This window comes from Delphinapterus leucas, chromosome 11 (assembly GCF_059928025.1).
Source record: "Delphinapterus leucas isolate spDelLeu-1000000601 "Yukka" chromosome 11, BTC_Dleu_Yukka2, whole genome shotgun sequence".
Taxonomy (NCBI): Eukaryota; Metazoa; Chordata; class Mammalia; order Artiodactyla; family Monodontidae; genus Delphinapterus; species Delphinapterus leucas.
Window position 1 is genome coordinate 5794919 of NC_143139.1, and position 143105 is coordinate 5938023.

The 143105-nt window shown below is 49.7% G+C and overlaps 2 protein-coding genes across 9 annotated transcripts in view; one reads left to right on the forward strand and one right to left on the reverse strand.

Moving 5' to 3' along the window:
• Positions 1–7014: 7014 nt before the first annotated feature.
• On the forward strand, positions 7015–73309 carry NTF3 (neurotrophin 3). The gene is made up of 2 exons (XM_022577356.3): positions 7015–7142; positions 70851–73309. Exons 1-2 carry the CDS (start codon positions 7125–7127, stop codon positions 71628–71630), a joined length of 798 nt encoding a protein of 265 aa, XP_022433064.1. The 5' UTR covers positions 7015–7124; the 3' UTR covers positions 71631–73309.
• A 39067-nt stretch (positions 73310–112376) lies between these two features.
• The window catches only part of ANO2 (anoctamin 2), a 336711-nt gene continuing 305982 nt past the window's right edge, over positions 112377–143105 (reverse strand). For all 8 annotated transcript variants that reach the window (XM_089920173.1, XM_089920168.1, XM_089920169.1 and 5 more), the window contains 5 exons: positions 127370–127522; positions 126943–126995; positions 124790–124971; positions 114605–114710; positions 112377–113310 (listed from right to left, as the gene is read on the reverse strand). In XM_089920173.1, the coding sequence (XP_089776299.1) occupies positions 113038–113310; positions 114605–114710; positions 124790–124971; positions 126943–126995; positions 127370–127522 (767 nt within the window). In that variant the 3' untranslated portion in view covers positions 112377–113037. The remainder of the gene's footprint in view (positions 113311–114604; positions 114711–124789; positions 124972–126942; positions 126996–127369; positions 127523–143105) is intronic.

Consider the following 143105-nt stretch of genomic DNA (forward strand, 5'->3'; position numbering starts at 1 on the left):
AAAGGGCTCAGTGATTAGTTCCCTGTCCTTGGTTTTGTAGACTGCTGGAGAGAAGAATGTTTTCAAGGAGACGTGGACAACAGGATGAACCTTCCTTGCCCCCCACCCCATCCTGCACATTTTGAGCCTGTCCTTTCGGTGGTGAACGAGGATTGGCCTTGGGGCTGGGAAAATGGATGAGGTGACCTTTGCTGGGTCACCCAGCCTGGAATTCTGAGGAGAGATGTACAGGAAGAGAGTACTCATAGGACATTTTATTATATGTCGCTGTCATACTCATGGCTGGTCCGGACGGGGCTCCTAATTAGGAGTAAGGAGACCTGGGTTCCTGCCCTACTTAGCCTTAAATCCTTGGGAAAGCTTGTACCTTTGGATTGCTATAGATTTGCCTCCTAGACTTTCCCCGCCCCTGACTACCCAGTAAGCATAGTAAATGAAGGGTGTGGCCAGAAGACTTGTCTAATGCCTAATCGCATTCCAGTCCCCAGCCAGAGGTATATGTCCAAATGACTTCAACACCCAGTGGAAGGGATCGGGTGATGGAAAGGGCTCTGGTTTTCTAGTCGCCTTTCTAGACAAGAACCTGTATTTTGTGCCCTTTGGTCAGCAAGCCACGGAAAGTGCAAAAAGCAAGCTTCACTCCACGCTGTAGTAATGGGTAGGAACACTGCAGCCACAGGAATCAGCAACTCGCCAAGCTTTGCACAGAGAAGTCACCTGGTTGTGGCTTGGAACCAGCCGGAGTCTCATTGTCACTCGAATTACTGAGGGTGGAGGAGAGCAGATAATACGAAACTTCCACTGTACCCCAGTCAGTGTGTTTTTTTAATTTTCCTATTTCTATTCCCCATTATACAAGAAAGTGAGGCCAAGTCCCTTGTATACATGGTAAAACCAAGGAGCTGAAAAGTTCAGTGAATGTGAGCTTTGTGAGCTCACAAAGTCAGTGACAGTGTTGCTTTCTCTCTGTTGTTCCTGGATTCCCTGGATTGTATGTCTTTCGGGATGAGCCAACATTCTTTCAGCATAAATGGAAACTTAAGCTCCTCCTACAACCTTCCATGTCCTCCTAAGCCTTCACGGGTTCTTTAGCATCCAGACACTTCCCCAGATGAAGTAGCAGTGAAAAGACCACCAGGCTGGAGGTTTGGAAATCGGACATGGACCCTGTCCATTCAACCCGTGGACCCCAGCCTTCCCCCGAGGCTCACAGCCCTGCTCCAAGGGGCTCAGAGTCTATGCTGTCACATATGCATCTCCATCTCTTGAAACATCCAAATTGACCCTGTTTTTCACTTCCAGCATTTGGTGATGTCTAAATACCCCTTGGAGGGCTCAAGAAACAGCTGGCTGGTGAGTGGGCATAGCTCAGCTGGTGAATAGTTACTCTCAGAATCTGTAACTCTGTACCTGGACCAGAAGATGCTGGCTCACATAATGAGGGGAGAGTCTAGCGAGTATTTTATTGTCTGAAGATGGAATTAATGGCAGTGCCATAGCTATGTCAAACCCAGCTAATAAAACCTTATGAGTTCTTACCCATGAAATATTTTGTTTATGTCACACGGGTCTAATCGAAGGGTTTTTTTTCTCTTTCTTCACTTCCCTGCCCCCTTTGTCTCCTGGGGCCTATGCCCTCTGGAAGTGCATTAGTTACCTAGGAAACCTTCATGTCAATTTTTTTTATGCATGGAGTTTGGTGCAACGTAAAGCTAATTTATAGGGTGGTGAGGAATTCATGTCATGACTGGTGAAATAGGAGACTTTATTATGATTTCTATATCCACCTGTGTGGTAGGAATCCATACCTTCCCTCTATTACTCTGGGTAATTTTTTGAAGCATAATTATGGATCTGCATGCTATTTCACAAAATGAGTTGATCAATTATTGTTCAGTGTAACTCATTATATTGTTCAGTGTAAGCTCTAGAACATAATTAGCAAGAACAACAAACCGAGAACATACTAGGCAAGCTGTTGAGAGTTAAAGGACACTGTGGAATTTCCTTTAAAATGAGGTGATTCTGTTTTAGAGGCAAAGAATGAAAAGATGCGATTTTTAAATTCTTCAGCTATGTCTTCCATGCTCATTGAGGTCCATATTAAGAAGCTATTAAAATTCTAAATATGTCCACTACTTCGTTCTGCTGATTTCTTTCTGTCTTCGTACAAAGGGGAGAATATATACCCATGGAGTTATGTTAATGAAATGTTTAAAGACAGCTTACGAAAAACAGGACAGTCTTTCTAAAGGCTGATCTGCCACCAGTGGGGTGGCAGGACTTCAGTGCAAGCACCATTAGATTGGGAGTTGGGGCTTACATGGTACCAGGCACTGTGCTGAGTGTTTTAAATAAATAAGTTCATTTGATCCTCATAACACTCCAATGAGGCTGGCACTGAGAAGCTCAGCACCTGCCCAAAGACACACAGCTGTGAAGTGAAGAAGGCCGCATGAAACCTGGGTTTGGATGCGTCCAAAATCCCCTCTTTCAATGAGTCGTAGCTCCTGATCTGTCACCAGGCCTTTTCTATTTCCCTGGGGAGAGTCATTGTCAGGCTGGAGCCTCAGTTTCCTCAACTATTCAATGCGGGGTGAGGACACACAGAGGCTCAGAGAACATGACCTCTGGGATCCCTGCTCCGCCAGACACCGGTGCTGATAACAGCAAAGCCGCACTTTCTCGAGATAGAAATTTTAGGGAAGACCTGGGCACACGGCTTCTATGGACAGCTGCACCTACTTTGCAAAAAAGAGTAATGCCTCACACAGGACTCTTCAGGGCCTTTGGGCAGGGTTGCTAATGGGCGTGATGTTCACATGGGTGTGATGTTAACAACGCTGTGGTTAAGACCTGTGCAGTAATGGTTGGGCAGCGGGGAATCTTTTTTTTTTTTTTTGCGGTACGCGGGCCTCTCACTGTTGTGGCCTCTTCCGTTGCAGAGCACAGGCTCCGGACGCGCAGGCTCAGCGGCCATGGCTCACGGGCCCAGCCGCTCCGCGGCATGTGGGATCTTCCCGGACCGGGGCACGAACCCGTGTCCCCTGCATCGGCAGGCGGACTCTCAACCACTGCGCCACCAGGGAAGCCCACGGGGAATCTTTTGAGTGCCAGGAGCCAAGGGAGTGCACGGTCTTCCCTGACCCTTAAATTCCCAGTCCCTGTGCAAGCACCTTTTGCATTCGCTTAATTGTTTCACAAACGGAGACTTTCAGGCTCCCTTAGCAAAGCAGCAGTCTGAGTGAGTCGGGGCGGAGAGGGACAGGGTAGGGCCCAAGAAAGGAGTCACGGGCATCCTGCCAAATTCTCCGCAGTGCCCTCCAGCCGCAGACGATACAACCTGCAAATATTTGAGGATCAGATGAGGTGTGGAGGAGGGATCTCCAAGGCAGGACGAAAAACAAACAAACAAAACAAAACAAAACAAAAAACAATGAGAGAAGACAAATGTTCAAGGCTAGCTAGCTGCTCATGGGGAAAATCGCCCTGCTTGTCTTCGCCACGAAGGGTCACAGAGGAAAGGGTCCTTGGAGGCCACTCAGCCCAATTCTCTTATTTCCTGGGTCAACATGTCACAGTGAATTAACCACAGGCAGCTAGAGCACAAGACCACACGCTGGGCATCCCGCCCCGCCAACACACAGTCCGCTTAACTCAAACATCAAGGCCATAAGTGCTGCTTTTTACAAGGGAAAGGCACACTTCAGGCCAACGTTTTCATTCTGTTTCTATTCAGTGTTTCAACCACAGAGTGGTGCTGTTGCAAAAGAGAAGAGTGGGCAGGAGGCTAGCTCTAGAAATTTGCTTTAGGAGAGAGTTTTAAAACGACCTCCAAACATCAGATCCAGTCCCCACTTTCACAAACCGCTTTCAGGAAGAGGGCCTGACACCCAGATGCAGCCAGGAGAAAAAGAAAGTTCAGCAACCTAAAAATACAGTCAACAGATGGACAGCCAAGGCCCAGGCTGCGACCACAGGCTCAACTTGGAGAAAGGGATCCAAAAAGACCTAGTTCTGGATGGACTGCCCTGGACCCAGCACCGCCTTTGGGGCACGAACTCCCCAGCTTACTTCCTAGCTCTGTTTTTTGCTTTAGCTGTCTGCAACACTCAGATCTGTCTCTATTTCGAAAAATGGATTTGCTTAGAAGTCACAATGCTTAGCAGTTCTAAAACGATTCCATATTATATGCAATAATCTTTTACTCTATCTTTTAAAAAAATACACCTTTCTACTCCTTTTTCTGGCCACCCTGTTTCTCCATCACCTGGTCACTCTCTTGGAAGCCAGAGGGAGGACCTGGATATCAGTCTTTAGAGGTGGGGAAGAGGACCCTTAGCTCTGAACTAGAAAGGATAGCAGTAAGGAAAAGGCAGTTTGCCTGCTCCAGGAAAGCAGGAAAAGGGTCTTCCACAAAGGAAAGGACAGTGGCTCTCCATTTGGGAAAAAGTGAGCAAAGGGCATCTTTTGGCCTCTGCCAGTTCTCTCCTCTTCCTCTCTCCTCCCTCAGCCCCTTCCTCCCTTCCCTCCCCCCTCCCCCACAAGGCACCACGCATATTTGGCAAGATTAAGGTGTCACCTCTCATATTACAAGGCGTGTTGATTGCACGCAAAGACAGACCCACCAGCTCAGGACAAAACCCCCTCGAGTTGGGAAAGGCACAAACTTTTCCTGGGGTCGCCTAGATCCTGGCAAAACGAGACAGACAGTCAGCGCCTGGCATCTGCAGAACAAATCGGTCTTAAACTCCACGCTGCCTCGTCTTCTTTTTTTTTTTACCTTCTGACTTTTTTCACATTTAAGTTTGCCCCTCTCCCTTCCCCTCCTCCCTCCATCCTGCTGGTGACCGAAGAGCCGCAGGCAGATCAGCCGGGACAGGTTTTTAACCCATTCCTCGCTGCAGCGGGAGCCAAGCCCCTCTTTCCTTGCAGCCTTTGGGTTACCGGAGGACCTGGAGCTCCAGAGAAGAGCCCCTAGAACTTGGCCAGTGGGCCTGAATCCCGCCTTTGACTGCGCGGCAGCGGGGGTGGGGTGGGGGGATTGGGGCGCGAGTGCGGGCAGTGGGGGAGGGCAGGGGGGCGGGCCAGAGCAGAGCGAGAAAACCGGGACCCAGCAGAGCACGCCCAATCCAGACCTTCATGGTGCCGTGCTCCGGGTGGAGGGGACATCTCTGCAGCCTAATCTGGCCCGGAGGAGGACCTGAACCTTTTGGCGCGAGGGCAGCACGGAAGGAGGACCCTACTCTCCCCAGGGACCACGGGAGGTGCCGCCCCTGGGCCTCAGTAGGCGCTTCTGGCCGTTTTCCATGTGGCAATCTCCAGCAGCCAGGATAATGATGAGGCAGGTACAATCTACCTAGTACGCAGCCCCCAGCCTCCCCATCCCTTCCCACCTCCCCTCGGACCTGCAGCCTCCTCTCTGCGTCGGGTTCGGCCTGATCTGGTAGGTGCGGTGCCCTTATTTCTTGGTGTTTGACTAAATTCTCAAACAAGTCAAAGGAATTTGGATGTTTTTGTACTTGGACGCCAACTGAACTGCTTATTAGACGCCCGGAACGGCAGGGCCGCGGGGAGAAGCGATACCTACTCACTCCCCTCCCACAAGCGCGCGCACGTCCAAAGGTCCTGGAAAGAGATGGGGTTAGCGGTGACTGAGGTGGCAGCGAGGAAGAAGTGGGGGGGAGGGCGATCGGAGATGAGATCCCCCCACGCCACGACCCGGGGAGCGGGTAGGAGGAGGACAGGAGGGCAAAACTCCGTTTCGAGGCTCTGGATTTCTCATTGACCCCTCAGTGACATTCCCCCCCACCACTTCTCTTGACGGCAAATGGGCGAAAGCAAAATGCATTAACTAGGGTAAATTTAGAGAGACCGAGCTCACCACAAGCGGGGTCTAATGGGCGGCTAAAGTTATCTCGAAATAAGAGATTTTGCCCCCTGCACTCCCCCGTCCTTTCCTCGAATAATCTAAGGGTGGGGAAGTGGGCGTCACCCCTTTCGGAGCGCTTAGAAAGGTTGGTCTGTCGCTTGCCTTTCTGCTTCCCGCGCTGTCCCCGCGTGCAGACTGGTGGGTGCTGGGCGGGAGCTTGGCTGCAGGGCCCGACCCTCATTTGGAAGGAAGGGGCTTAGGAGAAGTTGAAGGCTGCGTGGGGTGGGAGGCTCCGATTCATCACCCTCCTCTCCCTTCCAGCTCACACACAAGCACGAACACACACCCGCCCACCCCCACCCCGCCCCGTGCCCCCCGCCCCCCCGACCCCATACCTCTCTGGTTTGATCCGCCTGGACCGCCTGCAGCGCCTTGGGTGCTGGTCCCGGAGCGGCGGGCAGCCTGGGAACGGTGTCCCGGGGCGTGCTCCGGTGGTGGGGAGAGGGAAGGACGGACGGGTGCTCTTGGTAGCGGCGGGTGGGGAGAGATCTGGAGCTGAAAGGGTCGAAGGTTCAGAAGAGTTTGCACATTCGACCCAAGCCTCCCGAGGCAAGGGGCAAGAAAGGCCCTTCTTCTTTGTAAAGAAAAACCTTAAATGAAAAGCAAAAAGAAGATCAAAAAGAGATTTTTCAAGGAGAAGAACAAATAAGACAGACTAAAGGCATGAATGTGTAAAGCGCAGTGAAAAGTTAAACATTTCGTTTTTTCTTGGAGATGGAAAAATCGGAGATGGAGGGGCAAACTGAAGCATACTACCGACTTGGAGGTTGGGGATATTTTTATTTAAGAAAGGACAGGGGAAATGACCCGGTGCCCCCAGTGGCCCCCGGCCCCAGCCGGAGGGGCGCTGGGGCGCAGGCTTGCGCGGCCGGCCGGGCGCGGGGGCGGGCGGCGCGGCGCCGAAGGGGTTAAGGCGCTGAGCGCGGAGCCATCTGGCCGGGTTGGCTGGTTATAACCGCGCAGATTCTGTTCACGGGACTCAGAGTTGAACGCTCCTCTCCCCACCGTAGCAGCTCCGCGCGAGGCCCCCGAGAGAGCCCGGCGCAACTACTTTCTTCCCTCTCCTTTCTCCTCTTTTTGTCCCCTGCTGGGGGCTGGCGGCGGCGGCGGGGTGGGAGAGACTTTGAATGACCGAGCTCGCGTCCACCTTTCTCTTCATGTCGACGTCCCTGGAAACAGCCACACGGATGCCATGGTCACTTCTGCCACGGTAAGCGGAGGCGGGCACGCTGGGCGGGCAGGTTCGGGGCCGGGGACCTGCGCGCAGCCCGGTCCGCACCCCGCCCTCACCCCATCGCGCCGCGCTCCCGCACTCTTCCCCCGCTCGTGCCTTCCCGAAGTTTGCGCCCGGATCTGCCCAGGCCGAGGTGCGATCACAGCCACCCGCCCGCCCCCGCGAACGGACACTCCTCCCCACCTCCTCCCTCCCGTGCCTCGGCTGCTGGAGAAACCGCCCAATATCTGGGAAAGTGATCAGGTTTAAGGGACCGGGATTGGAAATGGGCGGGGGGGGGGGCGCGGAGGCGAGGGGAAAGGAGCACGACGGAAGGGCAGGAAAGGGCTTCGGGAAAACCGCCGGCGCCTCACCAACGCAGCCGTCTACTCCCGCAGAGAAGGCTCCTCGCGCATCCCGTAACAAAAGGGGGTGGCAGTCGTATCCGGGGCGGCGGGGAGGCGAGGGTGCCGCCGTCGTTCCCCGCACGCGCCCCCCGCGCCCCGCTCGCCACCTCGCCAAGCTCTCCGCTCTCCTCCCCCTCCCGGGCCGGGCGGGAGCTGCGGGGGGAGGGGACGCAGAGCTCCGGCCCCCGCGGAGAGTCGCTTCCCAGTTTCGGGAGTTGAGACTCCGTGCGTGGAGTGGCTACCTGCCGGAGTCCCCCTGCCTCCGCTCAAAGCTTTCTCGGAAGCAGCCCCGCACCCCGGGCTCATCCTGGTCGGCGGCCACCCCACCCTGGGTCTCTGCGCAGATGCTGGAGCCGTGCGCGCGGCCCGCGCGTCTGGGTCGCCGCCGGGAGCGGCGGACACGGGGGCCGAGCGGTCCCTGGGGAGCTCCTCGCGGTTCCTCCGGGCCAGCTCTAGGAATCGGAGGTACCGGGAGGCTGGGAGGCCCGGGGCCCGGCGTAGCTAGGTCGGACTTCAGGGGACCCCCAAGGACCCAGTTTCTCCGTGGCCCCTGAGCTAGAGCTCGGGGTAGTAGACTCACACTGCCAAGGAAATTTGGAACGCTTGGGAGTTGAAGGTTCGGGAAAGGCGGGCCTGGGGTGGGGGAGGGGACTCTGCTTGTGGCTTTCGGGCGCGAGTGGGTGCGCGGCGAGGAGACGCTGCTTCTTTGGGGAACTTTGGCTGCTGCGTTCCTCAAAGGTACAGCACTGAGACCCCCGAGCCGCACCGGGTGAGGGCTGCTGACTAGTAGGGATCCCTCTCGTTGGATCCGTGGCCGGGGGCTTCCAGGTGGAGGAAACACCGAACTAGACAGCCTGGTCTCGACCTCTGGCGGCGGGCGGCACGTTCAGAGTCTCAGTGCAGGCAGCTGCCTGGCCGCAGCCCTAGCGCTGAGCTCGGAGCTGGAGAGCTGGCGACTACACGTCTTGGACTTGTTTATGTGCGCCGAGGAGGAGGGGGCGGGAGCTGGGGGGGGGGAGGACGGGCTAAAAGGGGGTGGGTGTCACCCCGGGACTCTAGTCGCTTAAGGACTGTGCTGGGCAAGTGCTCTTTAATGAGGAGATGTCCTCTCCCGCTCTGCAGAACGGAGAGCCAGGGACACATCTAAACCCTCTGCCCCAAATGTCAGGATGGAGAAAGTTGGAACGGGAAGGAACTTTGCAATCGGTTCTGTTTTCCCGGCACTGAGAAATTCTCCCATGTCCTCAGCCTGCCCCCCTCCCGCCCCCGACACAAAGAAGGTGGAGGGGTGGGATTCAGGGGATCGAATCCAACCGCCTCTGCCTTGGGCTCAAACGCTCAGACCTGGGTTTGGCGTTGGGAGAGGAGGAGATGAAAAGAAACCAAGCTCTGAACGATGTTGGGGGAGAGTAGGAAGTCTGCGGGGTTGCAGGAAGGAGCGTGTAGGGCTCTGTGCTGGTGTGGACTGTTTTGTAGCTGGAAGTGGAGGCTGTGGCTCTGTGTGAACGGGTCTGCCGGCCTGTGAAGGGCGATCAGGACCCCTGGGCGCTCTGTTTGGTCAGGGAAAGAGGTTTTTTGGAACGTGTCTGCATGAGGGTGTGCAAGGGGGATGGCCAGAGTGCGGGAGCGCCCCCTGCTCTGTGGGCAGGTGGAGGTGTGTGCTTCTGAGGCTCTCTAGCACGGGCCCCAGGTGAGAGCATGTGGGAACAGAGGTGTAGCTGATGAGAAATCTGTGCCTGCGAAGGGTGTCGGAGCAGGAGAGGTACGGTGTGTTGCAGCAGATGGCTTGTGCGCGCCTGCACAGACACACGGAGTGGGTGAGGCATGGGAGGGCGCCCGTGTGGGGGACGTGTGTGGAAGGTTAGCCTAGGCGCCTGCGGATTACCGAAGGGATGGGGCGGGGAGATTATCTGCAAAGAGCAGAGTGTGAACTTTATGAGTGAGTTATGGGAATTTGGCCAGGAGGGCATTGGGGTACGTGGGGAACAGAAAAGTGTGGGCTCAGACGCATTATGGAGAGATGGGGCATCTGCAGAGAAGGATACTGTGGTGGTTTTTGCCTTCCCTCCCGCCCCCCGCCCCACCCCGGCACCTCACCAGAGGGGAGGGAATTGGAGAAGGCTTAGGATGAGGGACGTACATTTAAGGGGAAAAGTCCTCTGTGTGTTGGTACCGGCTGGGGATGTGTGCGAGTGAGATCTGAGTGAGTGGAGAAATTGTTTTGCATGCCGAGTGGCAGGGATGCGCATAGTATTATATTGTATAATGGGTTTCTTATTTAAGAAATAAGAACTGGAATGCCCACTGGACGCTCAGCCCATTGCTGGGTACTGGGGCGTGGCATGGTGCCCTGGAACAATTTCTTCCCAGGGCTCAGCGGACTGCCGCAGTTTTGCCAGGAGAAACGAGGAGAGCTCGGTGCTAGTCGAGGTTTCTTCAAGAACTATAATTCAGTTTCTAGAGATGTTTATGGATCTCGGAGGCCAAAGGGAAGCTGATTTGAAATGTACCTGTGGTTTTGTAAAAAGGGCGCAGAAAGATGGGGGTGATGGATAGTTTTGTGTGTTGGGAAGGGAGCTGAGGGCTGTTACTGTTCCTTGAAGGGGGTGTGGGCTGGGAATGGAGGGTGCAGCAAGCCAGGTCAGAATGCAGGTGCTCATACACTGCAGGCTTGAGTTTCTGAGAGCGTGGCAGGGACACGGCTTCATACATGGAGCTGGAGAAGGGGCGAGGCAGTGATGAGGAAGATGCCAGGAAGATGCAGGTTGGGAGTGTTTGTTAATCTTTGATGACTTCTGGGCTGTGAGTGTAAAGCTAACGTGTGTGTGCGCGTGCGTGTATGCATGCACACACGCCGTGGGTCTGGAGTGAAGTAACTGGGGGGAGGCTAGCTTGGAGGACAGGAAGGGTGTGTATGCTGTCTCTAGCTTGGAGGACAGGAAGTGGAATGTATGTTTTTGCAGGAATTCTTTGTGGCCGAGGAAGGATGAAAATCATCTTGGATGCTCAGATGTGTATCAAAGTTTAAAAGGTACAGATAAAAGAAGGGTTGCAGGTTTATTAGGAAGCATTTGGGGAGGGAGGGGCACGTGATGTTGGTTGGGTTCATACCAGCAAGAGCTGGGGAGGTAACTGGGACAGAGCAGGGGGAGGGGTGTGCTTTGGCCACACACACCTGCTGACCAGGAACCTCATTTATTAGGTCTCTTCGTGTGAGGGCATATGTTTGGGGGGAATAAACCTCATCTGTTTGACCCATGACACTTTTGATTTCCTGAAATGATGGCTGTGCCATTTTGAGGTTCTGCCTTATTTGTAGGGGAAATTCATCTGTGTGAGAGTGTTGATAGAGGGTCTGACCCTTGGTCAGAGGATCTTACGGCGGTATTTCAGAGGATGGCGTGGTGGAGATGGAAGGTTTCCCATTGGGAATGGCTCGGTTCTAGTCCAGTTCTGCCACTTTGGAGCAGGGTGACCTCAGGAAAATTTTCTAATCTCTCTGATCCTCCACTGTTTCTCTGTGTAAAATGGTGTTGTCTGCCATGACTCAATGAGAAGGAAAATTCACTCTGCTTCCCTCCCCTTCAAAGCTTGGTGTGTTTAGGGGTACAAAGCTTTACTCGAAGGTGACGCCGAGTTGAATACAGGCGCTAGCATGGACGTGAACCATTGTAGAAATGGGTCCTGGACCTCCTTCTCTTTACAGGGCAAGTTGGTAAAACAGTCTTAATGCCCGCTGAGTGTCTACTGCTCACCCATGGTGCAAACAGAACTTTCTATAACTGCCTCAGTTTACTCACCCATAAAATGGAGGCAGCCAAGGCTAGATTACCGTTGATGGCAACCTGTTTTCGTAACAGGTCTTTGAACTATTCAGAAGAAAGGTGGTCCACAAATCAATGTTATTAACTGTCCGACGCGGACGTTTCCCTTTTCTGCAGGCCACGGTGCCTAAAGAAATGTGATTTGAGGACAGAGAAAATAGTCATGTCTTCGGCGTGTTAGAATAAAAGACGAGCAAAGTCCAGCCAACCCGGCTTACTACGAAGGTCTGTTTTTCTCTGGGCTACGCGTCCTTGGCAGGCAAGAGCCTGCCCGTAAGAAGAGGGCATGGGCTTTGGATCTTTGCAGACACCCAATGCAGCAAGTTGGTGCAGCCACTTCCCCAGAGACAAAAATGGAGACCAAAAAAAAGAGGGACCAGGAAACCCACTCAAGCCTCCGAGTCCTCCCAGAAGTCAGCACATGCTGTGAACTGCTGGCTCAGAGTCAGGCTCCCATCCATCCTTGAGTTCAGTGGCCATAAATAGTCAGGCGCTAAGCTATTTCCATGAGGCACTAAACCAATTCTGCTGCTTTTCTTGGCGAGATTGGGCCAATTAAGTTGATTGGAAGAGGTCACTGTTGATGGCTCTCACATTCCCCAGGCGGGACAGGCCAGCAGAGTTTAATTACATAACATTTCCCATCTCCGCAGCTCCCCTCCCAGACAGATCAGATGTGCAGGCCTCCCCCTCCGCCCCTCCATCCAGGACGGCAAATGCAGCAGGCAGCTCCTGCTTCAGGCTTCTCCAGACTGTTTCCTGAGCAGTTACAGTACTCCCACCCCAACTGTGAGGAATGTAAATCCAGTGTTGGCGGGAATGAGAGCGGGGAGTCAGGCCGACACAGAAGATCCTTCAAACCCACCACCCTGCTTCCCAACCTCACCAGCTGCTCTCTAATGAGGCAAGCAGTTTCTGGTGGGGGGGATGCTGGACTAATGACCCTTGCTGGGGTTTTCCATTTAGTTTTCTTTAAAATTGAGTTTGTTGGAGAAGGACCAAATCTACCGGAGACCAGCCTAAGACCCGTGTGGTGCTGTTGATAAGCTCTGTGGATGTACTTTGTGCGTGGATAGGTGTGTGCAGAGAGAGAGGAGAGCAGGGCTGTGTGTGTGCTGGGGGACACAAGAGCACAGGAGGGGCCCTGGGTGGGCAGGAGGCATTCCTAGAGCTTGTGTTGTGGGCGGCAGGTATATGGGCACCTGGTTCAGACTGGACCGCCACCGTACTGTGTCTTGAGGAAGAGCCAGCTTGTGGAAGGAATTGGGAGCAGCTTTTATTCAGACCGTTTGGGGATGGAGGATGTGTGAGCTTTTAGGAAGTCTGAGGCCAGTGCAGATAGAACCTCATTCTTGCCTGAACAGATTTCTATTAAAATCAAGGCTGGGCAAAGGAAGCCTTTCAGAGGACTCATTTTAGAACCTATGAAAGCACATGTAGAGGGACCAAGATCTTTAAAGTCTTTTCGTGTTGTTGACAGTTTTCCGTAAGTCAGCCTTTCCTTCTACCTAAAAATACCAAGGGGCTAAGTGTGCACGCACCTCTGGGTGGTGAGGATGCGTTGGCTGTTTCGTGTCCACATCTGTGCCATGGTCCTTCTCAAGCAGTCCTAACTGGGAACCACCAGAGGCTGTCTGTGGCTCTGGGCATCCCTGCAGGACTAACCTCTGCTTGTCAGTGTGGTTTCGCTGGAGAAGGATTTTGACGTGAGCTTTGGTGTGGTCTGTTGTGATTGCTCACTTTTCAGCAGCATCTCCAGGAACGACTTTGGTTGAGCCCCCCAGTCTTCTATGGATTTTGTTCAGTCAGAGATTTTTTGAAAGGGTTGAGCTTCTTTCTCATTCAAGACCAGAGCTGTAGGCGTAAGTGGCAGCTTACTGATCTCAAAAGATCCCCGGGCCCAGGTCATCTTCAACAGCCTGGGGCAGCAGAAAGCCTGCTGACTTAGAGGTGGGGCACCAAGCTTGCCACTGAGTTCTGTGACTAATAGGCTGCTGTTGTGTGACCCTGGATGGTCTCTCCAGGCCTTGACGTACCCATCTGTAAATGAAGAACTTGAACTAGAGGATCTCAAGGTTCCATTCCAACTGCACCATCTGAGGACTCTCCAGTAGCCCCATCCTCCTACACGCTCCGCGCTAATATGCTTTGCTTGGAGTGCATCTTGGCACACCCTCAATGAGCTCCTGTTTTTATCTTTGGGGAATGGCTGAGTCAAAGGCAGAAAGGCATGCGAAGAATTTGCCATAGAGTTTTGTTTTTGGCCAAGAATACTCTTGAAGTTGGCTTCGCCCACACAGTGTGTACAGAGCTCTGAGGGGTGGGGTTTGGCTTTCTGGTAGACCCGATGCTACTCATCCAGCTTCCACATGAACGCCTATTAGTGTTTCTGACTAAGAGAAGGACCCACCTTGAAGATGATCGATGATGGTGATGGTTAATGTTTGAGTACTTACTGGGCGCCAGGCATTACTGTAAGTATCACATGGTGTTATCTCAGTGCCCAAAATAATCTCTTTTGCAGGTGGGGAGACTGAGGTTATGTGAGATTAGGGGTATGTTTACGGGTACACAGCTAGATCTCGATGTGCTGACATTCTAGCCTGAAGCCTGTGACCATCCCAAGTCCATCACCTGCCAATCAGGTTCTGTTTCTGCATTCTGTGATGTCATCCAGATGGGAGATTGCTTGATAGCCCTCTCCAAAGTCTGTCACCCCACAGGGTAACCTGCTCCACGGGAAGGTTCATTTTCACGTGCAAGACAAATGCTGAGGCTTTCTGGCCACCTGCTCTAAAGCATGTGTCAGATCTGTCTTAGCTCCCAACGCCCTCCCCCTTTACTTCCCGTCCTGTTGACAAGGGAATCTGCCCTTCCAGAATGGGGGTGTTGATTTAAGTCACAATTGCCTCCTTGTAAACTCTGTAAGATTGGAGCTGGACATCTGGTTTTGATCCACTTGCCCACGAGAGGTGGTGGGTCCCAGGGTTCTTGAGTCCTGTGGTGAGGGTTGCACAGAATCAGAGTAAAAGAGAATGGAGAATGTGAGGGCTCTTCAGAATTTGGAAAATGGCTTTCCTTGAAAGGCTAGGGAACTCCCTCCATGTATACAGGGGCCATGTATTTCTTGCTGAGAGGTTGAAGGCAGGAGTTGCTACCAAGGACTGGGGTCCCCAGGCTCTGTTTGATGCAGAGCAGAGCAGTTTTAGAGTCTTCCAGCCGTGGCCCTTGCTAGCTGCGTGCCCTTCTGGGCAATACCAGAAGTAGGGAAGCCAGAGGTGTTCTTGGGTGCATGTTGCCACCATCTCTGAAGGGTGTGACTGAAGGCTCTTATTTTTTCTCCCTCCACTGACTTTCTCGTCACCACTACCACACATACATCTTCAAAGCAATGAATGAGAATGACTTGGTTCTATTGCTGGAAAGTATTTGCAATGTGCTAATAAATGGATAGCATTAACCTAATGCCTGTGAAATTGTGGGTGCTCAAAAGATATGTGTTTGCTTTGTTTAAAACAACATTCCACGTGTAGGGTGATGCTTTCCTTCTTTGTAAGAGGACATAGCCCTATTATTATCATTTTTTTTTTTTTATGATAGACCGGTCTTGCCCTGCCCCCCCCTCTGTTTTTAGGTCGGAGCCCCTGGCATTTAAAAATATCCTCCCCCTCTGGCTCCAAACCATCCCTCAGGGAATATAGTTCAAGATCTCAGTCTGGGATTATTTCCATTCTGTGCCTAGCAGATCTGCTCCTGATGGATCATGGGGCACAGCCGTCCCCTGCTTCCACTGGGTCCAAGAGGGAAAGTGCAGCTCTGGAAATCACCTGTTTCCCAACATGTGTGTCCTGGAATTGGGAAGGAGCCCAGCTCTCCCGACACCCCGCTTTTGCTCCCCAAACTGCTCACTTCACCACTCTTTGCAAAGGACTCAAACTAGCCGTGCGACCCTGAGCAAAGCGTTCTCCCTCCACGGGCCACTGTTCCCTCTTCCGGAAAAAGAGGGAATAGGATTCACTGGAAAGTCAAAAGGACCCTGCCAGTTCACATATTCCATGACTCTGCTGCTCCCTAAGCCTCACCGTGGCCCATGCCTGGCATTTCTGGCTATCCCTGCTCCTCTGGAGGACTTATGTGCAGAGATGTAGAGGGGGTGGAGGAGGAAATGAAGTTATATGATGCCAGATAAGTTCTTGAACAAATGGAGGAGTGCATGTTTATAAAGTGCTGAAGAAACAAGCTTGCCAGATTGGTGGCAGATCTTGGATTGGGAGTTGAAAGCACAGGGAAAGGTTTATGTGGGATAAATTTCTCTTTGGGTAGCTGAATTTGGTGCGTGAAATCAGAAGGATCCTGAACTATGAACAGAGATACCAGGCTCCACCCCAAGCTGTCCCAGAGCCTCACTGTGCAATTTGGGGAGTCTCTGCTCCATGGAGAGTGAAAGGCTCCTGGCTTAGATGATCCCCCATCAGTAATTTCCGGACTCACCAGTAATTATGGGAATAGAGGGCTAGTAGAGAAGCCTGGATAGATGGATTGATAAGGGGCTTGAATGTAGAGGGAAACGTCCTCTGACTGCAAGAGGGTAGGAGTAGCAGAAATATACATCTGTTCCTGAATTTGAGATGGTCACGGAGGGCTTATTCTGTGTGTATATTGGGCTTAGAAAGCTCTCCCTTCTTCACCAGGGATATTGAAAGCATCCTTCACATCTTTGCTTCACCATTACCTTCTCCTGGAAGCCTCTCTGCATCCTCCAGGGAGCCTGGGGCTCCCTCTCGGTACCCCTGTGTTACACCACCCAGTATTCTGTCTTCTCACTAGAAGACGGGCTCTGCAGAGAAAGGGACCTGGTCTTTTCATCTCTGTGTCCCCAACACCTTGATATGTGTTGGGTGAGTGAATGCATGACAGGTGAGTTATCAGGGAGTCCAGCGGTGAGAGGCTGGGCTCAGAGAAGTGATACTCCTTCCCAAGGGTCCAGAGCCATATGTGTTCTCTGTGTCCCATTTCGGCCTGTCCCGAGGCTGATGTCATGAAGCTCACTGCCGGCCCACTAGGAAAGCCTGTTCTTGATCTCTTTAGAGACCCCCTTCTCCCCTGTGTCTTAGTCGGCCAGGTCTTTTTGCAAATGTGGGTTTTGGTCATGGGAAAATTGGGTGTCACTGCACATGAATTAGGGCCATCTATCTCTAGACATTCAGAAAACACACGTTTAAAGATTGTTCATTAAGCATCCTTTTGGTGGCTGCCAAGTCTCAGGCCCTGTGCTCGATGCTGGAGAAGATGCAGAGATGAACGCTGAGCTCTGAGCTCCAGGGTCTAGGAGCTGGTGAGGGCAATGGGCCAGTTACATCATTGTGCTCTAGGGAGGGGCCGTGTGAGCACGGAAGTTCAAGCACAGGGCTCCTGGATGGAATGTTGTGTGTTGGTGTGAATAATGATGGGGAATCCTCTGGACCAGAAGCGGGCTGGAGGGTCCATGAACTGCCTTCACTTTTTCTCATCCCTGAGTTCCCAAGGCCTGACCAAGCCTCTTGTGATGGATGCTCAGAGCCCGTTGTGATGGGAGCCATTGGTTCTTCCCAGAGAGAGTTTGGGGAAGGGGCGTGATGTACAGGTGTTAGGTCTGGGTGGATGTGTAGGTGTGTGTGCTTTCCAGAAGTAGCCCTGCTCTTGGCTGTAGTCAGCCCAAAGGGGGGAGGTGCGTCTGCCCGAGGCTTTTAAGCGCTGCTTCTCCCGCTGCACTGTGTGTTGTGTCTGTGACCACTCCTGACACAGGGACAGACTGCCATCTACTGTCCACTCTTGTCCTCTATGAGTCCTTCCTGCTCAGTGAGCTCCTCGGCATTTTTTTCACATCCTGTTTCTAATGGGTCCAGATACCAGCAGAAAGAGAACAGACATCAGGTCCTTGTTAAGTAACTTCGGTGGAATTTGGAAGGGGGCCTTTAAAAAACATAACACATCTGTTAGATGTTTTTCTTATCTGCTTAACGAAAGTGTTATTTGAAGGGGGCCTCGTGCCTCTCTTGACTCTTCTTAATTACCATGCTGGGTACCCGGGTACCGTGTAGAGTGCGAAGACCAAGAAGGCTAAGTCCTGTCTTCAAGAGCCTTGCAGTTGGAAGTCGGGACAGACCTGCAAGGAAATAGACCATAGGATGTGGCAAGATATGTTTGGTATGTGGCACGTGAGTGGCAGGGACCCCAGAGGCTTTGGGGGTTTGGGGAAGGAGGAGTCCTTGTAGACAGAGTGATTGGTAAAGACAAGTATGAGCGCCTCCTAAAATCGCTGTGTGGTATCGTGGAACAGGCTCTGAGCTGGGAGTTTGGGGACCTAGAAGGTCCCTGTGACCCAGGGGGGCTGGTTTCAATGTCCTAGGGCCCACCCATCCCTGACCCGGCATCGCATCCCACATCTGCATGCAGAGGGAGGTGGTTCCTTGTTTCCATTTTGTCAAGGACCAGTAGAGCCGGAGTCCCTCTTGCATTCCCTGCAGGGAGGGCATCTCAAGGTGTGTCCTGCCCTGACAACCCCACACACAGTGGGAGGGAGGGAATGTCCCCAGAGTAACCTCAGGTGCTGTACAGCTACGAGGAGGTGTCTGCCTGCTGCTTCTCTCCGTATCTCCCCCTGGACCTTCCTTCCAAAATACATCTGCATAGTGCTTGAGTCAAGGATAGTTTTTCCAAAAGAAACTGCATTAGTATCCTAGTGTAGATTATAGCTCAGGTCTAGGATTCCTTCATATTCGAATTCATTCTACCGTTGCTTTTGTGGAGCTTTTTAAAAAAGTATCTAAGACTTTTGATGACTGGGGATTAAAATGGGGGAAAAGTTGCTTTTCATAACTCACTCCCATTCTTTCTTTTTCTCTCTCTTTCTTAGCATTTAAATGATCATCAAGGAAACCTTCAGTGTATTTATTCCATGTACTTGTCTTCTGGTGCATGTGTATGTGTGTGTTTGTGTGTGTGTGAGAGAGAGAGAGAGAGAGAGAGAGAAAGAGAGAGAGAGGGAGGGGAAAAGAGAGAGAAAAGGAGGGAAAAAGAGAGAGAGGAAGAAAGAGAGACAGCAAGAACAAGAGAGAAAGCTATTGTAGACTGTGGTCTATTAGCGAGTCTAGGAAATCAAGTTGAATTGGAGTTGGGTTACTGGTAGAGAGACCTCAGATTGTCACCCTAAACCTCTGACATTTCCCTGTTACTTTTTGGCTCTTGTATGAATCAGGAATGTCTCTTCCCAGCCCCCCTTCCGTGTTTACATCTCCTTTTGGGGCTGCTGTATTAAGTTACCGTCTGTCTGCAGAAAGTCTCCTGAATTCTTGGGGGACCTCTCAACAGAGGCACAGTCAAGGATGGAGCCATTAGAGAAGGTCTGATTTTTTACTATGAGGGGGAACTAAACCCTTTTACTAAAAGGGTTAGGGGTTGTTTATCATGTGTTTTCCTGTGGCACAGTGATGTCTGTGACTCCTGCCTAAAGAGAGAGAGCGAGCAGAGGCTGGGACAGAGATGGAAAGGGAAATTCTTCCAAGAGCAGCCAATGTGGAGGGAGAGACTCAGTTCCCAGCAGTTTCGTGGGAGGTTTTCTGATAGCCTGTGATGTGATTTGTAACCGTGGGTGAAAGTAGGAGGAGGTGGGGGGAGGAGAGTTCCAGGTGAAGGTGCAGATGGAAAGAGGGTCCCAGGTGAGGGAAACCGGGGGCTAAAAGAACCGAAAGCCGCCCGGGTTGTGGTTCACGGGGAGCCGTGTGGGGTGATGTGTCCAGGGAGATGGGAGGAAGGAGGGCCCACACTGAGAACCCTCCCAACCTCAAGGGCAGCAGGAGCCAGTGGAGGTGGCACAGGGGAGGGTACAATCAGTCTTTTGTTTTAAAAAAAGATCACTCTGGGGCTTCCCTGGTGGCGCAGTGGTTGAGAGTCCGCCTGTCGATGCAGGGGACGCGGGTTCGTGCCCCGGTCCGGGAAGATCCCACGTGCCACGGAGCGGCTGGGCCCGTGAGCCATGGCCACTGGGCCTGCGCGTCCGGAGCCTGTGCTCCGCAACGGGAGAGGCCACAACAGTGAGAGGCCCACGTACCGCCAAAAAAAAAAAAAAAAAAAAGATCACTCTGGTTCAATATGGGAGGTGGCTTTTCCGAAATAGTTGTTCAATGGGAAAAAGACGGTTGGATGGATGGAAGAATGAATTAATGAGCGAATAAATGAATGAAATGCAGGGGGGACTTGATCAAGCCAGACTTGGTCACTGGTTACTCTGACCAGTGCTGGCTCCAGGGGAGATGAAGGACAGGACGGGCTGGGGGGATAGGCGACAGGTGGCTCTGGCTGTAGGGAAACAGGGACCAGCATAGTAACAATGCTGAGAGATCAGCTGGCCATGAGAGGATCTCCCAACCTGTTTGCATTTTCTATACATTTCTATCCAAACTTAATTTCATTCCGGATCAAAAATGAAAGTGGCTTTTGGAGTTGTACCCCAGAAAATTTGAAACTGTGATGGTGACTTTCTCCAGAGGGGGCTGCTTGCTGACAGACCTTTTCATAGGCTCAAAGTGGGATGTGGACAGATGGTGAGTTTTCTGAGGCATCTGGCGGGTCTCAGATTCTGGGCATCAGATCCATCTATTGATGATTCCTATGGATTTGTGTGTGTGTGTGTGTGTGTATTTCAAAGTCTCCTGAAAATTACCAAATTCCACAGAACCTCTTTTGCTTGTAGTGGATCCCTATAGAGAGTCACTTGCAAGGTCACGTAGGTTAGCACAGATAAGAAGAGTGTGTGTGACAGTGACCTAGACAGACACCTGGCATGCCCTCCAGCGACTTGGCCTGGTAGAATGCAGGAATCCCCCTTGGTGGAGGCAAGGGAACCAAAGAGAACGTTCTGTGTCATCTCGAAGGTCTCTGCTCAACAAAGACCTCACTGTGGAACCCCCCTCTGCACTGTCCCTGCCCCTCTGTGGCTTTGTCGTGGCATCTGTCCCATTCAGTGAGGTCCCCATAAACCCATCATCAGTTGAAAATATTGTTGGTCGAAAATGCATTGAATACACCTCACCTAGCGAACATCACAGCTTAGCCCCGCCTACCTGAAATGTGCTCAGAACACTTCCATCAGCCTGCAGGTGAGCAAAATTATCTCACACAAAGCCTGTTTTATAATAAAGTGTCGAATATCTCATGTAATGTATTGAATACTGTACTGCAAGTGAAAAACCGAATGGCCATCTGGGCACAGAATGGCTGAAAGTGTATCGTGATCGCGGGGCAGCATCACGAGAGAGGATCTACACATGTAGCCAGGCCAGGGAAAACGATCAAAATTCGCGATCCACCAAGTACGGTTTCTACTGAACGCGTATCACTTTCACATCATCGTAAAGTCCAGGAAGTCTAACTGTCATGGCGGGGGCCGTCGGCCCTTGCTCTGAGGGCTGCTCAGCTCATCTGAGCTGAATCTCCTTCTCCCTACTCATCCGGCATCTGCCTCGGAAAGTGGAGACCAGGAAGGCAGATCACAGGTGCTCAGCAGATTCCTAGGTGCAGCTCAACTCCATCTACTGAAGGCGGTGTTGAGGGTGAGGGCAGGGAGCAGGGCAGAGAGAGAGGGACAGAGACCAGTATTCCTAGGGCCTGAATGCTGTGCAGGTACCTTTTAATTTTTTATTTCATTTTGGCCACACCGTGTGGCATGTGGGATCTTAGTTCCCCAACCAGGGATCGAACCCTCACCTCCTGCAGTGGAAGTGCAGAGTCCTAACCACTGGACTGGCAGGGAAGTCCCTGTGCAGGTACCTTTGTACAGGTCATCTCATTAATTCCCCCCCCAGCTGCCCCCGAGAGACAGCTCCATCGCAGGCTGGAGGGCATGGCATCCACAGTGCTTGCAGAGTGCAGAAGTGTTTGTGGTCTATGCGTGATCAGATTTCCTGCCCTGGTTCTCCCTGGGAATCTGCGTACCAGTAAGAGGCCCTGCTCTTGGTGCAGTTATGGAGCAGGTCTGCCGCTGATGTCCAGCACCGATGGCTCAATGGGAAAGTCAGCACCTTTCTTCCCTCTCGGGCCCGGGGGACCCACCCAAGCGCCAGGCTTAGGACGACAGCGCTCCCAAGAGGCCTGCCCTGAGGACCCACTTCAACCAATGGGCCTCCTTGGCAGAAGGCAGTTGTTTTCTTGCTGTTTTCCTGTTAGGGAGCCAGGACTTGCAGGAGGGCAGAGGAGTGGAGGGTCAGAGAAGGAAGCTGAAAATCAAGGTCTGAAAAAACTAGTGAGGTCTGAAACAGTTGTATTGCCAGCCACATGTTCCCAAATCGTAAAGTGGACCATGTGGAACGGTCGCAATCCCTGGGTTTCTCGTTACAAGAAGTTATCCCTGTGGATGCTGGCAGTCGTGCTGGGGCTGGATGTCCAGTGCCCGTGGCTAAGTGCGTGTGTCTCTAAGCCTTTGGATTTGGGATTCTCCGGACTGCTGAGTGGCCTGAGGGCAGTTGGAAGCTATGATGGAGCGAGCCGTGCCGACCAGATGTAGGGCCCAGGATGGTGGTTCCCCGGGGCGGGGTGTGCGGGGGTGGGGGGTGCTGGGTGGTGGTGTGGGCAGGTGTGGGGAGGTCTCGTTCTGCATAAGTCACTGCTGGGGGATTCCCCATCGGTGACAGAGACAAGCCCTGCAAAAAGCAGTGGAAGCAGAAACCCACAGGGCTCTCTGTTCATATCCTGCAGGTGGAACTGAAGTCATTCCTGACAACAGGTAGGCTCCACCCCCATCCCCCGAGCCTGCATCACACAGCCATCACCCTCAGCAATGCCCTTCTGCTTTTAACTCAAGGGACAGTAGTATTTCAAGGAGTGGGGCAAGAGGTGAGCTGAAGCCTTTATATCTGGGTTCTTTTTGAAATTTTTTATTGAAATACAGTTGATTTACAGTGCTGTGTTAGTTTCAGGTGTACAGCAAAGTGATTCAGTTATACATCCATAAATATGTATATATATATATATCTATATATTCAATTTCAGATTCTTTTCCCTTACAGGTTATTACAAAATATTGAGTATAGTTCCCTGTGCTGTTCAGTATGTCCTTGTTGCTTATCTATTTTATATATAATAGTGTGTATATTTTAATCCCAAACTCCTAATTCATCCCTGCTCCCCCTTCTCCTTTGGTAACCGTACGTTTCTTTTCTATGTGTTAGGTTTGAAACTGGTATATTCTGATGCTAATAGCACATTGGCCTTTTTGGTAGGCAGCTCTCCTCCAAGTCAGTCTGGGAAAATGTTCCTTAAAAGACATGCTACAAAAAAAAAAAAAAAAAAAGACATGCTACAGCACTGAGAGTTGGGGAGGGAGCCTTCAGGGGGCACTGTGGGAAGAAATGTTACAGCTGTGGCTTGGAAGCATCAGTGTATTCCTTTACCTGTTTCTGATGACATCATCTGGGGTGTAGGCTCACGTGAGGGGCGGATGGGACAGCATGTTGGGAGCGGACAGGCATGAGGCATTCAAGATGTGGTACAGGAAACTTGAGGTTACATTGATGTGGGTTCCTCATCCCTTCTGCAAGGCCATCCCCCGAGTTTGCCTCCAGCTGCTTGCTCTCATTATACTCTGTCTGCACCATTATATCTGCATCTGCGAAACGGAACTTCCCTCCCAGCAGCGTCGTGGATCTGGTTGCAGAGCTCATAGATGACCTCCCCTGCCTTATTGCTTACTGTCTCATCATTATGCAAATACCCTTGAAACACCCCTATTCTCGTTGTGTGGATGCATCGCCTTATATCTTTGAGATTATGCAATATTCAAGGTCCTTTTCTCTTCACTCTTTTAACTGCCTCCTGGGGGTTGAGTTGTTCCAGTAGTAGAGTTTGCTGTTTCTTTCCATGGTGCTGGTTTTCCTCGGAGGGTGGTTGGTTATTCTTACTGCCAGGTGGTTATCTTCCCTGGCAGATTCTTCTACATTCCTTGCATGTGGATTCAGTGCTTGGCTTCAGCTTCTTAAATTATCTGTGGCTTTGTGAACGTGTACCTTCTTTTAGGGACTCCTTACAGTTCCTAGCCAATGAAAGCCTCTCTTCCTGTTTTCCAGCCTAGGCAATGTATAACTGCCTAGGCTGGAAAACAGGAAGGGAGTTTTAATGTGTTTTCTGTTGTATGTATGGACTTGATATAGGATGAGGAGGAGAATTGAAGTGGGTACTCAGTCCGCCGTCCTGAAATGGGAATCCCTTCAAAGTTCTTAAGAATCCCAGTGAAACATTTAAGCCTCGGTGGAGATAATGGTAACATAACTCAGACCACTTCGCACAGTGCCTGCCCCATAGCAAGGGCTTATTGTAGATAAAACTGTTCTGTTAGCTGCATATTTTTGTAATTAAAATAGAGCCTCAGCCTGGTTTTAAATCCCATCTCCGCTTCGTCTTAGCTGTGAGATCTCGACAGTATTGCTAGGATTCAGTCAGTTCCCTTAAGTGTAAAGAGATATTACATTGTTTGGAAAGACTAAATAAGTTACAGCATGTAGACTCAGAGAGTCTGGAACATGGTCAAGGTTCAATACATGTTAGCTGATACTATCATGATATTATTAATTAACCCAAAGGGGGAAATAACCAGATACTGTGCCATCTTAGGGAATCCAAGGGCAGGAACTGTAGCCACGCTTCATAAGAGACTAACCTAGGAGCCTGGAGGCACTTCTCTGTCTACAGGACCACATGGCCCTGTTCTCTCTGCCTCTGAACCCCGCTTCCCCACTTCTCATTCTAGGCCTACCAACGGATTCTCCCAGGGCTCCCATTTCAAATTCCTTAGGGTGAGATCTGATTGGCCCAACTGGAGTCAGAAGTTCATGCTAGCTCATTAGTTGGGGACCATTGAGTATGGTCATGTCATGTGGCACGTAACTTCAGAGTACTACCCTTTCAACAAAGGTGCGGCTCTTCTCAGAGCACAGGCCTGTGGGCTGAGCATTCACCCCCAAATTATCGAGCTTCTGTGAGTGTGTGTGTGGCGGGGTGGTAGAGAAGCAGTGATCAAAGGGCAGACTCATGAGTGACAAATAAGCAGGGCTCACGGAGCATCCCCTTAGGATGAAGAGGACAGGTTTACGTGTCCCCACGAGACTCTGTGTCTTGCTGAGTTTAGGGCATGTTCGGCACCATCCCTGGTCTTTGTCTTTGGGTAACAATCCAGTGAGGGTCTTCACCAGAGTAGACGGGCATGAGATGAATTCTGCACGCAGTTTGGGGAAGCATGGTGAGGTCTGGTTGGGGTACTCTCACCTTCCCCACATGCCCTGTGTAGCTCAGGGAGCCCGGAGCATGCCTGCCATGGAAAGGCCACCATCCCTGGCTCAGCTCTTTTCCCCAAGTGCAGATCTGAGGCTCTTCTCTAAGAACGCACCCCCCAAGCTGTGCCTCTTACATTCAGAAAGTGAGATCCTCATGGTACACATGCAGGTCCTGGTTTGTGTGAGCTTTTTCCCTTTAATTCTCCGCCTTTTCCAAGCTGAACCCAAGTTTAAACAATGAAGGCCTTAGGAATATCTGAAATGGTGAAGATTCAGATCCTTAAATCCCAGGCAGATAGAGAACAAGTTTCTGATCCAAGAGGAGTGCTCTTAATGTGATGATTTTTAAAGATTTGTTCAGGATTTATTGGCTCGTTTGTTTGCATGTGGGGTCATGACACTGGGTATTATACTGTGCTTGGTGCTTTAGTGCACAATCCCATCCCCTTAGCCACTCGGCAAGATAGACATAATTTCCCCCATTTCACAGATGAGGAAACTGAGGCTCAGGGAAGTTCAGCCGCTTGCCCAACAGAGCCTTGATCAGCAGCCAGAGCTCCCTAACTCTACAACTCACGTGTTGCCCACAGACACCACCTTTCCTCGTCTGCCCAGGTGCCATTTATCTTTCCTTTAAAGATTCTAACTGTATCCACCAGGAGCTAATACAGTGCGTAAGAAATGTTGGTTACACTGAACTGAAATCCAGCGGCATGAGGGGTCCCAGAATTTGGCAAGGCTTTTCCAGCACTGATGGATCTGTCTCGGTTGAGTGTATCTTCAAAGCTGCGTGTTTTTTTTCCACGGGAAATTTCAGCTGGGTAACTTGAAAAAGCAGCTGCTCCATTCCTGGCCAGAACTATAAAGTCTTGGCTCTGCCGGCAGGTGATTCTTACATCAGTGTCCAAAAAGAGCATTCTATCCAGAAATATTTAGTTAGCTCCTGCTATGTGCTGGGACACTGTTGTTGCTGCAGGAGACAGAGCACAGAACGAGAAAGGTCAACCCTCTGCTCTCAAGGAGCTTAGATTCCACTGGAAACAGTCTTCAATGCAGAAACAAACAAGTGGATGGATGGATGGATGGATAGATAGATAGACAGATAGATAGATAGATAGATAGATAGGCAAATGAAATTTTCCTATGGGGATTAGTGCCAGGATGGATAATAAAATCAAGTGATGTGATAGACAGTGGGAGAGGGTATTTTTTTTTACCTTTTTATTTTATATTGGAGCATAGCTGATCAACAATGTTGCATTAGTTTCAGGGTACAGCAAAATGACTCAGTCATACATGTACATGTATCTATTCTTTTTCAGATTCTTTTGGGAGAGCGTATTTTAGATCGTTATGTTCATGACACAGCAGAAGGCTCGTGTGGCTGGGACAGAGAGTGAGAGGGGCCAGCTAGATCGTGTAAGGCCTTGTAGACCACTTACAGAATTTATTCCTGTGATGAGTTGAGGTGTGTAATTAGAAGCCACGCCCCCCTCCAAATATGGTGGGATGCCAGAGCTTTTCCCCTGCGAGAGTATTGGGAAGCCATTGGAAGTTTTGGAGCAGGGAATAGTGTCATCTGCTCAACATTTGTAAAAGGCTGCTCTGCGTGCTTTGTCGGGGGCAGGCTGCAAAGACAGTGAGACAAGTCGGTTGCCAATACAGCGGGCAAGAGAGAATGGAGGCCTAGATTCTGTGGTCGTGAGGGGGTGTTAAGGAACCAGAAGATTTGGGATCTGTTTTGGAAGTAGGACTGGAAAGAATTGATGGACAAGTGAGAGAAGAGAGTGTAAGAAAAAGAAACCTGTCGATAGAAGGAACAATCCAAGTCCGGGAAGGGAGACATGCCATTGACCTTGTTGGGTTCCTAAGACCCGGGAAGGGAGACATGCCATTGACCTTGTTGGGTTCCTAAGACCCGGGAAGGGAGACATGCCATTGACCTTGTTGGGTTCCTAAGACCCGCAGAAAGAGCTGACTTTCCAGCCTGAACTCTGTGTGTGCTGTGGCCAAGAGCACAAGAGAAAGAAAAATAGAATGTTCACTATGCTTCTTTTATCTAAGCTGAAAAACGAACTCAGGTCGGTGACCTAAACGAGCATAAACTCCGGCGCTGAAAAGACCATTCATCCAGCCGCTAGCTCCTGAGCACCTGATGTGATAAGGCATTGTGTCCTTGCTGATGGGAAATACAGAAATTCACGGTTCCTCACCTCCATGAACTCATGTTATATCTGGGGAGATAAGACATCCCCAACTAAACACAACTCAAGCTAGAAATGATTAAGGCCATGGGACTGTTACCCACAGAGGGCAGTCGGAGTCCCAAAGACTGCTGGTGGGTGATGAGGAAACCCCCTGGATTGGGCAAGAGAGTTAGCAGGTAGCTCTAGATGGCGCAGATGGAGGCACAGAGGTGGGAAAGGCATGGAGCCTTTGGGGCTTGACTGATGCCTGGGAGGGAGAAAGTCTATGCAGAGCAGTAACAGAAGCTGCAACTCAGAGCAGCTTCCTCCCCCACTCCAGGGCATCGTGGTTTGGGGGAAAGTCTCTATTACGTCCCCTCATGGCTCCTCTTCCCTTTTGCTGTTTTTGGTTTATGTTATTTCCCCTTCAGAGCATTCTTTGAACTTTCTGGAAACTCCCCTTGGCGGTCTCCTCGTCTGTTCCCAGTTTAACCCTTTGCTCCATCTCATGGGTCCTGCTTTGTAGGTTGTAGTGTTTGAGATGCTGCCTTCCTGAAGTGTTTCTCTGAATTAGCATCGGGTACCTGTTCTGCTGTTTTGTTGCCATCCCATTACTCAGGAAAGGAAGGACTCCCTTCGGTATAGGAGCAGGGCTTCAGAGAAAAACCTAACACTTCCAGCTCCTGAGTTTACAGGGCTCTGCCAAACCTGGTTTCGTACAGATGAGGAAAAGCATCACAAGTTATCTTCTTTGGTGTCAAGTGCAAACAAATCCCTGAGCCCCTCTGAGGGGCACAAAAAATAAACCACTGGTTTGTGAAGCCCCAGGATAATCCATCTGATTAAAGCCTTGCATCCCATTACTTAAAACATTCTCGCACAAGCATTGGCTGGCACGTACATGTACAAATTCACACATCTATCTCTTCGCGCCCTTTTCTGGCCTCTGATGACTTCTTTCCTCTCCAGGAGGCTGGAGTCCGAGGCTTCTAAAGCATGACTCCTGGAAAGCTTTTCCTTCTGCCTAACCAAGATGACATCTCTTTCCTTCTTCTCCTGGGGAATCATTGGCCATTGGACAGTGGTCAGGGCATGGGTCAGAAGCACCCTTGATTTCTGGGGGTTCATCCCTAACACCTGGGTGGGAGGCTGCATTGTGCTCTGTCATCTGGCTCCACCTGGCTTTTGTTTGTTTGTTTGTTTTTTGCGGTACGCGGGCCTCTCACTGTTGTGGCCTCTCCCGTTGCGGAGCACAGGCTCTGGACACGCAGGCTCAGCGGCCATGGCTCACGGGCGCAGCCGCTCCACGGCATGTGGGATCTTTCCGGACCGGGGCACGAACCCGCGTCCCCTGCATCGGCAGGCGGACTCTCAACGACTGCGCCACCAGGGAAGCCCTCCACCTGGCTTTTGGAGAACCCCATTTGAGTCTTTAATGATCTCATGACTCCCAAATGGCCCTGGGAATGTGTGGGCTTAGAGAAGCAAACAGCCTCCTTTCGTCCTGGCCTCTGCAAGAACAGTTTGCTATGTAGCATCCTTAGGAGACACAGGAGCAGGTGAAACTCTCCAGATCTTGTGTCTTTCGTTAAACTCTATCCTGAAGTAGGAGAAACCAAAGAACAGATATTACCTTTATCAAAAGAAGGTCAGGGATTCCTCTGACTTCTTATGAGGTTGGATACAACCAAAGGCAAGGAGAATTTTGCTCTTTGTTTTAGCCATTAGGAAACCCAATACCACAATGTTGTTGGTTTAATTTTCCCTCATCACATGGGGTTGAATCCCCTTTGCTTCTGCAATTTCTGAATGGTAGCAATCATTTCTCATGATACTCTTGTGTCGTCACTCAGAGTAGAAGAGTAGATTTGACTCTTAATCTCAAAAGAATGGTGACCGTTAATATTGATTGAACTGGGAACCACGCTCAGTACTTTATGTGCGATCTCAGGAAATCTCCCCAGTTCAGGAAATAGCTGCTTTACTTCCATTCCATTTTGCAGACAAGGCAACTGAGGCTCGGACAGGTTTTCCTACATTGCTCCTAAGATCACCTGAGAAACTGTATATTTCACTTGTTTTTCTAATGTATTTTCTTACTCTCCCTAGTATTAACAAATCCCATGGAGTGTAGGGCTTTTTTGTATCCTTGCTGCACTGCCGTATCTCTAGCACCTGAGATGCTCTGCGGCACGTGGCACTTGCTCGGTTAGTATCTGTGGAATGACCACCTAAGTTGCCCAAGGTTAAATGGCTAGGAAGTGGTGGCCGAGCTTGGAATCACTCTTTTCTGATTCTGGAGCCTGTGTCCCTAACCACTACTTCACACTGCCTTCTTGTTTATTTATAAACAATTCCCCTTCTCCCACTCTACCCCTCTTTTCAGTGCTTTTCACCTTTCTTGCTGGAATTGAACAGCACAGTTGTCATTTACGAGACGCAGTAAGTGGCGGTCCCCCTCTGCCTGGTGTCCTCATCCCCCTCTGCTTCTAAACATGGTCCTTGTTTCATCCTCTCTTAAATCGCCAGGCTTAGTTCACATATCTGGTCATTTTATCTAATCAGAAATGCAAACCATTTGTCTCCTTAATTCAAGAGTTTGGGCTTTTCCTAGGTTAAGATCAGGGCCAAAGAAGTACCACATTGCTGGCTGGGGTTACTCAAAGTCTGCTCTTTCCTGCGTCTGGTCAGTGGGAAACGGAAAAGATGACAGCTGAAGCTTTGGGGGTCCTTTCAGAAGTAGTTATAACGTACGACATTGTTGTACGATTATGAAATAAGTAGCTGTTCTAAAATATGTCCATTTTAGAGAATTAGGAAACTATCAGAATAGAGGAAGACAGTTACCAGAAATCCCATCAACATTTTAGGATATATCCCCTGAAGTTCTTTTCCTGTGTGTGTGTGTTCGAGTGTGTTTTCATGTGTACATGTGTATGTGACTCTGTGTGTGTGTTTCCTTTTTTAAATAAGGGGGCTCATCATACTTGATGAACAGTTTTTAACTGGGATTTTCCACTTAATGTCACTTTGGATGTTTTCTTCCATGTCTTTAAGTTTACTTACATAAGATCATTTTCACTGCGTAATATTCCATCATGTGCCACCTCTAACCGTTTCATGACTGTGGCACGTTTGCCTTTTGGCCACTGTTTTTATACCGCAGTTAGGCATCCTTTGACCTAAATGTTTATGCACGGATGTGGTTACTTTCTTAGAGGAGATTTCTAGAAGGTACGTTTCAGCAAAGCGCATGTGTCACGTGGTGCAGTGGGAAAGCGCTTGGGTGTGGGAACCAGGCCAGCTTGGCTTTGAATCCCAGCTCCCTCACTTACTAGTGGGGTGACCTTGAGTAAGTCATCTATCATCCTCAGATTCCCGTGGAATGGGAGTAAAAATCGAATTCATCGAATTGTACAGGATGAAATGATCATATCATGCAGAATGCTTTAAACAATGCGTGGCACGGGGGAAACCTTTAATAAAAGGCAGCTTTAAGGAAATAAATTCTAAGCTGGATAAATCGACAACAGATTATTATGATTCCTATCTATATTCATATTGTTTTGATGTCTAAAGTGTCGCAAGGTTGTCAGCACTCTGGCACGTGTGGACTTACTGGCCAGACGTTTCCTCCAGTCCCAGGACAGCTCTCTCTCTCCTTTCCTGTCCTTCTATCCTTCCCTCTCCCCTTCCCTGAGACACTGTTGTTTTACAGAGTGTGGCTTTTCTCAGGCTCCCCGATCTGCCCACACGTGTTTGCTTTGCTCTCCCATCCCATTTGGACTTTCCCTCCTTGTCAGTTTATTTATTCCATTTAGGAGGAATTGGAGCCCGGCCTCAGCTTTCCAGTTGGCTTTATCAGTGTGCTGCATTGTCAAACTGTTCTCTCCGTGACTTAGCAATCTCTTCGATCCTTGTTGAGCTGGTATTTGTTCTCCTAACAAATGTTTGGGGTGGTTGGAGGAAGCCTCCTGCCCCTTCAAGCTGCCCTGCTTGTTTGGAATCTTTACCCGGCTGACCACAGACCAGGGACATCTGTCCAGCAGGTCTCCCTTGCCCGGCAACACTGAGAGTTGCATGACGACTGAGACTTCCTGGGGAGCCTTCTTGGCAGGAGGAGTCGGCGGGGGGGATGCTGGGGACCCTGCAGGGTCCAGTTTGAGTTCCTAGACACGGTCCGGGAGCATTTTCAATCCACAAGATACATGACTCAGCTCATCCTCTGTGGCTTGTTAACAAAACTCAACCTTCCGTCATCTGCTGTGGACACGAAGCTTCGGTTATGGCAGGCAGCCCAGGAAGACCACAAGGGTGGGGAAGCATGTGAGTTTCCTGGGGCTTCCATAACACCCTGGGTGGGTAAAAACATGGGGAATTATTGTCTCACAGTTCAGGAGGCCAGAAATCCAAGATCAAGGTGTTGGCAGGGCCACACTCCATCAGAAGGCTCTAGGGAAGAAGCTGTGTCATGCTTTCCTCCCGGCTTCTGGCAGCTTGAGGTGCTCCTTGGCTTGTAGACAAATCCCTGGAACCTGCCGCCTCACCTGCCTCCCTCCCTGAGTGTTTTCACATCGTCTTCTGAGTGCCTGTCTTGGCCCAGGTTTCCCCTTTTCATAAGGTCACCAGCCGTCCTGGATTGGGACTCACATTAATGACCTCATTTTAACTTGATTATCTCTGTAAAGACTCTATTTCCAAGTAAGCTCACATTCTGAGGTCCTTGGCAGGGTGGGGGTGGTTAGGACGTCAGCATGTCTTTTTTTGGGACACACAGTGCAACCCAGGGCAGGAAGGCAAGGCACTGGGGGTCTGTAACCCCTCTGTGCACTCCCCCTGGGCAGTGCAGGCTGTGTGCAAATATGCAGTCAGCTCTTTTCAGGATTAAGATGAATGGGGCCAAGACTTTGAGTGGGGTCTCTGTAGCAGCAGTGATGGCCAAGGAGGACGATGTCTTGCCTTCCTTGTCTCAACCCAGACATTTGTATATCCCACGTGACCTCTGCCTCTGTCTCCCAACACATTGGGAATTTCTGGGGTCCTGGGATCTGGAGAGAAAGCAGCCCAGCCGGAGGCCAGCTGGTCAGGAACGGAGGAAAGGGATGGCGTCTGGGAGGGCAGAGTGGAAGGGGTGGTGGAATCAGGAAGGGATGTGATAGAGCACCAGGGTGGTGGGGAGGCTACAGGAGCTCCCTCCACAGCCGCGAGTCATGCCCCAGCTCTGCCCCTCGGCTGTGTGCCCGTGACCTGGGCATGTAGCTTCTCTGGACCTCAGCACCTCCACGGGTGAGGCTGGGAGGCCGATGGCTGCTCTCTAGGCCACATTTCCCTCCAGAACAGAATTAGCTAGAGCCTGATGTGTGGAGCAGATGGGAGCTCTGGGGCTGGGCCCCTGCAGGGAGAGCAGCCCCTCTTCCTGTGGAAATATCTTACGTGTGGGACCCCGGCCCAGGGTCACCCAGCACACATCTGGCTCCTAATTCCCGCTCCACACACACACCCCTCACCCCCCGTCCAACCCCTGTCTCTTCCCACATGGAAGCCGGCTACTCCTTTTCATGATTCCTATTACTCTTGGGCTGCACACATCTGCCTTCCATCGTTGTCAGCCCTGGGAGGCTATTACAAGCTTCTGGTACACAGCCCGTGTCTACCTGGGCTGGACCCCGTGAGTGAGCTGGGAGCACGGAGGAAGATGCCTGCAGCTGGGGCAGGGGGCTGAGGGCCTGGGCTCTGACTCTATAAGTGCTGCCCTAACAGATTAAATGAACCTTTGGGTCCTGATCGCCTGCGATCGCCTCAATACCGAACACACACACAGACTCACCAAACACACACACACACAGACACACACACACACACACACACCCTCCCCTGTATTCAGAGGAGCCCGAGCCCTGCTCATGCCCTCCGGTTTAGTCTGCCTGCACCCCGGGCAGCGGAGGCCCAGGTCTGCATCCTGTTTAAATGGATGATGTGGAAGGGGATGGTAGGTGTGGCTCAGAGAGGTGAAGTCTTACTCAGAGCATGCAGCAGCTGAGCTGGGAACTCTGCTGACTCAGAGATGTTGATGGGCAGGAGGCTGTCTCTGTTCATTCTTCTACTGAAGTCCTTTCCATGATTGACAGAGAGGGTGAAGGGTACCCTGGGAGAAGGTTCAGGCATAAAGGTCGATGGTAAGAATCACACGGTCCACAAAGTCTAGGCAAGCACCATCTGTGGCAAGCTGGGGGTCATAGTGGCCCACTGGATAAGGCTCAGTGCTGCAGGGTCCAGTGGAGAAAAAGAGGGTGGCACAGGGCAGGCAAGCTGTTTGCTTATCGATGACGTCTTCCTTCAAGTATCCTGGGAATTCTGCAGTCAGTGGGCGGTCTCAGGTGTTCAGGAGGTGCTGTGTTTCTCTTAGCAGGGATACTGTGATCACTTGCACAGGATGGTTCTCTCGGGGGTTCGGGATGCCCTGCAGGCATTAACTTCTAGTAGCCTCTTCCCCCATCAATCACCATGAAAACCAGGACCGCCTCCCCCCATTTCCAAATGCCCTTTAGGAGAGGCATTACCAGCCCTTTCTGAGAATCACATAGACCCACGTGGATTAAGCGAGTCGAGAAGGAACGAATGATATCCTCCTTTTGTGATTTTGCAGCAAACTCCAGCTTCCTCTGCCCCAGGTGGAGCCTCGCCACCATTATTGAATCTATCTCCCCGCTGCTGGGGCCAACTGCACCCCACCGCCCCAGGCAGGGCTGTGCATGCTCTGCAGAGAGCTCGCTCGCTGGGCGGAGGTGGCCCTACTTCTGCTTCGGTCCAGCTGGGAACTCTGGGGACCCACCTCCACCTCCACCCCTCCCTCTTGGAACGGTGATTCGGGGTTGGAGCCCCAGCATTATTCTGCTAAGTGTCTGGCTATTGGAAGAGAGGTTTGTGTAAGATTCCCTCTCAGCAGCTCGGCACAGATGAATTGGCGAGGACCAGATTCAGTTTCTGATACTCACCAGCCTTTTTACCAGGCTTCCCGGAACAGACAGGGAAACAGAGTGAGTTCCTTTAGGTCAAGTGATTTGGACCCAAGTTCCCCAGAGTCCCCGAATGACCCTGTTGGTGGCCCAGTGTGCCGAGCACCCCGCAGCTGCTAGTCGGAGAGATGGGTGCTGCGGGAAGAGGGCACTGAGCTGCCATCCAGCCCTGCCACCCACCCATGGGGCACAGCACTGCCTCTGCCTGGGTTTGCTCACCTGCAGAATGGGGAAGATGGTCATCTTGCCACTTTTGCTACACAGGCATGGAATGGGAGCCAAGGGGAAGTACTTATGAAGCGTTTGAACTCCAGAGAGAACAGGCGCTGCACGCATCCATGGTATATTAGGATGTGACGCAGGCACGGTCAGAAGGTGGAAATGAACCTAATCCAGTCGTGAGCGTCATTGCCAGGAAGATCCAGGGGTCTGCGATCCCGGTGCCCCTCTCGCCACCCTGGGAGGCCTCCCTTCCCGCTCCTGCCTCTGTCCTCTTCACGACCAAACTTCTTTCACAAAGGTGTCATCTCCGTGATGCTCAGGCGCCCTGCAACCTCGCTCCTACCACCCACATGCCCCAGAGCCTCCACGGCCCATGGCCTCGTCTCTAAAGCCAGAGAGGCTGGCCTCCTCCTGCTGGGCCTCCGAGCACCTTTCCGTGTTGTCACCTTCTTGAAATTCTCTCTTCCCTGGATCTCCCACACGGTCCTGCTTTCCACCCTGCCTCTGGCAGTCTCTTACCACTTTTCTTAGCTGACGTTTTCTCCTCTGCCTTGGGCTCTGCTCTCTGCGTGCTCTCCGTAGGCAATGGTCTCTCTCAAGCATTCCACTGGTCTCTCACATCTGCATGGGGCCGACTCCCAAACATACAGGGGTTTTCTTGTAAGCTACAGACCCATATACCCTGCTGCCTGCTAGATACGCCACCCCAGACGTCTTGCGGATACTGAAAGCTTGGTGTGTCCCAAACTCCACGTGGGGTCCCCCTGTGCTACAAACCGCTCTACCTCCAGGGAATGTTATCCGTGTTTCCCAGCTTAGTCAGTGAAACCACCTGCTGCTGCGTTTGGTCGAGTCAGAGCCTGGGCACCATCCTCAGCTCGTCTCTGCTGATTCCCACGATCAGGCAGCCCCCACGTCATCTGAATTCTAATCTCAGAGATGGCTCTTGAGTTCGTCTAGGTCCCCTCACCTCCATGCCACAACCCCAATCAAAACCGTCTTCATCTCTTGCCATTTCCCCACACTTTGCAAAGCGAATTGGGTCATTTTTTCCTATTGAAATCTTATCGTGGCTCCCCTTGACATGACCTCCATCCTCTTTGTACTGCCTTCTCTCCCTCTCCAGTCCTCTCCCCTCCCTTCCCCTCTCTCCTTCTCCCTGTCTCTCCTTCAGCCTTACTGGATTTTGTAGTGGTTTCTGAGGATACACCATGTGCCATCTTGCCTCTGAGCCTCAGGACTTAGGTATTGGTTCCTGCCACCTGGAACAATCCCTCTGCCCACCATGCCTCCTGCCTACTCTTGTCACCCTTCTGGTGTCAGCTTCCGCACCACTTCCTCTGAGAGGGTGTCCCTAATCCCCTGTCTTTCACAAGGGCTCCCGGCCACGTGCTCCCAAAGCACCCTCGACTTTTCCTAACACCCCATGTTTCCTATTCTAACTCCTGGTTCCACATCATTCTTCCTATAGACTCCTTGAGGGCAGGAACTCTTCGTAACATCATTTCCGTCTGCACTGAACACAGGGCTTGGCTTCAAATAAACAGTCAATACACAGTTGTCGAATGAAAGGGTGAATGAACAAAAGGGTTGCCCGGCAGAAACCTGGAATGGGATCAGAGATCAGACCTGGGATTAAGAAACCAACTTCCTCAGCGTGGCATTAGGCATTCCCAGCACAGGTGACTAACCACATTCACTTTAGCAACAGTCCGTCCATGCCACACAGCCAAGTAAAATGTCGAATGAGGTTTAATCTCTGCCCACAAGGAGCTTGTTCCTTTTTTTTGAAAACCTCTGAAAACAAGCTCTGAAATGATTTTGGCAGTAGACGGACTGGTTCCTTCTTTCTCTGTGACCAGTGATGGAGAAGAAGGGAGTGTGCGGCACACACACACACAGACACACACAGACGCACACAGACATCGTGCCCACACGTGTGCCCATGCCCAAGCCCTTCCTCTCCCTGATGAGACCATACTCACTCTTCTGTCTGGGCTCTTGGCATGCCAGGGAACATCCCATCAGCCCGTGAGCCGGGGAAGCAGCTGTGACCATGGCAGTGAGGCTGTAGGTCAGGTTTGCTGGTTCCCTTTATGCCCCCCACTTCTCATTTGGTGAGCCCTGCTGTTACACTGTCCTTCCCCCCAAAACTGGCTTTCTGTGCTTGGAATTCATCTTCGCGTCCTCTTCTGGATTCTCAGATGGGATGAAATCAGAGGATGGAGACTGGCCACACCCTTCCTCCTCAACCCCCATAAAATTTCTTGGAGGCTCCCCAGAGGCAGCCAGTTCCTGCTGGTGAAGGAGCATCTGACAAGAGGCCTTGGGAAGCCCCCAGGCCCTGTTAAGGATGCGTCTGCCCTTCATTCTCAAAGACCTTGCTGTCATCCCCCTGCTCGAGTGGCACATGGGCACTGGCTCTTGCCTTTACACACTCCAGCAAGTGGCTATTTCCCGGACCTCCTAGAAGTGATTCCATCCTCTTTGGAGCTGTTTCGTAGTTCAGTTATCTTCAGGGAGGAGCGTATGTCTGGGATCTTTGCCTGGCTGTGAAATTTCATTTCCATTTCTTTACACCTGCCGTTGCAGCATGAGAAGACAGAGCCCAGCTGATGTCCCAGACAAGGTCCTTTTTTTTTTTTAAATCAAGGTGCTTTGGTTGTTGTTTCCCAGAAGGGGGCTGCGGTCTGAGAGCTGACTTCATCAGCAGGGCGCTTGCGGGGCCACCTCTTTTCCCTTTGGGGTCTTGGCCTCTAATTCTTCTTCCTGCCCAGGCATGAGCTCTTGGTTTCCGTCTTTAAGGCTGATGTTGAAAAGATATTTGATTCGCTGCTCCAGATGCTCATTTCAAGTTGCAGTTTGTCCTGAGGGGCCAGCTTATCCTCTGGCTTTTTCCCTTTTCCTGATCCCACCTGTCAATTCCCCTTTGGGACCTCCTGAAAACAGAACTGGTCTCCGTTTTGTTCTTTTGTCACCACAAGGCCTATGATCCAAGGGATTTCTCCATCTTTATGTGTTCCTTTCTACCTCCCCGTGGGCCAGTGCCCGGCAGATAACATATGCACATTTAGCGATCATTCCCTCCCACGATTGGGGCCATCTTCCCAGGGACGACAAAAGAGGGCAAGGTCGATTCCAGTGCCCCGCCCCTGATTTAACCTCATTCCCTCTTTCTACAATAAACTGGATCAGAACCAACAGCCCTGTAGAAGTACATTTCTTTGCCTCAAAACCAGGCCCCAGAGAGCATTTGATTCCTTGGCAGAGAGGGGGAGGCTTAATTAATTTTTCCCTTTGAACCTCTTGGAATACACACACATACTCACATTCATGCACAATTGGGTATAGAAGAATTTTAATGGCAGGTGCTGTTAGCAGTTCTTTTCCTCCTGATATGACCAGGGTTTTTCCATCTGGACTTTTTAGCAGGACCTAAGAATATTGACTTTCTAACCACTTGGCTTTGGGTGGAGTGAGCAGAAGGGGAAGGGGGGTGGGGAAGGTTCAAGGGGGAAATATGCTTATATATAAATCACATGTGAAGGCAGTTTTGAAGTCATTATTGCTTCAGGATGTGTGAACCGTAATTATTTTTTAAGGTCTTGATTTGCCCAATGAGCTTTCCCAGGGTTGCTGCTCCAAGCATGACGTCGTTGCTGTCAGGGTGTCCGGCCTGGTCTGATAGGAGTTTAATCATTTTAAAGGGGGCCCAGGGTGGGATCTGGTTTCTCCCAGTTCTCTGCTGCGGTCAGTTCTGCCTGCAGCATGATGTCCACATGACTTTGACGATTAAGACAAAGGAGTTAAAATGAAGAAGAGGCGTTTTCTCCCTCTCTTTTCCTGCTGATTTTTTTTCATGGTTGGCTGAACAAGGCACTGCCTCACTTCTAGGCTGTATGGCTATTGATCGTTAAACTTTCCCTCTGCCTTCGTCAGCTCCCCGCTCAAAACAGGCAGTGCCGTTTTGCCTAAGCTCTGAAAGCCACTTCTCAGCTGCCCACATTCAGCCTTTTGACCCCCGAGGCTGGTCCTGCCTTCTCATCACCCCACTCCCCTGTCGGCACACCCACTCTCCCAGCCTCCATTCCTCGTGTCCTGGCAGCTGCAGCCCTGCATCAGTAATGGTCATCCCAGGGAATAGTTGTCAAGGGTCATGTAAAACATCCCCCCCTCTGTGTTTTGAGAAAGTTTTCCATCCCCGGAGGGCCTTTCTGGATAATGAGGAAGGTCGAACTGGGGCAGCCTACAGGAAGAAGCCTGGAGAAGGGAAATCTGTGTCCGCAAGCCATGCTGATCCAAAACTTATTTTTTGGGCAAGTCACTTAAAGAGAAATGTGGAGAACTCGGAAGACCTGGGGGAAAAAAATTGAGAGAATGTTGAAAATGTTTGAGGCATATGTGCATGGGAACACTTTAAAGGCTGTGGTGAAGAATTAGATTTGTGGTAAAACTTTGTAACAGAGTAACCTGTTCTTTCACCGAAGTGTGCTTTAATGTGAGGGTGACAAATTCAGCACATGTACTACCATTCTACACTTTGCCCAGAGCAGACATCACTAATCAATCACAGCACTCCTTCCCACTGTCAGTTCTTTGCCCATAGCAGACATCACTAATCAATCATTACACTCATTCCCACTGAGCTTCCCAAGGCCTTTTAATCCTCAGCACAGGTCTCCAGGGAGCCATATATCAATCAGTTGGGTTCGGAACTTAGACTGAAACCCATTTGGCACCTCTCATTTAATGGAAAGAACATTAGGCTTAGAGTCAGAATACCTGAATTCTACTCTGCAACCTACTACTTGTTGGTAATTAATTATTAGTAATGATTACCTAATTTTAGTTTCTTCCTCTCTAGTAAGAAAACAATGGTTATCACAGAGGTCTGAGATGAGGGTTAATTAAGGTAACACGTAACTTACAAGATAATGTATGTGGTTGTGTCTAGGACAGAGCCTGGCACATTGTAACAGCTCAGCAAGAGATGACCAAATATGAGTTTGCAGTGGGACATGCCCCCTCTCCCATGTGGAGGACAATAGATAGTACTTCTCCCACCCTTGCTGCTACTTTGAATGTCCTCGGTGAAGGCAGATGGGGAACAGCTGGGGCTCTGTCTGCCTCCTTTAACTTCACATCGTCAAGACTCTTATTAAATCTCTCTTTTGAGAACTAATATAATGGTCCCTTGATACCCTGGGAGGACAGAGTTCACACCCGGTGTCAGGACCTGCCATGCTGCATGTGTAGCTGTGTGCCGACGCCAGGCCTGCTTTAGACCTTGGCTGTGCAGGGAATCCTCACTGTGACTAAGGAAAGCCTTGGAAGAGATCTTGGTTGAGATATTTGTACAACTCATTGTCCTAGTGTTCTGGCTAGTGGTGATGACGGAGAACAAGGGACCCATGGAGGTGGTAGGACAGGCTTTTTTGGAAGAGGTTTCACTGTACTTCAACAATTCCAAGGTCAGAAGACTGCAGAGAGGTGTGTAGGGCATCCCAAGGGCTGCCTTTTCCAACGTGATGTCAGACTGGCACTGGATGCCGCCTTCAGACTGGGGACGCGTTATTTTCAGAGCAGCAACCTCAGGGGACATTCTTTGAGCAAACTGAACCCTTAGGGTCATAAATTCACACATCCTGAGATGTCAGTGACTTCCAAATGCCTTTCTCATTATATATATATTACACATAGTGCACTTTACTTCCCATTCTACTGATTTGCAATGAAAAAGGCGAGTGGAATAGATCTCTTCCATGTGGCTTCAGATTCTCTTTGGACTTTTCCTTGTTTATCTTTCCACTCAAATGTTAACAGTTCAAGGCCATCAGGTCCTTCTTTTTCTGGAATGAAAGGGGCAGGATCCAGATCCCTGCATCAAGGCAAGATTCATTGTAATTAAACAAATAGATATTGATTACCTGCGTGTATGCCAGACAATATGGGAGGCACTGAAAAGTGCAAAACGTAGTCCCTGCCCCTATACAGCTTAAAAACTGTCATGAGGGATGAAGAAATACACAAAGGATGTGGCAAAATAGAAGATCATCAGAATGTCCTGGGAGTTTGAAGGAGGCAGGTCCCCAAAGGCTTCGTGGAGGAGGCGGCAACTGTAGCCCTTGAGATCAGTCTTGCAGCAGCTCTAGATGAATGGGCCGGGATGGGGCAGGGGTGGGGCAGTAGAACTGAGAGGGAGGAGAAGGCACCAGCATGAGGATGCGGCCATAAGAGCCCTGAAGGGTGCAGGTTGTCCTGAGGATGGGTTTACATAAGGGGCGTGGCCTAAGAGACAGGACTCTCTTTTGCTGAGGTCGGGTTTCAGAAGCAGAAGTCAGTACATATGCTTTCAGAAGCGTACGTATGTGTGGCTCTAGGACAAGTCCTGTGTGGGATCTTGGCAGGTGTGTGGATGCTTGGATAATTGCAGAGCTGGCTTAGTCCCTTTTCCATTATACCGTGCTCCCAGGGGACCAACTTGCTGTGAGGACTTGTCAAGCTACTGCCTTTCTCTGGGCTTCAGTTTCCACACCTGTAAAATCAGGAGATTGATTTAGCCGATTCTAGGTCTGACATGTATGATTTTGTGATGATAATGAAAAGGTGATCGGAGCATCTTTTCCTTCTTTCCTCCTCCCTTCCTTCCTTCCCTCCTTCCTTCCCTGCCTCTTTCCTTCCTTTCCTCCTCCCTTCCTTCCTTCTCTTCTCCCTTTCTACCCTTCTTTCTTTGTCAATCATGCCTCTTTGAGATGGGAGTGGGAACAAAGTGACATCCGATCCCACAAGGAAGTCAGGGGTCCAGGTCTGGGCTTGGTCTGAGCTGGGCTTGGTTTTTTCCTGCTCTGACACAGGTAGTCAGCACAGCTGCTTCTTCCCCATGGGAGGTCCCAGTGGGGTCTATATGGCAGGTCCACCAACTTGGAATTTCTGCTCAGTTCAGCAGACACTTTCTGAGCAGTACCCATGCTAGGCGTTGTGTGGAGTTGCGTGGAATAGAGATTCCTGCCGATCTCAAGGCAGACAGGTCAGCCTGGAGGGAGCAGTGGGTCCCAGACCTCACGCTTATCAGAGTCACCACGGAGGAGTTTTCTTAAGCGTAGATTCTTGGGCCCATTCACTAATGATGTTGCCTCAGCAAGCCTGGGGTAGGGCCTGAGAATCTGTAATATTAGCTGCTTCCACGTGATCGTGATGCTGGACCGAGTTTAGGGAGCTCCAGTCCAAGGAAGATGCTCAGCTGTCGCTACTCAGAATGACTGTGTTCTACCGTACTTGTATTTATTTGAATTTATTGAGTATTTGTTGATTTTTTCCTATGCACTTGATACGGACCTCCACATCCCAGAGGTGGGGGGTGTAGAAGGACACTCTAAGTTAGACTATTGTGAGACCTCCGCTTCTGAGCTCCTACACAGCTGACGACCTCATTAGGAAGGCGAGTCATTCACATGAAGTGATGTCATCATTCCCATCCTCACCATTCTCTTTAGTATTCATATAAAACTCGTGAGATTTATCAGTTGAGATTGGAGAGAGCCCCCCTAAGGTGGACAGGTTAGGTGTTTTATCTCTTTCTTTTCAATATGGAGACCAAGGCTCTGAGAGGTGAATCGATATATCCAAACTCACAGAAGTAGCAAGTGTAAGACCCAGGATGCAAAGCTAAACTCCTCCCTCAGTTCATTGCCGCTCCTCACTCCCCACTGAGAACTATATTCTCTCCCCCCAGAGCACTGGATCCTGGAGCTGGGAGAGGCCAGCGTGGGCTGGGATGGCTGGGGAAAGCTTCGGGGAGAGCTGAATTCAAGGTGGCGGAGGACTCTGGCTGGAGCCTGTCCCAGGAGCAGGGGCGCTGACACAGCTTTGATCTGGGATGGTCCAGGCTGCTGAGAGAGTGACAGCTCTTTACATCCGCCTTCTAAGGCAGTAACGCCATGACAACGTATGTTTACGTTATTTCATCTGCACAGAATTCATGTGAGGCAGAAAGAAGGCAGGGCCTGTTACCCCGTACCAGTGGGAAAGTTTAGGTTGAAGACAGACATTTTCCTAAATGAATGGAAAGACTATTTATCGAACGCCTACCACGTGCCCTCTGGGCGTATGTCATGCAATGCTTCATTGATTCCCGTAACCGCTCTGTGGGATAGGCGTCATCAGCCTGATTTTACGGTTGGAAAAACTGAGGCTTTTACAGAAAGTGTGTGAATTACCCACAGTCAGAAGGCAGGGAGATGGCAGAGCCAGGCTCTGAGTGAGGGTCTGTCTGACCTCCCAGACCACCCGCTTGCCCCAAAGTCCCCTCTGTACCACTCACCTAGCGGAACTGAGCTGAGGTTGAACCAGTGGCCCCACTAAACTTCTCCATCAAGGGAACCCTCGTGGTACGCCGGCCGTGTCGCTCGGGCCAGCGTCCCTACTTATCTATTAGGAGCTGTGCACCAGGTGGGGCTGCTCAAGAAGCATTGTCACAGGAAACTTAGCTCCCTGTTGAGGTGACAGGAGTTGCTCAAGACCATCTGACTTGTAAGTGGCACGGCTGGGATTCAAAGGCAAGTCCCTGACTCAGCGGTTGGCCCATCGTATGCAGCTCGGTCTGCCTAAAGGATGCTGAGCATGGCAGGCTGTCTCCCAGCCAAGGTAGCCAGAAGCAGGGCCTGGCGGGGATCTGTGGGCATCATGGGGACCGTGCCCCAGTCTCCAGGCTGAGCTGCCTCTAGCCTACGCCAGGCAAGGGTTGATACTAGAGCTTCATACATCTTGAAGTGAGTTCTTCTGAAAGGCCAGCCCAGCTCTGTCCTGGCCAGTGGTGAGATGCACGTGGTGAGGCCAGCTCTGGGTAATCTTTCCCGCTGCCCTCCCTGTGCTTCAAAACCCAGCCTGCAAGGATAATGCCAGAAGAATGTACTGCCAGCCCCAGGAGGGTCTTTTACAACAACTTCTGGTTCCCTCATAATTCTTCTGACAAATGCTCCTTTTGATCCAGACTTTTTTAGCCATCAGTTCATTCCAGAAGTGACGTGTATGCACACATGCTTGAGGGGGATCCAGGAAAGGGGATAAGAGGAGAAACAGGAACTCTAAATCTGCTCAAATGTGGTAGAGAAACCTATCCAGAGAGTGCTGACTGCTCACCGGAATGTTATTTGCCTTTTTTTGTTCTCGGAGTAGTCTCTTGTTCAGACTTGAACGTGGAATTCCTCCACTTCAAAATGAACAGGGGAGAAAGCCTGCAGGTTGGGATTTCCCAGGAGGACTGGCGGCTGTCTGCCCTGGGACAGAACAGGGAACTTGAACTCTCTGTACTTGTTTGTTTTGTTCATGGGAAGCATGGGGGAGGGGAGAGAGCAGCATGACTGCACTTTTCCTCTGTGCCCTCGAACTGGATGGGGGCCAGGCGTGGGGTGCTGTCCACCAGGCTCCCTTTTTGGAGCATCGGGAAGTGTTAGGAAGAGTTGGTCCTGGATTTGGGGTCTGTGATCTTCCTCAGATCATGTCGCTTGTCCTTCCCTGTGATGGGGATAAGAGCATTGTAGCCAAAGAGAAGAGTTTTGTTCTCCAAGTGTCAGCATCCTAGTGCCTGGAAGGAAGAGGGCTTTCATGTGCTGGTGGGTCCTCCTCCATATTTAACTCCCCTATTCTTAGGCCATATTCGCTTGAGTGTCTTCCATGGTTTAATCGATCTATTGAGGGTTGCAAAGTTGTCACAAGAGCAGCACAAAATTTGGGAAAAAAACTTTAAAAAAACGTAGAATCTTATAATTGGGGGCACAAACCCCAGTTCTGGCTCTACCATTAACTGGCTGTGTAGCCTTGGGCAGCTCATAACTCCTTGGCCTTGGTTTTTTCATCTGTGAAATGAAACCTGAGGGCTTAGATGATTTCCAAGTTCCTCTGAATGCTAAAATCTTGCTCTTGAGGACTTTGTTTAAATGTCACCATCATTTCCAAGCATGTATTTGGGGAGGTCCCCCAGGTGAGCATGGCCTTGTGTTGTATCTGAAGGGGTCCGTCTTTCGGTCCGGCTGTGGTCACCTGCTGCTACGGGGGCCTTGGCTCATTCAGAAGGTAGAATTCTGAATTCTTCAAGGGATTGGCCAGATGCCAGACTCTTCCCTCTCTCACCCCTCCTCCAAAAAAGATTCTTTTGATGCTTCCTGCTAGACCTGTCCATTAATCTTGCTTCTTTCAAACCTCCATGTGATGAATGTCCATCCTTGAATTCTGACAGTTTGAGATGGGGTATGTTTCACTGTTCAATCACCAAATTGGAGTGAATTTATTTCCCAGCACGCGGCTGCAGAGGGATAGACTGGCCGGTCCTTATTGGCTGCCTTTCCTCCCCTCCCCCTCCCTCCCTGCCCAGATTTTCTTTGTCCGCCACCCTCTCTGCTGGCTCCATCATGCCGGCTACGCTGTACACCGTGAAAGTGGAGAGATGCGCCCTTTCCTTTCCACTTTCCCAAACTCTGCCGTGAAGCGACTGCCCCCTCCTCCCAAGCCTGCTCCCCAGCCCCCAACCACAGTTTCCTCTGGTGAGATTTCCTCTCTGAGGGAATATTTTGGTCCCGTTCTCTGTTCCCAAACAAATTCCCCTGGTTCTTTAAATCTGGTTTCAATCAACATAATCACAGTCTGTTCGGTGATATCAACTCTGCCTTGATTTGTTCATGTAATTCACGCTCTGGCCTCCACCCCTCAGGCTGTTTTATATACACACACTCAAATGCATATATATATGTATATATTACATATAATATATGGATATCGTGTATTGAAAGAGGGATACATTTTCCATCAGGCCTGTAATTTCTTTTCATCCTTCTCCAAGTCAATTTCTTAATGCACGTCACCTCAACCGGACTCATTGTGAGAATGCTAGGGGCTCTTTTTTATTTTTTAAGAACAGCTCTGTAAATCTGGGTCACAAACACGTTACAAACCGAGGGCAGACTTCTTTTATCTGCCAGTGTAAATCCCATCCGCATAACGGAGTCGTGAAGAGTGAGGTGGGAGATGTGCTTGTCCGTTTGACACACACCTCCCCGATACCACGGAGCATTTTCTCCTAAGTCTTCATTCATGTTTCTGTTATAAGTCCTTTCTGTATCTGGAGGAAGAGAGGTGAGGAAGTCCTGGGAAGGCGTGACGCACGGAGACCGTAGGAAACAACACAGATAGGAGCTCAGAACTGGCAGCTCAGGGGTAGAATCTCAGTACCCCTCACATACTGAATTCTGCTAGCCTGCTAATTAATAATAATTAGCCTAATAATTAGCCCTGTTAATTCCAGGAGGCAATGAAACGGGACACTAGTCTGGGTCATGGTGAAGCCCCCCTCCCCAGAACAAAACAAAACAAAACCTATTGGGTCATTAACCTCAGAGAGGAGGGTGGAGGCCACCTAGAAAAGAGAAGTCTATTGAATCGCTGAATCAATGTTGTAAATCCGTAACAGACAATAATGGCAAGCCATAGCTTTTCATTGCCAGAGTAGCCACTCAAGGGAGAAAAGTTTTTGTGAATACTGAAAATTTAACTTTACCCTCTTAGAGCCACAGTTTAGAAGATTCAGAGCATAAGGACATCAGAGCCACTTTCCCAGACAGCAGGCTGGGAGGGGAGGGTTTGGAGGGGAAGGGGCAAGGCTTAGATGGGGAGAGGCTGGAGTCTTCAGAGGCCTAGGGAGGGGGAGGCTTCACTGTGGTGGAGTCAGGGATGCTTCCGGGTGCAGCGATCATCTTAGAGTGCGCAGGACAAAGGGGAAGCTTGCACTTCTTCGCTGGCTTAGGCATGAACATAGAATGGGATTCTACAATTAATCTAGAACTAACCCTGACCAATAAGGCAAAATGTAGAGACATTGGCCAAACTTACCTTGAAGGTCACAGAACTTGCTGAATGTGTGTCTCTTTCACACTCCAAAATAATATAAAAATAATTTGGGAACCGTGCATTTAATTTCTTTTTAAATGTTGAGATAATTTTAGACCTGTGCCATCGATTATTTTTTTAATTTTCCCTGTCTTTGATTTATTGAGACTCCCCCGTATTTAAAAACCAGAATGAGAGGAACCCCATTTCCCTTTGGTGCTGTTACTTGTTCACAAGTTCATTTTAAGGGGAGACTTGTAGAGGTTTTCATGGGGAAGAATCACATGGCTGGGATTCTTCCTCTCCTCTGATACGGGGACAAGAGCTCTTTCTTATTTCTACTGTGAGCAGGAAACTGGATTAACGGCCACGGGCTACAAGAGTGAGCAGCTAGTACATTCAAGTTTTGCAGCCGGAAAACACCCCCTCAGCCTGAAGTTTAATTGCTGAATCCTGTGTCACATCTGGATGCCCAGGTGGAAGCAGGGTCATCCATGTTCCTGGGGCATTCTGCTTGGAGCCTGAGTGGCCATTTGCGCAGTGGATAAACCTCCATCACCACCCACCCTCCTTTAGCTGCAGGGCAGGGGCTGTGCTCTCCTCTTTACTCCTGTCCTGGAGAGCACGCCCTGCCTTCTCCAGGGTCCCTGGTGCAATGGCTGGAGAAGGGGGAGCCGGGGGCCAGAGATTCATCTCGACACCGTCCTTCCTTCCCCTGCCTCTGCCCACCCCCACCCGACCAGCCGTGCTGTGAGACCACAAGCCTCATCTTCCCCTCCCAGGCGAAGCCCCAGACATCCTGCAAGCACGCCACCCAGCCTGGAGGCCTCTCCCCCCGCAAGTCTGGCTGTAAGATGAGCGTGTCGCCCAGATGACTTCTGATAAAGGCTGTTATTTTGAAGTGCAGAGTTCGCGTCTCTGGCTGCTGGGGTTCACAGGAGCTGGGCATGTTGTCAACACCTGCTTGGAGCCGCTTCCGTCCCCACCCTTCCTTCTGGCAACGTGAGTTGCAGTTCATTTCCTCCATCCCCAGGCTCCTCACCGCCCCGTGACTGTGTCCTGCAATCGACAATTACATAGTTATTCAGCCACTGGTATAGTCTGTGTCGAGACTCACTGACTTGAAGGCACTAAAACTTCCTCTGGTTTTTATAGACCGTTTCACAGGCTATTAATGTGGAGCAGACGGCCTTCGGAAACAGCAATTCACAAGGGTTCAGGACACCTGGATTCATCAACTGGGGAGGGACCTTAAATGGGTCACTTTCTCATTGGGCTTCTCATCTCTCGCCTAGAGGACCTATGTGAGTTTGGGAAACTCTCATGAAATAGTGTATTGAAATTAGAAACTAACGCTGAAATACAGAAGCATGATCGTACCCAAAGAAAAGGGACTAAAAGTTGCAGTCGGAAGATTTGGGATGGAGGATGGGGGAAACCTCGGTGCACAGGGGCATGGATGGCTGATGGTAGCCGTGGCCCTTTCCAGAGGCCTTTCAGAAGAGTCAGCTTCGGTATCGGCTGTTTATCACGTGTGCTTCCTTCTGTGGCCGGACTGCTGGGGAGCTCTTCTTGGAGATACGGAAGAGCGTCTGGTGGAGGCTGGTGGAGAGGGTAGGAAGTCTGCCCAAAGAGGCATTGTAGAGAGGGGAATAGTGTTGCATGAGACTTGGATTTGCTCCCTGGGGATAGATCTCTGGATCTCTATAGAATTCCAGGATGGATCTCCTGGTGGGAAAGTCTCTGCCTCCTAGTGGAAAGAAAAAAGTGAACTTTAGGCATCCTGCAGGGCATGTCTCGGTCGTTGGTAGGAGGGTCGGAGAGATGGGGAAACCCTCTCCCCAGTGCAGCGCACGAACCCTGCAAGTCTGGTGCAAGAAAGCGTTATGTACAAGGCAGAAAACCGAGCTGGGGGCCTGGAGCTTTGTCTTCACATTGTCAGTGTTCACCTGGTATCATTTTGATAAATGTGATCTCTGAGATCCTGTCCAGAAAGCATCACCTCGCACCTGACCTAAGGGTCAGGTTGCCCTGTATACGTAATCAGGCTCTAAAGAGGGAATAACTTGAAAGTATTTTTTAATATCATGTAATAGGTAAGAATCCCAGGACTGTGTTGACGGAAAGAGAGCTGGGGGTTGGTGTGGTCTGGAGGCCACACACGATCGGGCACAGAGTGTAAGTATTTAGGAAAAAGAATAATGTCAGAGGAGGCGGATGGAGGCCTAGCTCTGTCACTTAGCGGCTGTTTGCCATTGGACAAATCATTTCATCTTCCTAAGATTCAGTTTTCTTCAACGGAAAATAAAGAAAATATTGCTCCTTATGTCTCATTGAGCTACTACAGAACAGCGTATGTGTTCGGAATTGTTATTGTGACATCTGGAGCCCCCAATGCCAACGCCCTCACTTTTTCCCTTTAGTGGTTACTTACTCTCTGCCCCTCTTTCTGGTCAGTTCTTCTGTTACTATCATTTGAACCTGCCTGGGGTTGGGGAGGGGAGGTGCCGCTCTCCCATGATGCCTGGCGACTGGGCAGTTTTTCAAGGCCAGCGTGACCATCATGGCTGGTCTCTTTTCCCATTTGTACCTGTCTTTTCCCCGCTGGTCCCAGGGTTCCTGGGAGGCTGATGTTGAGGGAGAAAGCCACGGCAGTGGGAAGGGGTGGGATCAGAGACCAGGAGTTGGTCTCAGAAGTAGGCTTTTGCTTTCTGTTCTAGAGGATCAGTGACCTCAGATTTCTATGTTGATGCCTGTGTTAATTTACCCCCGGAACTGTTATTCAGTGAACTTAAAAAAAAAGTTCTCCAGCTTTGTTTTCCTCTGGGTGGCGAGAGCACCCTCTCTGAGGTTCACTTATCAGGTGTATGTATTCCTGGGAGGGTCCAGCAGAGTTCCTGTCCTGCTTAGTTCAAAAACGGTCTCCCCTCCCCTCAGAGCTCTTGCTAAAGACATGACCCTGAACCTTCTTTTTGTCACCATGACGGAGTCAAGCCTGCTTCCTCTTTACCTTTTGCTTGGCCAGCTCTCCCCAGATTCTTATGTGTCTTTTGGGAGTAAGTTCTTTCTGATCCACGCATGTCATCCTGTAGCCCACATTGTTCCAGGCACTGTGTTAGGGGCTGGAGCTGCAGAGCTGAATGAGATGGGCCCTGCCCTCCGGCACAGTGCAAGCCAGTGGTCATGTAGAGCCCCACGGGGGCCCCTGACCTGGTCGGAGGGCCTCCCAGAGCCTTGCCCCAGCCGGGACTTGGCCTCCGTGGCAGCAGCTTAAGGGCATTTGGGGCCAGCCCTAGTCTCACCTTCATGAGTCCTGTTGGGTGCTGGTTCCCAGGTGTTTTTATTTGCAGGTTCTCCAGTCTCATGCATTCTCTCCAAGCCCCAGGAATTCCCAATCTAATCCTGATCCTGCCAGAACTGTAGGTGGAGTGTGAGAGAGGAGACGCAGGTCCAGAGGGGCTTCAGACTTGCGTCCCTTCCCGTCTTGGTGCAGGAGTCCTTCTCTGTACCTTCCTGCTCACCTCTCCTTCCTAAAGAGAGGCTGCAGTGCTGCTTCTGGGCAGTGGGCCGGGACTGCTGGAAATGAAACTGATTTTCCTCTTCGGCATCCGAATCCTTCCTTTGCAGCGGCTGGCACACAGGTAGTGTGAGAGATCACCCGTGTCATCAGCTCGCAGGACGCCCAGGAACTCCTTCTCACTACCCTCACGGCACCCTCAGCTGAGTCGTACTAGCCACTCTGTTGCTCTTGACTCAACAAGTATCTTTAGAGGGTGCAATTAGTCCATGTTAAGGGCCTTTGGAGACAAGTGAGCATGAAAGGGAGAACTAATAATAATTATACCAGGACAAAATCATCAATGATCACACTTCTTAAGAGGTCCATCCCTTTGATCCATTGACTATGTTTCTTGGAATCTTTTACTGAACACCGACTGTGAGCCTGGCACCATTATAGATACTCAGGACATCAGACTTAGAAGGAGAGCTTACAGTCCGGTGCGGGAGAAAGACAAGGAAGCGGAGGGTTATAAAAGAATGTGCTGAAAGGCAGTGTCTTTAGGAAGGTGGTGTAGGAGCAGGGTCAGAGGGACACACAGGAATCAACCAGGTAAAGGGCGGGGGTGGGAGGGATACTGCCGGCAAAGGGGGTCATCAGAGATCCTTGAAGAGGTGAGAGCACTTGGCGGGTTTGCAGAACTGCAGCCCTTCCTGGTGAGACACGCACCCAGGACCAGACTGGGAAGGGCCTCATGCCAGGCTGAGGAATTTGGGCTTCACCTCGAAGGTTTTAGAAAAGAACAGAAATTTCTCCAGCTGGGGAGCGATGCAGTTAGGCTCCACTTTAGAAGATCCTTCCGTTCCCGTGTGGAGAGGAAATGAGAGGGAGTCTGGGAGAGGGTGAAAGTGGGGTCTCAGAGACCACCTAAGGGTCCCCGGGTGTAATCCCGGCAGGAGAGGTAGTACGGACCGTAGGGAAAAGGGGCGTTCATTGTGAGAAGTAGGAGGCAGAATCAACTGGAATTTAATGGGACTTCCCTGGTGGTCCAGTGGTTAAGACTCCGTGCTTCCACTGCAGGGGGTACGGGTTCAATCCCTGGTCTGGGAACTAAGATCCCATTTAGTAACAGCTAGACGAAAACTGTGGGAGAGCCACAGAAGCTGAGGGAGGCGGGCCAGGAGGCTAAGGAAGGAAGGGCTGCAAGGCATCTACCTGATTTTCAAATGAGGAACCCAGGGCTCTTCTGGGAGGGTTGCTTCGGGAGGGCCCGGTGCTGGTGGTGAGGATGGATGGACGGAATTCTGCCCTTTTCGAGGGGGTGGAGGAAGTGGAAGTAACCAGTGCAGGTGCTTTTATATGAAGCTGGACTGGGACCAGCTAGTCGTCCTTAGGGGAGAACTATTTTCTTTTCCTTGTTTAGGGTTGGTAACATGCGAACATTATGGGCACACCTCGTTTTATCGGGCTTCGCTTTATCGCACTTCCCAGACATCGCCTTTTTCACATTTGAAGGTTTGTGGCAACCCGGCCTGGAGCAAGTCCATCGGTGCCCTTTTGCTATCCACATTTGTTCATGTCTCTGTGTCACATGTGGGTAATTCTGGCAGTATTTCAAACTTGCTCATTATTATTTGTGATGGAGATCTGTGATCAGTGACTTTTGATTTGACGATTTTGCAAAAAGATTACAACTCGCTGACGGCTCAGATGACGCTTAGCATTTTTTAGCAAGAAGGTATTTTCTAATTAAAGCATGTACATTTTTTTTTAGACACAATGCTACTGCGTATTTCATGGGCTACAGTATAGTGTAAGCATAAATTTTATATGAACTGGGAAGGCAAAAGAATCATATGACTTGCTTTATCATGGTATTTGCTTTATTGCAAGTGGTCTGGAACTGAACCCGCAGGGCAAGCAATCTCTGAGTTCTGCCTGTGTCTACTGAGGAAAGGAAACCTGCAGAGAGGGGCAGGTTGAAGACAGGATTGGGATGGAGGTCCTGATGGAAGGAGGCTTCTGAGTGAATGGGAGGCGGTGGGGCCAGCGTGTCACTGTAGATGCTATTGGAGAGACAATGTGACCAGGACAACCCAGACACTCAGAGGAAATTATGGCTGGACTCGTGTGAGTGTGGAGTCCTGGTTGATCCAGGGCAGGCCTGCCGTGTAACCATTACCCCAACCAAATGATCAATAGCATCCCCTTTCACTTTCACAAGTTTACTGGTTAGGGTGGCCACTTCAGCTGTGTGCATTCAAGGAGATGTGTGTACAGAGTGAGGACTTCTTGCCTGGGGGACCCTCTCTTTTTTTTTTCTCTGAAGTAGGAGGCAAGCTTTCTGTGCTCTGAGACTTCAGGAGATAAACGTGGTTTTGAGAGAGCTGTTGTGAGGAACAGAAGAAAGACCTGACATAGGGAGAATAGCAAAAAATTGATCTACAGCAAGGGCTGAGACAAACTTGAGAACATAAATTTGCTTGGCACCAAACAGTGCCCATGCCGCCCTTCCCCATCTCCACAGCCCGAGCATCAGCCAGAGAAATGGGTGCTTGATTGACCTGAGGCTGGGGAGGTGCAGGGCAGATGTGACCAGGGCGGGGGTTGGGGGGGGGGTAGAAGAACGGCTGAAGCAAAGGACTGTGGGAACAGCTCAGACCTACAGTCACCTCTGCACAGGAAGATGTCTATTGCAGCATTATTTATGAGAATGGAGAATTGGAAATAATACATTTCCTACAAAGGGGGTGTAATCCAGTAAATTACAGCACTTTCTGGGATGGAATATTAATTATGTAGCCATCAAAACTTTGTTTATGTACAATTTTAATATGATGGGAGAATGCTTAGATTATAAGATTAAGTAAGTCAGTCGAAGAAGGATGTGTATTCAACAATCTCAACTTTGTAATGCATAGAAAAACTTTGCACGTGTTTAGAAAAGGCTGGGTACTGTGGGAGTTGATAGATTTCTTTATGTATTTTTGTATTTTTAGAATGCTCTCCAATGTGCTCTTATTACTTTTATAACACGGAAAAAGAATCTCTAGAGAAATTTATTTAAAATTCTTTAAACATAAAAAGGGTGTATGCAACCACGAGTTAATTTGGCCTCCGTATTCTCTTGATCTCTTAGATGGGAAGCATCACCCAGATAGCATGGTGTTTGAGAAATGAGTTTTGGTGTCAGACACACCTGGGTTTGAACCCCAGCTCTAGTATAGCAGTGGTGTGATCTGAGACGAGTTGTTTTCTCTGGGGCCCTATTTCTTTATTTACGAAGTAGAGAGAATAACGCACTCCCGCAGTCTCTTCTGTACAATTCCAAAACCCACAAAGTTCTGAAAACCCAGAGTCCCTTCTTAAAGTTTCAGAAGATTTATTTGGCCGCAAAATATGACCTGAATTGGCATAATCTTTCTCTCTCTTAAGTATTTATAATTTTGCAATAGAAATATTACCTTGTGTAATCATGGGGGCTGCTCCAGACCCATGGAGAGTGTTAGGTAACGTACAGTAACACACAGGGTTTCAGATAAGTGACTGTCGACTGTGGGACCTGCCTCAGAGGGTTGTTGCAGAATTAAATCTTAGCGAAGTTCCAGGCAGGAGCAAATGCTATCATCATGATTGATATCATAATTATTCTTGAGCCTTCGCTACGTACAGAATGCTTGATTTCTGCTTGCTTTCTCTTCCTTCTGTTCCTTTCCTTTTGCGATCTTTGAGAAGAAGACAGACGTGTCATTTTTTATGGGCACTTAGGTTGACATTGTTTAGGACACGGGAGTGGAAAACATGGGAACTTCCAGCAGAAAATTCTCCTGCCTCTTTCCTTCTTCCCAGTTTCTAGTTTCCTGAAGAATAAGCCATAAGGAATAATGCATGTTAACAGGGCACCCAGATAGTTGAAGAGCTCATCAAAGGATTAAGTCTTATTCTCTTGGTGAAGAATTTAATGTCAAAGCACATGTGTTCATTGTGGAATCGTGATACATTCACTGCGTAGTTGCTCTACATTTAAAGATGTACTTTGCTTTAAGCTAAAACTAGTCTGATATATATATATTTTAATGGAAGAGTGGTTATTTACTGCTTTCCATAGGAATTCACAGTAAGATTTTTTGTTGCAAACCCTCCTAGTATCTTTAAAACACAAATCAATTCACAGAAATGTGATTTGCACTCAACATTTTCAGAGGCATAAGTAGGGCATAAACTGAGGTCATTCCTTCCTGTTCTTGGATGAGTTTTGCTTCATAAATTCTGTCAGTGTGGCACTAGCCAACTGCGTTATTGACATCACCAAGGGGAATTAAAACATAAAATGTTATAGGATCAAAAGTTCCACATTCCGAATCAATGCCAGTATATTTCCAGACCCTTCAGTTTGACTACAGTCTGCAGCCATCCCCTCCTCTCCACCATGTGACTCATCCACTTCAGGGTGGAGGTCATTGACTGTTCCCACACATAGCTATGGCCCCATCAACGTCCCCATGGTGGAGCGTTTTGCCTTTACATAGAATCACAGAGCCTCAGGTCTGGAAAGAACTGTTTTGCAATCCTCTCTATTCAATCCAGTGAATCTGGCCATTTCGACGGCATGCCTGGAAACTCACCAGAGCCTTCTTTCTAGTAAACCAAAATAGATCTCCCTGAAGTAGACGGCTCAAACTCTGCAAATTGGTTCAGAGGCAGAAGAGCTGGTCTGTTGGCTAGAAATGACGGCCTGTCCTAAGGTCTCCAACCCTTTTCCACTTCAGCTCATCAGGTCCTCGGTGGCCCTCCTACTGCGCGCCCAGCACAGTGTCAGGACACATTCCTGCACATTCTTGGGTTCCAACTTACCCTCTATGTTAATGCATTCATTAGCACCAAATTGCAGGGTTCCTTGCCAAAGCCCTTCAAGCGTAATTGGAGCTTCTGAAGTGAGATCCCCCAATTATATTAGTTCAGTTGTCTCATTAGTCTCACGCCCATCATCAAACACATTTTCCTTCACGATCGTTGTCATTTTCTTAAAACAGGTATTGTTGAGAAAGATTGTTTTTAACACAGGCTTTTGCTTAACCAGTCGTTTGATCTCCAGAATACAATAAATCTTCAGACAAAATAGAGCCAGGAATGGAGGAGGGGGGACTGGGGGAGGCTTAGAAAGAAGTAGGTGCATAACTTGAGCCAAGGACTGGCCCCACCCATCTCCCTGCACAGCCAGAGGTGGCCCACCTTTGGAAATGATCCACTTTGGTGCATCAAAGAGGCAGTGGGCCTAGAGAAAAGTGCAGTCTGCATTTTGTAGCTGTAGGGACTCTCCCAAAATTCACAGAGAGCTGGGAGATCTGTACGTCCTGGGCGGTCCCAGGCATATGGCCTGTCCTCTGGATTCTTCAGGGCTTTTTTTTTTTGTGGTACGCGGGCCTCTCACTGTTGTGGCCTCTCCCGTTGCGGAGCACAGGCTCCGGACGCACAGGCTCAGCGGCCATGGCTCACGGGCCCAGCCGCTCCACGGCACGTGGGATCTTCCCGGACCGGGCCACGAACCCGTGTCCCCTGCATCGGCAGGCGGACTCTCAACCACTGCGCCACCAGGGAAGCCCTTCAGGGCTTTGAGAATAGAGAGGTTATTTTTTAGGAAGAGTGCTGGATCAGGAGTCAGGAAGCACGGTTCTGGTTCTGGCTGTGACAGCTTTGAACCCATCACTCACTTACGCTGTGCCCTAAATTTCTCAGCTTTAAAAGAGCAATACCCTCTCTTTATAATTTTCCTAACTTCATGTCCACCCAAAAAGCTAAAGACAGTAGGATGTAAGTTTTAAGTTGCAGTCCTTGGCATATAGTAGGTGCTTAGTGTAGCATCCTTCCTTCAAGAGATCAGGGGGTTCTGCCATGTCCCCAGATGTTTTCTGCCCACGCCCTGTGTCTGTGAAAGCTTCGAGCCTCTTGTTGGATGCTTTGCCCACTTCTCCTGGCTGTGTTTGTTAGATTAAAGGGTTGCCTCACTGCCTGTCTCAAGGTAGCCTCTGGTTGCTCTCCAGGACACCCATGGGGGCCTGGAGCCTTTAAGTACAATTGTGCTTTTGAGGAAGAGGAGCTCCACACAGTTCTCAGGCTCCCTGGTGCTTATTTGAGGTCACCTTCAGCCTTTCCAACTCAACCCCTCCAGAGAGGTGAAGACCCACCTTCTTCTGTCTTTTGGAAAATCCACCAAAACTAGTGTGAAGCCATGCATTGCATTTTTCAAGAGTCAAACTCAATCACCAAAAGGTGCATCAGAGGGGGCGGGGGTTGTGGGGTAGAGGTCAGGGGAGGAGGTATGGAAGGTGTGCTCACATCCCCCCCATAAAGCATCGGAAGTTGTGTTGGAAAAACCCTCAGCCTTTATTTACCACGGTGGGTAGCCACAGGAGGGGGGGAGCTGGGTGGGAAAGGAAAACAATAGAGGGCTGTGTGCTTCACTGCAGAAGCGCGCTCTCACCAAGTAACGTGGCAAGCTGGGTCAGCGCTGCTCAATTGGCCCCAGAGCTTAAAGGAGGGTCTGGTGCAGCTGTCGGTGGTGGAGGGCAGGGTGGGGCCAAGGCAGGCCCCCTCCAGGCACTTGGAGGCAAAGCTGCAGGAATCCCCAGGTTCAGCGGGCTCCGACCTGCTGGAAACCCTCGCTACCTCTTGTTGTAGGGAGAGGCTTGTGGGGAGACCACAGAGGAGGTGACCAGGAAAGGGAGTGCTCACATCTCATGCAGAGAGTGACCGACATATGGAACATGTTATCCGGAAGGGTTACAGGCTGGAGGAGCTCCTAGGCTTTTCCAGGGGTGGGGTGGGGGAGGGGACAGCCTTCAGAAACCCAACAAAAGGAATTTGAGAAGGGTTGGAGGAATAATGAGAAATGCAAACTTGACCCAGAGTTTCTCTTTCTATCTCCCGGGCTTCTCCCCAGCCTGTCCTTACATGTTTCCAATTCCTGGGGACCCGAGAGGGCCACTGGGGCCATGTGCCTCCCTCCTTACATGGGCAGATTGGCGGGGGGTGGAAGCGGGGTCAGCAGGACCCCAGAGCCGTCTCCCACCCCACCCGCCTTGTCCCTGGGGACCAGAGAGAGAGCAGGGAGCCCAGAGCCTTGTCTCTGCCCGTCTGTGGGTAGGCAGACTGCAGACACTGCGAAGATCTTAGGATGATTTGCCCGGATTCCCTCACTTTGTAGAAGAGCAAACTGATGCCTGGGAGGTGGAAACAAGGCTTGTCCGAGGTCCCGTGGAGACTGACTGGGGAAGCTGCAAGGCGCGCCCAGCCTGTGCTCCTCCAGCCCTAGGGCTGTCTCCCCTCCTCGGCATCCCTCTCCCAACACGCTGCACACACGGGCACACAGAGACACACACACACAGATGCACATGGACACACGCACAGACACACACACTAAGACACAGACATACACACACACACACTCAGACATACACACTCACATACAGACACACACACAGATACACATGGACACACACATAAACACACACTCAGACACAGACATACAGACCCAGACATACACACAGACACACAGACACACAGTCACGCACAGACATACATATACACACAGACACAGCTATATACACTTGCACACACATACATACACACACAGACACAGAAATATACTCATTCACACACAGACATACACATTCACACAGGCACACTCACAGATATTCACACACACACACAACTAAACACGTTATACACTCACACACACACACTCAGACACAGACATACATGCACACATACTCACACGGACACACACACAGGCACACTCACAGATATCCTCACACTCACACGCTCTGCCGGCCTGTTTCCCAGCAGCTCGTGTCCAGGTTGGAATTCCTCCTCCTCCTGCTCTGCTCGGACGGCAGAGAGCTGTAGGCACTGCCCCGGCCACTCTGCGACAAGGTCCCAGTGGCCGCAGGGGCGTGGCCTATTCTGTGTCACCGCCAGGAAGCCCTCTGTGGCCCTGAGTGCTCATACCCTCGTGCTTGTGTCCGTGTCCCTGGCTGCTAGGAAGAAAATGTCAGCTGGGGTGGGGTTAGCCAGCTCTGGCTGCTGGCGGGGTGGAGTGGCTCCTAACATGGGTGGGTCTAGATGCAGACACCCTCTGGGCGGCAGTTGTGGTGGTTTTGGGGGACAGTCTCTCCTCCCCCGTTTTTCCCTAGCCGTTTTTCCAAACGCCACCATGCAGGGGCCTTGGACTCAGCTGAAATCCTCTTCAAGAAAGCCTTGTCAGGGCTTCCCTGGTGGCCCAGTGGTTGAGAGTCTGCCTGCCGATGCAGGGGACGTGGGTTCGTGCCCCGATCCGGGAAGATCCCACATGCTGCGGAGCGGCTGGGCCCGTGAGCCATGGCCGCTGAGCCTGCGCGTCCGGAGCCTATGCTCCGCAATGGGAGAGGCCACGGCAGTGAGAGGCCCGCGTACAGCAAAAAAAAAAAAAAAAAAAAAGAAAGCCTTGTCTGCCTTCCTCCCTCTGTCCTCTCTTTCTCTCTGTGTCTCCCTTCCTCCCTCCTCCTCCCCAGCCCCCCACAATCACTTGCCCTGAGGTCCCCAGGAGCAGAGGTGGCTCTGTGTCGCCCCTTTGTAGTCAGACCCTCGGCTGCGGGACCTCAGGTGCCTGACGGCTAGCCTCTTCCGTGGGGACGGTCCTATTCTTCGTGGTTCCTGAGGTCCATTTTAGACCATCCTCCGGGAATGTACTCAGACTCTTCCGAGCAAACTTAGTGAGATGTCATCACTGTCACTAAAAGGTGACACCTCTCATCCTCTGTACTTTTTCCAACTCTGGGTGTTTGTCCATCTTTCACTGTGTAAAAAACTCCCCCAAACTTGGTGGCATAAAAAAAAAACCACTGTTTTCTCATTTCTCATGATGTTGTGGCTCAGGGAATCGAGTCGAGCTGGGTTGGGCGATTCTTCTGGGTCAGGTAGCCTTGACAGAGGTCCTTGGTGGTTTTCAGTTGACTGACGGGCTGGCATGGGTCACCCAGGCCAGTTCACCCACAAAATGAGTGCCTTGGCAGCACTGGCTGGAAGGCCATGGTGAGGGGGGTCTCCAACATGGTGGCCTTGAATGTCAGTGCTTCCCATGGCAGCTCGGGGCCCCAAGAGCAGGCAGAAGCCACACTGCCGCTTACAGCCTAGCCTTGGAAGTCACATAATGTTACTTCCTCTATACTGTATTGATCAAAATGGGCACAGGCCACCCACCTACAAGAGAAGGGCACATGGACCCACCACTAGGTGGGAGGAGTGTCAGAAATCAGCATGTTTTAAACTAGCAACCTGCTTGTGCACGTATCTGATCCCAGTGTATCTTCTGGCTACAGTCTCTTCCAGAGAAATGAACTTATGCACTTTTGCCCTCTGATATAAAAGAGAGCCTCTACTGGTGCTTAAGCCTCCTCTCTCAGGCTTCCGGGGTGTCCCCCTGGGCCATGTTCTGTGGCTATCCTGCACCCCTCCCTCCTCCAGCTTATCCTCCTGAGACAGTGTGCAGCCACGCCCACACTCATAACGCCAGTCGGCTGGAACGCAGAGAAGCTCTTCAGAAACGGCAAGGTTTTCAAAGACAAGGGAGAGCATTGGTCTTGAGTACACTGAGGAAAGGGAAACCAAAGGGATGGAAAAGCCATCAGGTTGGAGGTGAAGTCATCCAGCGTGGTGGCAGGACCAGAGATGGAAGAGAAAAGGCATGACATTCCAAAGCTCTTGAGGAGTGCAGATGTCACTAGACAATGGTGCTGACGCCACACAAATATTTGTAAAAGGAAGGGAAGGGTTCTGCCTCATGGGCTACCGTTTGAGCCGAGTCAGGCTGCGAGGGCTCCAGCCCTCTCACAGTGTAGCGTTCCACATGCCGTGCCGGTCCTGATTCCGCTGCACCTCCCAGAGAAGCCCTTCTGCAACCTTGTGGGCAGGTTTCCCTCTGGGTGTCCTTATATTTATGGTTCTGTGTTGGTTCCAGCTGGGCAGCACAGCTCTGCGCCTCTGGAGAGCCGGCTTCTGGTTCTGGCTCTTTCAGTAATTGATGGTTGCATTTGGGGCGGAGGCCACTTTCCTGCTGTAACCTTCCCATTGTCCGAGAATTCTAGTAGATGAGGACGCCAGTGCCTGGCTCTGTAGCTTCAAAAGGACACAGAAGGGCTTCCCTGGTGGCGCAGCGGTTGAGAGTCCGCCTGCCGATGCAGGGGACGCGGGTTCGCGCCCCGCTCCGGAAGGATCCCACATGCCGTGGAGCGGCTGGGCCCGTGAGCCATGGCCGCTGGGCCTGTGCGCCCGGAGCCTGTGCTCCGCAACGGGAGAGGCCACAACGGTGAGAGGGCTGCGTACCGCAAAAAAAAAAAAAAAAAAAAAAAATAGGACACAGAAAAGTAGGAAGGACCAGAAAACGAGACCAGTATTGAGGATCATCTGTCTGGTGAAGAAATGGCCCAGGGTTAGCGGAGGGTCACAGAAGCACAGGATATTAAAGCTGGGAAGAAGCTGTGAAAAACTGTTTAGTTCAAGAGCTCTTCACCGAGGATCTATGGGTCTCTGGGTGAGGCTTTGGGGAGCTGGTGAACTGCCTCGAATTTTTTTGCAAACTGTTTCCGATATGTGCACATGCGTTTTTTTAGGGGAAACTTTCTTTAGTTTTTATCACATTCTAAAAAGGGTCAAAAACGGCTGAGAACCACTTTAGTCCACCAGCATTATGTTATGTGATTCTTAACCAGGAGGGATAAGGCCTCCCCAGATGGTATTTGGAAAAGTGTGAGTGCCTTTTTTTGGTCGTCACCATGACTGGGGACATGATTGACATTTAGTAGGTTGGGGGCAGAGCTTCATGTGTGGGAGACAAAACTGAATAATGAAGAACTAACTCTCCTGCCCAAAATACCAGCATCAGCCCTATGGAGAAAGCCCGTTAGGAATTGAGACCCCAGGATGAGCAGTGATTCTCCCGTAGCCGCAAAGCTGATCAGTGGCAGAGATGCTTTTCATTCATAAATCAAAGAGGGAGACGTGCCGAGAGTCCGCCTTATTTTATTTCTCCTTGTCAATATGCTAAAAATCTATGAAAACCAAAGAATCAGAAATCTGTCTCGCCTTCAAAATTCCGACAAATTTCAAAAAGGATCCCTGGGTTCTTGGTCTTCTTTACCATCCAATAAGGGACAGAGGAAAGGAATGTGTGACATTTGGGGAAACTAAGGCATAGATAAGTGAGCCCGTCAGCCCCGTGTTGCATAGATGTGCTTCTCAGCCACTGTGAATTGGCGATGCCCAGCCTTGGACGGTGAAATGTTCCCTTTGCACTTCAGACCACCTGCCTTGGAGATCTCTTTCTCAGAACAAGGAAAGAAGCATTAATGTATCAATGTGGGGCTTGGTGCCTCACTCCCTGCAAGCAAGTGAGAGGTGCCTTCAACTCTCTGGAACGAGTTGGGAGGTGGTCTGCAGTACTGGCTAAAAGTACAGCCTGGGGGCCACAAAAGGGTCTGCATCCTGGCTCCACCTCTCAAATGATGCGTGATCTCGGACAAAAGAACTTAATCCCCCTGAGCCTCAGTTTCCTGAGCTGACAAGTGGGCATGATAATCGTATCCATGAAGATTAATTGAGACAATCCACGTAAAGTCTGGAGAAGTCCTCAGCATATGGTGCGGCTCAGTAAATACTAGCTGTTATTACAAGCGGTTATGATGACTGTGTCTGTGATGAATGACAGTTTTGGGTCCACAGTGTTGGTGCCAAAATTCAGAGGACAAACTCTGGGTTGGTTTCTCGTCTTGCCCAGCTGCCCAGAGCGAGAGTCGGTAGATGGTTTGGGATTGGATCATAATGTTTATGAAGTGCCTTCCACACACTTGGGTTCGGGTGGAAGATGGATTTTCTTCCTGTGTGTCCATTCCAGCCTCCCTTTGCGAGGGGGCGCAAAGAGGCTCAGGAAATCTCCCCTGCAGACGCCCCTCCTGCCTTGCTTTCCTGGTGTGGCAGGGGATTCAGGTGAAGGACGGTGGCTGGGTGAGCCGTGGAAGGAGGCTTTGGCCCTCCGAGTCCCCAGACAGCGTGGTTTCCTGGAGAGGGTGTCCAGACCAAAGGCAGCCACGGACCATCTGCCAGTCCGTCATCCTCGTGGAAGGAGGCTGGCTGTGGGCTGGGGGAAGCGTGAGTGGGAGACACAGGCCCCCATCGCCAAGCCTGGAGGAGAAAGGCTGCCACCTGACCACACTCACTGTGGCCAAGTCCTCGTGGGGCCAAACCAGAGTGGTTTGGGTTGACCCCGGCCTCGCTGCCGCTGCCCTGGAGGTGCAGTCCCAGGTCTGGGCGTTGCCAAGCCAGCTGTGGTCTTGGTTTGGAAGAGGCATCTGGAGAGTGAATGGGAGTCCTGATTTGGGATTTCCCTTCACTCCCAGCTCTCAAGATAAAGCCAGCTTCCTTATTCTGCCATTTTGAGAGCCATCCTTGGCTGGGTGGACAAAGTAGATAATTGATCGTCCTCATGATTATTTATTACGATTATTAAAGATGGAAGGTCAGCCTTCTGATGCAGTTAGCTTACATCTGGGTAGCACTTTACGGGTAATACGTATGCTTGACCCATCAACCCAACTCAAACACTGGGAGTACCTCTAGGACAAGAAGTTTCATTTGCTTGGGGAGGTTATTCTCTGACGCTAAGAGCTGAACGCCAGCCATACCCGCAACTGTCTGTGTAATGGAAGCAACCTTCCCTTGTGTGTTTCCACACTTGGAAAAATGGAGTTAACCCAGATGCAGAAAATGAAACCCATACCCGCAACTGTCTGTGTAATGGAAGCAACCTTCCCTTGTGTGTTTCCACACTTGGAAAAATGGAGTTAACCCAGATGCAGAAAATGAAACCAAAATCAAGACGTCTCAGAATATTAAATGATATAATAATTTGGAAATAACTCGACCGTAACCCATCCTCATGTTGGGAGGCTACAGTGTGTGTGAGGTGTGTGTGTGCGTGCACGCATGCACACACAAGCCCACCACAAACCCATACATGTACATCTTCAAGCACAGTGGTGAATGAACATCAGTGCCCAGAACAAAGAAAATGGAATTTACTAGATAAACACAGTTATGGCCAGTAGCTGGATTGACTCAGATTCTCTCTGCAGATCCTTCCTTGTCTACCCTCTGGCCATGAAATGAGAGGTGATAGTATGTAAAGGATAAAGTAAATCTGGGTTTCCTGGGGCTTGTGTCGGCATACCAAGCTCCTTTCAGATCTCTCTGCCAAGATGGGGCCAAGCCAGAGGGTTCCCTGGCCTGGGGAATAACTGCACTACCTTCTTCTCGGAGCTGTGGTGCACATTGTTTTGACATGTGCCATACCTTCTGTCTCTCACTACCTTGGGGCCCAATGAGTGGATGCTTTGAACGATGTAAAATTCCTCTTCCAACAGCTGTGAAAAAGAAAGTCCCAGCTTTTTACTTCCAGCTCAGGGTGTTTAGCTTGCTTTGGGGAGACCGGCTCCTTGTCATTTCAGGGGTCTCTTGTCTTCATTTTCTGGCCTCCAAGAGGAACCAGTTTCAGCAGTTCCTTTCTGAGGGAGGTGAGTCACCCTTCTGAGGTCTTTATTTCATTTTGTTTCATCCTAGAACACACCTTCCTTGTTGATAGGTTGTCTTGTTTCCACTGGGAAGCCAGCATCCCCTGAAAACCGAGGACCTTGTCCTATTTCAGATCTTGGGCCAAGCGTTGTCTGTGTCAGTCGGTTTCAGAACCCTGAGTTAAGTAAGTTTCACTAAGAGGAACTATGCACAATGAGGGGCTTTTAGAGAACAGGGAAGGAATCCATCTCCCTGCCTCTGCTGTCACCTGTATGGACTCTATGTGAGGCAGACCTGCCCAGGGATCAGGGGTCTCAGATGAGGTCTCACCAAATACAGCAGAGAGGTGATGCTTTTTGGTTGGGGGAAAATTTAGACCATGCTCACCGGCATCTTTGATGACAGTCGTTGACTAGTTCTCTGATCTCGGCTCGATTTCTTACCCTCTCTAAAGCTCAATGTATGTGTTCTTGTTCTGCCTAAGACAGGGAAGAGTGGCCACCCTCAGAGGTGCAGTAAGAGTGAATGAGGTGTGTTTGAGGGATGCATGCAGGGCCTTCGGGGGAAGGGCGCCATGAACACCCACACAGCCCAGTTCTGGTGAGTTCATTTCTAATCCGCTCCTTCCAGACACCCCAAGTCGCTCCTTCCCTCCATCCTTTCACAAGCGTTTCCCTCCCTTGTTGGTTTTGGATCCACCAGTGAGTTAACCTATGTGTTTCCAGTCTAATCTCACCCTGCTTCTTCCAGGCTGCCCGCCCACATGGGGGCTGGGGAATAATTGGTTTGTCCTCATCGGTGTTTGTAGCGCCTTCCCTTCAAGCGCCATCTGCACGTTTCAATTAACCTGCCACTTTTTCCTCTCTCCTGCTTCCGGATCATTATTAAAGAGATTAACCAAAACCAGAGCAGTCCCCAGCGGAGGCTCCACCGGGACCTGTCTCTCCCAGCCCCCAGCCTTGTCAGGGGTCAGAACATTTTCATGTGGCCCCAACTGACTCATTTTGAGGCCTCAGGACCCGTATTCAGAACAAAGCCAATTTGAATTAATTTTGCAATTAAGACAGGAGAACAAGCCTGGCCAGTCCTTTTATGTGGCCTTGGTTTAATGTTTCCACCACATTCCTCTCCTTTTGGTCATTCTGCTTTAAATCTTTCGCCTCCCCACCTCTCACTCTTTCCATTCCCTGAACAAGATATTAGGGTTATCTGGCAGGATGTGGTCTTTGGACATCTTAGCATTCATCAGAGACCAGGTCATCGCTGCAGAAATTCTCCAAAGAATTAGGTCCTTATGGCTACAACTGGCCAGTGTCCTCGAGTGCACTTGCCCCCAGCAGATGTGGCTGCCCTGGACATAATGAAATCTCTAGAATTTGCATATTCAACACTTGGCAAATTAAAAAGTGCTTCCACCTTTGCTCTCACACCTCCTCCCCTAGGAAAGCTAGAACAGAGCCTTTATGCCCTCTGTGCCATTCACCCCATTTTCCAGTGCTGGGGCCAAACCCAGGGTCTGAGGTGGTACATCCTGTGCTCTGTATGAAGCAACGCGTGGGACAGGCACCTGCAGGGGCCTGACCTTGGAGGGCATCAGGCCCAGGAAGGACGGGAGGAAACTGAATTGTGTTTCCTTTCATGGGGAATCTGAGAGGAGGAAACAGGAGTGGTGGCCTCAAGCCCCTGGAAACTGCTGAGGGGTGCCTAGAGGCTTCTTGGGGGGATGCTCAGCCTGCCGGGTTGAGCTGTCCTGGCTCCAGGCTTGGAACCTGAGTTTCCTCTGGACTGTATGAGAGCCAGGACAGAGAGACAGCACAGGGCATCTGCTCCAGAGGCAGACGGCCATCCAGTCTGGGCTCTGCTCCTTGTTAGCTAATTATTAAACCTCCCCATGCCTAGGTTTCCTCATTTGAAATGGGAAATGTAACTACCTACCTTCGAGGGGTTGTTACCAAGATGAAAGATGCAATGTATGTCATTTCCCTGCAAGAACATTTTTGTGCTTGGTGACCCCACTCTGCCCAGGCTACAAAATTCACTCGGTACACGTGCAACAAGCAATGGCTGGGGGTTCGTGGCCAGGCGGTGGCTCGCACGTGCCAGGGAGCTAGCCCTAGAGCGGTGACTTGGAACTCAGCGGTGACGGCCCCCGTCTCCTGCGTGCAGCAGGACAGACCCTGGTTGCTGTGGCCTCAGACCCTGTACCACCGTCCTCACCGGCTTTTCTTCCATTTCAGCCGTTCCTCCCAGACCCCAAACCCTCTGTGTGTATTGTACACTGAGCCAAAAAGGAGGAATCAGAAATTGCTCTCTTTTGAGTATTTTGAGGGATGGTGAAACCTTGTAGGAATGTTGCTCCAGGGACTGGGAAAGCACCATATGTGGGAAAGCATTTCTAAGCGAGCAGAATAGCATCTGCAAGCTGGTCAGGATCTTGGACAACGCTGAGCGGGGAAACGGGCACTGGCGAGAGTGCAGGAAGGGGTCCAACGGAGGTCTTTAACAGGCCTTTTTCCAATTATAGCCGAGAAGAGCCTGGGGACCCTGGCCTGCTTCAGAGCCAGGCCTGTATTTTCTTTGGGAGAAGAGGCAGAGTTGATTGGCTTCCAAACCAGGCTTGGCAGAAACCCAAACAGAATCCGAGGCCAGGAAGCTGTGTCTCGGTAGGTCTTGCTTGTAGTAGGTGCTCATTCAGTAAACGGACCTGGAGACTCGACAACAGCGCAGCCCTGTGCCGGACGTCAGAGACGGGGGGATGAGAAAGACGTGGCCTGGTCATGCGGGAGGAGCCATTCAGACAATGCTAGCTCAGTAGGATCGTTGCTTAAACGGGGGTCTCTATAAACTGCAGTCACCACCAGCGAAGGAGCATAGAAGTCTCTCGAAATTGAAACATTCACTGATGCGCCTTCCTGGTACTGCCTTTCCTCTTCCACCGCCCACTCCAGGGAACTAGTCCTCTGCTACCTGGTGTGTGTGCACGGGGGGCAGGCGTGCAGTATCTTCTGCTGCCACAGATAACTGAGGTTCATGTTCGCCTAACCTGTCCAGTGGATCACGATGTGCCAGGCACGGTGCTAAGTGCTTTCATAATGATGCCACTTTTCACCCCTGACAATGACCTTGATTATGCACCGGCCATGCGATCTACGTTACATTTAATCACCGAGGATCCTCTGTCGCTCTCTGTGTCATGTAGCAGTCAGACCTCACACGGCTCGCTTTACACTGCTCCGGGTCTCAGTGCCCTTAGTGGTAAAAAGGAGGTGGTTCCCTATGGCCCCTTCCAACTTCAACATCTGTGTTTGGGCGAATTTTATTAGCGACATTCTTGGGCTTGCTCTGAAAACCTGAAAGCAGATTATCAAAGTGGAGTCTGCAGGAAGCCTGCTGGGTTTAAGGCGGCCTTGCAGGTATCTAGAAACACCAGCTTGCAAATGATTTACTCCCAGGACTTATTCCAAAGCATCATGACGAGTTTTTGGACTTGATGGTAAGCAACCATCCAGATCCAGAAATGGGTAGGACCCAGGCTAAGGGGCATTTGGGAATTTTTTGTTTTTCTTTTGCGATACGCGGGCCTCTCACTGTTGCGGCCTCTCCCGTTGCGGAGCACAGGCTGCGGACGCGCAGGCTCAGCGGCCATGGCTCACGGGCCCAGCCGCTCCGCGGCATGTGGGATCTTCCCGGACCGGGGCACAAACCCGCGTCCCCCGCATCGGCAGGCGGACTCTCAACCACTGCACCACCAGAGAAGCCCTGGGAATCTTTATATAATTCATTTTGTTCATTCGTCCCACCGCACCACCAGCAGTGCTGGCCGGATGCCTCTGTGCTGAATTTGCATGCTTGGGACCCGAGGGGTTACTGGGGTTTGCCTTGGGGCTCCACAGGTAGATGGGAGGGTAGGAACAGTCCAACCTCTAGAATCCTCTGTAGAGAATTGAAAAGCAGTAATAAATCAACTACAAGTCAGTCTGCTTCGTATGATCTGATCGCTGTGCTTTGGTGATTCTTTGCAATGTCAGTGATGAAGCCTTCCTCTCTGACGATCCTGACCTCTCCCCCAGTCCCCCCCGCCCAGGGGAGCAAGGAAGGCGGTCTCAGGAGCCTTTCTCATTATCCACAATGCCGGGCCCTCCCTGCCGGGTTGCACTAAAGTCACAGCTCCCGTCCATGGCCCTGCACGCTGCACCCTGTGGGCTTTGCACATCCCTTTTGACCAATGATAACTTTCCGCCCTTACTTTCAAACAATTTCACCAGGATGAACTGTCTCAGTTCCTGCAAGCCAGGGCATCACACAGAGTCTGGCGCTCAGAGAGGGGACCTCAAACTCAAGGTGTAACGCTCTGTGGTTACCATCTTGAAATTCGGAAGAATTTTATTTTTGACTGTGGGTTTTCTAAGTGAGGTCCCATAGGACCATGGAGCAGGCACCTGGGGGCTCCGAGCATTGCCTCAAACGTGGTCACGCCTCCTGCCGCCATCCTGCCTGTGAGAAATGTTTGCCCTAGGCCCTGCAGACTAGGTAGCCAGTTCTGTGCATGCAGGGCAGGCATTCCAGACACCCTCGGTCCATCTCTGACTCCCTGCACCCACTTTGTATTCACTGTGGTGTGGACTCAGGGGAGAGGCAGACACAGACAGGAAGGAAGGGGTTCCTGGCCTTGGAGGAGAGAGTCTATGGAGTGAACCACGTCATGCCATGTGACACCTGCCAGCATGCCACGGAGATGCAAAGGAGGCCAGGCTGCCGCTCTCGGGGGAGCATCGTGGAAAAGTTAGCTTCTGAACCAGGCACTGAAGAATGAGCAAAATTTCAGCAGGAGAGGAGGCTACGAAAGTGTGCAGGGTGAAGGGTCACATGGGCCATAAAGCTTATTCAAGCGGTTCATGTACAGTGAACAGGGCTGAAGGGTGGGGTGTGGGAGCCCGATCATGATGTGACAAAAAGGAATGCTGGACCCGGAGTGCGGAGCCCCCCTCTCTGCCCTTGTGTGCCTCTCCTCTTCTTTAAACTGCAGTTTGGGTTTTCCTCATCTATAAAATGAAGGACTTGGATTAAATACCCTTCTCCTTCTTCCATCCTTTGGTTCCATATACAGGCCACCTCCCATATAGCAGCCCAATCCATCAACGTTCTCCCTACCAACTCACCCTTGCAATGACCTTACTAATCTAGGCGTGACTCTTACTGGACCTGGGATCTCCCTCCACTCACCACACTTGATTGATTTCCCTGTGAACAGGTAGCCTGCTTATTCTTAGTAGATCGTGGCTGGGCTTTTGGGGGGTTTCCTAAATTGTTTTTCGATAGCCTCTCCATCCCAAATTATTTTATTGCAGCTGTACTCTATTTTGGAAGCGAGAAGGGGGTGTAACTCTAGTTGCATGTACACCACACTTTTTGTGTTCATCGTTGATTTTGTTGGGCCTGCAAGATTGAAGGGGATGTCACTCTTACGCAGAGCTGGGGGGGAGATCAGTTATCCTGTGGGAACCATTTTCCCAGGATAATACAATTCCTGGAGGCAATCTCTAGAGGTGGGCAGCACGGCTAGAATCCTTCTCTCAGCCCTGACCTTGAAGGAGTCAGTTGTCCAGAGAGTAGTTCCCATGCAAGGAAAACGGTCCCCTTATCAGAGAGACAGGCTGGGCGCCAGGAGGAGGAAGTTGGAATAAAGTGACAGCAGTGCTGTTGGCCTTTGGGGACAAGAGCACAGTTCTTCCAGCGAGATGGGGAAAGAGGATGCCTCTGAGTCCCGGGAGCGAGTTAGCTCGGGCAGGCTCAGACACGGGTACTTGGTAAGCAGGGCTGATTTTCTATGCCTTGTGCCACATTTGTTTATTTCCCTTCTCTTCTCCCCCTGGGTTTCTCGAAATACCAAAGGTGAACCAAGGGAAGGATTTTATTTTCCATGCTTAGAGCTTTAAAGAGGAAACGAGAAAGGCCTGGGGACTGTAAGGTGGCTTCAATGGTGATTACAGAATGAGCACCTCGAGGCGAGTGGTGTGAAGCACGGAGCACAGGAGGGGTCATTAGTGCAGCCAGCCCTCCCCACCGGAAAAAATCTCCGTCCCGTGCCAACCCTCGGAAAATAAGGGCTGTGCTCTAGTGAGGGAGAGACCAGCAATGAAGGTATGTCAGGATCAGCCCTCTAATTCCCCAAGGACTCAGCAGAAACCCCAGGTCGAGGCTCTACTATGGCAACAGAATGAGAGCGTTGATAGGTGAAGATGCCATTGAAACAAGGAGACAGCAGAATTAGAAACAGAACCATTAAAAGGAACGTTTCATAGTGGAAACTTAAAAAGTCAAACATAAAAAATTAACAGGGAATCTTGCACTTCAGGGCAAGTGTAGCCCATTAATTTGAGCTGTGTCTCCATCTTCTACAGGTGGTGCTTTGGGGGGCCTGCTGTCTTGTGAAGAGGGTCTCTGGGGATCAGGTGGGCACCTTGGCGAGCATGTCCATTGGAGAGGTCGGCAGAGCACCTGACACTCAGCATAGGTCGCAGCCCACATGGTCATTTACAAGGGCAAGAGAACAGCTCTTCCAGGCTGGCCAAGAACGAGCCATCTTTGATGCTATGGATATAGAAGCAACTGGCCCAACCCCCAGCCTTGGGGTATCTGTTCCTTTGAGAGATCTCAGGGGCTGCAGTGGAGGGGGCAACAGAGCTATGATTCTTGAGGCAATTGCAAAGCTACTGCCACTGATATTTTTTTAATTAAAAATGTATGTACGCATTTATAATTTTCAGGTTCCCTTTCTTTGCGTTTTGTCGAGGTGGAGCGGGATGTGATCTTTTCAGGCTCAAGGGACCTTTAAAGGCGTGGCTGGAGACGTCCCTGGCGGTCCAGTGGTTAAGACTCCACGCTTCCACTGCAGGGGACACGGGTTCCATCTCTGCTTGGGGAACTAGAATTCCACATGCTGCATGGCACAGCCAAGAAAAAAATTTTTTAAGAAATAAATAAAATAAAGAAGTGGCAGGACGTCATCTACACACAGCAGAAGGCTGCAGATGGTAGATGTCAGGTGCAAAGGTGACAGGTGCTATCTGTCCAGGAAAGAGATGGAGGTTGAAAGCCTGGAGTCAAGCACACCTGCCTCTTTGTGACCCGGGTCTTCGAGAAAGACCTGACTCTTCTAGGCTGTAGTCCTTCCGGTGATGTTCTTGGTTTCCTTGTGAAAAAGATGAGGGCTTCCCTGGTGGCGCAGTGGTTGAGAGTCCGCCTGCCGATGCAGGGGACACAGGTTCGTGCCCCCGTCCGGGAAGATCCCACATGCCGCGGAGCAGCTGGGCCCGTGAGCCATGGCCGCTGAGCCTGTGCGTCCGGAGCCTGTGCTCCGCAACGGGAGAGGCCACAGCAGTGAGAGGCCCGCGTACTGCAAAAAAAAAAAAAAAAAAGAAAAAAAGATGATTTTGCCCTCTCTCTTACACACACACACACACACACACACACACACACACACACGCCTCTTTCCCTCTCACACAGCCATGATGCTGGAGGAAAGATTGTTGTGGTGAAGGCACTTGGACATCTAGGAGAGAAAGGAGGGCTCGTAAAAGGCAGTATTTCCCAGGGGAATGGGAGAGAAATAGACAGCCTCTGTATCTGGCCAGTACAGGGGCGTTTTGATGCTCCCCTAGGATGGTGGTACCCTGCTGTCTCTCTTGCCTCACAGGGATCCTCAGCCTCTGGTTCAGGATGACAAAGACCCAGCGGCCACCACCTTCTGTTAACACCTATGTTTCCTTTTCAGATCTTACAGGTGAACAAGGTGATGTCCATCTTGTTTTATGTGATATTTCTCGCTTATCTCCGTGGCATCCAAGGTAACAGCATGGATCAAAGGAGTTTGCCGGAAGACTCGCTCAATTCCCTGATTATTAAGCTGATCCAGGCAGATATTTTAAAAAACAAGCTCTCCAAGCAGATGGTGGACGTTAAGGAAAACTACCAGAGCACGCTGTCCAAAGCAGAGGCCCCCCGGGAGCCCGCCAAGTCGGAATTCCAGCCCATGACGGCCATGGGCCCCGAACTGCTGCGGCATCAGAGACGCTACAACTCCCCCCGGGTCCTGCTGAGTGACAGCACCCCCTTGGAGCCCCCTCCCCTGTACCTCATGGAGGATTACGTGGGCAACCCCGTGGCGACCAACAGAACGGCGCGGAGGAAGAGGTACGCGGAGCACAAGAGTCACCGAGGGGAGTACTCCGTGTGTGACAGCGAGAGCTTGTGGGTGACCGACAAGTCATCGGCCATCGACATTCGGGGACACCAGGTCACGGTGCTGGGGGAGATCAAAACCGGCAACTCTCCCGTCAAACAATATTTTTATGAGACGAGATGTAAAGAGGCCAGGCCTGTCAAGAACGGTTGCAGAGGCATTGACGACAAACACTGGAATTCTCAGTGCAAAACCTCCCAAACCTACGTCCGGGCACTGACGTCAGAAAACAACAAGCTGGTCGGCTGGCGGTGGATACGGATAGACACATCCTGTGTGTGTGCCTTGTCGAGAAAAATCGGAAGAACATAAATTGGCATCTCTCCCCATATATAAATTATTACTTTAAATTATACAATATGCACGTAGCATATAAATGTTTATATTGTTTTTATATATTATAAGTTGACCTTTATTTATTAAACTTCAGCAACCCTACAGTATATAAGCTTTTTTTCTCAATAAAATCCGTGTGCTTGCCTTCCCTCAGGCCTCTCCCATCTGTTAAACCTGATCCTTGTAAGTTGGCTCTTGTAACATCTCTGTACACCAGTATTTTGCATTCAGTATTGTCAAGGCCATGACTGTCGTTTTAGTAAACTTGTTAAAATCGGCTGATGTCAGAGTTGTGTGTAGACACAGTTATATCCCCCCTTCCCGGATGCCTCATGGTTGATTCATTACCTAAAAGAACTGTTACCGCCTCCGTTGCAGTGATGCTGGGCAGCTTGGAGCCGCACCCTTCATTCTGACCAACAAGCTCACTGCCCAGAAACTACTTGCCTTTCTCTGCTGCCAGTTTTGCCAGTTAGAGTTACAATGTTACAGTCCCGAAACAATAACAATGAACCTGGCAATTTTTGTTTTGGAAGTTTCTTTTCAGCACATTTGTTGTTTGGGGATTTGAGATTGTTAAGGGTTGAATTTTTTTTTTTTTTTTTTGGCTTCGGTTTTTGTTTTGTTTTTTGTAAGTGGTCTTCTGAGGCACATAGGAAACATGTTTTAACTATTTGTAACAGAAATAATTGTATGGGGGCTTCCCTGGTGGCGCAGTGGTTGAGAGTCCGCCTGCCGATGCAGGGGACACAGGTTCGTGCCCCGGTCCGGGAAGATCCCACATGCCGCGGAGCAGCTGGGCCCGTGAGCCATGGCCGCTGAGCCTGTGCGTCCGGAGCCTGTGCTCCGCAACGGGAGAGTCCACAACAGTGAGAGGCCCGCGTACCGCAAAAACAAAAAACAAACAAACAAAAAATAATTGTATGGCTACCCAGAAGCAGAAATGGATCATGAGTCATCCGCACACAGAAGAGAAATGTGTCCTAAGAGATTCTCTTGGAGCCCCGCCTCCCCTTCTTCTGCTGATCCCTCTTGGTGCTGCAGGGGGAACTGAAAAATGCTGGTGCTTTGGAGTCAGACCTAGGTTCAAATTCCAGCTACCCCCTGTGACTGTGGGCAGGGTTTTGAAGGCTCCCTGAGCCCAGGTTTCCTGGAGTCAGAGATTCAGATGTGGGTATGGGTCTTGCCTACCCCACAGGTTGACATGATTCAGCTATATTACTGCAGTAGGCGTCCCAACAGAGGGTAGATATTCAAGAATGGAAGTTCCTTATCCCTTCCCTCCCTCTCCTTACTTAGGTATTGTGTTCCTCTGTATCTTTTTTGGGTTTTGGTGGGGTTTTTTGTTCTCCCGCCACCCAGCTTTATTAAGATATGATTGACCTATAACATTGCATAAGTTCAAGGTGTACACTGTGATAATTTGACACACGTATATATTGCGAAATGTTTACCACAGTAAGGTTAGTTAGCACATCCTTCACCTCACACAAGTGCCATTGTTGTTCTTATGAGAACATTTAGAAGCTACCCTCAAGGCAGCTTTCAAGTGTACAGTACAGTATTGTCGTCTATAGCCCCCGTGCTGTACATTAGCTCCCCCAAACCTATTCCTCTTAAAATTTGAAATTTGTACTCTTTGTACAGCATCTCCTCTTCCCCCATCCCCAGCGCCTGGCAACCAGAGTTCTACTCTTTGCTTCTGTGAGTTCAGCTCTTTTAGAGTCTACTATACATGAGCTCTGTATCATTTTTGGTTGATTCATCCCCTTAGATGTAAAAACCCCAATTGGAGGGAAATTTCCGGGTGCCTACTGATGCCAGGAGGGGTCCACAACAGCCGAGGGGTCACTTGGTGATGGCCACACCTGTCCTGCCAAGGCAGACCCTAGTGATGCCCTCCAAGTGCTTTTCCCCTGGGAAGCAGTTCACCCTCCAGGGTCTGGAGCCTAAGGACTCCCATCTCCCATCTGGTCGGAGACACGAGGTACCCACCATACCACTATGGACCCTGCATTACTGCCCTGAAACCCTGTCTGTTCGCTTCTCTGGATTGCCCTGCCTCCATCCAAGGCCCGTGTGTGCCCTCAATATCTGGAGCAGCCTGTGCCCGAGATCTGGCCTCCCATAAAGGACACACATGCCTGATAGCGTCTGTGTCCCTTATGGGATGTGGCCCTTTTGAAACAGGCTCAGCAAACAGCCGTGGCTTTGGTGATGAGCATAGTCAGATGGCACTCTATTCTGCATGCCCAAAGCACGAGGGCAGGAAATGAGGAATTTACCACGTACCCACCACATGCTGGGCACTTTCAAATGCTGCCACCCACCGTAAGTTGTCACAGATCCTTTGAGGTAGCAATTGTCATCTCCGGTTTACAGGTGGCGAAACTGAGGGTTGAGGGTTTAACCTGCCCGTGGCCACTGAGCAGGTAAGTGGCAGAAGGAGGGTGGAAATCCCTGTTTGAGTGCTGACGCTGTCCTGTCTCCTCCTCTCTAGTACCTTCCCATCCCCTTCCTGCAGCCTCGCATTTCAGAATGAACCACACAGGCCTAGGGAAATGGAAAGCTTCGTTCTCTGTGTGGAAACCTTTGGAAGCTCCTGCTTCATGAGCCTATGTCAGGAACACAGTAGACCTGCCAGGAGGATACTGGGAGTCTTATGATGGACCCAAGCCCAGTTCTCAGGTTGGAGTTAAGGAGCCTTTATGTTCCTTTTCTGGAACTTCTACTCCAAATGCGTTTAGGGCCTGTCTGGACGGTCTGGCTGCCGGGGGAGACGGGCTTGGGTGACGGAGACCCCCAGAGTCCAGCCTGGGAAGACATAGTTCCTAAACAGCAGGGCTGAGTCCTGGACCCCACCTGGAGCGGAAGGCGTTTGCCTACATGTCGAGAGCGAGTCTGGAGCAGCTTGCTTCCGGGGTAAGTGCAGCTCAGGGGAGAGGTGAACCCGGGGCTGATGAAAACAGGCCTGAAAGGAGCTCCGGGCTTCAGGCTGTGGGGCAGCTCTGTTTCCGTCCCCGTGTTGGGGAACACAGTTCCCTTTCAGCAGCTATACTGGCATAAGAGGGCATCCAAGGTCTGCCAAAGCCAACGTGTTAGACTCACGGGCCAGGGCAGAGCCTTCCACAAGGTCCGCAGGAGGCCTTTTGCATCTGATGCACACGTTTGCCATTGAGATGATTGGCAGTTCAACTTATCTCTGGGACAGGAGGGCCTTGGAGGGCAGGTGTCTGGCTCCTGGAGATGTACTTGCTCTCTGTCACCTTCCCTTGTTGCCTGGTTTCTTGCTGGAGCTTCGCTAAACAGAGAGGTGTGTTGCCGGGTAAGGAGCCTGGCTGGAGGGAAGGCAGGTTCTGGCCCGACTTTGTTGCCAGTGGCGGTGTGACCTTAGCTAAGTCACCTGTCCCAAAGTGGGCATTTCAGCATCCCGAGCTCCTACTGCAGAGAGGGGCAGTGTCCAGGCTACCAGTCCTCTCTTCCTGGATGGATGCCATGTTCAGAAGCTCTGTTGGCCACTGGTGCGGGCTTCTCTCTGCCCTTTCATAAGGACACTCCCCTCTACAGGCTGTGTGAACTTGACCAAGTTACTTCACCTCTCTGAGCCTTTGTTTCCTTGTCTATAAAATGAGGATAGTGCCTACTGCATAAGATCATTTTGCAATGTAATGAAAATATCCAGTTCCTGGCCCATCAGAAGCCCCTTTAGGGTTACCTCTGGTGGTTAGGTTCGGGGAAATTTTCAGGAGCCTTCACTCTGGAATTCCGGTAGGAATTTCCCAACTTCACGGTGGAGGATTGATCCTAATTAAAGAGTCTTAATCACCTACCCCGTGGGAGGCAGTCCCCAGTTCACCCAGTTCCCTTCCACAGATCTCTTGAACCCTTCTCAGCAGAACTACTGGCAACGCACGTGATTTTCTGAAGAGTATGTGTATGGGTGGCTACGGGGTTTGCTCCTTCTTGCAAATTTATGGGACAGCTTCGTTCTTGTATTATAGGTCTTTCTGTCTGTCTGTCTCTCACGTCCAGCAACGCTTTCTCCAGGTTGGTGTTTAGGGTTTGGCATTTTTCAAGATCTTGGTTGTTTTCCCCTCCCCCATCCATGCATGAGCATGTCTGTGTGTGTACGTCTGCTTTTTATTTAGTTCATTTAGTCGGCGTGGAAATCCTCCATCAGGGCTTGGAGAAACCATATGCGTGTATGTTATCACCTCCGAACATGTGTGCAGGGATGAAATTCATGTCGTCACCTCCCAGCTACCTGGAGATTGGTCTGACTTCGCCAGGAAGACGCATCCCCCAGGCTTCAAACTCAGATGGCCCCGGCCGTGCAAAGCCATGCCGGCTGCCCCGTGAGGGCAGCCTTTTACCACAAACAGGAAGAGCCGCAGCCCCTGAGGACTGATTCTCTGACCTGGAACCTTCTTCTCCAGCCTAACTCTCGTCCTCCAGGTTCCCAGCACCAGATCTAAGGAGACCTCCCAAACTCCTTGCACTCGCTTCTCAAGTTACAGCAGGCCAGTGGGCTGCTCACGAGGCACACATGTTTCACCACAGGCTGAAAGGCAAGCGCCTCTGGGTTGACGGGGACGCCTGGGGCTTTTGTTTGGTTCCAGATGGAGGGTGGCCCGGCTCGGATGAGCTGAACCATGGCGAGGACGCAGGCCCTCTGAAGGACCACGGGTTTGTTTCCTTCCATCCTGGACCTGTATTTGGTACGAAAGGCCGACAAAATGAGCAGAGATGGGCTGGGGTGGGGGCCAGGGGTGGGGAAGGCCCATGAGGTGGAGAGGCGAAGGCCCAAGCATATCGAGAGAATTTTCTAGAGGCGGGCTAGCGCTGCAGAGTTTGGCTGAGTTGAATTGGTGCAGGGGTCCGTAATGACATTGCGTGTGCTGTGACAGAAACCTCTGTGGCAAGAAAACAGAAAAGTTTACTGGGAAATGGTGAAGCAGAGCTTAATGAGTTAGATGGCTTTTCACATGGAGTTGTAGGGACGTGGGTGGGTGCCCATGAGCGTGTTTGCACGTAGTCGTGCGTGTGTGTGTATGTGTGTGTGTGTGTGTGTGTGTGTGTGTGTGTGTGTGGCTGCTTTGATTTCCCAGCCATTGATGTATTGCCTTTTTTTAAGGAAAGGTCATGCTTGAGAAGAATGTTCTAGAACACGAGTTTAACGTTTAGGAGACTGAGCTGGTAGCCAGCTGGGGAGCATATGGAACACAAACACTCTTGGGGCTGGAAAACAGGCTGGTCGGGGTTGAAGATTTACAGGCAGAAAAGGCATCAGGCAGATTCCAGCAGCCAAAACAGAAGGGGCTGAAGGTGTGGGCCTTCTGATTGGGGAGGAAAGTGCTGGAAGCTGGTGCTGGGGTTAGGGGTGGAAAGGTAAGGTCAGACTGAAGAATAAATAATCATAGTAATGGTTATCATGTCCTGGCTGCTTCTTCCCTGGAAGGCTCCGTGCACACCCCAGTAGTTCTAACTCTTGTGCCGTTGAGGACATTGGTCAAGGAAAGTTAAGTAACTTACCCAAGGTGGTACAGCTGGTAAGGGGACGTGTCCAGATGGGAGCCCAGGAGGTCTGGGTGGTCTGGAAGCACATGCTCTGCACTCTTTGAGGAAGACAGCAATGGGGAGAATGCTGAGTGCCTCAGGGGACCTTGATCTGAATTTCAGTGAGGTGGGGGAGTGAGGAGGGTGGCAGGCATGTGGCACAAGGAACAATTAAAGGGTCAACACAGCAGGGACTCACAGCAATCGATCTACCTAGGGGAGATGCCAGACTCACCAGCACGGAGGCTCCCTGCAGCAGGGACTTTCAGTAGGTGGGAAAGAGGAGCGGGTCTCCCACCCAAACCCCCCAAACCCATCCCCCACCCAGTAACTTATCAACTGCTGTACTAGCTGGATTGGTGGTTGTAGCTTTGCCCTGAAACATAAAGATCAACATGGCTATAATATCCTTTGGGGGCTTTTGCAAAAGGATAGAAGACAGGAACTTCAAATTTGGACAGAACTTTTCATCCTCCCTTACAATCAGAGATCCATCTTTTATCCATTCAATACATTCTTTAATCCGTTGAATGCCGATTAGGTGTCTGGCACCCAGCTCAACTGTATGGACTCAGCACGAGAGATGTCATCCCTCCTGGAAGAACAGTGAGTAGAAAAGATGCGACCTTCGGGTATACCGCTGAGAGTACCCTTGATAACGTTCACGTCCTCTCCATAAGCACCTGCTCACAAGGAGTTGGTGCTATTTTATAACAGCTCTAATTATCTGATAGAAATCCACTCCCTATGGTGAAGCCAAATCTACAGATAAAACAGATATAACCAGATTGTCAGCAAAAGGGTTCCAGGAACCCACAAAATGAGCAACTAAATGTGGCTGGGAACAGTCACGGAAGGCTTCCCTGAGGAGGCAACTCTGAGTTGGCTCTTAGGGATGAGTAGGAGTTTGACAGGGAAGATTGAGGGGAAAAATATTCCAGATGGAGGAACAGCCTTCAAAAGTGCAGGGTGGTGAAGGGGTCTAACACACGCAGAGAAAAGTAAAAGGTTTGGGGTAAGGAGAATTTTATGACGGTAGGAAGCTGGAGAGAGAAGCTAGGACCAAATAATTCAAGGCCATGTGTGAAAGGCTATAAAGTTCGGATTTGATTGCTTGAGGACCCTCGACTTTAGCATCAGAATCACCTGAAGGGTCCATCACCTGAGCCTCTGACTGATTAGGTTTGGGTGGGGCCTGAGATTTTGCATTTCTAACAAGTTTCCAGGAGATGCTTTTGTGCACTTTGAGAATCACTAGTTTATTAAGTAATGAGGAATCAACAAGGGTTTTTTCCTTGATTTTTTAAGATGATTTTGGTGGTAGAATAACTGATGGATGGACTGGAGGCAAATTGATGGAGTGAGAGCTGGAAGATCAGCAATAAATTATAAAAGGGAGGGGGCTTCCCTGGTGACGCAGTGGTTGGGAGTCCGCCTGCCGATGCAGGGGACACGGGTTCGTGCCCCGGTCCGGGAAGATCCCACATGCTGCGGAGCGGCTGGGCCTGTGAGTCATGGCCGCTGAGCCTGTGCGTCCGGAGCCTGTGCTCTGCAACGGGAGAGACCACAACAGTGAGAGGCCCGCGTACAGAAGAAAAAAAAAAAAAAAATATATATATATATATATATATATATATATATAAGGGAGGATCCAGACTAGGATAAGGCAGAGGGAGCAGAGAGAAACTCGGGATGAGAGGAGCGCTTTTCAGATGGCATCAATCGGATTTGGTAACCAGTTGGACATGGAAGATGAGAGGGGAAGACAGAAGGAGGATGGCCACTGTGTTCTGGAGGCGTGATGATTCTAGATCAAAGTCAGGAAGACTGCAAGATGAGTGGGTTTGAGGACAGGAATGATAGGTAAGGAGTTTGAGGTACCCATGGGATAGTAAAGTAGAGATATCCAAAAGGCAACTCATTGTCAAGACAGAAGCATGCTTGAAATTATCAAAGAACATCTCTTACTCATCTCGAAATAATCCAGCACAGGTGAGCCCTCTCCATTTACAAATGGGTCTAGCCTAAGCTTAGTGGAAGCAAATCGTGTTGTGGAATCCGGACTCCTCTAGGGATTTGTGGTCAGACCTCCACTGGAGATGACACGGAAGACTGAGATAATACGCATCGCCAGCATCACTCCGTGGCAGTGTGGCTCAGTGGTCAGCTCTAGGATGCGGCTGTTGGAGACATGTCAGGTTACATTTTAAAGGAAAAATCAGATGTTGGGAAGCCAAACTCTGAAGATTCTGGCCCAAAAGGACCCAGTGGGGTTCTATTTTCCGGGCTAGGACCTTTGCCAGTTGTTGGCAGGCTCCTTGAAAACTTATTGGTCAATCAGGAGGAGAAAAGATCCTTCTCTCTTAGGAGAATCCTGGAAGGAGCCAAGCCCCACTCTGCTCCGGGGCTTCCAGACATGCCTGGGTGCTGGTCCTCTGTCCCCCGCTCCCTTTGTCTGGCTGCCCCCTGCTCAGTTTACAAAGTCCTCAGTTTATAAATCCAGACCTCAGTTCATCCATCCCTTTTCCGTGGGGGTCCTTTCCTGACATCTCTTCCTGAGTTCATTAGAGTCTAGCCTTCCCCATCCTTTTATGTCGTCCTGGCGCACAACATTTATATCACATAACACGACTGAAATGACAGGTGTCTGGGTATTGGCGTAAGTCCTTGTTTGATATGTCACCCCATTTGGCTTTGACATCCCTAGGGAGCTATCATGGTGGTTTTGTCAGAATCATATCCCGGATGCTGGGTGCTAAGCTCTCAGTAGGCAGTCAGTATCTGTTATACAAACAGATGAATGAATCCCCTTGATAAACTGGAGCTACAACAGGAAGGATTTGGGTCAACCTCAGGGAGAATGGGTCAGGATGGAAGGTTGCATGGCTCTTTAGTTACGTGGATGGGTATGACGAGGTGGATGAGTATTTCTGGGAGACAGGAAGCTCAACAATCTAGAATCGTAATGTCCTTTTCAGTGCAAACATTCGAGACACCATTATTACATTGATGAATTGTTGGGGGGAGGACTCGACTTGGAAGAAAACAGCTTTTACACATGAGTAAAGGGAAACAAAACACAAGGCCAGGAGTCAGGGCTGTGTTTACGCCTCTTAGATAAAGAACACCATGTACTGGTTGAGCATTTGTCATCCATTCAAGCTCACGTTCATTCAACCAATGTCGATAGAGACCTGCTAAGTGCCCACTCTCCTCCTAGACATTGATCAGTATAGTGACAACCCAGCAGGTGAGGCTCGCACCTTAATGGAGCTTCTTGTCTAGAGGGTGTAACAGAAAAAAATTAGAAAGAAATAAGCAAATCTGCATATAAAATAATTTCAGGGAATGCTAACCACTCAGCAGACATTGATGGAAAACAGTGAAAAGGATAGAGAAGGAACGTGGGGTAGACAGGCAGTTGGGGGCAGGGCGATGGGGGAGGGGGTGAGACACTATATATTTTCAGGATTAAAATGCTTGCTGCTGTGAAATTCAAGATGTGAAACGTCAGTATGCCTAAGGGAAGTCAAACACATGTTCGTATACCCTGAGCAATGAACGGGCCTCATTAAAGCAAAGGATCTTTAACAAAAAATCATAAGTCAAGCTTTGGCAGTAGAAGCACAAACAGGGCCCAGTCCATGACCCATCCCTGTGTTTCTCAGGGTGAAGCTTTCTCTCAGGACCTCAGTCCCCCCTTCTCCCCTAAGGGACCAGCATGTTGCAGTGTTGCTTCACCAGCCTCCCCACCCTCAGAGGGACTTTTCTCCCTGTCAAACCTGTTTCATTCCAGAGAAACAAGACTGGTCCCTCCCTCCTGCTGCCCTGGTGCCCTCCAGATGCTAAAAGGTGGGGGCAAGGGGGGAAGCATGGTCAGGGCCACTCCCCCTGAATTCCTGTGCCTCTGGCTCCTGCTGGCAGCTCCCCAACCAGGGTAGGTGGGGAGGTTTGCCCACCCCAAGGCTAGGTTTCTGGTTCTGATACTCTAAGAGAACTTTCTTTTCATCTAAGACGTGCTTCAAGAAAACTACCCCTGAGATCCCACCACAGTGATTTTTCTTAGGACTGTAGTTGAGTCATTTGTACTCCACAACCCTCAGTTTTGCTTCCTGAAAAGTGGGTCTAAAAACATTCTTAGTCAGTTACAGAGTGTCGTGGGAGCAGACCCAGCCTACCTTACAGATGTGGAAGGGGGGCCAGCTTTGAAATAGTATGGAAGGAGAGGCAAGCAGAGTGGTCTCTGAGAAGCTCCAAAAAGGCCATTAGAACCGCTTCCCACCACAACCTACTAAAACCAGCTAGATTCAGAGAGGCTAGGCAAGCCCGCCAACGACACACAGCTAATACGTAGGGCAGAATGGGGATGAGAACCAGATCTTCTGTCATCCGGTCGAGAGCATCCTCCTTTACTCCACCTTCCTTCATAATCACGTGACCCGTCATCATGTGGGCAAGTTTCCTGATTTCATTCAGTCTCCGGTTTCCTGTAAAATGATGCTGATGACAGGAACTACCTCTCAGGGTGATAGTGAAAATTGTAGCTGGAACAGGCAGCGTGGGCCAGTGGAGAGCGATCGGCTAGAGCAGGGTCGTGGGGGCATCCGCTGGGCCTTCTTTGACAGTCTGAGAATAGAGAGTTCCTGCAGACCCCCAGGGAACGGAATGGGTAGTGGGAGATCCCTCGGGGGCTTGGGGCCGCAGTTATTAGTAACCAGCACAGCAGTTGTTGGGTATTTTCATAAAACCTTTGAGCCCGACACCTGCTCTGCCCACCTCACTGGGTGTCGTCAGGATGGAAGGCAAACACACACGAAAATCACTTGGCGGCCCACGTGGCATCCTGGAAGCTCCCCTGACACTGGTTCCCCCGTCCCAACCCCCGGAGAGATGGGACCCAGCCAGCTGGCCCCAACACACAGACGCACATGCCTGGCTGCTCATCACCACCCCCATTTGAGGGAAAAGTCTCTTTTTCTTGCCCAAATCCCTCACGCTGCGTTCTAAGTCAATCTTCTAGCACTTTTGATTTTTAAGTGCAGACCGAATCTGGAAGCTTACTAAAGCCTTATAAAAATACCCTAGGGGGCTTCCCTGGTGGCACAGTGGTTGAGAGTCCGCCTGCCGATGCAGGGGATGCGAGTTCGTGCCCCGGTCCGGGAAGATCCCACATGCCGCGGAGCGGCTGGGCCCGTGAGCCATGGCCTCTGAGCCTGCGCGTCTGGAGCCTGTGCTCCGCAACGGGAGAGGCCACAACAGTGAGAGGCCCGCGTACCGCAAGAAAAAAAAAAAAAAAAACCCTAGGCTCTTGAAAGCGCCGTCCAATGGGATGGGTAAGGAGGTCGTGAAGCGGAGGAGTCCTGATGTCCCAGGGCTTCCTTTGCTGCATCCCCCTTTCTCTGCCCGTGCTCCAGCTGCTGGCGAGGAACTACCCCAGCCTGGTGCTTTCAGTTTAGCCAGAGGCGAGACAGACGGAGGCAGAAAAGCAGAGCCCAGCATGCCCGTCAGGAGCTGCGGGTATGAACCCTGGAGCCCCGGTCCCACTGCGCACCCTCAGATGGGCCATGTCCCTTCCCTCCTCCCCAGCACCAGCTCCATGTTGGACCCCCGCCTGGGGATACAGATGCAGCGCAGCCTCCTGGAGAGATGGACACATACAGCCGTGATGCAATGTGATCAGAGTTCCAACAGCTTCCGTGACAGCTTGTCATTAGGGCACAGATAAAGGGCTCTTTGCCTCAAGCCAACTGATAGGTTTGTGTTGTTGGGATATAAAGATTAAGGACATCAAGGGCCAAGCCATGGCAGCTTGGACCTAGTCCTACAGAAGAGGAGTACCTGTGTCCTGTGGGAGTTAAATCAGGAGAAGGGCCTTCAACAGATGTGCCTCATCTGTCAGCAAGGACTCCAAGCTTCGTCTCTCCACGCTTTGGTGCCCTGCTGCCCTGGACCACCGGCACTGGCTGCCCCGCTGCATCTGTGCAGACCCAGGCCTGCCTGGAGTGGGAACAGCCCTGCGGTGGTCCCACTGCAGATCCGAGGATGCTCTGTTACATCCTCTCTGGAGGATGGACTTGCTTGGAGTCACAGTGAAGGGGAAGACGTGGGGTGGGGGCATCCTGGCAGGTTTGGAGAAGGAAGATGAGAGACTCAGGATGCAGTGGGGCCACTCCATCCCTCATCTGGGCTTGACCCATCACTCAGCATCACTCTGCCCACTCCCTGGTCCCCTTGGCCAGGTGGGAGGGCCAGTTCTAGTCACTACCCTTCCTGGTTTCCTGCAGCTGGAAGTCCGATGCTGGGTCTCAGTCCCGGGGTAGCTGCGCTGTCCGCATTGCTTCCTCTCCCCCTCATCCTGTCATCCTTCCTCCTGAACTTTTGACATAACCCTGCTTCGTGTGTGTCAGTGTGACTGTCAGCACAGTGGAGTCAGCCTCCTTGGGGTGGGCTGTGCAACCTCTCTCAGCCTCTGGAACCCACAGGCCCTGTTCCGGGCTGGCAACCTCGGCTTCCCTTCTCACCCCAGGGCAGCCGGGCTGCAGTTCCTCCGGAGGGCAGGGGGAAGAAGACAGAGCTCAGCTCCGGTGGCCTTGGGAGCATGAGGCTCCTGGCTGCCCCGTGGATTCCACTGCATGGTGTGTCCTGTGCTGAGAGGCAGACGAGGCAGCGTCTCACCCCACCCTAAGGAGCCCTCAGCGGAGCTGGCTTTCCTCTCTGTGATCCAGCCTTGAAAGGAGCTGTGTGGGATTTCTCCCAGACACGAATTTTCATCAGATACCGCCTTCATCCGATGCTTCCGGGAGCCCCCACCGTTCAGAGTCCCAAGCCCTCTGGCTGGGTACTTGGGATCATGGACAGTGTCGCCCAACCCCTTTTCTGGCCATGTCCCTCTCTCAGGAACGCTGAGAACGGCCCCACTGATTGAGTTCCTATTTCTCAGACCTGTTCCCCTCCACGCCCTGGCGTGGCACTTCTGCTCCCCTGCCCTTCTGGATCCTTCCCTGACCACAACCTTCGTCACGCACAGGATGTCTCCCTGCTGTGGCTCGAAAGTGATGCCAGAAAAGAAGAGGAGGCTTGTGTGTGACGTCTGGACCCTTGGATTTGTGAATTTCCCCCTTTGGAGATGAAGATGCTGAACACTGGGGAGAGTGAACGCAGGCACTCAAACCAGAACGCTCTCCACACACAGCTCGTTTCCTCGGACTCACGAGGAGGGAGGATTCTAGATTACACACGCAGTGCTCCCTGGCTCTTGCCCACGTCTTGGCACACGCTGATTCTCCTTCCTAGGGTGCTCATCTCCTACTTTTTTGCAAGGGAAAACCCTAACCAGCCTTCTAGAGCTAACCTGGCTGTAACCAGAAGCTGCATAAGTTTCCTGCCCCAGGATTGGCTGCAGAATTTGCAGGGACCCATGCAAAAGGCAAATAATTAAGAATTTCAAGACGGTGACAGCAAACCTTAAACCCCAAGTGCAGAGCCCTCCTGCATGCAGGGCCTGGTGTCACGGCCCACGGCCCGCTCCTGTGAAGCTGACCCTGCTCCTGCACTCAGCACACCTGGGCATTGGGGAAGCAGGGCGTGGCCATCCTTGCTGAGGTCACAGTGTGAGCAGTGTTCGGCACACAGTAGGTCCTCAACAATGTCTGTTGAATTGCAAAGACTTCTCATATGCAGGAGGTTATGAACTTCAGAAGAGGTGATTCTAAGAACAAAAGAGACACGCATGTGTCTGGATCCAGATTTTTCTGGTGCTTAAAACTTTATAAAAATATGTGGATTCCCCTGAATAAATAACACAAGATGGGATTACTCTTCTGGACTGAACTGTGCCCCCTCCTCTATTTCAAGTGTTGAAGTCCTAACCCCCTGTACTTCAGGATGAGAATGTATTTGGACATAGGGTCTTTAAAGAAGTGATTTAGTTAAAATGAGGTTATTAGGGTGGGCCCTAATCCAATCTGACTGGTACCCTTATAGAAGAGGAAGTTAGGAGAGAGAGAGAGAAAGAGAGAGAGAGAGAGGGAATGAACCATTTAAAGACATGGGGGGAAAGCAGCCATCTACAAGCCAAGGAGAAAGGCCTCATCCTTCCCTCATGGCTCTTAGAAGAAACCAACCCAGCCGACACGTTGATCTTGGACTTCTAGCCTCCAGGATTGTAAAACAATACATTCCCTAAATTAAGCCCCCAAATCAAGCCCTTTGTTATGGCAGCCCTAGCAAATGAATACAGGTACTTAAAGAAGAAAAATAAATCAGAGAAATTATAAATGTTAAAATCTTACAGGTACAAGTAAATATCAGAAAATATAGAAAACCAAATACTAAGAGTTTCATTAACTGCCTGGCAATACGTCTATAATACTTTATTTCCCCAATTTTTTGTCTGCATATTCTTCATATCTGACAATAGTTTTATAATATTATTTTCTATAGAGAGAGAGAAAGAGAATTGAGCTTCTCCTGTAACATGACTGATCAAAATTTGTTTTTTAATATTAATATTTCAGGGAAGTTCTTTTCAGGTTGTATCCTTGGTAATAACAGTACATTTTCAGAATTGTTACCAAATTTTGGAAAACCTCTCTTAAGGTTCTTCCACATAGCAGCTGAAAAATGTCAGGATGTCTCTTTTTATTTTTTTAAGGTGGTGATTAATCTTAAATGCTCATTAACCAGTCTGCCATCGTTGTTCCTACTGTAAGATTATGTTATCTTTATCAGTGATAGCAGTTTATGTTGAATCAGCAAAAGAAGGAAAATCCTTTTTCCAATATGAACATATAATTAATTCCTTTCCTTTAATTGGATTATATAACAATCTAAGAGCCTTCTCATCACTTCTATAGGAAACGTATCATTTCTATTGGAAATTTATTTCTTCCTCTTAATGAATTAATACTTTAGTGTAATCTGAAATTTTTTGTTACTCTTTGTTTCTTAATATCAGAATAATTTTCATCTTACTTTTACAAGGTTTTTGAAACCATGTAACACGTCAATCATTTGCTAAGGCCCCTCTCAACCTTTGGAAAGGGCTGGAGCAAGTGAGGGGATTTGAAGCTTCTTAGCTTCCTGGTAAATCAGCCCTGGCCAAGGTTGAAGGCTCCGTTAAAAGAAGAGCCCAGGGCAGGGGCAGGGAGGGTGAGAGTAATGTGGGTCACACCCGCTCCCCCTCTCAGAGCCAGTGAGGGCTTTCCTGTCCTCAAGCCAGAGAGCATCCTCCCCGAGGCAGCTGTGTGCCTGGGGTAGGTGGTGGGCGTTCTAGTTGAGGTGCAGGACAAAAGCGGGTGCCCTGCTGGATGGCTTCTTGTGCTTCTTGGCAAAGTTCCTCCTGTTCCCTGGATCTGCCTGTCATTTTCCTCCGCCAGCGTGCTCTGGGCTCGGACTTTCTGAGGCACCCATGCTGCCATTCCCAGAGGTTTAAGAGCAGGCTGGGGGACATGTGGGCATCTGGTGAGCCTGGGAATTGGGGAGGGGGTGTCTGAGCAGGGAAGCTGGCCCACCCCAGTCATAAATGCCATCCTCATAAGGACCCGCAGGAGTATTTTATGGTTTCATTGAAAACTGAGACCCCAGCGCAGCTGTTCTGCCCAAGAATTCCATGGGGCAGGGATGATGGGGCGGGGAGAGGGATCGCTTGTCAAGTAGCTGAGATCTTGTTACTGGGGTGGAGGGGAAATTAGATGCGGTCCCAGGTCCCAACTCTTTCTTGCCCCACACACCAGGGCGCTGGCTCCACTCACGGCCATCAGGACACCGGGACCTTCTGTTTAATCCCCATCAGCCTAGCAAATGGTTTCGAAGCCAGCTCTGACGGTGTGTTTTCATATAGGGCAAAGTTAAAAAAAAAACAAAACACCTCTTTGTTTGGAGAGCAAAACCTGCTCCGTGTTAGAGGTGACAGGTTAGGCTGAGATGCGGATGGAATCTTCCCCTCCTGGGTTTGTTAGGGAGGCTCACGCTGGCTGGTCTGTCCACCTGGAATCTGTCTCCTCGGATTTCCACGGAGCCATCTCCTTCTTGTCTTTCAGATTGCAACTTTCAAGGTCACCTCCCCCAGGGGGCTTCCCTGACCACCCAGTGTCACTGCCACCGTCCCGCTGTTCCCCCTTCCGATATCTTTCTGCCGGTGACAATGCAGGCACTTTGGGAACAGGGACTGTGTCTGCTCTTTTGGCCGCATTATTACCAGCACCTTGAAGACTGTCCAGCACATCGCAGGCGTTCAATAAATACGTTTTATTATGTTGAACAAATGAATGGTGTTGAAAACCTGGGGTGTGTATTTTCTTTGAGGAAGAGATGGAGAAAATGTAACATGGTGGAGTGGAGTGGGGCCTTAAGGAAGGGACCTGAATCAGGAAAGAAAAATCATGGCATTTTTTTCCTTCAAGTATAACCTGCTGAAAAATAAGTACTTTGAGATCAGATGCCATTACGGTTCCTGCCAGGCAGGCAGCTCGGGGACACGGGGATGGGCTCCCAACATCCACGACCTTAGTTTTCTCTCTTTTTGTAAATCACATCCGTACCCTATGCAGTACTGAAATCTGTGTCTCATTTCTAAAATGTTTTCCTACAACATAGTAAGTTTGACTTCCTTCCTCACTTTGGAAGGGGATGTCATTTTACATTTTAAAAGTCAAAAAGAAGAGACTTCCCATCCCTCCAAAAATCTCTAGATTCTCCTGCAGGGAACAGTAGCTGTGTGACCTTGATCAACTCACTTCCCTTCTCTGGGCCTCAGTTTTCTGTAAAGCGAGGAGACGCTGCTGGCTGGTGTCGAGGGTCTATCCAGAGGGCTGTGAGTTTCTGATGCCCACGCCGAGGGAACATCCACAAAGGGAGGAGAAGCCCCAGGACGCAGCATCCTCAGGAATTACAGGAAGCAGAGGACCTTCTTCCTGGTGTCCAGGCCCCTGCTTGTCCCCTGGGGCTAGTCCATCCCCTGTTGCTACGACATATCATGAGGACCCTGTTTGACAAGTGAGGAAAAACAGAGTTACCGCCCAAGGTAGATTGACTGCAAAAACAGCCCCAGTTCACCCAATCCTGTATCCAAGTCCTTTGCAATGTACTGTAAATTCACACACCTATTTCAAGAGGTGGAGCCTAGCCTCCTACTCCTTAAATTTGGACTGGCTTGGTGGTGCCTTTGGTCAAAAGGATGCTCTCGAAGTCTCAATGTGTGAATCTGGAGCCCGGGTTTACAAAAGGCCTTGCACAATCCTTTCTCCTTCTTAGGTCCCTGTCACTGACATGAAGGTAGCCCTAGGCTAGCCTGTTGGAGGATGGGACACATGGCACAGTGGGAGTGGACCAGCCAAGGCCATTCTAGATCAGCCAACAGCCAGCCAAGCACCAGAGACACAAGTGAACCAACAGCTCAGCCAAGATCAGCCAAGCCTGGATCAGACCAGCAGAACAGTGCATCGCCCCACAAACTTGTGAGGGATGCTAAGTGGTTGTTTCTGGGTTGCTTGTTATGCAGCAGTAGCTGGCTGATGAAATTCCCTGCGTCTTCCCCCATGGCATCCCAGCCCTCCCTTATTTTGCACCCTGGAGCACCCTTGCCCATGGCCTGCCCTTCCTAATTCTGCACTGCCTAATTATTTCTTAAAAATACAACCTCCCTCCTGTAAGTATACATCAAGGCACACATGCAAGTGCCTACATGATGTAATTTTATTTTTCAGGGTCTCTTAAAAACCAGCTAGCATTGGTCTCTTAAAAACCAATATCTGGGGCTTCCCTGGTGGCGCAGTGGTTGAGAGTCCGCCTGCCGATGCAGGGGACATGGGTTCATGCCCCAGTCCGGGAAGATCCCACATGCCGCGGAGTGGCTGGGCCCATAAGCCATGGCTGCTGAGCCTGCGCGTCCGGAGCCTGTGCTCCGCAACAGGGAGAGGCCACAACAGTGAGAGGCCTGCGTACCGCAAAAAAAAAAAAAAACCAAAAAACACCAATATCTGGGCTTCCCTGGTGGCACAGTGGTTAAGAATCTGCCTGCCAATGCAGGGGACACGGGATCGCGCCCTGGTCGGGGAAGATCCCTCATGCCGTGGAGCAACTAAGCCCGTGCGCCACAACTACTGAGCCTGCGCTCTAGAGCCCGTGCTCTGCAATAAAAGAAGCCACCGCAATGAGAAGCACCACAGCAAAGGGTAGCCCCTGCTCGCCGCAACTAGAGAAACCCCTTGCACAGCAACGAAGACCCAATGCAGCCAAAAATAAATAAATAAAATAAATAAATTTTTTAAAAAATTAAGAGGACGTCAAAAAATGCCACACTTGGGCTTCCCTGGTGGCGCAGTGGTTGCAGTCCGCCTGCTGATGCAGGGGACATGGGTTCGTGCCCTGGTCCGGGAAGATCCCACATGCCGTGGAGCGGCTGGGCCCGTGAGCCATGGCCGCTGAGCCTGCGCGACCGGAGCCTGTGCTCCGCAACGGGAGAGGCCACAACAGTGAGAGGCCCGCATACCACCAAAAAAAAAAAAAAAGATCTGCCCGGGATGCTGTATGTCCTTTCAAGTCTTGGTTCTGACTACCACGGCATTGTGTTCCATGGTGCCCCACCTTTTTCACTGGTCCAGGCCCCTGGGGATGTAGACCTGGACTCCATCCAACTCTGTTCACGTCCTCCTGTGACCAGGGCTTGAGTCATTAGGTAAAAGCATACTTTGTGCTCACTATTCCCATATTTCTCTGCAGAGCCTCTGCCCCGGTCTACCCTCCTGCCAGCAGTGCATGAAGTGTCAAAGCTTTCTGTTCCCTGGTCCTCACCAGCATCCTTGACAATCTGATGAAAGCAAATTGTCATTGGGTTTTGTGGTAGTTAAGATTGTGGGTTCAGATCTTCACTCCAACACTTACTAGCTATGTGACCTTGGGTAAGACACTTCTCTGTGCCTGTTTTTGCATTTATAAAATGGGAGAAATAATATAATTACCTCATGGGGTTATCATGAGGAGTAAATAAACTAATGAGGTGTGGTGCATATTTGTTTAGTAGTTACTTCTACTACTATTACTACTAGTAATAGTATTACTTGCTGCTGTGGCTACCAGTACTACCACTTCTACGGAGGCTTAACATCTCTTCATATACTCGTTGGCCATTTGGGTTTTCCCCATTGTGGATTGCTTATTCATATCTTTTTCCCATTATTCCATTGGGCACCCGTGTTTTTGTTGCTGATTTGTGTTTTTTGAACAACCTAGATACTAATCTCATGTTTATTTTTTTATTGTTTCATATATCTTCTCCCAGTCTGTTACTGGTTTGTTATCTTTGACAGTGATGCCTTTGATTAAACAAAATTCTGACAAAGTCAAATTTGCCTTTTCTTATTTCCTTGTAGTTTGTGCTTTGGAAGTGTTATTTGATATATCCTTCCCCACCCCAAAACTATAAATATATTATAACAACATTGTAAAGCAACTCTACATCTATACGCCAATAAAATTAATTAAAAAAATAAAAGAATAAACATATATTTCTTTTACGATGTTGTAATTTTACTTTTCAAATATATATCATTAATCTTTCAAAAGTTCACATTTACTCTTGGTGAGATAGGCATACAATTTTATTTTTCTCCAATGTTATTGTTTTCTTTAAGATTTTATGGTGATTCATACCTATATATTTAGGAAAAGAATATACAATATGAATGTGATCAGGCTTTTTTAGAATTGAACTCTATTGTGTTGGTCCCTTTGCCTATCTCTGAACCAAAACTATATTTCTTTTATTATTACATTACTGTGTGTTTGTAGTATTTTCATATTTTCCTATTGAGTAAAATGACTCTCCTGAGTTATTTTTCTTACACAAAATTTAATTAGCTATTTGTGGGTCTATCTTATTTGATACACATTTGGAATAAGCTTATGTTCCTCAAAAAAATCCTTATGACATTTAAACTGGGATTGCAGTAAATTTATAGATTATTTTAGAGAGAATTGACATATTTACAAAGTTAGGTTGATCATTCATGAATAAAATACATTTCTTCATTTATTTCAATGCTTTCTTATTATTTGAGTTTTTAACTTATCTACATAAAGATCTTATGAATCTTTACTTAAAGCTAATTCTAGTTTTTGCTGCAATTTTGATAAAGTCGTTTATTTTTACATATTTCTAATATGTAAAAATATATATAATATAAAAAAGTGTTTGCAGGAATAATGTAATGCTACTGATCTTTATAAATCGATCTTACATCTGTCAATGTTGGTGAATTCATGTTAGTTCTGATATGTAGGCTGGTAATTCTACTGATTTCTCTATGTGGATAATTCTACCATTTGCCAATAATATAGTTTATCTCTTCTTTTTCTATCACTATTTCTAATGTTTATTTTTCTTGTCTTATTGGATTGCCAGTATTCCAGTACTACATTAAAGAGAAGTGGTCATAAGGAGCATTTCTTATACTGAACCACAGCTTAAACAGAATAAGTCTTAAATTTCTTTCTTGGAAATAATGTTCACTGTGAGAATTTGGTATCTATTCTTAACCAAATAAAAAGACTTCTATTCCTGGTTTTGTGAGAATTATTACTATTTTTCAAAAAGGCATTGAGATTTACCTATGCCTTTTCTGCATTTATCAAGATAATCATATCATTTGATTCTGCTTTAGTCCTTTATTTCAGTGAATTACTTTTTGAAAGAATTTTTATATTGTTACTCCTTCTTGAAAATATTCACTTCGATCATGAAGTATTATTTTAAATACACAGTTGGATCCAGTTAACAAACACTTCTTTTTCTTTGTTTGAATAGTCATATGTATGTCCAGAAATGAAATGAGTCTTTTGAATGGTCATTTGCTGGCTTTGTAATCAAGGTTATAGCAGCCTCATAAAAAGTTGAACAGTTTTCTCTCTCTCTCTCTCTTTTCTGAACTAGTATGTATAACTGATTTTATATATAGCTTCAGAGCTTAATAGCACTCTCCTATAAAACTTTTTGAGTTTGGGGCTTTGTTGGCACATGTGTGAATTTGGGGGGAAGCATTAGATATTTAAACATTTAAAAGAACAATTGATTCATTCAATTTTTCTGATTGTTTTCTTCTGCTTGTTTTGCTGTTTTCAGAATTTCATTCATTATACCTACATTTTCAAATATTTTTCTGAAATCTTTCATGGTAGTTCTTTCATTGCTTTAAAATCTCAGTTGTGTCTAAAGTTATTTTTTCATTCATTCTCTATTTTAAAATTGAATCTTGTCTCCTTTCTTTCTCTCTTTTTTTTTTTTTTTTTGGCCGTGCCGTGTGCCTTGCGGGATCTTAGTTCCCCAACCAGGGATCGAACCCCGCCTGGCAGGGAAAGCGCCAAGGGAATTGGCGTTGGACTGCCGGGAATTCCCTTGTCTCCTTTCTTAAAATTTTGATGTCTTTTCACAAACATAAGTTTTTCATAAAACCAGCTTTTAGTTTGGTTGAAGTTTTCTACTTTTTTTAGTTCATCGTTTTGTTGATTTCTGCCCTCATTTTAATGTTCTGTTTCCTTCTCAGTTCTTTGGGTTTACACAATTGCTCTTTTTCTAACTTCTTGAGTTGAAAGCTTAGCTCATTTGTTTTTGTTCTTTCTTGCTTTGTGACAAATGTGTTTAAAGCTATAAATTTCTCTCAAAGAAATTGTGTCCCACGTATTTTGACATATGGTACTTTCGTTTTGTTTGTTTTTAAGTACTTCAAAATTTTCCCTGTGATTTCCTCTTTAACCAGAGTTATTGGTAGTGTGCTTTTTAGTTTCCAAGCATATAGGATTTTTAAAGACTATACTTTTGTTTTCGAGTCCTAATTTTACAGCATTCTGGTCAGACTGTAGTTTGTACAATGTGGGTTCTTTGGAATTTATTGAGGCTTCCTTTGTCACTCAAGTTTAATACTCACTTTTGTGAATGTTCCAAGTGCTCTTGAAAAGATATGAATTCTGTATTTATTAGGTGTGAAATACACATGTATTAGCTCAGGTTTATTAATTGCATAGTTGTATAATTCAAATCTAATATATCTTTCTCTTTTTTTAATTTTTTTGTCAGTTTGATTGGTTAGTTTCATGGAGGAATGTGTTAAAATTAACAACTACAATAAATGATTTATCTATTCAATAGTTATGTCTCAGTTTTTTAACTTATATATTTCAATGCTTTATTATTAGGTGCATATATGTTAGTGATCATTGTATTATCTTTTTCTTTTCATTTTACTGATATAGAATATAATCTCTCTTTGTTCCTTTGGCTGAAGTTCACCTCAAAATCCATTTTGTCTGAAAAAAACTGACACCCTAGCTATATTTTTGATATATATTTGCTTGAGATATATACTTCCATACCTTTATTTTTATATTTGGAGTATATACAAAGGATATTTCTAACACAAACAAAATGGCGTCAAAATCAATAAATATACTCATGAAGCCACTACCCAGCTCAAACAGTAGAACATTAGCCACCCTGATCCATTATGCTCCCTTAACGCCCAAAGGTAATCTAAAACGTTGTCTAATATTTCTTCACTTTTCCTTGTTTTCACATATCTATGTGTCCCTACACAGTAAATCATTCAATTCTTCATGCTTTCAAACTTGTATGAATGAAATAATAGTTTATGTACCTGACCGACAGAGCTGGCCCTGCTGTGACTTCTCCCATGAGAAATAAATGACTTCATTGCTTAAAATTTTTAAGTCAAGGTTGTAACGTGTAACCAAAACATCCTAGTGGAATCAGGGTAGGAGGGAGTACTTCAAACTCACAGTCGTGTAGTGGAAAGGAACTAAGTGTCTAATGCAAGACTTTCCATGTAAGGAAACTGAGACCAGGGTCCACACTAATTCCTGTCAGAGCAGTGGCTGGCATCCAGGTCTGTCTGGAATCACAGTCATTGTATCTGGGACTGACCAACCAGCATTTGTCACAGTCCCCTGTAGGAGACACCTGTTTTTTTTTCCTGCCCCAATTTCGTTCTTTATTGTGATTTGCTCCTCACCCCACTCCGTGTGATTTTGATGGGCTGTCAATCTAGGGGGACTCTCAGAGGGGTAAACATACAACCCATGCTGACCAATAAGGCTGCATTCTTACGCTGACCAGTTTGTTTGGGGATGAGCATGTGACCCACGTCTGGCCGCTCAGAGTCCTTTGCAGGAATTGTTACGTGAGCTAGGAGGGAGAGGGTCAAACTCTCTCTCCCCAGCCCCCCAGAATTTTAGGAAAGACCTAAGGATCTTCACATGACTAAGTCTTTCATTTAGATCTGATATGAAATATCACCTTCTCTGATAGCTCAAGCCAAAGTAGCCCACCAAGCCCTGTATCTCATCAAACTGCTTTATTTTCTTCATGATTCCTAGCATGATCTGATTCTTCTGTTTATTTGTTTATCGGTCTCTTTTTACATCATCTCACAACCCCCACCACCGTGAAGAAGTTAGTTAACTTCATGAAAGCAGGGGGCTTGTTTGTATTTTTTCACTGCTGTATATCCAGCACCTAAAACTCTGCCTGGCACAAAATAGATGCTCGACACATGTTCACTGTGGTAGACAATAGTGTTCTCTAAAATATCGTTGCCCTTTGGGGCTGGCCCCTTTCTGACAGGTCCCTCCATGAGGCTCTGTCCTGTAGGAGGAGGATATGTCCCCCGAACACGGATACCAGGTTTGACCATGTGACTGTTTTGACCATCGTGGTATTTGACCGATGCAAGCTCAAGTGATACATGTTGCTCTTGAGCAGAAGCTTGAAGAAGACTTCCCTGGTTTCACTATTGCTTTGTTCCTCTTTCACAAGACCAAGGAAAAGACTGCTCTCTCAATCTGGTCCAGTTATAAAGTCTGGGTCCTTCTTACCCTACTGGAGGACATATAACATGGGTAAGAAATAAACCTTCGTAAATATAAGACGCTGAGATTTTGGTTGTTACTGCAACGAAATCTAGGGAACGCTAACACACTTGTTAAGTTAATGAATAAGCCAAAAAATGACTTTTTCCTTGAACTAGCTTGAATTAGGTTTCTGTCATTTGCAACTTAAAAGGTTATCATTGATATACTCTTTTATGTTGTTCTCTTTTCATTCGTTACATTTTATCTTCCTCTCCAGAGTTTGAGGAGAGTCATCCTCTTATTCACTGTTGCATCCAAGGAAAGTATCTGCTCATTGCACGTCTGTATTTTTATTTCTTCATTCCTGCCTCTAGAGTCAAGCCACTCAAGACAGAGACAGGGGACGGAACTTCTTGGCCTTCAGTAGCTCCAAATTAGGGGTGTTCTTGGTCAATTCTGAACATCCCACTCTGCCATCTTTCTTTCCTATCTCCACTGACCTAACCTATCTCATTAAAATGAAGAAAGAGCAAAGGCGACTCCTCCGGTAGTTTCAGACCAAGGAGTCTTGCCAATGTCACTGGAGCAGTAGGGGTGGAAGCAGAGAACCGGGATGCTGACGTCAGCAGTTTCCTGGGCTCCTCTGAAGCTCCCGCCTCTTTATATGGGGGCCTGACAATTCACTAATTCTCAGTTAAGGGTACTGTGTTCTGTTTTTCTTAGTAGAATGAAGTTTTGGGACCTAAAAAGAAGTTCAAACCTTCTGTGAATAACAGATGGGGGAAGAGGAGACAGCTCAGGAAGATCATCAGTGCCAGTGGGGTCCTGGGTGGATGGATGATGGCAGGGAAATGGGGCTCAGGAATAAGGGGTCCATTGACCCAGCCAATCACCTGCAAGAGGAGATGGCTCCAGGTGACTTCATCGTGGTGAGGGGAAGACCAGGTAGCTCTTCTCCAGGCCTGCTGTCAGGGCAACCCGTTTTTGTGTCAGAAGGAAAGGATCAAAGTTCTGAAATTAGACTGAAGGTTGATTCTGAGTCAGGAACACAAACACATCTATGTGTGAATGTGGTACATGGACACCCACACACACGACATGGCACAACATACATCTGTCTCTTCCAGATGATTTAGAGAAGGGTTCTGAGCTATAGATCATTCTGGCAGTGTCTTGAAATCCATAGACACTTCTCAGAGTAGACCTCTTACAAAACAAAGAATATAATGAAACACAAAGGATTACAAATGAAACCAGAGATATTGAAACACAGTTACCAAGATATGATGAAAAAATATGATAGGGCTTCCCTGGTGGCGCAGTGGTTGAGAGTCCGCCTGCCGATGCGGGGGACACGGGTTCGTGCCCCGGTCCGGGAGGATCCCACATGCCGCGGAGCGGCTGGGCCCGTGAGCCATGGCCGCTGAGCCTGCGCGTCCGGAGCCTGTGCTCCGCAACGGGAGAGGCCACAGCGGTGAGAGGCCCGCGTACCATAAAAACATATACGATAAACAATGTCCTTAGTAACGCATTAAATAACAGCTCTAACAACTACCATTGTTTCAAAGCAACAACGAGTATGTTGATATTTTGTGGCAGCTGCAGCCACTAGAGTGTGACATGAAACTGAATTCTGTTGGTGACATAGTCACCAGTACCACTAACAGTAATGTGGATTGTTGCCTGGACTCAAAATAGAAGGATGTGCTCCAATTCAGCTAGAGGTTAGTAAAAGAAAGAAGTATTTTTCCCATCCAAGTTCTTCAGTGAGTTCTATTCAAACATACCTTGGGAGTCATGGAACCCTGGATAAGAAGCCTTTGTTTAGAGACAGTTCACCTGAATTCAAAGAAAAGATGTAGTGTTTGGGATCCCTATCATTTCAGACCTAAACGACCCAGTTATTGACTCAAGGACCCAAGCTGTTACCTGCTGGGTTGCTCTGCCCTGTGGTGCCAGGGAACCAGACCGGGCTTTGCATGTGCGTGAACTGGGGTCGTGCTTGTCACTTCTCCCAGATCATCACAGAAGGCTCTGTGTCCTCCAACTCAACAGGCCTGGGAGCCATCCCAGCAGGAGCCATGGTACCAACCCCTGCTCCCACCCCCGTCTCCAGCCCCTGCCTGACTCCAATTCCCCCACCTACCCTCGCATCCTTGAAGCAAGGATATGTCCACCCGAGGACCACCACACCCCTGCAAGGATTGGAGAAGGAAGAGGAAAGGAACAAACTGTATACATCTAATACGTATGCGACATTATGATATGGACTTAGCACACCCTGTCACCGCAACCCTTTGACAGGGGTTATTCCCCCATCTTGCAGATGTGGCCACAGAGGCCCTGAGAGTTTAAGCTGCATCACTTGAAGCCCAGATGGGTGAAGCCCGATTTCCCAACGTAACGCACAGATTCCCAAAACCGTAAGCACACCATCTCTTTGAAACTGCTCATGCCACCTGTGGGTAGCTCCGATTCTCAAGAAGTTCTTCCTTGTTCCGAGCTTTAGCCTACCTAGCAAGAGGGACAGTTGGTACTAATGATTAGTTTTATTTAATGACAGAGTGATCGTTCATTCATTCTTCAACAATTTTATTGAGTACCTGCTATGGAGCAGGCACTAGAGCTGCAGCAGAAAGACAAAGCTCCTTCTCTCCAGGAATCCACATTCCAGTGCAGAAGACAGAAAATAAAAAATAAGCAAGTAGATAGAGGGCAGATCAGGTTGTTGAGAAAACTCTGGAGAACGATACTGACCAGGGAGATGAAATTTGAGCAGAGGTCTGCAGGACTGAGGGGAGAGACACGTGGAGAAGAGCATCCCACACACAGATGCTTGGCACATGGCAGGAAGGAGGCCAGCAGGGCAGGAGCACAGCCAAGAGAAGAAAATGGGAGCAGCAAAGCTGATATTCAGCCAACGTGCACCTATATATAGGAGTCCTGATCATTCAAATATTGAAAACCTTCCAAACTGGTTGGTTAAATGGCCGCTTTTCCAAACTCTTTTTATTTTTATTTTTTTAAAGATTTCTTTCCTTTTTTTTTTTTTAAATAAATTTATTTATTTATTTTTGGCAGTGTTGGGTCGTCGTTTCTGTGCGAGGGCTTTCTCTAGTTGTGGCGAGCGGGGGCCACTCTTCATCGCGGTGCGCGGGCCTTTCACTGTCTCGGCCTCTCTTGTTGCGGAGCACAGGCTCCAGACGCGCAGGCTCAGTAGTTGTGGCTCACGGGCCCAGTTGCTCCGCGGCATGTGGGATCCTCCCAGACCAGGGCTCGAACCCGTGTTCCCTGCATTGGCAGGCAGGTTCTCAACCACTGCGCCACCAGGGAAGCCCTCCAAACTCTTAAATACCACCCACCACGACCTTAGAAACAAAGCCCTCCCCCTCGGAATGCCCATATCCAGCCGCTATGGGGGTTGGCAGAGCAGGACACCTTCTGGTCCTTCTTCCAGCCCTGTGGTGGGCACCTGCTCAGGTTAGTTAGTGCCCACGTGGTATCTTTTGTGCTATTTAACATTCTGAATATCACCCTGTGCAACAGACAAAGTCAGAGAGGAAGCAGGTTCCAGACCCGGCGGTAAGGACTTTGTTCTTCACTTTGAATGAGAAGGGAGGCCCCTTGGAAGTTCTGAGCAGAGGAAAGGCATGGACAGTTTCCAGGTTTAAATGCCTGATCCAGCTGCGAGGGGGAGAATGCACCAAAGCAGGGGGCCTGGGAGGCTGTTGTCATAATCCTGCAGAGGTGACAGCGGTTTAGAAGTGGCAGAGATGGCAAGAAGCGAGCAGGTTCTGGAAAGTAGAGCTGATGGTATTTGCTGATGGTGCAAATGTGGATCATGAAAGAAAGAGAGGAGGCAAGGACGAGGCCAAAGTTTTTGATCTGAGTAACTGGGAAGATGGAGTTTCCATCAGCAGAGATGAGAAAGGCTGTGGGTGGCCTTTCAGTCTTTGCCCGGCATTTGGATGAAAGACGGACTCTTTGGACTGAGAAAGGCACTCGAGGATTGAGACAAGGAAACGCTTTTCATCTAAGCAATTGCAGGGCAGGTTCACTATATACTGTGATGGGAATCCAGCAAGAGGAATTTGGTTTGGGAGATACTAAATTTGAGACAAAATTAGATATTTATATCACGCCCAGTGGGCAGTTAGAGATAAATGTTTGGAGTTTGTATTTAAAACCCTGACACTGGATGAGAAATAATGGAGTAAGGGGAGGGAGAGAAATGAAAAGGTCCAAGGAATAAGCCTGGGGGTGGATGTAAACAATAAAACAAACCTCCCCCCCCAAAAACAGTGGCGGAAAGGAGTTGGAGCAAGAGTCATCAGTGAAGAAGGGGGAGAATCAAGAGAAAGGGATGTCCTGTACCCAGATAAAGAACATACATCAAGGAAGAGGTGGGGAAACAACTGATGCTGCTGGTTATCAACTAAGGTGAAGACTGAGAGCCATGATTGGATGGAGTGACCTTGACAAGTAGTGGGGATAAGGGCCAGACGCTGAGAGCTCAAGAGAGAAAGGAGAAAATTCTTCCCAGTGGAGATAATTAAGATTTACAAATCTTTGGAGGGATTTTGCTCTAAAGGGGAGCAGATATATGGGACAATATTGGAGGGAGGCCGTTTTATATTTTTATTGTAAGATAGCAGGTATTACACCTTGTCTGTGTGCTGATGGGAATGACCCAAGAGGGGAAAACCAGAGATGCAGGAGGGGCTGGCTGCCCACTTGAGCAGAAGAGAGGGTGGGGTCTGGTATGAAGGGGTGTGACCAGCTGGGAGAGTGCTGGAGGCCCGGGGCTGGAGGATGTGGGGCAGGAGTGGGGTAGAGGTTGTCCTCCAATGGCTCCTACCTTCTCAGTGAAGGAGGGTGAGGATGAGGGAGCAGCCACTGAAGGTTTGAGGGGAAAAGAGAGAAAATAAAATAGTTACTCGGCAAAGTGGGAGAGTGAATGGACCAGGAGAATACATCAGGCAAACAGCACAGCCACCCTGTCCGGGATGGGGTGGTCCAAGTCTTCACACATCTGGTTCCTTTGGAGATGTGGTGAGTTCTCACACAGAAGGAACAGAGGGTAAAGCATAGAGCTTCTCACGTGGTGTCCAAAGCTCCTTGAAGACTAGGATGATGGAGCCCCCGGCTGCTGCATGGGCCCAGAGCTCAGTGTGCAGACCAGTGTCTGCTGCTCCACTGGTGACCCCCAGCCCTGAGATACCTCAGCCGCCCCCACCACAGTGACTGCAACCCTACTATCAAAGCTTTCTTTTATCTTAACATTGAAAAATTATAGTACACACAACATACATACAATAAGGTACATTAAACTAAAGCACATGAAACCACCCCCCAGGTCAGGGGCATAGAACATTCTGGGCCCCGAGAATACACCTTCATGCCCTCAGAAGCATCCCTCCTGCTCTCCCAGTCACTGACCTCCAAAAATAGCCAGTACTCTTGTTTTTCATAAAAATACTTCTTTTTTTTTTTACCATCTTTGATCTTGTTGTAAACGGAATTAAACTGTCAATATCTAGAATGTCTGTCTTGTTTTGCTCAGTGTCACGTCCGAGAGATTCATTCCTGTTGTTGCATGTATCAGAGTTTGTGTTTTTCTTTGCTGTATAGTATTCCATTGGCGAGTTTACCACAGTTTATTTATCCACGTACTGCTGATGGACACGAGGTTTGTTTCCAGTTCAGGGTTATTATGAATCGTGCTGGTGTGAGTGTTCTTTTAACTGTCTTTTGTTGCACAAACATATGCATATCTGTTGGGTACATTCTGAGGAGTGGACTCTTAGGAGTGACCCCTAGGGAATGTGTATTTCAGCTTTTGAACCAACAGCGTACAATCTTCTAAAGTGGCTACACCATTTTATGTTGTATTAGATTACACTGCTGAATTATACGGTAATTCCTTCTTTTGAGCCATACCTATTTCTCAGCATTCACAAGGCCCTTTTATACACAACTTTTTTCATCTTGAGAAGAGAAATAATTTAAGCCTGGGACAGTTACCATCGTCAGCATACTTACCTGGGACCAAGAACAGGATATTATGGGCTCTGGGTGGCAGTGGGGAGCAGCTGGACCAGGGATGGTCCAGAGGGTTGCTTGGGATGGGGAAGGGAAAGGGTACCAGAGACACGCTGCCTCATTCCACCCAGGCTGGCCCCGCAGAGAGGCCCGCAGACCCTCTGCCTGTGGGGTAGGGAAGGCCCTTCAAGCCTGAGCACACTCACCCTCTGCTCACTCACTGACATCCTTTCTTTCCCTTCTCCCTGTGGTCTGCTTCTGGTTCATTAATTATGAATAATTAGTAATCATTAATCATCAAAATTCATTCATTATGCCCTTTTTGGGAAATGGCGCAAATCGTTTCGGAAAGCTGCATAGTGCAAGTAGCATCTTAGATTATGAAACTGTATTCAATGTATTTATGACCCGGTAGTAAATTTATACATAATCAAGGATCTTCTAATAGTCAACTGGTAGAAAATAAAAGATTAGAGACTCTCCTTCTGTAATCGACCAGACTCTCCCATGAGCAGGTGTGTGGGAAACAGGAGGAGGAACACGTGATCTGTCTGGGTTATTCTGAGCGCTAAGGGGGAAGAGATGGGCAGGAGCGTGCGTTCCCCCCGGGCACATGGGAGGGAGCAGGGAAGAGTCAGAACGCCCTGAGAGACAGATGCAGTCATTTCAACCTAAGCTCCGATTCTCCACACACTTGTCACGTAAGCCCCTTTGTGTGTCCTCAGCCCTAGAACAGGGTCCCAGAAAATGCTGCGAAGGGGTTGTCTGATCTCCTTGCAGGGGATGCGTAATGCAAAGAGCTAAGAAAGTACTAGCTGCTCTAATAAATCAACCCTAAGACTTCAGTAGCTGGACACAATAGAACCGTATCTCTGAGTCTCGTAACAGTCCAGCAAAGGCGCTCCTGGTTACAGCGGGACTCCAACTCAGGGAGTCAGCCTCCTTCTACTTGTGGCTCTACATCCAAGTGGAGAAGGCACACCCTCCTTTTAAAACCTTGACCTGGGAGTCACTCACATTAATCCACTAAGGAAAATTTGTTATTTAGCCTCACCTGACTGCAAGTGGGGTAAGGGGGGAGGATGGCTTGGTCTACCATAGACATTTCGACACCAAGACTCACGGCTTCCCATTTGATTTATCCAGATCCGCTTCATTATGCCAAATGTCCTCTCCAACTACTCTATTTTCCACATCAGAGCCCAGATCACGTCTTACACATTTCTCAACCACCAGCAACTAGCACATGGTGGGACTCTGTAAATGCCAACTGATTGGTTGATTGATTCACAGCCCTTTCTCGGAGATTTCTAGAGTTTTACAAAGCACCAAGCCCTAATTCACATCTTATTCATTGTCTATCTACAGCTCCCTCTCTGCCTCCACAGTTACTGCCCCACCCGGCCCAGCTAGCTGGATGGGCAGCTGGAAACTTCCCACCACTTTTCCATCTGTAGAAAATCCAGTCACCCTCCTTGGCTCAGTTCAAATGGCACCTCAACAGCTAAACTTTCCTTGCCCACCAAGATTTTTCTTGTTCACAAATTTAGCACTTGGTGTTGCTTCCTGATAATGTTGCCATCTCAAATGCATCTAATTGCCCATCTAAATTCCAGTACCTTCATGCCTCTGTACCCCCTTAACACTTTGTTCCAAACCGCGCACAGAGCACATGCTCAGTGCAGACTTGTCAACTAATAGGTTAGCAAGATGAGATTCTAACACTCATGAAAAAGTATCCCCTGGACCAATGATCCCCTACATGCCTGCGTCAGCAGGGAACTCAACAAAAGTGGAACTCTTCTCACACATCCAGGCCGCACAGACAACAAGATTAGAAGGTAATTTTATCTCCGTCCCACTCCCTTTATCTCCCTCTTGTCATCACAAGTACAGTCCAGGAAAGAACAGGAGCAGAGAGAACATTGGGAAGAAGGGATTTATGATCCCCACGGCATGAGCTCGTGTGTGTGTGTGTGTGTGTGTGTGTGTGTGTGTAAATGGGAGAGATCTGAGGAAAGAGCCCTCATGCTACACCCAATCTTAAGTGTCAGAGGAAACCAGCTGACCCCAGGATGGGTGGTCTCTGAGGTTGGGGAGAGGGCTGACCCCTTTCTCCAGGGATCTTAGCTAGTCAGCAAGAACCCTTTGCTGGATGCTATAGCCACCTGGCTAAGAGCATGAGCCCATGTGCTGGAGAGGAGAAAACACTGCACGTGCTGGTCTAGGGGGCCAACTTCCCACCTACTAGAATGAAGTAAGTCTCTGCACCTCATCTATAAAATGGAGATGATGACTTTCTGCCACCACTGGATCCAGAGAAGCCTGGAGGGCAGCTTCCAGGATGCAGTGATCAGGCTTGACAGCAAGGGGCTTTATACTAAGCATATTCCAAACTAATACCTGGGATTATTGTAATCTACTCTCCCCAAGATTTCAGCATCCTGAATCCACAGATTGTGAATGTCAGGAGGCACCTGAAAAGTCAATCTGGAACCACCTCCTCATTTTCTAGATGAGACACATCTCATTTATGAGCACGTGGGGTCACGGGCTGGGGTTGCAGAGGGCCGTGCTGCATCTCTGCCTGTGGAACTTGGGGCTGTCAGGAATGGCCACCAGGAACCAAGCTTACATGAGGACCCTCAGGCCACCTGGAAGAAATGCAACGCTTAGGGACCACATGCCAGCTTCCTGTGGGCCAGACTGAATCCCTCTGTGACCAGACTTGACTAATATAGAAAATCATGCCCGTGATGACTGGCAGTGGCCCAGGGATAGGCTTGTCACCCAACCGGAGTTTTCCCCTGGTTTTCATGTATAAATGCCAGGAAAATGACTCCTTCTCCCTTCTGCAGTCACAAAATTGGGATGATGTCAACATAGAGCTATCCTCAGCCATACCCTCCCGAGCTCACCCCATAGAAATGGGAGGAGAGGGGAGAGGAAGGGAAGAAGGCGGGGGTGGAAGACCTAGATAAGGGTCTATGGGTCACTCTCAGCTTCAAGGTAGACCTTCTCCTTCCTTATTCAAAGGCCCAGGAGGAGCATGTGGAAGGGCGGGGCAGAGAGTACTAATCACCTGTGCAGAAATACTTTGCTCTTTTCCATGACCAGTGGAACCCTGACTCTGGTGGGAGGTGTGCAATGTGCCAGCAAAGAAAACCCATCTCCCAGGCTCCCCTTCAAATAGGGTGGCATGTGAGTAAGTCCCAGGCAGCAATGTGCACACTGCAGATACAGGGAGGCTATTTTGCTGGGTCTTTGTTACCTCCCCTCCCTCCTTTTTCCCTAGAACGAAGTGATGGCTGGGGCAGAGGCCATCTTGCAGCTCTGTGGCCTTGAGGAGAGAAGCAGTGCCATCCTCTCCATCTGTCAGGAGGAGACTTGGGTCTGCTCCGTGGTCTCCCAGCCTCGCCCCTCCCCATTCAGTGAGGAGCACCCCCTCTAGACCACCTTGCAGATGTTAGGACCCCAGAGTTTTCTGACCAAGTGGCCCAAGGCCATTCCCAGAGCTGGGTGTGTCCTTTCCTGGGTCTGTCCTCCCAACAGCAGACCACACCACATGGGTGTGCCCACCCCAAGTCCAGAGGCACCCCTGGGAGATGGTGAGGGAAGGCCACTCTGAGGAAGTAATATTTGAGCAGAGACTCAAAGAGAGGGAACTAATGATATGAGAACCTGGGGAACCCACTCCTCAGAATTCCCACCAAAGCCACCCCAGGCCACTGGGGCATGCTTCCCAGTGACTATGCAAGTCCACTCCCTAAACGCAACTTTGAATTAGATAAATTCCGCATTTAATTCCTCCTTAATTAATCCATTGCCCCCCTTGCGTGTTCCGTACACCAGTCAATGGCGACCTAGGCTGCAAAGATACTGGCCTGGGGCCGCCTCTGGCCACGGGCAATATGGCATCGGAAGGCTGGTCTGCATGACTGCCCCAGTTGCCATACTCTCTTTTTCCTGGAACATGGTTTCCTTTCATCTCCGACTGACTGATTCCAGGCCCCGGGCTCATTTGCCCATTTGGTCTTTGGCATACAGTCTGGGATGAGTTGGATATGGTTCCTGGCCTGGAGGCAGTGGGATGAGTGAGGTGACCGCCGGAGGGACCCGCAAGCCACAGGGATTATCAGTGCGTCTCTGAGTCATGTCACCACCATCGGGACCAGAGTTTGGTACATTTTTGCATCTTGGAGTCCTTTCTCAGCAGGAGGGAGAGAGGGGATGGACTTGAATTAAATGAAGGCAGGGAAAATAGTGAGCACTGTTCCCTCTCTCCTGGAAAAGATGTGTCGCAGGGAGAAGATAGCAGGTGTTCATGAACATGGGCTTCTTGGTGCTTTAGCCCATCATGATGTTGTTGAGAAAACATAAGCTACCTTAGTGAAGATGGGTCTTAGACCCCACACTCTGAGCCAACTGGAAAGGCCCCCAAGATGGCTCAGAGTATATTCACCAGAACATAATAAAGGCAGAGGACCTCCAGGGCTTTGGGGATGTGGAAAAGGGTTGGCTGTGATTAATATATTCCCTCGGGATCAGATTAGAAATGATAATCACCTCTTCTTCAGGAAGAGACTAGGATTGGGGGAGGTGGGGAGGGGGAAGAAGGGGGTACCTAGGGAACTGGAGACATGCACATCTTTGCCTTTGCTACAGACTTGTCAGGAAGTCTGGAAGGTCCAAAAATTTGTGATGAGATTTCCACAGAGAAGCCAATGTGACAGACGCCAAAGCTTTTCCCATCTTGAATCTAGATTATGTTCTGGAATCAAGGCAAGGGTAGGCAGCTACCCAGCTTGTTTCCTTTGGTGTGAACTCAGCCAGTTGCTCTTGGGTTTGTTTACGTTGGCCGCCCGCTGTGGTTTAGGAACCTTGAGACAAGAGAGGGAAACCTTCAGTCAGAGGCTCTGAGCAAATCCAAGGATTCTAAGCTGCTGAAGGGGAATCTCTGGGTGGGTAGGATGGCAGGTGAGCAGGAACTGAAGAGACTTCCAGGATTAGGTGTTCAGGAATTGGTGATTTTACGCAGACATATTTCGACGTTTTCCATGCGGTACAGCCTGGATGCCTACCGATTACAGGGTCCCCAGGTGCCCTGCTGTGACAAGCATCACTCTTTTATTTACTTCCAGGATCACCGTAAAGACCAGGGGGCCTGGAGGAAGTACTGGGGTGGCCTGAAAGTACACTTGGGGGACTTGGGGGGAGCAGTGCTTATTTATAATTGAGTCCAAAGTTATTTCAATATTACAGCACAGGGAACCATACTCAATATTTTGTAATAACCTATAAGGGAAAAGAATCTGAAAAAGAATATATATATATATGTATAACTGAATCACTTTGCTGTATATCTGAAACTAACACAACATTGTAAATCTACTGCACTTCAATTATTTTTTCCCCCAGGAACTGGGGGCAAAGAACAGATATACATACATATATATATATATATATATAAAATTTTTTAAATAAAGCTGATATATCACAAAAAAAAGGTTTATACAACAGTTTGAGCCACACTGTAAAATATTTTGCCAAACTAAATGGTGTCAATGCCTCAAGTTTGTTACAAATACCAGCAAAAGTGAGCTTTGCTCCTTTGTATGTTTTTAGTCTCTTTCTATCAGTTGTCTGTTTATATCTTTGGCCTTGATATTTTTCTGGAAAATAGCAATGCTACTGTCACTTATATTAGTTTCTTTTTCGTTAAAAAACAAAGAAAAGTTATTTTAATATTTTCGTCTCTGGCCTGGCCCTCGCTGGTGTGTCAGTGATACGTCAGCTCTGATTCTCTGCGCTAAAGCTGTGGACAGTGAAGCAGTGGGGCCTGGAGAGGGGAGGGCCGTGGCTGGTCATTGTCACTTTCTGATGAAAGCCTCCTTGCTGACCCACCTCCTCACTTCCTCAGCGGGTACTGCAGCCCCATGTTTCTTCCTCCCTCCTTCCCTCCATCCCTGCCTGCCTTCCTTGCAGTGATCAGCACTTACTGAGTGCAGACTGTGTGCAGGGACTACGCTAGGATTTGGGTCCTAAAGATTAGTAACGCACGTCCCTTTCCCTTAAAGGAAGTCAACCTCACGGGCGAGCGTGAGTACCTTTCCGTGGGGGGGGGGGGGGGTCCTCAAACATTAAGCCTGCCAGTCTCCAGCAGAGCTGCAGGGGTTTGGTGATGGAAGAGTGAGGACCTGGGCGTGGGAGAGAGGATTGCATCCATGAGATACAGCAGGAAGAAAAGGCTGGCTGGTCAAGGTGTGTCGCCTTGAGCAGGAACCAGAGGGCAAGGGTAAGACCATGGGTTTTCTGGTGGCAAACCAGAAACGAGCATCCTGATGTAGCAAAAGCCCAGGAAAGGAACACGGGAATACAGAAGAGATGACAACGAATAAGTCTGGAGAAGTAGAGAGTTTATATAACTTAGTCACGGGGGGAAAGGCTGGGGGGAAGATGGATGGCAGGCTGGCATAGAGGAAACAGCATGGCCTCCGGGACAGACCGAGGTTTCACCTTTGGCTCGTGAATGTATTTGCTAGGTGTCCTTGAGCAGCTTGGAGACTATCTTAAAGCACCAAGTTTTCATACAGGAAACGGGCTCATTGTTGCAGGTCATTGTAAGGATCACAAATAACGAAGATGATGTGTCTGGTCTGAAACAGGTCCCCACGAGCGGCCATTACATGCCTACATGTCCATGTCCCTCACTCCCCACACCCCTTCCAAGCCCAGACTCACAATGTATATGTGGTTCCCCTTGCAGAGCAAAAGAGGGAACTGGGAGGGAGCTGGTAGATCTCTAAGCCTGAGCCCAGGGGGCATGACCCCGGTGGGCCAGGAGTCTCCCTCTCTGTCCTGAAAAGCATCACAGAAGGGCATGCCCAGGGACAAGGGGCCAGGCTGATGGAAGCTTGCAGGAGGAGTCCTGGGCATGAGAACTGAGAAGAGGGAACCGCGGAGTGGCAATGAAGGAGAAGGCGAGGAGAAGGGTCGGGCTGGGGCTGGGCAGCTGGGAGCCGCAGCCAGCCTGGAGCAACACTCCTGTCCAAACAGTGGGGGGTCACTGTCCCATGAGGCTGTACCCAAACAGACAGCTCAGGAATGTGCCTTTTCCTTTTCTCCAGTGAGAGGTGAAGGCACAGGCTCGGGGGCGAGGCAGGTGCAGCCTCCTCCTAGCTGAGCAGAGACAGAGCTTCTTGGAGCCCCGTGTTCCTGTGTGTGTGTTGGTGTTAGCACCCCTTGCCCCACTGCTCTCGCCAGCTCTGCCCAGTGAGGTTAGAGGCGCTGGGCTCAGGGAAGATTGACACAGAGCTTTCCTTCTGGGTAAATGAGGGATTGCCCAGAGCAGAGTAAGCATGGAAGCTTCTGCAGCTTGAGAGGCAAACGCTTAGATTCAGCTTGGTCTGGAGGGAAGGGGGTGGACCGATTCTTCTCGACACTCGGAGACCCCCAACTCATAATCCCAAATCAGTATCTATGAGAGTGGGTCAGTGTGATGGGAGAGACCACCAGGCCTCAGAAGGGAGGTCCCCACCTGGAAGCTGGGTCCAGGCTGGGGAAACTGGCTTGATACAAAGATCTGGGTGTTCCAAGGAGGGGCTGAATTTGGTACTTGTGTGGTGAGGCCGAGATCCCTGGGGGATCATCGTAGAGCCCAAGGGTGGGACACACGACTTTGCTGGGGTCACAAGTCAGGTCAGCGAGGGTGTCAAGGTGCAGTGGCAGATGACCCCTCTAGCACACGTGTGACACTCGCCGAAGAGCACGGAATACGCCCCTGCTGTCTCCTCAGGGGGTCTCTGGAAGCCCCCTTGGGATGGGTAGGCCCTGGAGAACTTGGGGGAACCCAAGGCAGGAGGCCTCAAGAAGGAGACGCCGATGGCCTCTTGGTCCAGCTTTCTTAATCATCATGTGGGCGCTCCAGTCATTCACAGGAAAAGGAGGGCTTGCAATCCAAGCTGGTGGTAGGGCTCTTTAGTAAGACAGGCACTAAAGACACTTCACAGGAGCTTCTGCGGACTAAAGACTGTGAAGAGCGTTCAGTTCTTAGCAGAACTAGCTCCTATTAATTGCTCTGTGGGCGGTGACTGTCCTTATATCATTACTAGTACTGGTCCTGTCACTGGCCTTAGGCCATGGGCCGCCAGGAGAGCACCCAGGGGCAGTGGGCCTCTGAGCGAGTGGTCATGATATCCAAGAAACAGGAGCCTGTATCCTGGCGCTGAAGTCCTTACAGCTGTGTGAACTCCAGGCTTCAGTTTCAGTGGCTATCAAAACAGGGCTAGTGATGAGAGGCACACTGACATTAAAGCTAACGCAATTTTAGCTCCAAGGCCCCTTCCAAGGGTGCCCAGCACTAGAAGGATATACAGAGAATAGAGGTGGAACTGCTTTCAAAATGTCTGGAACATTTTTTCAATCTTCGAGCTTATCGATGAAAGGAACTTGATAGAGGCTTTCCCAAATTTGACCTTAATCTTAAAATTCACATGAAATGACCCACAGTGAGTTGTGGAGCTGAAAGAAAATTTTTAAGTTTCTAACCAAAATAGAAAGTAAATGTAGATCAAACTTGCTAGAGGAAAAGACTGGATTCCTTTCTCTTCTCCTTATTGGAAATATTGGTATGAAAAGGCAATTAAGGAACCTGCAGCCAACGGTGTGGAGGGAGCAGTATTACTATAAGGGTGAGCAAGTTGGTTAATTAACAAAAAATGAAGTTATTTTTTACTGCTTTTGTGGTGTTCTGGGGTTTTTAAAAGAATTTTATTTTAAAGATTCTTTGATATGGACCATTTTTTTAAAGTCTTTATTGAATTTGTTACAATATTGCTTCTGTTTTATGTTTTGGTTTTTTGGCCACGAGGCATGTGGGATCTTAGCTCCCGACCAGGGATAGAACCCGTACCTCCTTCACTGGAAGGCGAAGTCTCAACCACTGGGCTCCCAGTCCCTATTGTGGTGTTTCTGGTGTTAGCCTAAAATGTATATTTTTTTATGATTTCTCTCTTCATGCTAGATAAATAGTCACCTTTGTACCTAAGTTTATTTCGTAATCTGGGGTACTTTTTTCTTAAAGAGGATCCCTAAAATTGTAGAAGCTCCTGGTCCCACAAAGCCAGGATCTGCCCATGTTAATAACACCACCTGCTTTTGACATAATGATATGGAAAAGTACTCTACATATGTTGCCCAGCTACGTGGAGAGGAGCTTCCGAGGGGTTTCTGAAAAGAGACAGGGGCCACTGAGAAGACAGATAAAATGGAAAAACTCAGCCTCGTGAAAAGACAGTGGGCAATTAATGGAAGCAAGAAGAAAAGAATCAAGAGAGGCAGGTGGAGTAAAGCCTGGGGTTGACAGCTGAGAAAACCAAGTTTGAAGTTGATAAGGGAGACACCCAGCAAAGTTCTTGAGAGTGTAGCAGGAAGGTGGCCCGGGGGATAGGGTTGACAAGGCCTATTTCAGGGGCCTCACCTGTTTCCCAACAAGCAGCCTCACTCAGACCAGGCAGATGTGGTTCTTGATAGAAGATGACACATACTCTCTGAGGAACCTGAGACAGGCCAACCAGAGTCCATTGTGCTGGGGGAAAACGAAGAGCAGGTTATGATGTGGGACCCATTGTCAAAAGTCTGCCTCTTTCCCTTACGGCCTGTGGCTTCATCCCCCTAATTGAGGAAGACATCCTGGCTGGGAAGCCTCGGGCCTCCGTGAGGAAGGGAGAGAAAGAAGCTTCATGAAGCATGAAGGTTCCTGAACTCGTATGCGGAGCTGTCTCTTGGAATTCCCATCTGGCTTTCGCCTTGCACTTCCTTTCTGCAGATAAACTGCAGGAGCCCCGGGGAGGCCGGAAGGGTCGGTGGAATCCACCGTGTCTGGGTGAGAGTCGCGGGCAGAAAGTCTTCTCGGCTGGTCCTGAAGGGAGGTGGCTTTGCGGGCACTGCCACCTGCTGCTGTGCAGGGGACAGGGCAGAGGAGAGAGGGGAGTAGGAGGGGAGCCAGATGTGCAAACAGGGCTGCGTGTGTAAGAAACATCTGCTTTGTTTTCCAGAACGCGTGGCTCAGCCTTGAAGGGTGGGCTCTGCTCTCTGGCGCCCTCTGCTGTGGCTGAGCAGAGCGGATACCCCCGTGGGTCGGGGCAGGAGTGGAAATTTGGACACCGCTTACCTGGGCTGAAGGGGTTTAGGAGATCCGAGACACCGTTGCCCAGGGCCAACCGTGTAAAAGGTGAGTAGAATGGATCCGTGGAAGGTAAGCTCAGTCATCCACACTGAGCCATACCCTTCATTTGTGCCGTGCTGTTGGGAGCTGCAGAACTGTGCTTGTCAGGGGAGGAATGGACGAGTCCAACCTCACTTACCAGCAAGAAATGTATCTCAGAAAACACACACTGCAGGAAAAGGTACAGCCTTCAGCAGCACAGGAAATGCAAGAGAGTAAGTTTACAGGGGGCTGGGGGAGCCTTCACCTCTCTTCCGTGACGGATTCATATAAGTTAAGAGTTTAGAAGCTGCTGGATTCATATACCGTAGATTATAAATGGATGGAGGGGTGGGGAGAGAGTAATGTATTATTCGGGAAGAGCATGTTCCTAAAGTATAAAGGATTTGGACAAGGAGGTAAAATGTTGAGAAAAGACGGTGGGCGTGAAAATCAAAACCTGGAAAACCAACCTAAAACTTCAGCATGTCCTTAAAGTAACCAACACCTCCTCTGGGGTGTGGCCCTCCTGGCAGCTTCCATTGTGACCAAGTTGTACGCTAGTCAGACTGACCTGCAGGGAACTGGGGCCAGGTCCCAAGGGAAGGGCCAGTGCACTGGTTCTGGTCAGCAGGTGGGTGGAGGTGTGTGAAAGGCAATGATAAATGACGTTTGGCCTTTGCTTCCAACTAGAAAATCTCCCCGCAGAGCTCGGGAGGCCGCTACCGATCAATGATGTTAGCTTTGCAAGAGGTGATCTCCGAACCATCCTGGGTTTGTCATTAATTCATGTATAAAATGGCAAACCCCTCCTCCCATGCCCTCACATTTCCTGTCTCCCTTATCCTATTTTATATTTCTGATGATCGCCTGAAATGCTGTGCATTCGTCAGCTCACTGTCTGATGTAACTGTCCCCAGAACATAACTCCGCGCAGCGGGATTTTGTCTTTTGTCCTCTGCTGTATCTCTGGTCTGAGAACAATGTCTGGCACCCAGTATGGGCTCCATAAATATCAGTAGGAAGTAGGAGAGAGAGAGCGGAAGACAAGGAGATGCATCTTTATAAAGAATGTTTCAATTTATTATTTTAAACCTGAACCTGCATAAAATGATGGCTAGCTGCATTTAGCTCAAAGCATCCCCATGACATGAACTGGAGACAAGCCCAGGTCTGGACCTTTGCTCACCATTAGGTCCAGAGGCCACAGCAATCAGCCACGGAACATAATTTGCATCCACTGAGGCTGTGACAGTGATGCAGAGGGTTTTCTCAGGGTGATGGTGGGAAGTGGGGGTGGGGTGGTGATCACTTATGATGGGGCTGAAACAGGGCCCGGACTGTGCTTCTCATGGCCCGCGGCCACCGAAATTTGGGGACGGTATCTGAGGGGGCACAGGGCAGGGCTCGCGGTGCCTGGGACTCTGGGCTGGAGAGACCCAATTCTTTCACCAATGGATGCAAAAGGGGGTACCAATCGCCCAAAGGATACAGCTCAAAAGAGGACCTAAAAGAAACCCAAGCTTGAAGTTTCTGAGAAGCAGCATCATTCTCTTCCCTCCCGCGCCCATCCTCTGCCTCCTGTCTCTTACCTCTGTCCACACGCACACGCACACACACATGCACACACACGCCCTTTTCAAGAGCCCCTCAGGCCAGATCCTGCGGAAGGACGGACACCGCACCCATGCGGGTGCGCAGCCCCGGGCTGGTCTCAGCTGCTCACACACTGGTGTGCTGGGACCCCGGGGACGTGCTGCTGCCCCGCTGGCTCCGGCCCGAGGGCACCGGGCTGGCTGCCGGGCTGCCCCCACTGCGACGGCTGGCGCCCTGGCTCCTCCGGGCAGGCTCCTCCGTCGGCCTGAGCGTCTCATGCTCCTCTTTCAGGAAGAAGTCCACAAACAGGCTCTTCTCCCTCTTGATCTGGTCACTGATGTCGGTGGGGATGTCAGGGATCACCCAATCCACAAGGACGCTCAGGAACATCACCAGGTTCTTGGAGAGCCAGAAGGGGGTGGTGAGAGGAGAGGCTGGGCGGGAGGGCTCCACCGCCCCGGGGCAGGCGGGCTGGGCAGTGGTGAGGGCACAGACCCCAGACCCGGGGAGGGGGAGCAGGGGGCCTCTGGGTTCCTCTGGCTCCTCGGCCAACTAGCGGGTGATCTCAGCCAACAAGCTTCACTGTCCCTTGGGGTCCCCGGGTGAAAGTGGAGTAGGGACGGCGCCCATCTCCAGAGCACCCCTCCTATGCACGGCCAGACAGTGTGAACTGGCTTCTTCCCCTCCGCCCCCCTGCCCCCACGTGTCCTGTTCTTGCCTCCAGGACCCGGGCTCCAGAGCCCAACGGCCCCTGCAGGGCTCTCCCTGAACCAACCGCCCCTCTCTTCTTCCCAGCTGTCCCTCCGTCCCCATATCGGAGGTGGACCCTTGGTTTCTGCACTGACTTCCGACCTCAGCCAACCCCACGCTCTGGTCTCACCGCCTGCCTGGGCCCTGCCTCAAAGGGCCTGCATCGGTTCTGAGGTTTTGTGCACATCCGTAAGTGCCTTCCTTCCCCCCAGTAAGCCACCTCCCCTCCCGTAGTGTAGGATAAGACCCTCCCTTCCTGGGAGCGTTTTCTATTTAAGTGGGTGAATACGTCCTGCAGTGCCAGCACCGCCCGCTAAAGGGCAGCTCCCCGTATGCTCTGGCTCCCAGGCCTGCCTGCCGCAGGCTGCCCCTCACCCTCCAGCTGTAGTTTCCTCTGCCTGCCCATCTTATGCTCGCACGCCCCCTCTCCTTAGACCTGGAGGACAGTGACAGCCCAAGAGATATCAGAGCCCTGCCACCTGTCTTCCATGCTCTGAACCCACCCCCAGCTCAACCTTGAACCCTGTGTGCTCCCAGGGCCCAGGGAAGACTTGGGAACCAAGGGCTGCTCCCAGAGGCTGCCGGGTGCCATAAGTGATCTGGAGCTGCTTGGTCAAGTCAGGTGCTGGCCTTTTAAACCAAGTCCCGAGGTGAGGCTCTGCTCTCCCACGCTGTTCCCCACTTCCTGGTCTTAGGTTTACATGGGAATCAATCTCCACCCTGCACCTTACTCCACATCTGTCTTGTAACCTTACTCTGTGCTTTATCCTCCTTCTGCAAATCCATCCGTTAACGAAAGCCCTCACCCAGGGAAGGGTCTCAGGGCTGCCCGCCGCACGTGAAGGCCCCCGAGTCACAGAGCGCCCTGAAAACCCGGAGACGGGGCCATCTGTACCCCTGCAGCCCGGATCCTGACCCGCTGTGCCTTATCTGAACAACTCACCTGGAAGATTATGACAAAAGCCAGACGGGCAGACAGAATGGACCAGTACTGCTTGGAAAACTCATATGGGTTTGGGGCCCAGGGCGGCTCCCGGTAATCCTTAAACCTGTGCAGAGAGAAAGGCCATGTGAAGGCTGGGAGGAAATGCAGGGAAGGAGCTACTTCTCTGGTGCAGCCTCAAAGGTCAAGGCAGAAGGCAAAGCCCTGACTCTCAGACTCGGGGGCGTAGGAGGCAGAGGTGAGGAGTCCACGGCCCAGCCAACAACCTCCAAAAAAGGGCCAGAGTCCAAAAAAGCCAACATCAGCCTAGAAGTGGCTTTCTTACTCTCTCCAACATCCCTAGAAGCTTCCTCTGGATTCTCCTACCAGAGGAGCCCAGGAATCATGAGAGGAACCCAGGACTATAAGGCCATCCTGGCTCCACTAGCCTGTGGGCTCTGAGGGGGCGGGGAGACCCCCGGACACCGCGTACATTGCTCCGCAGCCCGGGGCTCAGTGAAAACGCAGGTGCCAGCAGACGGTCAAGGGTGTCCTCCCCAGCCGGCTGCCTACGAGAGGGGCCAGCCTCGCTTGATGGCTGATTCAGAGCAAGCTGAAGGCCGAGTGAATTTTGGGAGGAGGGCAGTGGTTCAGAGTCTCGGTTGGGCAATATCCCCTTTCACTAACCATCTTTATCACCTGCCCACGTGGTTTAAGAAATAAAATGTCAGTGCCTGACGTAAGCTCAGACCATGGTGACGTCTAGGGCTTGTCCGAGCTGTTGCCTTTTCCCCCCCATCTTGGGATGACTCAATGTTAAAAACGGCTTATTTTCTCAGACTCCCTTTTTTTCTAAGCCTGGAAAAATAACAAGAGTTGGTACAGAAGAATTATGCCCCTTCACGGAACTGTTTTCTCCATGGAATTCAACGAATCTTCGAGGCTCAGTAAAAGCAAAACAAGCCCTGGGCTGAAGCAAGAGGTGGGGTGGCACCAGGCCACCAAGCGGGGTGCACGGCTGCCGAGGAAGGCAGGGAGGGAACTCTGTCTCAGGAGGGGCCCAGAGGAGAACAAGCATAGACTGAACGTGCAGTGTGCGTCCATCCCCAAGCAAGGGGCTTTTCTGGAGGTCTCCTCATTTCACAACAAGATCCTCAGGAAGGCATGGATATCCCTGAATAACCCAGGAGGAAACTGAGGCTCAGAGAAGTTCAATGATTGGCCAGCAAGGGGTGGAGTCAAGGTGAGAATCCAAGTCTGCCTGAATCTGGGCTTTTCTCCTATTGTCGAAAAGCTCCTGACTACAGCTGCTGTTTGGGGAAGGGGGCTCAGCAGTGGGGGCTCTCTGAACCTTCCCCTGTGCCGAATAAACCCGCTGCTCCAAAAGATCCACAGAGAAGCACAGCGGCTTTCGATGGCCCAAGAAGACATAAAGGGGAGAAGAGAAAAAAGACACAGGAAGATGAAAAGAGATGCAGGGCAAAAGGCAGAAGAAATCACAGTGGGAAGAGCCAGCCGCAGAAAGAGGCAAGCGGAGAGGTGGGTGCTGAGCGCTGGACTAGGGCTGGGCAAGAGGCTAGGAGCTGCCCCCTCCTCACCCGGTTCCTCTCTTCCAACAGCTGATCGCAGCTGCTGCAGGCCTGGTTTGTCATCCGGATGAAATGCAAAGCTAACTACAACCCAGCTAAACACCGTGGGGCTCATCCTGGCCATCCTCGGCTGAGGACAGAAACACAGCCAGCTCCAGACCACGCCCGCTCATGGGAGAGAGGGAGGGTGTGGCCAAGGGAATAAGGACATTTGGTTGGGAAAAGTGCTCAGGCTCGCCCACCCTCCTGCTGTCCCCCCAAAACCCCATGGCAGAAGGGAACTTATCTTGCTTTTCTCAAGACCTCTGCAGGAGGGGTGATACACGCCGCCCCTACTTTTCACGGTGAGGAAGTCCCTCCCCAGGTCTAGCCCAATCCCTGCTGCTGCAATCAAAGTCCATCTCCCTTGTTTTCTAGCTCCATCAATGAAGGAACAGCTGCTCACTGACCTCAGTATGACAGCCATTGCTCAGCCCTCTTTTTTTTTTTCCAGTCTGCAAAGAATCCATAAATAATCTAATTCTGGTCCCACTTCTGCTACTAACTCACTACAGCTTTTGGAAACGTCACTCTGCCCTCCCTGAGTGTCCACAACATGTTTTGAATCTGGCAGGCACATCCATCTAACCAAGGATCTGGGGAAAGATTAACACACAGATACGTCCAGAAAGCTCAACTTGCAATCCGTCTGTGCCAATGGCCTAAGGGTGCTTTGTCAGTAACTACAGGGCAAGCTATGCCCAGAAAACAGCAACACGCAATTTAATGAATTATACATCTGTTCACATTTCTCTTTTCAAAGCTCACTTTAAAAAAAAAAACTGTGACCTGGAGTAAGCAATGCATTTTACATTAGTGCACACGTACATGTATATCACAGAAATAAAAATCACACACACACACACAAAACATACTCGTCCTTGCTGTGTGCTGTGCACTGATAGTTTCTTGTTCTCTGCTATCCTCTACTCTCCTAGTCTTTAAAATGCTGGTCATGACCCACTGAAGTGATTTCCTAACTCACTGATGAACTCATAGTTTGAAAAACTGATTCCAGGAAGCCTCTGCCACCAGGTAAATGATTGCTTATTTACATTCCAATGTAAGCTCAGATTTCAGAATTAAAAAAAAAAATCATCCTAAGAAGTCAAGCGTATCAAATGTTTCTGAGTGATCAGAAGACACTCATTAAACAAAGAGGTCATTAGTTTTAAGACTAGAAATGTCCAGAAAAGACAGGGTGGCTAGTGGACTTAATTGTGGCCAGCCTGGTGACAGCTGTCTGTCTATCTCGCTTCCAAGCCTAGAGCAGAGAAGAGCATTGGCAAAAGCGTGGGCTTTGGAGTCAGCGGGTGAAGGCCTGATCCCACCCCCACTATTTCAGCTCTCCGTCCTCTAGACAGTTACCCAAAGATCTGATGGCCGGGATCCTCGTCCATGAAATGTGGACTTTGCATCTCACAAAGCTGGAACGAAGACCACTCAGCATACTACCAGACGTATCAGAGGACTCAATAAATGTTCTTCCTCCTTTAACCGAAGGTGACTTAAGAAATACGCGTCTTCTGTTAAAAGAAGATGGAGCATACACATCCCTGCTCCCAGTTCCCCTGGCTTTCCAGAAGGATTTCTGAGCACTCAAGCTCGGATGCTCCGAATTTCCCATGATGCTGAGATGAATAAAAAAGAGAAAGCCAATGCCCAACTGCTGGGGGCTTCTCTCAGGTTCCAGGTCCAGGTAAATGGCACAAAGCAGGGAAGCCTCAGGCTGATGGGAAGGAGAACTTCTGCTCCATCCCCATTAGCTCCAATGCTTTCCAAAGCATACCCTTTCCCCCGGTTTTGAGAGCTCTGGCTCTCCCAAAGTCCCACTGCGTGGTCAAGCACTGGGCAAACCCCACATCTGGTCACTTCCTGCATCTGCTGGCTGGGATTGAAGCTCGGGGATATAATTTTAGGCATGGTTCCCAGATCTCACCCTCATCCCTCAGTCTTCCTTTATTTTCTTTGAGCCTTAACATTGAGTTTGAGAGTTCCCTGTAGTCTTGTAATAAGGAGAGTCTTCCAATAAACAAACGACTAGAGGGTCTAAAAAGCATGTCTGCACTGGAGTGGCTGGGCCACTTACTACTTGTAGGAAGCCGACAAAGTTATTCCACATCCCTGGACCTCAGCGTTCTAATTCACACAGAGCCAACAAAATGGGCATCACTGTGCCGAGTGTATAGTAGGTGCACGCGCGAGAGTCCTCTCAGCCCGCCATGAGCAAATGAGCACACGCGCGTGTGTGTACGTGTGTGTGCACTGAACGTTAAAGGGAAACACAGTGAGCAGTAAAGAAGAAAGCACACGTGAGCGTAATTTCTGGAGGCAGAAATGGACACAACGGTTTCTTCTGGGAGAGAATGACTGGGCTAGAGGTTGAGAAGAGGGGCTTTTCCTTTTATATGTACACACACACATATATACATTATATAGAATTACTTTTATAATAAAAAGTTCATCATCAAAGAAGGATGCAATTAATGGTACCATTCGGTTGACTCCAGCATATCTTTATACTAAGCTTCCAGGAGCAAAGTTATAGTATTAAGTCAGGCAGACTCATATACGATAAGTAAAAGTGGTACAAAAATTTCTCTGCTTTAAAACTGCATTCGTATTTTACCTAGATTGTTCTAACCCTACGAAACAATCACACTGAGCTGCATTTATACACTACCTAAAGAAACAAGGCTCCTATTAACTCAAAATATAGCTCGTTATTACAAAACGAGTCCGTGAAACATCTTAAAGGGTCTATAAATTCATTTTTATGCTAATCCATGGAACAATGCCTGAGAAAGAGTCATATAGACGTGTCGCCGTGGCTACCGCTGGGAAGATGCCTCGGGCTGGGCAGGGCTGAGGGGAGGTGGGACAGAGTTGGAGAGGTTGCCTGTAATGTTTAGAAGTTTTGCAGGAATAAAGTAATGTATTACATGTGTCATTCACTATTATATTTTTACACTAAGTATAAAAGAAGCTTTGGAGATTATTTATTCCAAGTCCCCACTTTTACAGATGGGGAAACTGAGGTGCACAGTGGGAAGAGAGGCTCCTGGCTCAGACATCCCTTCCCACCCCCACTCGCAGGGGTGGCCAGTGACAGTGAAACTGGCCACAGTTCATCACAGGACAGAATCACTGCGGGCAGGAAGGGTGCCAGTGTAACAAACTGAGGGCTTGGTCACTGACATTCAGAAATGGCTTTTTTTAAAAAAAACGTTTTAGTTATAAATGCATGTTTTAGTTATAAATCAATTAGTAAATGCATTTCTCAACTCAAAACAGTGGTATGTAAGAAACAAAATTTAATACTCCCAATGGAAAGTAATGTCACATTAGTGCTGAACACAACGGCACACAATATTTTTGTAGCATCTGACCTGCTTAAAAGCGTCTTCTGTAATTGACTTTGAGCAAGGGAAAACAGCACAGGCCATTACGAACTAATCAGGCCTGGGGTGATGCAGTGGTGGATAAAGGTGAGGAAAGGCACCACCACAGAAAGCTGGCTCTCCCTCTGGTCTCGGCCAGAAACAGATGAGAGGCAGGCAAACCCTGGAAGGGAACTCCCGGGACCTTGGGATAGGGAAGAACTTGGGTCCTGCAGAAAAACCTGCAGGAGCCATCCAGGGATGCTATTTCGGGATGCTCAGCATCTCTAAACAGACCCAGTGGGTTGCCCAAGCCCAGGTGGGCTCCTTGAGCTCTCAGACCCGGGTCCCTGGCCAGGTCCTGCCCTACTGACCTCTCTGCTCCACTCCACTGAGCCAGGAGCTTGAGTCACCATCCAGCCTGTAGGATACAGTGGTCCCTTGACCCTGTCAAGTGACCACTAATCAAGCCTGCAGACTGACGTCACAGGGCTGTTTATGGAGCAGCCCGGCCGGGGCAGTTAGATGGCTGAGGCAGACGTGGCTCCAAAAATGCTGGGAACGCATCTCAAATGGGCAGCCGGAGACTTGTCCTAAATGTTATTGCTATTTTTAAGATACCTCTATCCCTGGCGAGGCCGGACTGGAGCCGGAGACCTCAGTTTTATTTGACCACATTTATCTCCGGGGGGTCACGGAGAGCTAAGAATAAGAAGGGTCATCGAGTTCCCAACACTATTTGCCAGGAAATAAGGACAAACTTTGCATTTCCCATCACGGGAGCGGTTCTAAACGTGGGCTTTGGGGCTAGTTCTAGCGTTGTCTGTGTTTCTCATAATCAATCTCTCTCTCTCTCTCTTCCCCCAGCCCCCTCCATCCCCCACCCCCTTCATTTCTATTTCTGACAGCTGCTGACAAATCCTGGCTTACAAAGACATCAGTAGTTTATGCCTACACTTCATCAACCTCCAGAGACTATGGCGAGCCAGACAGGTCCACACGGCATGCGGTGAGTAGAATCTACCTGGGGCAGGTAGAGATTTTCATCAGCAATCCTCATCCACCTAGGATAGGTAGCCCCCAAAGTATACCCACTCGAGACGGCATATCTAGATGATTCGGTGACCCCGCTCCCCAGACATCTGCTTACATTTCAAAATAGGGCAGCTCTTTTTTTTTTTTTCTTTTTAAGATGTTGGGGGTAGGAGTTTATTCATTAATTTATTTCTTTTTGCTGTGTTGGGTCTTCGTTTCTGTGCGAGGGCTTTCTCTAGTTGTGGCGAGCGGGGGCCACTCTTCATTGCGGTGTGCGGGCCTCTCACTGTCGCGGCCTCTCCTGTTGCGGAGCACAGGCTCCAGACGCGCAGGCTCAGTAGTTGTGGCTCACGGGCCCAGCTGCTCCGCGGCACGTGGGATCCTCCCAGACCAGGGCTCGAACCCGTGTCCCCTGCATTGGCAGGAGGATTCTCAACCACTGCGCCACCAGGGAAGCCCAGGCAGCTCTTTATTTTCAATGTAACCCACTGGTCTCCACAGTGCAGTCAGAGACGATACCAGTGAGAAGTCCCTTCCATCCCCCACCGTGGCTCCCAGTACCCTAAGGTGAGTCCACACACCCCCCACTCCCATGACCAACATGCTCCTCCTGGTCCGGCTTCTGTGTTTCTCCCCGCCTCACCTCTCTTAGCTCACGCCTCTCATTCCAGCTCTGACCACTGAGCATGATCTAGCCCCTCTACCTGGGACACCCTGTTCTCCCTGGACCTCTGTCACCACCTGACAGCCCCCTCCCACCCAGGCTGGCTTGGTCCCGTGAGTGAGCAGTTTCAACAGGTTCTCCTTCTGGCCACTCTGGCACTGGACACTTAGGTGTGGGTCAGGTGCATGGCCTCCTCCTTCAAGGCTCTGAGAGCTCCCTGCAGTTGCCCGACTGCACGTACGGAAGCTCTGTTCTCATTGCTGTGCGCATGCTCATCTCGCCTGTCCAGCTAGACTCCTCGAGGGAGGCACTGCGTCTTGTTCCCTCTTATATAACCAATGCCAAGCCTATAGTAAGCCTCAAAAACAGATGCACAATGGACCTACGATCCCCACTGGTACGGAGTAAAGAAACAATGGTGGACATGCCAGAAATGCTTTTGGTTTGATTCCTGAATGATCTATTTCCTGCAGGTACATTTTTCTTGACAGAAATACAGCATGCACTTCCTGCACACGCACCCAGTGTTAATTCCGCCACTTAGCAGGCCACAGATGAGCCACGATCCCATCTACTTTCCTGGAAACAATGGAGGGAAGAGTTATCAGGGCTTTACATCTGGCTGGAAAGTCCAGTGGCTCTGACGGTAGATACAGCAAAGCTCGATGTGACCCATGTGTGCTAATAACACCTGGTCTCCTGGGCACCCGTTGTTTTGGTTGAGATGCATCCGTTCATCTTGACTTCAGATCTCAGAGGAGGAGGGAACTACCCCCTAGTCTGAGATCACGTGCTTCAGATGGAGATAATTTCACTTCCTACCCCTAACCCCATGGCCCCAAAGACCATGGAAAGCGTCGCATTCTTCTGGCCACAGCGATCGGCTCTGGGTAGGAAGTGCGTACTAATCCCAGCCAACAAGCGGCAGCAGGACCTTTGTTGAGACTGTTGGGAAAGAAGTATAGGCTTTTTTTCCCGCTGGACTCGGACACAGTATCATACTGGCCTGTAGCTGCTGGCAGTCATCCAGTGTTTGAAACTACAGTCATCACTGACTACAGTAGGGTTGGAAGATGGAGAAAGATTTGGTTTGGGCAGATTGAATCAAATCTACCCAACTAGAACTACCCTCGACTCAACAGAGAGGCATTAAAGTCCCTTTGTGTTTAAGCCGGTGTAAGCCACTGACATATCTGGAAAGCACATTCATAGTGTCACTGGAAGATGTGATGGTCAAGGACAAGGTCAGAGTCCCTTGGTGCTCTGGTGAGACTGGTGCTTCTAGACCAACTAAAGGAACAGCGTTAGCCTTGCTTCCCCACATGACAAGTCACACTCGTGCTGCAACCCCCCGAGCGTGGGCGTTGAAGCTTGTGTTCCTGGAGAGACGTGAGTCTTGCTTCCGGGTCTGTTGCTAGAAACCTCTGTGATCTTGGAAAACTCTTCAACTTTCTAAGCCTTGGTTTCTTTTTATGTAGAATGAGAGTTTCAACAAGGTGATTTCTGTACCTTCCAGTTACAAAAATGATTTTGTCCTCACTTTTCAGTGCCCGTTCGTTTAATGTGAAGGTGCTGACTGATTCACCTACCCTGCTGGAGCAAATCTAAATGCTACCAGAAAAGGCCACCAGCTGGTCCAGACCCCACTGTACAGCGGATCTGCAGACCCAAATCCAGCACCATGGACAGACAGTCTGGCCCGCCAGCAGTGGCCCCTGGGCAACGCAGGGTAGTAGCCAAATCTGCCTACTCGAGTGACGACTTGTTATAGTCCCAGATGCGAAAATGCTAGAAACATCTAGGCTACGTGAATCAGTATCTGTGAATAAATGGACTTCTCTATTCTTAGATCTGGTCCCTGACTTTGAGCCTTTCTGGTTGGCTAGTGTGAAGCCCTAAAGTTATTGCTCCTGGGACCAGAATACCCTTCTATTTAAATCACATATTGGGAAGGTTGTTTAACTCAGTCATCTGGGTCGGGAAGACCAATTCGTTTTCTCCCTTTTGTGGTTCAGACTGAGTCTGAAAGAATTTATTCCCCTCTGCTCTTTTTCTCTTTCTTTGTCCTTCTCTGTTTCTCAGCTTCAATGACCCCTGTGCTGACAAATTACAATCATGACTCTAAGTTGGTCCTCTCAGGAATTCCAGCTATTCCCTCTAGGTGTTAGATGGAAACTGCCCCTTAGATTTCCGACCATCATTTTAAATGCAACATGATCGGAATCAAATTCATCTAATTTATTATAAATTAGATTCTCTTGGCATCTTCCCCATCCCTGTCAATGGACCCACAATTTCCCAGTCCTCTGGCTTCAGCCCAAACTTTGGAGTTATCCTTGATTCACACTCTCTCTCCTGTCTCTGGTACCCAGCTTTGTAATGTATGACATTAAGTAGCTCATCTTCTCCCTCCCTCTGAATTACTTCCACCCCTCTGGTCCATGCCTATCACCGGTCATGTGTGAATGATGTAGCACCTCAGCTGCCCTCCTTGAGTTAGCCCAATTCTAGCCCATCTTCCTCTCTGAGACCGGATTAGTTTTCCTAAGCCCACACTGCAGCCTATAATTCCCTGGCCCTAAAAAGGTCCGTAACTTCCTATTGCATCACATTAAAATTCCTGTAAGGGGGCTTCCCTGGTGGCGCAGTGGTTGAGAGTCCGCCTGCCGATGCAGGGGACGCGGGTTCGTGCCCCGGTCCGGGAAGATCCCACATGCCGCGGAGCGGCTAGGCCCGTGAGCCATGGCCGCTGAGCCTGCGCATCCGGAGCCTGTGCTCCGCAACGGGAGAGGCCACAACAGTGAGAGGCCCGCGTACCGCAAAAAAAAAAAAAAAAAAAAAAAATTCCTTTAAGATTTCGAGATTTCCCATTATCTACTTCATCCTGCCGATTCAAATTCAACAACGCTTTGGCTTATACTACCCTAGGAGTTGCTCTCTATATTGTATTTCCTATATTATTCCCTATTATTATCTCCCAAGCGCTCTCCTTGCCAACTCCAGCAGCTAGCCCCTAAGTTTAACGCCTCAGATTCGTCCCCATGACCTGGCCCAGGCTGACTCCATACCCAGGATACGCTCTCGTTTTGCCCTACAACTCCTCATGGCCCCTCCAAGAAGCCCACCCTTTCCATTCCAGCCCTCACTGTTCTCCTTCCCTTCGAACACTCATAAGGCTCATGGCCCATACTAGACATAATCCGCGAATAACCTGCAGCGTGCTACCAGTTCTGTTTTCTTCCCAACCAGACCATAAAGCAGACCTTCCCTTGATGGTAAGGACGAACCTATATACTTCTTTTATCTGCTCCATGGTGTCTAGCAAAAGGCACTCAATAAATATTGGTCAATTCACTGAAACTGACTTGTAGGGATCTGGGCTTTGGGGGTAGGAGACAGAAGCGAAGGAGAATAATGATGCAATTCTAAGTCGTCCGGATAATTACTTGGACCTGCTGCTTCTAGTCCTTTGCTGCCCTCCTGCACCCGATTACTTTACCTGCAGAACTGAACCTCCTGGTCAAACTGTGAGTTCTCGGGCTGCGTTCCCTCCTTCAGCTGGCTGACGTTGAAAAAGGAGAGGGTGTGGTTGACAAAGCCATGCAGAGTCCCGTTGTGACTGTAGGAGTACTGATACACCAGGCGGGGAATGAAGTCAGAGGTGACCGCGATGACAAAAGCCTGGGGGTAGAACCACAAGCACCTGAGGAACTGTCAGGATGGACACCGTGCGGGTGACGCAGGTCCATCTGCCCAAGAGACTGTCCCCTCCTGGGCTCTCCATCCAGAGGCACTGCTCTGATTGATACAGAGTCCTTGTCCCTGAGCTCACAACACTGACTTACCTGGCTTTTCCATCTTTGATACATGTAAGGAAACCCACAAGTCAGTGGCCATCAAGAGAGTGAATTACAACCACCGAAGCAAAGGATGCTAAGCCAGCTTGGACCATTTGGTGAGGGAGGGCATGAATCATCTCTGAGATATCTGAATTGATGCTGGCATTGGCCATGCCAAAGTAGAGTGGAAGGTTTTCTGAGAAAATGACTGAGAGAAGTGAGACGGCCACTTAAGTGTGACAGGCAAGGATACCAAATGGCCATATACTGAATACATCTGCCCCTGAGGGACACGAGAAAGCCAGGAACACCAAGGATATGGTTCCATGGTGAACCTCAGTTTGACCATCACCTCTCAGCGCTTTTTTAGCCCATCATACAATGGAAGTCGCTCTTTCATCCATTTTGCTTAGAAAAAGTGAGACACGGAGATGGAAGGAGTAGGTCCTGCTGGATGAAACGCACACACCCGACATAGCGCCTGGCATATCTAAGTTCTCTATAAATGTCTGTGGAGCAAACCAAATGACAAACGAACGACTAACTGTTCGGATGAGGAGGGACTTTCTGCAAAGAAAATCTTAAATCTTTTTGGCAGGTGTTTATACTGTCCTTGGCACCAACAATTAAAGCCCTTTTAAAAAATGCAGTTTAGGTATTGTTTTCTAAATGTATATACGAGTGTGCATGGCCATAACCATATTTGAGAGTGAGTAACGGACTTCTAATAATCACAGCTGTAACTAATGGAGCACGGGCCATACGTCCTTTCATCATCCCATTTAATTTGCAGACTGATCCGACTTGGTGAGACTCTTATTCTCTCCCATTTCTTACAGATAAGAAGTCTTAGAACGGCCAAGGAAGTAAAACGTCCCGTCATGCTGTTGTAGATGAAAAGCGCTTGGTACTCAGGGGCTCTTTTCTAGAAGACACAACTCCAAAGTAGCTACTGATCAAACTGCGCCTAATTTCTCAGCCTTGAGACGTGCACTTCCTACATCAAACATCCCACGTGTGACGGGCTGATCCCCTCTGCCTCTCTGCACACCTCGTGCCGTCTCATGTGTTTTTATTCGGTAGCCAGGTCACGGCCAGAATCAGCGTTTCTCTCCCAAGGGAAAGGGGGCTGTGGCTTTCTTGATGTGCACTGAGCTGGTAGATGCTGTCTCGGGAGACGGAAGAGGAGGCCCTGCCTGACCACCATCCGTATGGAACGCAGACGCCAAAGGAGCTGCTGGCTTGGGCCCAGCAGGATTTCCTCCGAAACGTGGACACATCTGGCAAGGCAGTTAAGGAGGTCAGAGCAGACAGGACCCCTCTTCTTCCATGTCCTATCTTAACCAAGCAGCGCCAGGGATAATTAAGACTTTACGCTGACAGCTTGGAGAAACGGTAATTAGGAACTGCAGGCTGGGCGATGATCCAGGTATTGTTCAGCTCCAGGGTAGAAAAAGAAAGGAAAGAGATGGCTAGATATGTGCAATTCTTTCCTCATGATTCTTGGCTCCGACGAAAGATCTGATCTGGACTCTTAAGGCCAAGGTACACATTCTGGTGGGTAATTGCCTTTCTTGTTCTCAGCGAAATGAACAACAAAGCTGCACACCTCCGGCAACAGCCTGATGACTTAGAAGGCGTGTACGCGATATTAACGAGGGCTGGGGAGTGGGTGGGCGCGGGGCGCTGTCTTAAACAGAGCTCCAAATGGAAGAAGCTGGGAGGTAACAGGACAGGTTTCCTGCCCTGAGGACTCAGCTCCCCTGGAAAGCCCCTCCCACAGAGCAAGGGTGTCATGAAAGCAAGCACTTACGTTGATGATAACAGAGAACTTGCCGATGCCCGAGAGGATGTCAAACCAAATCCCTGTAAGGTGGGGAAAAAAAGGGCGTCTGCCTCATTCCCACCCTCAGTCCAGTGATGACAAGGCTTCAGTCAGAGTGCCGCCTTGCAGGCAAGTTACCAGTGGAGCTCTGCCGGGCCCCCCAGGGATAGGCTTGTCTGGAAAGGCTTAGGTGCACCTCTGTCTGCAAAGCAGGGGGCTAGCGGGGGTGGGGGGGATACCGTGGCCTCCAGCACCGAGGAGATAAGGATGAGGGGCTCGAAGGGGTGATAAGGAATGCTCCAGCCCTCCGGATGCCCGACATAGTGTAAGGGGGGTGGCCAGGGAGACAGGGGGAGGGTCGGAGGGAGGGGATGGGGATGGGCTGCGTCGCCTCTGAGTGATGCAGGGGACAGACCGATATCTTTGGTTCGCACAGCATCTGGCCGCCTCAGCTCCGTAACGAACTTCTTCGCATCAAGCCGCACTTCAATGACGTTGTTGAGGAGGGCGAACACCGGCGCCAGAGGAAAGGAGGCCACAAAGAGGGTGACAAAACCAAACTGGATGACTAAGAGAAAGAAGAGCACAAGAGGCAGAAGGATTTAGACGTATGTTTGCCTTGCAGCTCTAGCCCCTGTCTTTTCTGACCGGGGACTCTTGTCCACCTTGGGCTCAGGCTCCCTTTCCGTCCTGCCCCATGGTAGGGGCATTTCTTTCTCAGCACCCACAGGCCTGGCAGTCAGTGCCATCACTTAGGTGCAAAGCTCTATTTAGTTGAGAAGATACCAAAAAAGGAAAAGTCTCCACCCCTTCCTTTCCACTACCTTTTATCTCCAGTCACTAACCCTGGTCATTGAACTCAGAGGTTAACAAACTGCTTCAGCAAAGGTCCGGAGAGAAAATATATTTTTTTAAATTGAACTTTAGTTAATTTACAATGTTGTGTTAGTTTTAGGTGTACAGCAAAGTGATTCAAACTGAATCGTATATATATATATATATATATATATATATATATATATATATGTAGGTATACATATGTATCTTCTTATATACATATAATTTTCAGATTCTTTTCCATTATAGGTTTGTTTTTTTTTAGATGTTGGGGGTAGGAGTTTATTAATTAATTTATTTCTTCGTTTCTGTGCGAGGGCTTTCTCTAGTTGCGGCGAGCAGGGGCCATTCTTCATCGCGGTGCGTGGGCCTCTCACTTTCGCGGCCTCTCCCGTTGCGGAGCACAGGCTCCAGACGCGCAGGCTCAGTAGTTGTGGCTCACGGGCCCAGTTGCTCCGCGGCACGTGGGATCCTCCCAGACCAGGGCTCGAACCCGTGTCCCCTGCATCGGCAGGCAGATTCTCAACCACTGCGCCACCAGGGAAGCCCCCATTAGAGGTTTTTTAAAATGTTGTGTCCATTATAAGTTACTATAAGATATTTCTGTGTCTGTGAGGCTGTTTCTGTTTTACAAATAAGTTTATTTGTAATATTGTTTAGATTCCACTAAAAATATCATATGGTGTTTGTCTTTGTCTGACTCACTTCACTTAGTATGATCATATCTAGGTCCATCCATGTTGTTGCTAGTGGCGATATTTCATCCTTTTTCATGGCTGAGCAGACAGTAACTATTTTTGTATGGTCCTGTCATAATGACCTAGCTCTGCCATTGCACAGTGAGAGCAGCTGTAGACAAATGTAGACCAGCAGGCTTGGTTGGGTTCCAATAAAACTTTATTTACAAAAGCAGTAAATAAAGTGGGCTGGATTTGTTTGCCAAGCCCTGATGTAACTTCAAAACCATCTCCCAAAGTTGGCCTCTTCTTCCCCTATCCACAGTTGCTGCCTTTATTTAGAAGGTGGATTCATTCATCACACGTGTACCGAGAGCTCCCTGAATGTCAGGCACTGCGCAAAGTCTTTAAGGAGGCAAAGGTCTGGACCCGCCTTCAAGAGAGAGGAATATACAAAGATGTGCAAGGAGACTTCACGTGTGCCAAGAGAGAAGGGAGGATGTACCAGACAAAGCAGAGACCGCAAGGAGAGAGCTCAAGCCTGCTTGGCGTGGGGACTAAGGGGAGTCTCCAGAAGGACACCTAAGCTTAGACTTGAAGGATGGGCCTGTCACTGCAGGTGGAGTGCATTATAGACTGCATCCAAGCCCTGGAAGCAGTGCGGGCAGAGGAGTGGAGGCGGCCTGTGCCAATCAGACGGCGTAAGGAGTCCAGGCCCCCATCGTTTCTACCTGGACAACTGCAACCACCTCCTACCTGGTTTCCTCGTGACCGATCTGCCCACACTTCTACGTCTGTTCAGCCCCAAGCGCCCAGTAATCCGATCCCATCACTTAACCTACTCACAAGCATTTCAGCTGGCTCCCCTCTGTTTACTGGATAGAATCCAGATCCCTTATCTTGGGACAGGGACTGGACCATCTAAACCCAAGCTACCTCTCTAGCCCCGCCTCCCGGAATCTCCCCACAACCATCATGCTTCTGCCTTCCCGGACTCTGAGCTTCTCACCGTTCGGATTTCTCCGCAGACACGTTAGCTCCTTCCCTTCCATGGCACACAAGGGAAGGAGCTAGCAAACTCCTATGCATCCCCAAGAACAGTCAAATGCCATCTTCTTGGTGAAGCCCGTTACCCCCTCCACTCCTTCCTCACCCTCTGTTACAGCCGCCATTGTGCCGCGCTGTGATCATCTACCCACATGCCTTCATTTCCCGCTAGAAAGGCAGGGCTCCATTCCTTGTAGGGGCTCAGTACAGATTTGCTTATGCAAAGTCAGACCTGAGTCTCAAGAAAGTCAGTCTAATAGGATTTCCCTACTTATTAAGGCAAGTTATTTAACTTCTCCGCATCTTAGTCACTCCAGTTATAAATAGAGGATAATAACAGTACCCACCAAATAGGTTGACAAAAGGGTAAATGATTTTGCATACATAAAGTGCTCAAAACGGTGTCTGCCATTTAATAACTGCTCGATAACGTTACCTGTTACGTGTACTGTTACTCTTATTGGAGTGCAGATGGCTGCAATGTATCCTGCATATGGACCCCTTAGACACACGTTTAAGGTGCAAAGCCCGAAGGAGAGTCAGGAGGCCTGACTTCGAGCCCCGGATATGTTGCTCACTAGCCCTACGTCCCTGGGCAATTCTCTCTGTTTCATTGGGCTTCAGCATTCTCATCTTTAAGTTGAAGAGACCGGTTTAAATTCCCTTCAGGTCTGATTTGCTGTGATGCTGTAATTCTTATTCTCTTGGACAAATGTCAAGATTCTAGGATATCCAAGTAAAGAATGAAAGACCAGGATCCAAACTTAAAATAAATTGGAAATGAAATGAAATAAAAAGTGTTCACAGAGGGATAAGCTTAACCACAGCAGAAAGTTCAAGACACAGAGCATGCACAGAACTTCACCCAGCACAACCGCTTCTGATTTGGCCCAGGGTTGAGGGCTAAGGCTCCTGCTAACTCAGCTCTATCACAGCCACGGTCCTGGATGCCCAGTGGGTTCTCGGCAGGCCCTACGAGACCAGCAGCTGCCAGCTGGTGACAAGATGCATCAGAAGGCACCGATTTGTCAAGGCCGGGTCCTTGGAACGACCGCCTGGCTAGCTAGCTGGCCGAAGGGGAGAAGAACTCTTCCCAAACAAGTGTGGGAGCCAGTTCAAGACGCAGCGTCTATCGCGTCTCTTCAAGGAGGCTTTGCTGAGTCAGGGGTGGGGTGAGGGCAATCGGGGGTGGAGGGGGATGGAATTAACAAGGAAAGCAAAACAGATGTTGGACTAGTTTTGTGAAACCTGTAAAATGCATGTCTGTATTTAAGTATATGGATGAACATATCTCTAGTTCTGGAGTTCCAAGTTGGTCTTCTTGATTCTGATGAGCTCAGGTCTACAGAGCAAATGTTCTTCTTATAAGCGACTTCCTCCAGCAGAGCTGTTTAAACTCTCCAAAGCCCCCACGAGGACTTAGCAAGGGGACTGATGGGGCAGGGAAGAGGCAAGTTACCTCCGAGTGACTACAAACAGATACGGCAAGCCCTCTCCACACTCATGCAAACGGCACTCAGAAATCCAATGTCCTTCCAGGATCGCAGGGAAAAACAGGACTCTCCATTTCCTCAGCTTCCCTTCACATGAGTTCCAAAGGCAGATATGAACCCTCTCCTCTGAGGCTGCCCTGAGGGTTTGCTTCTTCACCTTCACAACCTCTCCATCACAGGGTCCCTCTCTGTGCACACAACTTCCAGTGGTGACTCAACGCGAATAGTGCCCATAAGTGATCCCAACATCATAACATGTCTCTTTTTTGTTTGTTTGTTTGTTTGGTTTTTTTGCGGTACGCGGGTCTCTCACTGCTGTGGCCTCTCCCTGCTGTGGCCTCTCCCGCTGCGGAGCACAGGCTCCAGACACGCAGGCTCAGCGGCCATGGCTCACCGGCCCAGCCGCTCCGCGGCATGTGGGATCTTCCCAGACCGGGGCACGAACCCGTGTCCCCTGCATCGGCAGGCGGACTCTCAACCACTGTGCCACCGGGGAAGCCCCATAACATGTCTCTTCTCTTTCCTCTTCCAGGCACGTCTGTGTGTTCAGCACCAGACAACCTTAAGAGCGTGGACTCAGCAAAGGCCAGTGAAGGCCACAGTCCTGTGCCTCTTCTGAGGTTACTACAGGGTATCCTGGGCCAAGAGAAACCACCTCTGAGGTTACTACAGGGTATCCTGGGCCAAGAGAAACCACCCTCTGAGGATGTCCCATTGCTGCAGGTGTTGCCTGCCTGGACTGGGTACACTGCCTATTTCCAGGAATCAACCCAAAGAGGCAGAAACAAAGAGGAAGCTTTGTTTCATCTTGGGGAGAAAAAAAAACATAAAACCATAAACCTCTGGCATACAAATGTCAACTCCAAGACGTGCTTTTTTTGGTCAAAGGTCTAAATGCTGTATCAGATGGGCGTCCTTCCGAGGTCACTTCAGAGGACACAATGATATCAGCCTTACCAACACCAAGCCTGGCTTCTAAAAACAGCCAGCCTCCAAGAGGCTAAGAACAAGGCCGGAAATCCTCACTGGGCTGCATAATACAAGCCAGCTTGGCTCGACCAATAACAGATTAAACCTGGCCAAGCCAATTAGGGAGGAATTCATAAGTGGATTTTCAACTAAATCTTTACAAAGCCTGCTGTAAAGTGCCCCAGAAATACCGAGCTGAAAGCATGGAGACTGGAAACCCTCATAGGCACAAACCCCACTGGCTTTTCTCTTCTCAATCCCCAGCCAGCCAGGCTCCTTTTAAAATATGCAACTATCACCCGGGCTGCCTGATGCCAGAGGCAATTAAGATCCTGGCCTTGATTACCTGGGCTTAGGTTAAAATAACAAAGACGAGTGGATTACACTCAACAACATAGCATCCAGAAAGGACATTCCAGGACAATCTGCTTAAAGAAGAAAATAATATATCAGGTGGGATAGAGTGGACTGGCCAGGATTGGTGGAAAAGCTCCTGATGGAACACAATTTGTTATTCAGTTATTTAAATTCTTCGGTAAATATATCTACCTTCCCATCACACGCGATAACGTCCAGATCCCTGGTGTGGCTGGCACTCAAGACCCCTTGTGATCTGACCCTAACTTATTTTTCCAGACAACATGTGCTCCCTACCCAGCCCCTGTGCTCAGGGCTGATACTGAGCTGGGGTGTTTGGAGATCAAGTCGGCCTGCTTTCCAACCATTTCAAAACCATTTGGACTTGCCCAAATTCATCAAGTTTCCCATACTCCTGAGCCTTTGTACGCACCATGGCAATGTCAATTTCCTTCTCTTCTTGCCTGCTGGATGGATTTACCATTTATGTTTCAGGTTCCACTCAAACTTAACCTTCTCTATGAAGGCTCTCCCCTACCCCACTGCTCACCCCTACCCCAGGCAGAACTGGGAGCCACGGGCACCTCCCCTCCTCACTCCCATAATGCCTTGCATGTGTTCCTCTACTTGTTTATTTGACTTGCTCCCTGGACGGCAACCCCCTTGAAACCACGGGCATTTCTGACTCTTTTCCGAGGTCCCACAATTTTGTGTGGCACCCGTCCCATAGGAGATGTTTAGAGGTTATCTTGTTTCATAAACACAAACTTACTGTCACCAGCTGTAAACACAAAACAAACACGAGAAGAGGCAGACAGCTAAAATGTGTGAATGGGGCTTCCCTGGTGGCGCAGTGGTTGGGAGTCCGCCTGCCGATGCAGGGGACGCGGGTTCGTGTCCCGGTCTGGGGAGATCCCACGTGCCGCGGAGCGGCTGGGCTCGTGAGCCATGGCCGCTGAGCCTGCGCGTCTGGAGCCTGTGCTCCGCAACGGGAGAGGCCGCAACAGTGACAGGCCCGCGTACCGCAAAAAAAAAAAAAAAAAAAAAAATCTGTGAATGGAAATCACTGTGCTTAGTGATGGGGAGGGAGAGGGGGCCGTGAGGTTCTAACAAGTCCACACAGCACTTCTCAGCGCTGTCACGCCCACAGAAGGGCTCGAAGAAAGTTGGTTGTAAAACCAATCAGTTAGGAAAGTCTAATTCTAAAGAAAATAACTATAGCTTTTTTTTTGAAATGTTGTATAATTTAGTAAATTTAGAAATTTTATAATATAGTCTGCTTAAGGCAGCAGTGCCCAACTTTTTCGGCACCAGGGACTGGCTTCTTGGGAGACAGTTTTTCCACGGACGGGGGTGGGGGGTGGTTTGGGGATGATTCAAGTGCGTTACCTTTATTGTGCACTTTATTTCTATTATTATTACATTGTAATATATAAAGAAATAATTATACAACTCACCATAATGCAGAATCAGTGGGAGCCCTGAGCTTGTTTTCACTTGCCACTCACTGATAGGGTTTTGATAGGAGTCTGCAAGCAATTGATTTATTATGGTGTCTGTGCAGTCAGACCTCTCTGCTAATGATGATCTGTATTTGCAGCCACTCCCCAGCCCTAGCATCACTGCCTCAGCTCCCCCTCAGATCATCAGGCTTTAGATTCTCATAAGGCGCACACAGCCTAGATCCCTCGCATGCGCAGTTCACAGTAGGGTTCGCGCTCCTATGAGAATCTAATGCTGCTGATGATCTGACAGGAGGTGGAGCTCAGGCGGTAATGCGAGCGATGGGGAGCGGCTGTAAATACAGATGAAGCTTCGCTCACTTGCCCTCCGCCCATGTCCAGCTGTGTGGCCCGATTCCTAACAGGCCATGGACTGATGCCGGTCCGTGGCCCGGGGGTTGGGGACCCCTGGCTTAAGGGGATTCAAAGCTGGGGGCTTAAGAACCCTCCCTGTCATGAACCGCTAATAAGCAACGCAAGGGAAGGACTCAGAAACGTGTTGGCGTGAGTTTGTCTCTTCACTCGGGAGGCAGTTACTGAAAAGATTCAGCTAGAAACAGCCCATTAATATAAACACGTAGCTAAAAACACCACGGGAAGGTCATCGCTGTTTATTTCATCAGCCTGTATTTCCAGGCTGTGCCCAGTGATGCCCTTCTCCTAAGGGCAAGGGAAGACACTGTGCACAGCAGTGAGTGTCTGGTGTAAAGAGAATTGCAAGTGTTGATGGACCACGTAAACAGGAAGAGATAACAAGAAGGAGGCACGTGAGCTGATTGCTTGGCATGGACCTCTATCGCCTAGGAAAATAGTAGCAGTCTTTACAGAAGTATAAGAAGGTTCTCAATGTCCATCATTCACCACTTATTCATTCATTCATTCATTCACTCATTCAACCAACAAGCATATATTGAGCACATCCTGGACGCTGAGCACCATGCTCGTTGCTAGGAAACAAAGCTGAATAATTACTGTGTCATCCTTCCAAGGGTTCACAGGATGCAGTGGAGAAGATGGACATGTAAGCAAATCCTGGCTGTGTGTTGGAGTTAGACCTCTAAGGGCAGCATCAACAGACCGCAGTGGGTACCAGGGCAGGAGTAACTCACTCTCACCAGCGGGCCCGTGGAGGCTGCAGAGACTCACGACCGCTGGGCTTCACTTGAAGAACAATTCAAAGAGGCATCTGAAGGTTTGCTGGCTGTTTGGTCATTAACATCTTTCCTGCCAGTCATTGATCCAAACTCACAGACTACTCAGGAAGTAAAGACAGTAAGTGGAATCCCCTTTCAATCTGCATAGGGTCGCCTGGGGTTTATATAATGGATCAGATTCAATTCAGAAACCCTGGAAGTCATAACAGGAAAGACTCGCCTTGAAGTCACGGCTTGAGTATTAAGCATTTACTGCCTACAAGTCATCACAGCACCAGGACAGATCAGCAAGCCACATTTTCTCCATTTCTTTGTGATTAAGGGAGACTGGGTCCCCACCTTTCCTCAATCCCATGTGAACTGTGAAATATTAACTCCTTCAGCTGAAGGAGGGAGGAACAATGACTTTCTGAGAGTCCCACTACTCAAGAACTCAGAGTCTATTTATAACAGCTGATTTTAGGTTGATAGTAGGATAGAGACCAGTCCATAAGCAGCCCTCTTCGCTGCCTTGGGAACAGAGCTTAGGGTCGTGGGAGTCTGCAGACATGAACCCCGCTGATGGCCACAGAGAAAGGCAGAAGAACATGGTTCTCAGCCACAGGGAGCTAAAAGGCCTGGAGACTATGGTCTTCTGCAAAAATGTGCCCATTGCTCCTGTTCTATCTCCTCTGAGCAAAACTCCAAACCCTCAGAGGTCATGAAGCTTCAACCAACAATTCCTAAACACCTACCATGTGCAGGCAGCGTGCTCTCTGGTTCATAAAGTAATCTTCAGTGTCAAGGATTATTATCTCCATTGTACAAGTGAGAAAACAGCCTCAGAGAGGTGAAATAATCTTCTCAGGGCCACACACCTAGAAATCAATGAAGCTCCGGAACAAAGATAGTTTCTGATGCCAACGGAGTGCAAGGTCCTTTCACTGCACCAAAATGTAAATATGCAACCCTAAGGCAACAGCATCCCTTCCCCCTGCCTAGTTACTCCCACACATCTTAGGTTTCCTTTATTGCATCTTCTCTGATCTGATCTCTTTTTGTCAGAGAATGAACTTTTATTGATACCAGCATCCCCACCGATCTGTACAGGTATTTTACCTCCCCAGAGTGTCTTCATGCACGTACATGTGTCTTCTGCAGGGGGCACACTGCAGCTGAACCTGATGTTTTCTGTGCCATCGCTCCTGTCTGCCCTGCATTCGTGGCACCTCAAAAATCTTACATCAGTTTCTTAGAAGTAGAGAGAACTGAGTTTGCGAGCTCTACTGATTCGTTTCTGATTTTCAGAGAACCACCTGGTGAATTTCCAGCCAATGTTTACTGAGTGAACAAATGAATGGCCTGGCTTACTCACTCCTGTTTACTTTTTCCACCTGCAAAATGGGATGTGAGGGCCAGTTACCCACGCGTCCTTCCTCTCATCCATCCATCCATCCATCCTCCCATTTACCCATCTGGGCTGGGGTAATGCAGTCAGTGAGGTGGAAAAGCAATGAAAACAGTCAAGCCTGAAGAGAAGTTCCCGAGCAACAAATCCCTGAGGACCTTTGTTTGCCCTTACCTCTTCCCAAAGGGCTGGGGCAAAGTCAATGAAAGGAACACATAAGTAAGTTTATGGTGTTTTAGAAAAAAGGAAATAAAGAACAGAGAAACGAGGGAGACACAAATATGCAAACTCTAAGGACCCACAACTGGGCTGTGGTTGAGCAACAAAGTTCACTCTGAGCTTCCTGGTTGACAGAGCAACAAGAGAAATGGGAAAAAGCGAGAGTTCTCAGTATTTTAACCTAAAATACTGCCTCAGTTCATTCACTCACTCACTCACTCAGGAATTCCTCGAGCACTGACTGGGCATCTCCTCTACGTCAGGAGCCTTCCAGGCATGGTATCTAAGTACACTCTTGCCTTTTCTCTTAAGTCTTCATGGGGAAAGGGGCTCCTAGCACAGACAATGACAAGCAATGTGTGCGTCAAAAGAAAAGGAGAGACTTGACCTGCAACTCACCCTCCTCCCCAGAAATACCATAACAAGACCCTAGATGCTGCCTGAATTGTGTTTAAATGGCATTTGGAGAAGACGGCAGGTGCCTGATTATCCAGTGGGATGACTCAGTTTGTATAAACAGGATGGCTCAGGGAAAGGAATTTCCTGGTTCTTTGAGCCATTGCCTTTGTAACGCACACATTTGGAGTCGTGCGACAGAATGCAGAGGCTTCAGCACTGATGCTGTACAGATATTCTGGAAAGTTTCATCACTTACAGCTAAGGCAGCCTTGGGACTGGTTTTCTACATCAGTCTCTTTTGGAAACTTGGAAATTACCCAGTGTGGTCCCTACTGTCCACGACTAAAGAATATGAGAGCTGGAAGGAATCTTGGGTGTCACCTGTCATCACTCTCTCTGGAGCCTCAATCTCTTCTACTCTTTATTTAATAAGTGACCACGTTTACTTGACCATTTCCATGGTAGGCTACTCAGTGATGCCTGTAGCCAGCTCTTTCTGTTGTTCTTTATTCTCTGGCTCATTTGCAAGTCACTGAGACTTTGGGATATTTGTTATAAAGCATGATCATACTAGGAGTTGACTATTACAAGGGGTATTTTGCCTGACCTACCCAGATAATTTTACAAGTCCATCCATTTGTATTGCTGAACGAGACCTGCCCTTAGCGGGATAGCATCCCTTAATTAAAAGCACCTCAAAATAAGGAACCTTGGCCCCTGGGGGGAGGGGGAGGAGACAGACTGTCCCAGCTATATCAATACATCAGGGTGTCTGGAGAGCTTTGAAAATGGTGATATCTGTAGTATCTAATTATCACTTTGTCTTCAAGGTCCTCGCTACAGGATCACCTCTTTCATTCTTTATTCTTCTTCCTTCATCTTCAAGCTTTTATTGAGCACCTACTGTATGCCAGGCCCTGTGGTCAGGTGTTGTGAATAAGACACAAGAAGCTCCCATCACAATTTAGTGAAAAACAGGAAGCTAAGTTGTTGGCCCTCAATTGTATCACTTATTTATTTGATAAAATGGTGATAAAACTTTACCAAGAGAGTCTTTTGGGACTAGTCACCAAACTCCTCTTAGAGGATTAAATTCCGGCCTACGTTTTTATGCCAAATTCCACTCTGTAGAAGTCAAAGGCTGTGAGTGTCCGGAGGCCTCAGCTCGCAGCTCTTAAAGCAACTAAAGAAATTCCTCTCGTCAGGCCTTGAGGAAAACTCCGCAACTGGGCTGTGAGGCGTCTGTGGCGAAGGAGCTTGAAGCCCGCTCTGAGGTGGGCGACAGTGATGATAAATGTCATGGCTGCTCCTGGGCCAGCATTCTTCCCTCCGCTCGGAGCCAGGGAAGGGGGATTACCCTTGAAGTCCTTAGTAAGCTCTTCAGGAAAAGGGTTTGACATTGGAGATTCCCTCGAAAGCTGACTGCTCCCCTCCCAGGTTTTTGCAGCCTAATCCCTCCCTCTCCCTCTCGGTTTCTCTTTGTCTGGGGTCAGCCCAGCCCCACCACCCATCCTGCCCATACGGGGCTCCCCACCACCACCGCCCCCTCCTCAGGCCGACTCCCAGCCTCCCCTCCGCCTCGTGGCCCCTCCCCCCAGGCCTGCTGTGCTCCAGTTCCAGCTCAATTTAGAAAAACGTAAATATAATACATTTCTCCCTGCCCCCTCCCTCTTCTGATGACCTGCCTCACCATTACAACCGACAGACCCCAGTGGGCTCAGTGCACTTCCTGTCAGCATGGGTGGTCCTGGGGATCATGGGGAAGGAAGCTGACAGCTGAGAGCAGGGCCAGGGATCACCGTGTCAGGCACACCAGAGGGAGTGGGCAGCTTTGGTTTCACTGCTCTCATTTTTGTTAAAGCCCAAGACAAGGGCCTTTCTGGGCCTGGGGAGGTCTATCCCATTGGGACAGAAAGAGGAAACCTCACTCTGCCCCATGCCTCCACTGAAGTCCAAGTTCCTATTGGTCCTGATGGGATTCTCCTGTGGAATGGTCTGCAAAAGACTCTAGTCTCAGTTCCACTAATGGGTCTTCGGGGTGACCTGAAGCAACTTGTATCACACCCTGGGCCTCCTGGTTTTGAGATGCACTGTCGAGCTGGTATGTATGAACTAGGATGTCAGCACTGGAAGGGACCCTGGGGGTAATCTGGCCCAGGTAAGGGACCCTGGGGGTTACCTAGTCCAGGAAAGGGACCCTGGAGGTGATCTGGCCCAGGTTAGGGACCCTGGGGGTGACCTGGCTTGAAAGTCTTAATTCTTATCAGGACACTCGATGAATGACGATTCTACGCACCACTTGCTTCTACTGGGGTAGTGAGGTCTTGTCCCTGCAGACACCTCCCTGCTCTCGCACTCAAAACTAATCTAGAAATGTGCGAAGGTGAGGGTGACACTGACCCTGTTTTACCTTATGCTTTTTGAAATATATTAGCAGTAGTAGCAGCACATTACTGGTGACACATTACACAACTGGTTAAGACCACAAGCCAGTGGGTTGCACCTCTGCAAGGAAAAACTCATCACCTGGTCTAACTCCCTATGATACTGAGGAGGAAACGAGGTCCAGAAAGATGTTGTGACGTGTCCAAAGTCGCCCTGCTGGATACAGGCAGAGCCAGATTCACATCCAAGACCCCTGAAGCCCTGGGAAGGCGGGAAGGAGAGATACTGCTCCCTTTACCCTACAGGGGTCATCTGAAGATCCCAGGGGCTTTGAAGACAGGGGTGCAGAGAAATGGGAAGTCATGGTATGATTGCCGTTGAGGAGCCTTAGGCATCCAGGGGGATGAAGAAACTATTGCCTCCAGCAAGGTTCTGACGTCTGGACTTCTGTCTTCTCTCCCACCAAGCTCTTTCGCAGCGCGCTACCTGTGAGCAGCATGGACGTGGACGGGGTCACATTACTCCTTCTCCTGTTTCCCTGGCTTAGCCCCTGGAAAGGAGCTCATAATAGGCCTGGGGTGGGGGAGGGGAGAAGGCAGCCGCGAAGGGGAGGGGGACAGGGGGCATGGAAGGAGGCGGTGGCGAGAAAGAGAAAGAAGGATAACCGCCATAATCCACTCGCGGGATTGTCAGCCTGTTATGAGAGTTGACGCCAGCACTACTAGGAGTTAAGATTGTTTCTGCCCGGATAGGGCAAAGCTAGATAAAGGATACCCTCGTTTATTCAGTCACCCCTTTGCAGACTTCTCCAATGTTTTCCGGGCCCATGCAAGGCCCTGAAATTAGCTTCCAGTGGGGCATGGCTGTCTTGGGAGGCGGCTTGTCTGAATCCCTGTGAGGGAGGGGGACTAAAATACTGTGGAAGGGGGTGGGGCGAGGGGAGGGGAGGGAAGGGACCCTTTGAGGAGGAGGTGCCACAGAACCAGTTTTGTCCACGGGGGTGAGAAGACACAGGGAGTGCCAGGGCAAGGGGCACAGACACGGTCAGGCAGAAACAGGGCGACGTGTGGGCTGTAGGTGAGGAGCAGTTGGTGGGCTCACTGTGGCGGCACTCAGGACGCGTAAAAGAATCTCAGGGCGAATAACTGAAAAGCTGCCTCACCAGGGCCTTGCTCAGGATGTGGGGACGCTAGAGGCTTCTGAACAGTGGATGATAAGACCAACCCCACTGGAGCAAAAGAATCAGAAGGCTGTAGGCGGATGCTGGCGGTTGTGAGGGCGTGGCAGGGAAAGCACCAGGGTAGGAGGCGAAGAGGCTGAAGGGAATGGAAGGAGCGACTTCCAGAAACACTCCAGAGGAAGACCAGCCCAGCCAGAGGGGAGGTGTGGAGACAGCAGCGAAGGAACAGGAAGGAGCGACTTCCAGAAACACTCCAGAGGAAGACCAGCCCTGCCGGAGGGGAGGTGTGCCGACAGCAGCGAAGGAACAGTGATGTCTTGGCTTCTGAGCCAGGGGCCTGGAGGGCGGTGAGACCATAAATGTGGTGGAGAACCCGGAAAAGAGTCACGGAACCAAGTCTCTGAGCCGACGGGCTGAGAAGTGTTTTCCCCGAGATGCAGTCTCTTCCTGGCCTCATCTGAAGTCTCAGAACAAGCCTGAGGGGGCTTCCCTGGTGGCGCAGTGGTTGGGAGTCTGCCTGCCAGTGCAGGGGACGAGGGTTCGCGCACTGGTCTGGGAGGATCCCACATGCCGCGGAGCAACTGGGCCCGTGGGCCACAATTGTTGAGCCTGCACATCTGGAGCCTGTGCTCCGCAACGAGAGAGGTCGCGGTAGTGAGAGGCCCGTGCACCGCGATGAAGAGTGGCCCCCGCGCGCCGCAACTGGAGAAAGCCCTCGCGCAGAGATGAAGACCCAACACAGCCCTAAATAAATAAATAAATAAATTTAAGAAAACAAGCCTGAGGTGGCAGCTGGAAGAGTCTTGTTCTCAGTGCAGAGTCTGCCCTGCCTCTGTCGGAACTTTCTGGAGAACCCAAGGAAGCTCGGTGAGTGAGCAGTCACAGGCTGGGGGCAGAGGAGAACGGACAGTCCTCGGTCACACACCTCTGCTAAGGCACAAGGGAGCCAGAGACCCCCAGCCTCTCCGAAGCAAGCAGAGGGGGCTGCATTTGTTCTGTGACAAGGAGGCCCTTTCCTGTAACCGCTGGCCCATCTCACTCTGCCTCTAGACCCCGAGGTCCCGGAGGGCCCGGCCCCCTTCGTTGCCTCTGTGCCCCGAGTGCCTGCTCGGGGCCTGACACAGTATTGCCCCCGGCGTGGAGGGGAGGGGCGCTGCAGGGGCCAGGATGTGAAACTGGGTTGAGTTTCAGTCCAAGTCTGGGGGAGAACCCTGCCCTCTGCCCACTTCCACAGGGATCAGTGACTGGATCCCTGAAGGCCAAGGAGCAAATGAAAACCAGAAGTGACTTTTCTTGGAGGGAAACTCTGATGATAAATGTGTCTCGCTTTGGTCTTGGGAGATGAAAATTGCTGCATATACAAAATAATAAAAAGGACTTCTCTGGTGGTCCAGTAGTTAATACTCTGCGCTTCCACTGCAGGGGGCGCGGGTTCAACTCTGGTCGGGAACTAAGATCCCACATGCCGTGCAGCGTGGCCAGAATAATAATAATAAATATGACCACCACGAAATGGGAGGCCGGCCCAGATACCACGGGATAAAGAGCAAGGAGGCCTCAGTTTCTCTGCCACGGAAGGAAAGGGAGTGGGAGGGCCATTCCTTCAAGAAATAGTTTATTGAGCCCTTACTATGTTCCAGGAGCAGGGCTGAGTGTTGCAGCCAGACAGGAGTGAGACTCAGTGTCTGCCCCAGAGCACTGCCATTTCCTCCTGTGCCAAAGCAGGTACAGGAGAAGAGAAGAACTGAGGATGGGAGAACTGAACAACGATTCTAGGAGATGTGTTTGAGCCCGAACAGCTCAGCAAGAACTTGCAGCAAACAGGCCAACACGGAGGTTTAGACCCACCAGATGCGCACACGTGGGTGTCCTCAGATGCTGCGCCTAGCGGGTCTGAACTTCATCTGAAAGGACGTCAGTAACCAACGTTGAAGGATTCTAAGTAGGAAACATAATACGTTCTGGATTGCCTTTTAGAAAAGCTATTTTAAAAGCTGGGAAGGAAAAGGCAAAGAGGGAGTGGAGAAAGAAGCAGTTAGGACGCATTTGCAGTCATTCAAAGGAGGAAGGGTGAGGACTTACATGGAAATCCAAAATTCTTCGTAGAGACTGTAGACCAAGAAAGCCACCCTGTCATATCGGTAAACAAAGGATGCTGGGGCCATCAAGCCATCAGCCACTTCAGTCCCCATACTGTGCACCCTGAGGGGATTCAGGATGGGGGAAAAAACCAGGATACTGGCCCCAGATAGCTGAGGTGCGTATCAAAGGAATGATTTCAGTGAGCCCAGACTCCTGTATCTTCCTGTACAGTACTGAGCAAAGCGCTAAATTCATTAACCTGAGAGGTCTGGTTTTTCCTTAATTAACAGTAATCTTTTGATGCTCCAACTACCTGTTTTTTTTGTTTGTTTTCTTGTTTTTTGCAAGTCTCCCAGGCTTAAAAGTCCTCCGCATGCCTGCCGAATAAAACGTAATTCTCAACTCTTAGGTGGTGCAATTTCTTTTTCAGTCGACAAGGCAAAGCCAGTGAGGTAAGGAGCCG